Source organism: Pseudophryne corroboree, chromosome 3 (assembly GCF_028390025.1).
Source record: "Pseudophryne corroboree isolate aPseCor3 chromosome 3, aPseCor3.hap2, whole genome shotgun sequence".
Taxonomy (NCBI): Eukaryota; Metazoa; Chordata; class Amphibia; order Anura; family Myobatrachidae; genus Pseudophryne; species Pseudophryne corroboree.
This window is the reverse complement of record NC_086446.1, coordinates 54,472,564-54,616,742: the sequence shown is the minus strand read 5'-3', so window position 1 is coordinate 54,616,742 and position 144,179 is coordinate 54,472,564.

Below are 144,179 nucleotides of genomic sequence, written 5' to 3'. Positions count from 1 at the left end.
TGACACACATACTGTATAATGCATTCCTCCTCACTTATACTTTCCTGTATACTGCCATTAGTGTACCGGGACACACATACTGTACAATGCATTCCTCCTCACTGATACTTTCCTGTATACTGCCATTAGTGTACTGTGACACACATACTGTACACTGCATTCCTCCTCATTGATACTTTCCTGTGTACTGCCATTAATGTACTGTGACACACATACTGTACAATGCATTCCTCCTCACTGATACTTTCCTGTATACTGCCATTAGTGTACTGTGACACACATACTGTACAATGCATTCCTCCTCACTCATACTTTCCTGTATACTGCCATTAGTGTACTGTGACACACATACTGTACAATGCATTCCTCCTCGCTGATACTTTCCTGTATACTGCCATTAGTGTACTGTGACACACATACTGTTCACTGCATTCCTCCTCACTCATACTTTCCTGTATACTGCCATTAGTGTACTGTGACACACATACTGTACAATGCATTCCTCCTCACTGATACTTTCCTGTATACTGCCATTAGTGTACTGTGACACACATACTGTACAATGCATTCCTCCTCACTGATACTTTCCTGTATACTGCCATAAGTGTACTGTGACACACATACTGTACAATGCATTCCTCCTCACTCATACTCTCTATATACTGCCATTAGTGTACTGTGACACACACACTGTACACTGATTTCCTCCTCAGTGATACTTTCCTATATACTTCCATTAGTGTACTGTGACACACATACTGTACAATGCATTCCTCCTCACTGATACTCTCCTATATACTGCCATTAATGTACTGTGACACACATACTGTACAATGCATTCCTCCTCACTCATACTTTCCTGTATACTGCCATAAGTGTACTGTGACACACATACTGTACAATGCATTCCTCCTCGCTGATACTTTCCTGTATACTGCCATTAGTGTACTGTGACACACATACTGTTCACTGCATTCCTCCTCACTCATACTTTCCTGTATACTGCCATTAGTGTACTGTGACACACATACTGTACAATGCATTCCTCCTCACTGATACTTTCCTATATACTGCCATTAGTGTACTGTGACACACATACTGTACACTGCATTCCTCCTCACTCATACTTTCCTGTATACTGCCATTAGTGTACTGTGACACACATACTGTATAATGCATTCCTCCTCACTTATACTTTCCTGTATACTGCCATTAGTGTACCGGGACACACATACTGTACAATGCATTCCTCCTCACTGATACTTTCCTGTATACTGCCATTAGTGTACCGGGACACACATACTGTACAATGCATTCCTCCTCACTGAAACTTTCCTGTATACTGCCATTAGTGTACTGTGACACACATACTGTACACTGCATTCCTCCTCATTGATATTTTCCTGTGTACTGCCATTAATGTACTGTGACACACATACTGTACAATGCATTCCTCCTCACTGATACTTTCCTGTGTACTGCCATTAATGTACTGTGACACACATACTGTACAATGCATTCCTCCTCACTTATACTTTCCTGTATACTGCCATTAGTGTACCGGGACACACATACTGTACAATGCATTCCTCCTCACTGATACTTTCCTGTATACTGCCATAAGTGTCCTGTGACACACATACTGTACAATGCATTCCTCCTCACTGATACTTTCCTGTATACTGCCATAAGTGTACTGTGACACACATACTGTACAATGCATTCCTCCTCACTTATACTCTATATATACTGCCATTAGTGTACTGTGACACACATACTGTACAATGCATTCCTCCTCACTGATACTTTCCTGTATACTGCCATTAGTGTCCTGTGACACACATACTGTACACTGCATTCCTCCTCACTGATACTTTCCTGTATACTGCCATTAGTGTACTGTGACACACATACTGTACAATGCATTCCTCCTCACTCATACTCTCTATATACTGCCATTAGTGTACTGTGACACACACACTGTACACTGCTTTCCTCCTCAGTGATACTTTCCTATATACTTCCATTAGTGTACTGTGACACACACACTGTACAATGCATTCCTCCTCACTGATACTCTCCTATATACTGCCATTAATGTACTGTGACACACATACTGTACAATGCATTCCTCCTCACTCATACTTTCCTGTATACTGCCATAAGTGTACTGTGACACACATACTGTACAATGCATTCCTCCTCGCTGATACTTTCCTGTATACTGCCATTAGTGTACTGTGACACACATACTGTTCACTGCATTCCTCCTCACTCATACTTTCCTGTATACTGCCATTAGTGTACTGTGACACACATACTGTACAATGCATTCCTCCTCACTGATACTTTCCTGTATACTGCCATTAGTGTACCGGGACACACATACTGTACAATGCATTCCTCCTCACTGATACTTTCCTGTATACTGCCATTAGTGTACCGGGACACACATACTGTACAATGCATTCCTCCTCACTGAAACTTTCCTATATACTGCCATTAGTGTACTGTGACACACATACTGTACACTGCATTCCTCCTCACTGATACTTTCCTGTGTACTGCCATTAATGTACTGTGACACACATACTGTACAATGCATTCCTCCTCACTTATACTTTCCTTTATACTGCCATTAGTGTACTGTGACACACATACTGTACACTGCATTCCTCCTCACTGATACTTTCCTGTATATAGCCATTAGTGTACTGTGACACACATACTGAACAATGCATTCCTCCTCACTGATACTTTCCGGTGTACTGCCATTAGTGTACTGTGACACACATACTGTACAATGCATTCCTCCTCACTTATACTTTCCTGTATACTGCCATTAGTGTACCGGGACACACATACTGTACAATGCATTCCTCCTCACTGATACTTTCCTGTGTACTGCCATTAGTGTACTGTGACACACATACTGTACAATGCATTCCTCCTCACTGATACTTTCCTGTATACTGCCATAAGTGTACTGTGACACACATACTGTACAATGCATTCCTCCTCACTGATACTTTCCTGTATACTGCCATAAGTGTACTGTGACACACATACTGTACAATGCATTCCTCCTCACTTATACTCTATATATACTGCCAATAGTGTACTGTGACACACATACTGTACAATGCATTCCTCCTCACTGATACTTTCCTGTATACTGCCATTAGTGTCCTGTGACACACATACTGTACACTGCATTCCTCCTCACTGATACTTTCCTGTATACTGCCATTAGTGTACTGTGACACACATACTGTACAATGCATTCCTCCTCACTCATACTCTCTATATACTGCCATTAGTGTACTGTGACACACATACTGTACACTGCTTTCCTCCTCAGTGATACTTTCCTATATACTTCCATTAGTGTACTGTGACACACATACTGTACAATGCATTCCTCCTCACTGATACTCTCCTATATACTGCCATTAATGTACTGTGACACACATACTGTACAATGCATTCCTCCTCACTCATACTTTCCTGTATACTGCCATAAGTGTACTGTGACACACATACTGTACAATGCATTCCTCCTCGCTGATACTTTCCTGTATACTGCCATTAGTGTACTGTGACACACATACTGTTCACTGCATTCCTCCTCACTCATACTTTCCTGTATACTGCCATTAGTGTACTGTGACACACATACTGTACAATGCATTCCTCCTCACTGATACTTTCCTATATACTGCCATTAGTGTACTGTGACACACATACTGTACACTGCATTCCTCCTCACTCATACTTTCCTGTATACTGCCATTAGTGTACTGTGACACACATACTGTATAATGCATTCCTCCTCACTTATACTTTCCTGTATACTGCCATTAGTGTACCGGGACACACATACTGTACAATGCATTCCTCCTCACTGATACTTTCCTGTATACTGCCATTAGTGTACCGGGACACACATACTGTACAATGCATTCCTCCTCACTGAAACTTTCCTGTATACTGCCATTAGTGTACTGTGACACACATACTGTACACTGCATTCCTCCTCATTGATACTTTCCTGTGTACTGCCATTAATGTACTGTGACACACATACTGTACAATGCATTCCTCCTCACTGATACTTTCTGTGTACTGCCATTAATGTACTGTGACACACATACTGTACAATGCATTCCTCCTCACTTATACTTTCCTGTATACTGCCATTAGTGTACCGGGACACACATACTGTACAATGCATTCCTCCTCACTGATACTTTCCTGTATACTGCCATAAGTGTACTGTGACACACATACTGTACAATGCATTCCTCCTCACTGATACTTTCCTGTATACTGCCATAAGTGTACTGTGACACACATACTGTACAATGCATTCCTCCTCACTTATACTCTATATATACTGCCATTAGTGTACTGTGACACACATACTGTACAATGCATTCCTCCTCACTGATACTTTCCTGTATACTGCCATTAGTGTCCTGTGACACACATACTGTACACTGCATTCCTCCTCACTGATACTTTCCTGTATACTGCCATTAGTGTACTGTGACACACATACTGTACAATGCATTCCTCCTCACTCATACTCTCTGTATACTGCCATTAGTGTACTGTGACACACACACTGTACACAGCTTTCCTCCTCAGTGATACTTTCCTATATACTTCCATTAGTGTACTGTGACACACATACTGTACAATGCATTCCTCCTCACTGATACTCTCCTATATACTGCCATTAATGTACTGTGACACACATACTGTACAATGCATTCCTCCTCACTCATACTTTCCTGTATACTGCCATAAGTGTACTGTGACACACATACTGTACAATGCATTCCTCCTCGCTGATACTTTCCTGTATACTGCCATTAGTGTACTGTGACACACATACTGTACAATGCATTCCTCCTCACTGATACTTTCCTGTATACTGCCATTAGTGTACCGGGACACACATACTGTACAATGCATTCCTCCTCACTGATACTTTCCTGTATACTGCCATTAGTGTACCAGGACACACATACTGTACAATGCATTCCTCCTCACTGAAACTTTCCTGTATACTGCCATTAGTGTACTGTGACACACATACTGTACACTGCATTCCTCCTCACTGATACTTTCCTGTGTACTGCCATTAATGTACTGTGACACACATACTGTACAATGCATTCCTCCTCACTTATACTTTCCTGTATACTGCCATTAGTGTACTGTGAAACACATACTGTACACTGCATTCCTCCTCACTGATACTTTCCTGTGTACTGCCATTAGTGTACTGTGACACACATACTGTACAATGCATTCCTCCTCACTGATACTTTCCTGTGTACTGCCATTAATGTACTGTGACACACATACTGTACAATGCATTCCTCCTCACTTATACTTTCATGTATACTGCCATTAGTGTACCGGGACACACATACTGTACAATGCATTCCTCCTCACTGATACTTTCCTGTATACTGCCATTACTGTACTGTGACACACATACTGTACACTGCATTCCTCCTCACTGATACTTTCCTGTGTACTGCCATTAATGTACTGTGACACACATACTGTACAATGCATTCCTCCTCACTGATACTTTCCTGTGTACTGCCATTAATGTACTGTGACACACATACTGTACAATGCATCCTCCTCACTTATACTTTCCTGTATACTGCCATTAGTGTACCGGGACACACATACTGTACAATGCATTCCTCCTCACTGATACTTTCCTGTATACTGCCATAAGTGTACTGTGACACACATACTGTACAATGCATTCCTCCTCACTGATACTTTCCTGTATACTGCCATAAGTGTACTGTGACACACATACTGTACAATGCATTCCTCCTCACTTATACTCTATATATACTGCCATTAGTGTACTGTGACACACATACTGTACAATGCATTCCTCCTCACTGATACTTTCCTGTATACTGCCATTAGTGTACTGTGACACACATACTGTACAATGCATTCCTCCTCACTCATACTCTCTATATACTGCCATTAGTGTACTGTGACACACACACTGTACACTGCTTTCCTCCTCAGTGATACTTTCCTATATACTTCCATTAGTGTACTGTGACACACATACTGTACAATGCATTCCTCCTCACTGATACTCTCCTATATACTGCCATTAATGTACTGTGACACACATACTGTACAATGCATTCCTCCTCGCTGATACTTTCCTGTATACTGCCATTAGTGTACTGTGACACACATACTGTACAATGCATTCCTCCTCACTGATACTTTCCTATATACTGCCATTAGTGTATTGTGACACACATACTGTACACTGCATTCCTCCTCACTCATACCTTCCTGTATACTGCCATTAGTGTACTGTGACACACATACTGTATAATGCATTCCTCCTCTCTTATACTTTCCTGTATACTGCCATTAGTGTACCGGGACACACATACTGTACAATGCATTCCTCCTCACTGATACTTTCCTGTATACTGCCATTAGTGTACCGGGACACACATACTGTACAATGCATTCCTCCTCACTGAAACTTTCCTGTATACTGCCATTAGTGTACTGTGACACACATACTGTACAATGCATTCCTCCTCACTGATACTTTCCTGTATACTGCCATTAGTGTACCGGGACACACATACTGTACAATGCATTCCTCCTCACTGAAACTTTCCTGTATACTGCCATTAGTGTACCGGGACACACATACTGTACAATGCATTCCTCCTCACTGAAACTTTCCTGTATACTGCCATTAGTGTACTGTGACACACATACTGTACACTGCATTCCTCCTCACTGATACTTTCCTGTGTACTGCCATTAATGTACTGTGACACACATACTGTACAATGCATTCCTCCTCACTTATACTTTCCTTTATACTGCCATTAGTGTACTGTGACACACATACTGTACACTGCATTCCTCCTCACTGATACTTTCCTGTATATAGCCATTAGTGTACTGTGACACACATACTGAACAATGCATTCCTCCTCACTGATACTTTCCGGTGTACTGCCATTAGTGTACTGTGACACACATACTGTACAATGCATTCCTCCTCACTTATACTTTCCTGTATACTGCCATTAGTGTACCGGGACACACATACTGTACAATGCATTCCTCCTCACTGATACTTTCCTGTGTACTGCCATTAGTGTACTGTGACACACATACTGTACAATGCATTCCTCCTCACTGATACTTTCCTGTATACTGCCATTAGTGTACTGTGACACACATACTGTACAATGCATTCCTCCTCACTGATACTTTCCTGTATACTGCCATAAGTGTACTGTGACACACATACTGTACAATGCATTCCTCCTCACTGATACTTTCCTGTATACTGCCATAAGTGTACTGTGACACACATACTGTACAATGCATTCCTCCTCACTGATACTTTCCTGTATACTGCCATAAGTGTACTGTGCCACACATACTGTACAATGCATTCCTCCTCACTTATACTCTATATATACTGCCAATAGTGTACTGTGACACACATACTGTACAATGCATTCCTCCTCACTGATACTTTCCTGTATACTGCCATTAGTGTCCTGTGACACACATACTGTACACTGCATTCCTCCTCACTGATACTTTCCTGTATACTGCCATTAGTGTACTGTGACACACATACTGTACAATGCATTCCTCCTCACTCATACTCTCTATATACTGCCATTAGTGTACTGTGACACACATACTGTACACTGCTTTCCTCCTCAGTGATACTTTCCTATATACTTCCATTAGTGTACTGTGACACACATACTGTACAATGCATTCCTCCTCACTGATACTCTCCTATATACTGCCATTAATGTACTGTGACACACATACTGTACAATGCATTCCTCCTCACTCATACTTTCCTGTATACTGCCATAAGTGTACTGTGACACACATACTGTACAATGCATTCCTCCTCGCTGATACTTTCCTGTATACTGCCATTAGTGTACTGTGACACACATACTGTTCACTGCATTCCTCCTCACTCATACTTTCCTGTATACTGCCATTAGTGTACTGTGACACACATACTGTACAATGCATTCCTCCTCACTGATACTTTCCTATATACTGCCATTAGTGTACTGTGACACACATACTGTACACTGCATTCCTCCTCACTCATACTTTCCTGTATACTGCCATTAGTGTACTGTGACACACATACTGTATAATGCATTCCTCCTCACTTATACTTTCCTGTATACTGCCATTAGTGTACCGGGACACACATACTGTACAATGCATTCCTCCTCACTGATACTTTCCTGTATACTGCCATTAGTGTACCGGGACACACATACTGTACAATGCATTCCTCCTCACTGAAACTTTCCTGTATACTGCCATTAGTGTACTGTGACACACATACTGTACACTGCATTCCTCCTCATTGATACTTTCCTGTGTACTGCCATTAATGTACTGTGACACACATACTGTACAATGCATTCCTCCTCACTGATACTTTCCTGTGTACTGCCATTAATGTACTGTGACACACATACTGTACAATGCATTCCTCCTCACTTATACTTTCCTGTATACTGCCATTAGTGTACCGGGACACACATACTGTACAATGCATTCCTCCTCACTGATACTTTCCTGTATACTGCCATAAGTGTACTGTGACACACATACTGTACAATGCATTCCTCCTCACTGATACTTTCCTGTATACTGCCATAAGTGTACTGTGACACACATACTGTACAATGCATTCCTCCTCACTTATACTCTATATATACTGCCATTAGTGTACTGTGACACACATACTGTACAATGCATTCCTCCTCACTGATACTTTCCTGTATACTGCCATTAGTGTCCTGTGACACACATACTGTACACTGCATTCCTCCTCACTGATACTTTCCTGTATACTGCCATTAGTGTACTGTGACACACATACTGTACAATGCATTCCTCCTCACTCATACTCTCTATATACTGCCATTAGTGTACTGTGACACACACACTGTACACAGCTTTCCTCCTCAGTGATACTTTCCTATATACTTCCATTAGTGTACTGTGACACACATACTGTACAATGCATTCCTCCTCACTGATACTCTCCTATATACTGCCATTAATGTACTGTGACACACATACTGTACAATGCATTCCTCCTCACTCATACTTTCCTGTATACTGCCATAAGTGTACTGTGACACACATACTGTACAATGCATTCCTCCTCGCTGATACTTTCCTGTATACTGCCATTAGTGTACTGTGACACACATACTGTACAATGCATTCCTCCTCACTGATACTTTCCTGTATACTGCCATTAGTTTACCGGGACACACATACTGTACAATGCATTCCTCCTCACTGATACTTTCCTGTATACTGCCATTAGTGTACCAGGACACACATACTGTACAATGCATTCCTCCTCAATGAAACTTTCCTGTATACTGCCATTAGTGTACTGTGACACACATACTGTACACTGCATTCCTCCTCACTGATACTTTCCTGTGTACTGCCATTAATGTACTGTGACACACATACTGTACAATGCATTCCTCCTCACTTATACTTTCCTGTATACTGCCATTAGTGTACTGTGACACACATACTGTACACTGCATTCCTCCTCACTCATACCTTCCTGTATACTGCCATTAGTGTACTGTGACACACATACTGTATAATGCATTCCTCCTCACTTATACTTTCCTGTATACTGCCATTAGTGTACTGTGACACACATACTGTACAATGCATTCCTCCTCACTCATACTCTCTATATACTGCCATTAGTGTACTGTGACACACACACTGTACACTGCTTTCCTCCTCAGTGATACTTTCCTATATACTTCCATTAGTGTACTGTGACACACATACTGTACAATGCATTCCTCCTCACTGATACTCTCCTATATACTGCCATTAATGTACTGTGACACACATACTGTACAATGCATTCCTCCTCGCTGATACTTTCCTGTATACTGCCATTAGTGTACTGTGACACACATACTGTACAATGCATTCCTCCTCACTGATACTTTCCTATATACTGCCATTAGTGTACTGTGACACACATACTGTACACTGCATTCCTCCTCACTCATACCTTCCTGTATACTGCCATTAGTGTACTGTGACACACATACTGTATAATGCATTCCTCCTCACTTATACTTTCCTGTATACTGCCATTAGTGTACCGGGACACACATACTGTACAATGCATTCCTCCTCACTGATACTTTCCTGTATACTGCCATTAGTGTACCGGGACACACATACTGTACAATGCATTCCTCCTCACTGAAACTTTCCTGTATACTGCCATTAGTGTACTGTGACACACATACTGTACAATGCATTCCTCCTCACTGATACTTTCCTGTATACTGCCATTAGTGTACCGGGACACACATACTGTACAATGCATTCCTCCTCACTGATACTTTCCTGTATACTGCCATTAGTGTACCAGGACACACATACTGTACAATGCATTCCTCCTCACTGAAACTTTCCTGTATACTGCCATTAGTGTACTGTGACACACATACTGTACACTGCATTCCTCCTCACTGATACTTTCCTGTGTACTGCCATTAATGTACTGTGACACACATACTGTACAATGCATTCCTCCTCACTTATACTTTCCTGTATACTGCCATTAGTGTACTGTGACACACATACTGTACACTGCATTCCTCCTCACTGATACTTTCCTGTGTACTGCCATTAGTGTACTGTGACACACATACTGTACAATGCATTCCTCCTCACTGATACTTTCCTGTGTACTGCCATTAATGTACTGTGACACACATACTGTACAATGCATTCCTCCTCACTTATACTTTCCTGTATACTGCCATTAGTGTACCGGGACACACATACTGTACAATGCATTCCTCCTCACTGATACTTTCCTGTATACTGCCATTACTGTACTGTGACACACATACTGTACACTGCATTCCTCCTCACTGATACTTTCCTGTGTACTGCCATTAATGTACTGTGACACACATACTGTACAATGCATTCCTCCTCACTGATACTTTCCTGTGTACTGCCATTAATGTACTGTGACACACATACTGTACAATGCATCCTCCTCACTTATACTTTCCTGTATACTGCCATTAGTGTACCGGGACACACATACTGTACAATGCATTCCTCCTCACTGATACTTTCCTGTATACTGCCATAAGTGTACTGTGACACACATACTGTACAATGCATTCCTCCTCACTGATACTTTCCTGTATACTGCCATAAGTGTACTGTGACACACATACTGTACAATGCATTCCTCCTCACTTATACTCTATATATACTGCCATTAGTGTACTGTGACACACATACTGTACAATGCATTCCTCCTCACTGATACTTTCCTGTATACTGCCATTAGTGTACTGTGACACACATACTGTACAATGCATTCCTCCTCACTCATACTCTCTATATACTGCCATTAGTGTACTGTGACACACACACTGTACACTGCTTTCCTCCTCAGTGATACTTTCCTATATACTTCCATTAGTGTACTGTGACACACATACTGTACAATGCATTCCTCCTCACTGATACTCTCCTATATACTGCCATTAATGTACTGTGACACACATACTGTACAATGCATTCCTCCTCGCTGATACTTTCCTGTATACTGCCATTAGTGTACTGTGACACACATACTGTACAATGCATTCCTCCTCACTGATACTTTCCTATATACTGCCATTAGTGTACTGTGACACACATACTGTACACTGCATTCCTCCTCACTCATACCTTCCTGTATACTGCCATTAGTGTACTGTGACACACATACTGTATAATGCATTCCTCCTCACTTATACTTTCCTGTATACTGCCATTAGTGTACCGGGACACACATACTGTACAATGCATTCCTCCTCACTGATACTTTCCTGTATACTGCCATTAGTGTACCGGGACACACATACTGTACAATGCATTCCTCCTCACTGAAACTTTCCTGTATACTGCCATTAGTGTACTGTGACACACATACTGTACAATGCATTCCTCCTCACTGATACTTTCCTGTATACTGCCATTAGTGTACCGGGACACACATACTGTACAATGCATTCCTCCTCACTGAAACTTTCCTGTATACTGCCATTAGTGTACCGGGACACACATACTGTACAATGCATTCCTCCTCACTGAAACTTTCCTGTATACTGCCATTAGTGTACTGTGACACACATACTGTACACTGCATTCCTCCTCACTGATACTTTCCTGTGTACTGCCATTAATGTACTGTGACACACATACTGTACAATGCATTCCTCCTCACTTATACTTTCCTTTATACTGCCATTAGTGTACTGTGACACACATACTGTACACTGCATTCCTCCTCACTGATACTTTCCTGTATATAGCCATTAGTGTACTGTGACACACATACTGAACAATGCATTCCTCCTCACTGATACTTTCCGGTGTACTGCCATTAGTGTACTGTGACACACATACTGTACAATGCATTCCTCCTCACTTATACTTTCCTGTATACTGCCATTAGTGTACCGGGACACACATACTGTACAATGCATTCCTCCTCACTGATACTTTCCTGTGTACTGCCATTAGTGTACTGTGACACACATACTGTACAATGCATTCCTCCTCACTGATACTTTCCTGTATACTGCCATTAGTGTACTGTGACACACATACTGTACAATGCATTCCTCCTCACTGATACTTTCCTGTATACTGCCATAAGTGTACTGTGACACACATACTGTACAGTGCATTCCTCCTCACTGATACTTTCCTGTATACTGCCATAAGTGTACTGTGACACACATACTGTACAATGCATTCCTCCTCACTGATACTTTCCTGTATACTGCCATAAGTGTACTGTGCCACACATACTGTACAATGCATTCCTCCTCACTTATACTCTATATATACTGCCAATAGTGTACTGTGACACACATACTGTACAATGCATTCCTCCTCACTGATACTTTCCTGTATACTGCCATTAGTGTCCTGTGACACACATACTGTACACTGCATTCCTCCTCACTGATACTTTCCTGTATACTGCCATTAGTGTACTGTGACACACATACTGTACAATGCATTCCTCCTCACTCATACTCTCTATATACTGCCATTAGTGTACTGTGACACACATACTGTACACTGCTTTCCTCCTCAGTGATACTTTCCTATATACTTCCATTAGTGTACTGTGACACACATACTGTACAATGCATTCCTCCTCACTGATACTCTCCTATATACTGCCATTAATGTACTGTGACACACATACTGTACAATGCATTCCTCCTCACTCATACTTTCCTGTATACTGCCATAAGTGTACTGTGACACACATACTGTACAATGCATTCCTCCTCGCTGATACTTTCCTGTATACTGCCATTAGTGTACTGTGACACACATACTGTTCACTGCATTCCTCCTCACTCATACTTTCCTGTATACTGCCATTAGTGTACTGTGACACACATACTGTACAATGCATTCCTCCTCACTGATACTTTCCTATATACTGCCATTAGTGTACTGTGACACACATACTGTACACTGCATTCCTCCTCACTCATACTTTCCTGTATACTGCCATTAGTGTACTGTGACACACATACTGTATAATGCATTCCTCCTCACTTATACTTTCCTGTATACTGCCATTAGTGTACCGGGACACACATACTGTACAATGCATTCCTCCTCACTGATACTTTCCTGTATACTGCCATTAGTGTACCGGGACACACATACTGTACAATGCATTCCTCCTCACTGAAACTTTCCTGTATACTGCCATTAGTGTACTGTGACACACATACTGTACACTGCATTCCTCCTCATTGATACTTTCCTGTGTACTGCCATTAATGTACTGTGACACACATACTGTACAATGCATTCCTCCTCACTGATACTTTCCTGTGTACTGCCATTAATGTACTGTGACACACATACTGTACAATGCATTCCTCCTCACTTATACTTTCCTGTATACTGCCATTAGTGTACCGGGACACACATACTGTACAATGCATTCCTCCTCACTGATACTTTCCTGTATACTGCCATAAGTGTACTGTGACACACATACTGTACAATGCATTCCTCCTCACTGATACTTTCCTGTATACTGCCATAAGTGTACTGTGACACACATACTGTACAATGCATTCCTCCTCACTTATACTCTATATATACTGCCATTAGTGTACTGTGACACACATACTGTACAATGCATTCCTCCTCACTGATACTTTCCTGTATACTGCCATTAGTGTCCTGTGACACACATACTGTACACTGCATTCCTCCTCACTGATACTTTCCTGTATACTGCCATTAGTGTACTGTGACACACATACTGTACAATGCATTCCTCCTCACTCATACTCTCTATATACTGCCATTAGTGTACTGTGACACACACACTGTACACAGCTTTCCTCCTCAGTGATACTTTCCTATATACTTCCATTAGTGTACTGTGACACACATACTGTACAATGCATTCCTCCTCACTGATACTCTCCTATATACTGCCATTAATGTACTGTGACACACATACTGTACAATGCATTCCTCCTCACTCATACTTTCCTGTATACTGCCATAAGTGTACTGTGACACACATACTGTACAATGCATTCCTCCTCGCTGATACTTTCCTGTATACTGCCATTAGTGTACTGTGACACACATACTGTACAATGCATTCCTCCTCACTGATACTTTCCTGTATACTGCCATTAGTGTACCGGGACACACATACTGTACAATGCATTCCTCCTCACTGATACTTTCCTGTATACTGCCATTAGTGTACCAGGACACACATACTGTACAATGCATTCCTCCTCAATGAAACTTTCCTGTATACTGCCATTAGTGTACTGTGACACACATACTGTACACTGCATTCCTCCTCACTGATACTTTCCTGTGTACTGCCATTAATGTACTGTGACACACATACTGTACAATGCATTCCTCCTCACTTATACTTTCCTGTATACTGCCATTAGTGTACTGTGACACACATACTGTACACTGCATTCCTCCTCACTGATACTTTCCTGTGTACTGCCATTAGTGTACTGTGACACACATACTGTACAATGCATTCCTCCTCACTGATACTTTCCTGTGTACTGCCATTAATGTACTGTGACACACATACTGTACAATGCATTCCTCCTCACTTATACTTCCCTGTATACTGCCATTAGTGTACCGGGACACACATACTGTACAATGCATTCCTCCTCACTGATACTTTCCTGTATACTGCCATTAGTGTACTGTGACACACATACTGTACAATGCATTCCTCCTCACTGATACTTTCCTGTATACTGCCATTAGTGTACTGTGACACACATACTGTACAATGCATTCCTCCTCACTCATACTCTCTATATACTGCCATTAGTGTACTGTGACACACACACTGTACACTGCTTTCCTCCTCAGTGATACTTTCCTATATACTTCCATTAGTGTACTGTGACACACATACTGTACAATGCATTCCTCCTCACTGATACTCTCCTATATACTGCCATTAATGTACTGTGACACACATACTGTACAATGCATTCCTCCTCGCTGATACTTTCCTGTATACTGCCATTAGTGTACTGTGACACACATACTGTACAATGCATTCCTCCTCACTGATACTTTCCTATATACTGCCATTAGTGTACTGTGACACACATACTGTACACTGCATTCCTCCTCACTCATACCTTCCTGTATACTGCCATTAGTGTACTGTGACACACATACTGTATAATGCATTCCTCCTCACTTATACTTTCCTGTATACTGCCATTAGTGTACCGGGACACACATACTGTACAATGCATTCCTCCTCACTGATACTTTCCTGTATACTGCCATTAGTGTACCGGGACACACATACTGTACAATGCATTCCTCCTCACTGAAACTTTCCTGTATACTGCCATTAGTGTACTGTGACACACATACTGTACAATGCATTCCTCCTCACTGATACTTTCCTGTATACTGCCATTAGTGTACCGGGACACACATACTGTACAATGCATTCCTCCTCACTGATACTTTCCTGTATACTGCCATTAGTGTACCAGGACACACATACTGTACAATGCATTCCTCCTCACTGAAACTTTCCTGTATACTGCCATTAGTGTACTGTGACACACATACTGTACACTGCATTCCTCCTCACTGATACTTTCCTGTGTACTGCCATTAATGTACTGTGACACACATACTGTACAATGCATTCCTCCTCACTTATACTTTCCTGTATACTGCCATTAGTGTACTGTGACACACATACTGTACACTGCATTCCTCCTCACTGATACTTTCCTGTGTACTGCCATTAGTGTACTGTGACACACATACTGTACAATGCATTCCTCCTCACTGATACTTTCCTGTGTACTGCCATTAATGTACTGTGACACACATACTGTACAATGCATTCCTCCTCACTTATACTTTCCTGTATACTGCCATTAGTGTACCGGGACACACATACTGTACAATGCATTCCTCCTCACTGATACTTTCCTGTATACTGCCATTACTGTACTGTGACACACATACTGTACACTGCATTCCTCCTCACTGATACTTTCCTGTGTACTGCCATTAATGTACTGTGACACACATACTGTACAATGCATTCCTCCTCACTGATACTTTCCTGTGTACTGCCATTAATGTACTGTGACACACATACTGTACAATGCATCCTCCTCACTTATACTTTCCTGTATACTGCCATTAGTGTACCGGGACACACATACTGTACAATGCATTCCTCCTCACTGATACTTTCCTGTATACTGCCATAAGTGTACTGTGACACACATACTGTACAATGCATTCCTCCTCACTGATACTTTCCTGTATACTGCCATAAGTGTACTGTGACACACATACTGTACAATGCATTCCTCCTCACTTATACTCTATATATACTGCCATTAGTGTACTGTGACACACATACTGTACAATGCATTCCTCCTCACTGATACTTTCCTGTATACTGCCATTAGTGTACTGTGACACACATACTGTACAATGCATTCCTCCTCACTCATACTCTCTATATACTGCCATTAGTGTACTGTGACACACACACTGTACACTGCTTTCCTCCTCAGTGATACTTTCCTATATACTTCCATTAGTGTACTGTGACACACATACTGTACAATGCATTCCTCCTCACTGATACTCTCCTATATACTGCCATTAATGTACTGTGACACACATACTGTACAATGCATTCCTCCTCGCTGATACTTTCCTGTATACTGCCATTAGTGTACTGTGACACACATACTGTACAATGCATTCCTCCTCACTGATACTTTCCTATATACTGCCATTAGTGTACTGTGACACACATACTGTACACTGCATTCCTCCTCACTCATACCTTCCTGTATACTGCCATTAGTGTACTGTGACACACATACTGTATAATGCATTCCTCCTCACTTATACTTTCCTGTATACTGCCATTAGTGTACCGGGACACACATACTGTACAATGCATTCCTCCTCACTGATACTTTCCTGTATACTGCCATTAGTGTACCGGGACACACATACTGTACAATGCATTCCTCCTCACTGAAACTTTCCTGTATACTGCCATTAGTGTACTGTGACACACATACTGTACACTGCATTCCTCCTCACTGATACTTTCCTGTGTACTGCCATTAATGTACTGTGACACACATACTGTACAATGCATTCCTCCTCACTTATACTTTCCTGTATACTGCCATTAGTGTACTGTGACACACATACTGTACACTGCATTCCTCCTCACTGATATTTTCCTGTATATAGCCATTAGTGTACTGTGACACAAATACTGAACAATGCATTCCTCCTCACTGATACTTTCCTGTGTACTGCCATTAGTGTACTGTGACACACATACTGTACAATGCATTCCTCCTCACAGATACTTTCCTGTGTACTGCCATTAGTGTACTGTGACACACATACTGTACAATGCATTCCTCCTCACTTATACTTTCCTGTATACTGCCATTAGTGTACCGGGACACACATACTGTACAATGCATTCCTCCTCACTGATACTTTCCTGTGTACTGCCATTAGTGTACTGTGACACACATACTGTACAATGCATTCCTCCTCACTGATACTTTCCTGTATACTGCCATTAGTGTACTGTGACACACATACTGTACAATGCATTCCTCCTCACTGATACTTTCCTGTATACTGCCATAAGTGTACTGTGACACACATACTGTACAGTGCATTCCTCCTCACTGATACTTTCCTGTATACTGCCATAAGTGTACTGTGACACACATACTGTACAATGCATTCCTCCTCACTGATACTTTCCTGTATACTGCCATAAGTGTACTGTGCCACACATACTGTACAATGCATTCCTCCTCACTTATACTCTATATATACTGCCAATAGTGTACTGTGACACACATACTGTACAATGCATTCCTCCTCACTGATACTTTCCTGTATACTGCCATTAGTGTCCTGTGACACACATACTGTACACTGCATTCCTCCTCACTGATACTTTCCTGTATACTGCCATTAGTGTACTGTGACACACATACTGTACAATGCATTCCTCCTCACTCATACTCTCTATATACTGCCATTAGTGTACTGTGACACACATACTGTACACTGCTTTCCTCCTCAGTGATACTTTCCTATATACTTCCATTAGTGTACTGTGACACACATACTGTACAATGCATTCCTCCTCACTGATACTCTCCTATATACTGCCATTAATGTACTGTGACACACATACTGTACAATGCATTCCTCCTCACTCATACTTTCCTGTATACTGCCATAAGTGTACTGTGACACACATACTGTACAATGCATTCCTCCTCGCTGATACTTTCCTGTATACTGCCATTAGTGTACTGTGACACACATACTGTTCACTGCATTCCTCCTCACTCATACTTTCCTGTATACTGCCATTAGTGTACTGTGACACACATACTGTACAATGCATTCCTCCTCACTGATACTTTCCTATATACTGCCATTAGTGTACTGTGACACACATACTGTACACTGCATTCCTCCTCACTCATACTTTCCTGTATACTGCCATTAGTGTACTGTGACACACATACTGTATAATGCATTCCTCCTCACTTATACTTTCCTGTATACTGCCATTAGTGTACCGGGACACACATACTGTACAATGCATTCCTCCTCACTGATACTTTCCTGTATACTGCCATTAGTGTACCGGGACACACATACTGTACAATGCATTCCTCCTCACTGAAACTTTCCTGTATACTGCCATTAGTGTACTGTGACACACATACTGTACACTGCATTCCTCCTCATTGATACTTTCCTGTGTACTGCCATTAATGTACTGTGACACACATACTGTACAATGCATTCCTCCTCACTGATACTTTCCTGTGTACTGCCATTAATGTACTGTGACACACATACTGTACAATGCATTCCTCCTCACTTATACTTTCCTGTATACTGCCATTAGTGTACCGGGACACACATACTGTACAATGCATTCCTCCTCACTGATACTTTCCTGTATACTGCCATAAGTGTACTGTGACACACATACTGTACAATGCATTCCTCCTCACTGATACTTTCCTGTATACTGCCATAAGTGTACTGTGACACACATACTGTACAATGCATTCCTCCTCACTTATACTCTATATATACTGCCATTAGTGTACTGTGACACACATACTGTACAATGCATTCCTCCTCACTGATACTTTCCTGTATACTGCCATTAGTGTCCTGTGACACACATACTGTACACTGCATTCCTCCTCACTGATACTTTCCTGTATACTGCCATTAGTGTACTGTGACACACATACTGTACAATGCATTCCTCCTCACTCATACTCTCTATATACTGCCATTAGTGTACTGTGACACACACACTGTACACAGCTTTCCTCCTCAGTGATACTTTCCTATATACTTCCATTAGTGTACTGTGACACACATACTGTACAATGCATTCCTCCTCACTGATACTCTCCTATATACTGCCATTAATGTACTGTGACACACATACTGTACAATGCATTCCTCCTCACTCATACTTTCCTGTATACTGCCATAAGTGTACTGTGACACACATACTGTACAATGCATTCCTCCTCGCTGATACTTTTCTGTATACTGCCATTAGTGTACTGTGACACACATACTGTACAATGCATTCCTCCTCACTGATACTTTCCTGTATACTGCCATTAGTGTACCGGGACACACATACTGTACAATGCATTCCTCCTCACTGATACTTTCCTGTATACTGCCATTAGTGTACCAGGACACACATACTGTACAATGCATTCCTCCTCAATGAAACTTTCCTGTATACTGCCATTAGTGTACTGTGACACACATACTGTACACTGCATTCCTCCTCACTGATACTTTCCTGTGTACTGCCATTAATGTACTGTGACACACATACTGTACAATGCATTCCTCCTCACTTATACTTTCCTGTATACTGCCATTAGTGTACTGTGACACACATACTGTACACTGCATTCCTCCTCACTGATACTTTCCTGTGTACTGCCATTAGTGTACTGTGACACACATACTGTACAATGCATTCCTCCTCACTGATACTTTCCTGTGTACTGCCATTAATGTACTGTGACACACATACTGTACAATGCATTCCTCCTCACTTATACTTCCCTGTATACTGCCATTAGTGTACCGGGACACACATACTGTACAATGCATTCCTCCTCACTGATACTTTCCTGTATACTGCCATTAGTGTACTGTGACACACATACTGTACAATGCATTCCTCCTCACTGATACTTTCCTGTATACTGCCATTAGTGTACTGTGACACACATACTGTACAATGCATTCCTCCTCACTCATACTCTCTATATACTGCCATTAGTGTACTGTGACACACACACTGTACACTGCTTTCCTCCTCAGTGATACTTTCCTATATACTTCCATTAGTGTACTGTGACACACATACTGTACAATGCATTCCTCCTCACTGATACTCTCCTATATACTGCCATTAATGTACTGTGACACACATACTGTACAATGCATTCCTCCTCGCTGATACTTTCCTGTATACTGCCATTAGTGTACTGTGACACACATACTGTACAATGCATTCCTCCTCACTGATACTTTCCTATATACTGCCATTAGTGTACTGTGACACACATACTGTACACTGCATTCCTCCTCACTCATACCTTCCTGTATACTGCCATTAGTGTACTGTGACACACATACTGTATAATGCATTCCTCCTCACTTATACTTTCCTGTATACTGCCATTAGTGTACCGGGACACACATACTGTACAATGCATTCCTCCTCACTGATACTTTCCTGTATACTGCCATTAGTGTACCGGGACACACATACTGTACAATGCATTCCTCCTCACTGAAACTTTCCTGTATACTGCCATTAGTGTACTGTGACACACATACTGTACAATGCATTCCTCCTCACTGATACTTTCCTGTATACTGCCATTAGTGTACCGGGACACACATACTGTACAATGCATTCCTCCTCACTGATACTTTCCTGTATACTGCCATTAGTGTACCAGGACACACATACTGTACAATGCATTCCTCCTCACTGAAACTTTCCTGTATACTGCCATTAGTGTACTGTGACACACATACTGTACACTGCATTCCTCCTCACTGATACTTTCCTGTGTACTGCCATTAATGTACTGTGACACACATACTGTACAATGCATTCCTCCTCACTTATACTTTCCTGTATACTGCCATTAGTGTACTGTGACACACATACTGTACACTGCATTCCTCCTCACTGATACTTTCCTGTGTACTGCCATTAGTGTACTGTGACACACATACTGTACAATGCATTCCTCCTCACTGATACTTTCCTGTGTACTGCCATTAATGTACTGTGACACACATACTGTACAATGCATTCCTCCTCACTTATACTTTCCTGTATACTGCCATTAGTGTACCGGGACACACATACTGTACAATGCATTCCTCCTCACTGATACTTTCCTGTATACTGCCATTACTGTACTGTGACACACATACTGTACACTGCATTCCTCCTCACTGATACTTTCCTGTGTACTGCCATTAATGTACTGTGACACACATACTGTACAATGCATTCCTCCTCACTGATACTTTCCTGTGTACTGCCATTAATGTACTGTGACACACATACTGTACAATGCATCCTCCTCACTTATACTTTCCTGTATACTGCCATTAGTGTACCGGGACACACATACTGTACAATGCATTCCTCCTCACTGATACTTTCCTGTATACTGCCATAAGTGTACTGTGACACACATACTGTACAATGCATTCCTCCTCACTGATACTTTCCTGTATACTGCCATAAGTGTACTGTGACACACATACTGTACAATGCATTCCTCCTCACTTATACTCTATATATACTGCCATTAGTGTACTGTGACACACATACTGTACAATGCATTCCTCCTCACTGATACTTTCCTGTATACTGCCATTAGTGTACTGTGACACACATACTGTACAATGCATTCCTCCTCACTCATACTCTCTATATACTGCCATTAGTGTACTGTGACACACACACTGTACACTGCTTTCCTCCTCAGTGATACTTTCCTATATACTTCCATTAGTGTACTGTGACACACATACTGTACAATGCATTCCTCCTCACTGATACTCTCCTATATACTGCCATTAATGTACTGTGACACACATACTGTACAATGCATTCCTCCTCGCTGATACTTTCCTGTATACTGCCATTAGTGTACTGTGACACACATACTGTACAATGCATTCCTCCTCACTGATACTTTCCTATATACTGCCATTAGTGTACTGTGACACACATACTGTACACTGCATTCCTCCTCACTCATACCTTCCTGTATACTGCCATTAGTGTACTGTGACACACATACTGTATAATGCATTCCTCCTCACTTATACTTTCCTGTATACTGCCATTAGTGTACCGGGACACACATACTGTACAATGCATTCCTCCTCACTGATACTTTCCTGTATACTGCCATTAGTGTACCGGGACACACATACTGTACAATGCATTCCTCCTCACTGAAACTTTCCTGTATACTGCCATTAGTGTACTGTGACACACATACTGTACACTGCATTCCTCCTCACTGATACTTTCCTGTGTACTGCCATTAATGTACTGTGACACACATACTGTACAATGCATTCCTCCTCACTTATACTTTCCTGTATACTGCCATTAGTGTACTGTGACACACATACTGTACACTGCATTCCTCCTCACTGATATTTTCCTGTATATAGCCATTAGTGTACTGTGACACAAATACTGAACAATGCATTCCTCCTCACTGATACTTTCCTGTGTACTGCCATTAGTGTACTGTGACACACATACTGTACAATGCATTCCTCCTCACAGATACTTTCCTGTGTACTGCCATTAGTGTACTGTGACACACATACTGTACAATGCATTCCTCCTCACTTATACTTTCCTGTATACTGCCATTAGTGTACCGGGACACACATACTGTACAATGCATTCCTCCTCACTGATACTTTCCTGTGTACTGCCATTAGTGTACTGTGACACACATACTGTACAATGCATTCCTCCTCACTGATACTTTCCTGTGTACTGCCATTAGTGTACTGTGATACACATACTGTACAATGCATTCCTCCTCACTGATACTTTCCTGTATACTGCCATTAGTGTACTGTGACACACATACTGTACAATGCATTCCTCCTCACTGATACTTTCCTGTATACTGCCATAAGTGTACTGTGACACACATACTGTACAATGCATTCCTCCTCACTTATACTTTCCTGTATACTGCCATTAGTGTACCGGGACACACATACTGTACAATGCATTCCTCCTCACTGATACTTTCCTGTATACTGCCATTAGTGTACTGTGACACACATACTGTACAATGCATTCCTCCTCACTGATACTTTCCTGTATACTGCCATTAGTGTACTGTGACACACATACTGTACAATGCATTCCTCCTCACTCATACTCTCTATATACTGCCATTAGTGTACTGTGACACACACACTGTACACTGCATTCCTCCTCGCTGATACTTTCCTGTATACTGCCATTAGTGTACTGTGACACACATACTGTACAATGCATTCCTCCTCACTGATACTTTCCTATATACTGCCATTAGTGTACTGTGACACACATACTGTACACTGCATTCCTCCTCACTCATACCTTCCTGTATACTGCCATTAGTGTACTGTGACACACATACTGTATAATGCATTCCTCCTCACTTATACTTTCCTGTATACTGCCATTAGTGTACCGGGACACACATACTGTACAATGCATTCCTCCTCACTGATACTTTCCTGTATACTGCCATTAGTGTACTGTGACACACATACTGTACAATGCATTCCTCCTCACTCATACTCTCTATATACTGCCATTAGTGTACTGTGACACACACACTGTACACTGCTTTCCTCCTCAGTGATACTTTCCTATATACTTCCATTAGTGTACTGTGACACACATACTGTACAATGCATTCCTCCTCACTGATACTCTCCTATATACTGCCATTAATGTACTGTGACACACATACTGTACAATGCATTCCTCCTCGCTGATACTTTCCTGTATACTGCCATTAGTGTACTGTGACACACATACTGTACAATGCATTCCTCCTCACTGATACTTTCCTATATACTGCCATTAGTGTACTGTGACACACATACTGTACACTGCATTCCTCCTCACTCATACCTTCCTGTATACTGCCATTAGTGTACTGTGACACACATACTGTATAATGCATTCCTCCTCACTTATACTTTCCTGTATACTGCCATTAGTGTACCGGGACACACATACTGTACAATGCATTCCTCCTCACTGATACTTTCCTGTATACTGCCATTAGTGTACCGGGACACACATACTGTACAATGCATTCCTCCTCACTGAAACTTTCCTGTATACTGCCATTAGTGTACTGTGACACACATACTGTACACTGCATTCCTCCTCACTGATACTTTCCTGTGTACTGCCATTAATGTACTGTGACACACATACTGTACAATGCATTCCTCCTCACTTATACTTTCCTGTATACTGCCATTAGTGTACTGTGACACACATACTGTACACTGCATTCCTCCTCACTGATATTTTCCTGTATATAGCCATTAGTGTACTGTGACACAAATACTGAACAATGCATTCCTCCTCACTGATACTTTCCTGTGTACTGCCATTAGTGTACTGTGACACACATACTGTACAATGCATTCCTCCTCACAGATACTTTCCTGTGTACTGCCATTAGTGTACTGTGACACACATACTGTACAATGCATTCCTCCTCACTTATACTTTCCTGTATACTGCCATTAGTGTAGCGGGACACACATACTGTACAATGCATTCCTCCTCACTGATACTTTCCTGTGTACTGCCATTAGTGTACTGTGACACACATACTGTACAATGCATTCCTCCTCACTGATACTTTCCTGTGTACTGCCATTAGTGTACTGTGATACACATACTGTACAATGCATTCCTCCTCACTGATACTTTCCTGTATACTGCCATTAGTGTACTGTGACACACATACTGTACAATGCATTCCTCCTCACTGATACTTTCCTGTATACTGCCATAAGTGTACTGTGACACACATACTGTACAATGCATTCCTCCTCACTTATACTTTCCTGTATACTGCCATTAGTGTACCGGGACACACATACTGTACAATGCATTCCTCCTCACTGATACTTTCCTGTATACTGCCATTAGTGTACTGTGACACACATACTGTACAATGCATTCCTCCTCACTGATACTTTCCTGTATACTGCCATTAGTGTACTGTGACACACATACTGTACAATGCATTCCTCCTCACTCATACTCTCTATATACTGCCATTAGTGTACTGTGACACACACACTGTACACTGCATTCCTCCTCGCTGATACTTTCCTGTATACTGCCATTAGTGTACTGTGACACACATACTGTACAATGCATTCCTCCTCACTGATACTTTCCTATATACTGCCATTAGTGTACTGTGACACACATACTGTACACTGCATTCCTCCTCACTCATACCTTCCTGTATACTGCCATTAGTGTACTGTGACACACATACTGTATAATGCATTCCTCCTCACTTATACTTTCCTGTATACTGCCATTAGTGTACCGGGACACACATACTGTACAATGCATTCCTCCTCACTGATACTTTCCTGTATACTGCCATTAGTGTACCGGGACACACATACTGTACAATGCATTCCTCCTCACTGAAACTTTCCTGTATACTGCCATTAGTGTACTGTGACACACATACTGTACACTGCATTCCTCCTCACTGATACTTTCCTGTGTACTGCCATTAATATACTGTGACACACATACTGTACAATGCATTCCTCCTCACTTATACTTTCCTGTATACTGCCATTAGTGTACTGTGACACACATACTGTACACTGCATTCCTCCTCACTGATATTTTCCTGTATATAGCCATTAGTGTACTGTGACACAAATACTGAACAATGCATTCCTCCTCACTGATACTTTCCTGTGTACTGCCATTAGTGTACTGTGACACACATACTGTACAATGCATTCCTCCTCACAGATACTTTCCTGTGTACTGCCATTAGTGTACTGTGACACACATACTGTACAATGCATTCCTCCTCACTTATACTTTCCTGTATACTGCCATTAGTGTACCGGGACACACATACTGTACAATGCATTCCTCCTCACTGATACTTTCCTGTGTACTGCCATTAGTGTACTGTGACACACATACTGTACAATGCATTCCTCCTCACTGATACTTTCCTGTGTACTGCCATTAGTGTACTGTGATACACATACTGTACAATGCATTCCTCCTCACTGATACTTTCCTGTATACTGCCATTAGTGTACTGTGACACACATACTGTACAATGCATTCCTCCTCACTGATACTTTCCTGTATACTGCCATAAGTGTACTGTGACACACATACTGTACAATGCATTCCTCCTCACTTATACTTTCCTGTATACTGCCATTAGTGTACCGGGACACACATACTGTACAATGCATTCCTCCTCACTGATACTTTCCTGTATACTGCCATTAGTGTACTGTGACACACATACTGTACAATGCATTCCTCCTCACTGATACTTTCCTGTGTACTGCCATTAGTGTACTGTGATACACATACTGTACAATGCATTCCTCCTCACTGATACTTTCCTGTATACTGCCATTAGTGTACTGTGACACACATACTGTACAATGCATTCCTCCTCACTGATACTTTCCTGTATACTGCCATAAGTGTACTGTGACACACATACTGTACAATGCATTCCTCCTCACTTATACTTTCCAGTATACTGCCATTAGTGTACCGGGACACACATACTGTACAATGCATTCCTCCTCACTGATACTTTCCTGTATACTGCCATTAGTGTACTGTGACACACATACTGTACACTGCATTCCTCCTCACTGATATTTTCCTGTATATAGCCATTAGTGTACTGTGACACAAATACTGAACAATGCATTCCTCCTCACTGATACTTTCCTGTGTACTGCCATTAGTGTACTGTGACACACATACTGTACAATGCATTCCTCCTCACAGATACTTTCCTGTGTACTGCCATTAGTGTACTGTGACACACATACTGTACAATGCATTCCTCCTCACTTATACTTTCCTGTATACTGCCATAAGTGTACTGTGACACACATACTGTACAATGCATTCCTCCTCGCTGATACTTTCCTGTATACTGCCATTAGTGTACTGTGACACACATACTGTTCACTGCATTCCTCCTCACTCATACTTTCCTGTATACTGCCATTAGTGTACTGTGACACACATACTGTACAATGCATTCCTCCTCACTGATACTTTCCTATATTCTGCCATTAGTGTACTGTGACACACATACTGTACACTGCATTCCTCCTCACTCATACTTTCCTGTATACTGCCATTAGTGTACTGTGACACACATACTGTATAATGCATTCCTCCTCACTTATACTTTCCTGTATACTGCCATTAGTGTACCGGGACACACATACTGTACAATGCATTCCTCCTCACTGATACTTTCCTGTATACTGCCATTAGTGTACCGGGACACACATACTGTACAATGCATTCCTCCTCACTGAAACTTTCCTGTATACTGCCATTAGTGTACTGTGACACACATACTGTACAATGCATTCCTCCTCATTGATACTTTCCTGTGTACTGCCATTAATGTACTGTGACACACATACTGTACAATGCATTCCTCCTCACTGATACTTTCCTGTGTACTGCCATTAATGTACTGTGACACACATACTGTACAATGCATTCCTCCTCACTTATACTTTCCTGTATACTGCCATTAGTGTACCGGGACACACATACTGTACAATGCATTCCTCCTCACTGATACTTTCCTGTATACTGCCATAAGTGTACTGTGACACACATACTGTACAATGCATTCCTCCTCACTGATACTTTCCTGTATACTGCCATAAGTGTACTGTGACACACATACTGTACAATGCATTCCTCCTCACTTGTACTCTATATATACTGCCATTAGTGTACTGTGACACACATACTGTACAATGCATTCCTCCTCACTGATACTTTCCTGTATACTGCCATTAGTGTCCTGTGACACACATACTGTACACTGCATTCCTCCTCACTGATACTTTCCTGTATACTGCCATTAGTGTACTGTGACACACATACTGTACAATGCATTCCTCCTCACTCATACTCTCTATATACTGCCATTAGTGTACTGTGACACACACACTGTACACAGCTTTCCTCCTCAGTGATACTTTCCTATATACTTCCATTAGTGTACTGTGACACACATACTGTACAATGCATTCCTCCTCACTGATACTCTCCTATATACTGCCATTAATGTACTGTGACACACATACTGTACAATGCATTCCTCCTCACTCATACTTTCCTGTATACTGCCATAAGTGTACTGTGACACACATACTGTACAATGCATTCCTCCTCGCTGATACTTTCCTGTATACTGCCATTAGTGTACTGTGACACACATACTGTACAATGCATTCCTCCTCACTGATACTTTCCTGTATACTGCCATTAGTGTACCGGGACACACATACTGTACAATGCATTCCTCCTCACTGATACTTTCCTGTATACTGCCATTAGTGTACCGGGACACACATACTGTACAATGCATTCCTCCTCATTGATACTTTCCTGTGTACTGCCATTAATGTACTGTGACACACATACTGTACAATGCATTCCTCCTCACTGATACTTTCCTGTGTACTGCCATTAATGTACTGTGACACACATACTGTACAATGCATTCCTCCTCACTTATACTTTCCTGTATACTGCCATTAGTGTACCGGGACACACATACTGTACAATGCATTCCTCCTCACTGATACTTTCCTGTATACTGCCATAAGTGTACTGTGACACACATACTGTACAATGCATTCCTCCTCACTGATACTTTCCTGTATACTGCCATAAGTGTACTGTGACACACATACTGTACAATGCATTCCTCCTCACTTATACTCTATATATACTGCCATTAGTGTACTGTGACACACATACTGTACAATGCATTCCTCCTCACTGATACTTTCCTGTATACTGCCATTAGTGTCCTGTGACACACATACTGTACACTGCATTCCTCCTCACTGATACTTTCCTGTATACTGCCATTAGTGTACTGTGACACACATACTGTACAATGCATTCCTCCTCACTCATACTCTCTATATACTGCCATTAGTGTACTGTGACACACACACTGTACACAGCTTTCCTCCTCAGTGATACTTTCCTATATACTTCCATTAGTGTACTGTGACACACATACTGTACAATGCATTCCTCCTCACTGATACTCTCCTATATACTGCCATTAATGTACTGTGACACACATACTGTACAATGCATTCCTCCTCACTCATACTTTCCTGTATACTGCCATAAGTGTACTGTGACACACATACTGTACAATGCATTCCTCCTCGCTGATACTTTCCTGTATACTGCCATTAGTGTACTGTGACACACATACTGTACAATGCATTCCTCCTCACTGATACTTTCCTGTATACTGCCATTAGTGTACCGGGACACACATACTGTACAATGCATTCCTCCTCACTGATACTTTCCTGTATACTGCCATTAGTGTACCGGGACACACATACTGTACAATGCATTCCTCCTCACTGAAACTTTCCTGTATACTGCCATTAGTGTACTGTGACACACATACTGTACACTGCATTCCTCCTCACTGATACTTTCCTGTGTACTGCCATTAATGTACTGTGACACACATACTGTACAATGCATTCCTCCTCACTTATACTTTCCTGTATACTGCCATTAGTGTACTGTGACACACATACTGTACACTGCATTCCTCCTCACTGATACTTTCCTGTGTACTGCCATTAGTGTACTGTGACACACATACTGTACAATGCATTCCTCCTCACTGATACTTTCCTGTGTACTGCCATTAATGTACTGTGACACACATACTGTACAATGCATTCCTCCTTACTTATACTTTCCTGTATACTGCCATTAGTGTACCGGGACACACATACTGTACAATGCATTCCTCCTCACTGATACTTTCCTGTATACTGCCATTAGTGTACCGGGACACACATACTGTACACTGCATTCCTCCTCACTGATACTTTCCTGTATACTGCCATAAGTGTACTGTGACACACATACTGTACAATGCATTCCTCCTCACTGATACTTTCCTGTATACTGCCATAAGTGTACTGTGACACACATACTGTACAATGCATTCCTCCTCACTTATACTTTCCTGTATACTGCCATTAGTGTACTGTGACACACATACTGTACACTGCATTCCTCCTCACTGATATTTTCCTGTATATAGCCATTAGTGTACTGTGACACAAATACTGAACAATGCATTCCTCCTCACTGATACTTTCCTGTGTACTGCCATTAGTGTACTGTGACACACATACTGTACAATGCATTCCTCCTCACAGATACTTTCCTGTTTACTGCCATTAGTGTACTGTGACACACATACTGTACAATGCATTCCTCCTCACTTATACTTTCCTGTATACTGCCATTAGTGTACCGGGACACACATACTGTACAATGCATTCCTCCTCACTGATACTTTCCTGTGTACTGCCATTAGTGTACTGTGACACACATACTGTACAATGCATTCCTCCTCACTGATACTTTCCTGTGTACTGCCATTAGTGTACTGTGATACACATACTGTACAATGCATTCCTCCTCACTGATACTTTCCTGTATACTGCCATTAGTGTACTGTGACACACATACTGTACAATGCATTCCTCCTCACTGATACTTTCCTGTATACTGCCATAAGTGTACTGTGACACACATACTGTACAATGCATTCCTCCTCACTGATACTTTCCTGTATACTGCCATAAGTGTACTGTGACACACATACTGTACAATGCATTCCTCCTCACTTATACTCTATATATACTGCCAATAGTGTACTGTGACACACATACTGTACAATGCATTCCTCCTCACTGATACTTTCCTGTATACTGCCATTAGTGTCCTGTGACACACATACTGTACACTGCATTCCTCCTCACTGATACTTTCCTGTATACTGCCATTAGTGTACTGTGACACACATACTGTACAATGCATTCCTCCTCACTCATACTCTCTATATACTGCCATTAGTGTACTGTGACACACACACTGTACACTGATTTCCTCCTCAGTGATACTTTCCTATATACTTCCATTAGTGTACTGTGACACACATACTGTACAATGCATTCCTCCTCACTGATACTCTCCTATATACTGCCATTAATGTACTGTGACACACATACTGTACAATGCATTCCTCCTCACTCATACTTTCCTGTATACTGCCATAAGTGTACTGTGACACACATACTGTACACTGCATTCCTCCTCGCTGATACTTTCCTGTATACTGCCATTAGTGTACTGTGACACACATACTGTTCACTGCATTCCTCCTCACTCATACTTTCCTGTATACTGCCATTAGTGTACTGTGACACACATACTGTACAATGCATTCCTCCTCACTGATACTTTCCTATATACTGCCATTAGTGTACTGTGACACACATACTGTACACTGCATTCCTCCTCACTCATACTTTCCTGTATACTGCCATTAGTGTACTGTGACACACATACTGTATAATGCATTCCTCCTCACTTATACTTTCCTGTATACTGCCATTAGTGTACCGGGACACACATACTGTACAATGCATTCCTCCTCACTGATACTTTCCTGTATACTGCCATTAGTGTACCGGGACACACATACTGTACAATGCATTCCTCCTCACTGAAACTTTCCTGTATACTGCCATTAGTGTACTGTGACACACATACTGTACACTGCATTCCTCCTCATTGATACTTTCCTGTGTACTGCCATTAATGTACTGTGACACACATACTGTACAATGCATTCCTCCTCACTGATACTTTCCTGTGTACTGCCATTAATGTACTGTGACACACATACTGTACAATGCATTCCTCCTCACTTATACTTTCCTGTATACTGCCATTAGTGTACCGGGACACACATACTGTACAATGCATTCCTCCTCACTGATACTTTCCTGTGTACTGCCATTAGTGTACTGTGACACACATACTGTACAATGCATTCCTCCTCACTGATACTTTCCTGTGTACTGCCATTAGTGTACTGTGATACACATACTGTACAATGCATTCCTCCTCACTGATACTTTCCTGTATACTGCCATTAGTGTACTGTGACACACATACTGTACAATGCATTCCTCCTCACTGATACTTTCCTGTATACTGCCATAAGTGTACTGTGACACACATACTGTACAATGCATTCCTCCTCACTCATACTCTCTATATACTGCCATTAGTGTACTGTGACACACACACTGTACACTGATTTCCTCCTCAGTGATACTTTCCTATATACTTCCATTAGTGTACTGTGACACACATACTGTACAATGCATTCCTCCTCACTGATACTCTCCTATATACTGCCATTAATGTACTGTGACACACATACTGTACAATGCATTCCTCCTCACTCATACTTTCCTGTATACTGCCATAAGTGTACTGTGACACACATACTGTACACTGCATTCCTCCTCGCTGATACTTTCCTGTATACTGCCATTAGTGTACTGTGACACACATACTGTTCACTGCATTCCTCCTCACTCATACTTTCCTGTATACTGCCATTAGTGTACTGTGACACACATACTGTACAATGCATTCCTCCTCACTGATACTTTCCTATATACTGCCATTAGTGTACTGTGACACACATACTGTACACTGCATTCCTCCTCACTCATACTTTCCTGTATACTGCCATTAGTGTACTGTGACACACATACTGTATAATGCATTCCTCCTCACTTATACTTTCCTGTATACTGCCATTAGTGTACCGGGACACACATACTGTACAATGCATTCCTCCTCACTGATACTTTCCTGTATACTGCCATTAGTGTACCGGGACACACATACTGTACAATGCATTCCTCCTCACTGAAACTTTCCTGTATACTGCCATTAGTGTACTGTGACACACATACTGTACACTGCATTCCTCCTCATTGATACTTTCCTGTGTACTGCCATTAATGTACTGTGACACACATACTGTACAATGCATTCCTCCTCACTGATACTTTCCTGTGTACTGCCATTAATGTACTGTGACACACATACTGTACAATGCATTCCTCCTCACTTATACTTTCCTGTATACTGCCATTAGTGTACCGGGACACACATACTGTACAATGCATTCCTCCTCACTGATACTTTCCTGTATACTGCCATTAGTGTACTGTGACACACATACTGTACAATGCATTCCTCCTCACTGATACTTTCCTGTGTACTGCCATTAGTGTACTGTGATACACATACTGTACAATGCATTCCTCCTCACTGATACTTTCCTGTATACTGCCATTAGTGTACTGTGACACACATACTGTACAATGCATTCCTCCTCACTGATACTTTCCTGTATACTGCCATAAGTGTACTGTGACACACATACTGTACAATGCATTCCTCCTCACTCATACTCTCTATATACTGCCATTAGTGTACTGTGACACACACACTGTACACTGATTTCCTCCTCAGTGATACTTTCCTATATACTTCCATTAGTGTACTGTGACACACATACTGTACAATGCATTCCTCCTCACTGATACTCTCCTATATACTGCCATTAATGTACTGTGACACACATACTGTACAATGCATTCCTCCTCACTCATACTTTCCTGTATACTGCCATAAGTGTACTGTGACACACATACTGTACAATGCATTCCTCCTCGCTGATACTTTCCTGTATACTGCCATTAGTGTACTGTGACACACATACTGTTCACTGCATTCCTCCTCACTCATACTTTCCTGTATACTGCCATTAGTGTACTGTGACACACATACTGTACAATGCATTCCTCCTCACTGATACTTTCCTATATACTGCCATTAGTGTACTGTGACACACATACTGTACACTGCATTCCTCCTCACTCATACTTTCCTGTATACTGCCATTAGTGTACTGTGACACACATACTGTATAATGCATTCCTCCTCACTTATACTTTCCTGTATACTGCCATTAGTGTACCGGGACACACATACTGTACAATGCATTCCTCCTCACTGATACTTTCCTGTATACTGCCATTAGTGTACCGGGACACACATACTGTACAATGCATTCCTCCTCACTGAAACTTTCCTGTATACTGCCATTAGTGTACTGTGACACACATACTGTACACTGCATTCCTCCTCATTGATACTTTCCTGTGTACTGCCATTAATGTACTGTGACACACATACTGTACAATGCATTCCTCCTCACTGATACTTTCCTGTGTACTGCCATTAATGTACTGTGACACACATACTGTACAATGCATTCCTCCTCACTTATACTTTCCTGTATACTGCCATTAGTGTACCGGGACACACATACTGTACAATGCATTCCTCCTCACTGATACTTTCCTGTATACTGCCATAAGTGTCCTGTGACACACATACTGTACAATGCATTCCTCCTCACTGATACTTTCCTGTATACTGCCATAAGTGTACTGTGACAAACATACTGTACAATGCATTCCTCCTCACTTATACTCTATATATACTGCCATTAGTGTACTGTGACACACATACTGTACAATGCATTCCTCCTCACTGATACTTTCCTGTATACTGCCATTAGTGTCCTGTGACACACATACTGTACACTGCATTCCTCCTCACTGATACTTTCCTGTATACTGCCATTAGTGTACTGTGACACACATACTGTACAATGCATTCCTCCTCACTCATACTCTCTATATACTGCCATTAGTGTACTGTGACACACACACTGTACACTGCTTTCCTCCTCAGTGATACTTTCCTATATACTTCCATTAGTGTACTGTGACACACATACTGTACAATGCATTCCTCCTCACTGATACTCTCCTATATACTGCCATTAATGTACTGTGACACACATACTGTACAATGCATTCCTCCTCACTCATACTTTCCTGTATACTGCCATTAGTGTACTGTGACACACATACTGTACAATGCATTCCTCCTCACTGATACTTTCCTGTGTACTGCCATTAGTGTACTGTGATACACATACTGTACAATGCATTCCTCCTCACTGATACTTTCCTGTATACTGCCATTAGTGTACTGTGACACACATACTGTACAATGCATTCCTCCTCACTGATACTTTCCTGTATACTGCCATAAGTGTACTGTGACACACATACTGTACAATGCATTCCTCCTCACTCATACTCTCTATATACTGCCATTAGTGTACTGTGACACACACACTGTACACTGATTTCCTCCTCAGTGATACTTTCCTATATACTTCCATTAGTGTACTGTGACACACATACTGTACAATGCATTCCTCCTCACTGATACTCTCCTATATACTGCCATTAATGTACTGTGACACACATACTGTACAATGCATTCCTCCTCACTCATACTTTCCTGTATACTGCCATAAGTGTACTGTGACACACATACTGTACAATGCATTCCTCCTCGCTGATACTTTCCTGTATACTGCCATTAGTGTACTGTGACACACATACTGTTCACTGCATTCCTCCTCACTCATACTTTCCTGTATACTGCCATTAGTGTACTGTGACACACATACTGTACAATGCATTCCTCCTCACTGATACTTTCCTATATACTGCCATTAGTGTACTGTGACACACATACTGTACACTGCATTCCTCCTCACTCATACTTTCCTGTATACTGCCATTAGTGTACTGTGACACACATACTGTATAATGCATTCCTCCTCACTTATACTTTCCTGTATACTGCCATTAGTGTACCGGGACACACATACTGTACAATGCATTCCTCCTCACTGATACTTTCCTGTATACTGCCATTAGTGTACCGGGACACACATACTGTACAATGCATTCCTCCTCACTGAAACTTTCCTGTATACTGCCATTAGTGTACTGTGACACACATACTGTACACTGCATTCCTCCTCATTGATACTTTCCTGTGTACTGCCATTAATGTACTGTGACACACATACTGTACAATGCATTCCTCCTCACTGATACTTTCCTGTGTACTGCCATTAATGTACTGTGACACACATACTGTACAATGCATTCCTCCTCACTTATACTTTCCTGTATACTGCCATTAGTGTACCGGGACACACATACTGTACAATGCATTCCTCCTCACTGATACTTTCCTGTATACTGCCATAAGTGTCCTGTGACACACATACTGTACAATGCATTCCTCCTCACTGATACTTTCCTGTATACTGCCATAAGTGTACTGTGACACACATACTGTACAATGCATTCCTCCTCACTTATACTCTATATATACTGCCATTAGTGTACTGTGACACACATACTGTACAATGCATTCCTCCTCACTGATACTTTCCTGTATACTGCCATTAGTGTCCTGTGACACACATACTGTACACTGCATTCCTCCTCACTGATACTTTCCTGTATACTGCCATTAGTGTACTGTGACACACATACTGTACAATGCATTCCTCCTCACTCATACTCTCTATATACTGCCATTAGTGTACTGTGACACACACACTGTACACTGCTTTCCTCCTCAGTGATACTTTCCTATATACTTCCATTAGTGTACTGTGACACACATACTGTACAATGCATTCCTCCTCACTGATACTCTCCTATATACTGCCATTAATGTACTGTGACACACATACTGTACAATGCATTCCTCCTCACTCATACTTTCCTGTATACTGCCATAAGTGTACTGTGACACACATACTGTACAATGCATTCCTCCTCGCTGATACTTTCCTGTATACTGCCATTAGTGTACTGTGACACACATACTGTTCACTGCATTCCTCCTCACTCATACTTTCCTGTATACTGCCATTAGTGTACTGTGACACACAAACTGTACAATGCATTCCTCCTCACTGATACTTTCCTGTATACTGCCATTAGTGTCCTGGGACACACATACTGTACAATGCATTCCTCCTCACTGATACTTTCCTGTATACTGCCATTAGTGTACCGGGACACACATACTGTACAATGCATTCCTCCTCACTGAAACTTTCCTGTATACTGTCATTAGTGTACTGTGACACACATACTGTACACTGCATTCCTCCTCACTGATTCTTTCCTGTGTACTGCCATTAATGTACTGTGACACACATATTGTTATGTACAATGCATTCCTCCTCACTTATACTTTCCTTTATACTGCCATTAGTGTACTGTGACACACATACTGTACACTGCATTCCTCCTCACTGATACTTTCCTGTATATAGCCATTAGTGTACTGTGACACACATACTGAACAATGCATTCCTCCTCACTGATACTTTCCGGTGTACTGCCATTAGTGTACTGTGACACACATACTGTACAATGCATTCCTCCTCACTTATACTTTCCTGTATACTGCCATTAGTGTACCGGGACACACATACTGTACAATGCATTCCTCCTCACTGATACTTTCCTGTGTACTGCCATTAGTGTACTGTGACACACATACTGTACAATGCATTCCTCCTCACTGATACTTTCCTGTGTACTGCCATTAGTGTACTGTGATACACATACTGTACAATGCATTCCTCCTCACTGATACTTTCCTGTATACTGCCATTAGTGTACTGTGACACACATACTGTACAATGCATTCCTCCTCACTGATACTTTCCTGTATACTGCCATAAGTGTACTGTGACACACATACTGTACAATGCATTCCTCCTCACTGATACTTTCCTGTATACTGCCATAAGTGTACTGTGACACACATACTGTACAATGCATTCCTCCTCACTGATACTTTCCTGTATACTGCCATAAGTGTACTGTGACACACATACTGTACAATGCATTCCTCCTCACTTATACCCTATATATACTGCCATTAGTATACTGTGACACACATACTGTACAATGCATTCCTCCTCACTGATACTTTCCTGTATACTGCCATTAGTGTCCTGTGACACACATACTGTACACTGCATTCCTCCTCACTGATACTTTCCTGTATACTGCCATTAGTGTACTGTGACACACATACTGTACAATGCATTCCTCCTCACTCATACTCTCTATATACTTCCATTAGTGTACTGTGACACACACACTGTACACTGCTTTCCTCCTCAGTGATACTTTCCTATATACTTCCATTAGTGTACTGTGACACACATACTGTACAATGCATTCCTCCTCACTGATACTCTCCTATATACTGCCATTCATGTACTGTGACACACATACTGTACAATGCATTCCTCCTCACTCATACTTTCCTGTATACTGCCATAAGTGTACTGTGACACACATACTGTACAATGCATTCCTCCTCGCTGATACTTTCCTGTATACTGCCATTAGTGTACTGTGACACACATACTGTTCACTGCATTCCTCCTCACTCATACTTTCCTGTATACTGCCATTAGTGTACTGTGACACACATACTGTACAATGCATTCCTCCTCACTGATACTTTCCTATATACTGCCATTAGTGTACTGTGACACACATACTGTACACTGCATTCCTCCTCACTCATACTTTCCTGTATACTGCCATTAGTGTACCGGGACACACATACTGTACAATGCATTCCTCCTCACTGATACTTTCCTGTATACTGCCATTAGTGTACCGGGACACACATACTGTACAATGCATTCCTCCTCACTGAAACTTTCCTGTATACTGCCATTAGTGTACTGTGACACACATACTGTACACTGCATTCCTCCTCACTGATACTTTCCTGTGTACTGCCATTAATGTACTGTGACACACATACTGTACAATGCATTCATCCTCACTTATACTTTCCTGTATACTGCCATTAGTGTACTGTGACACACATACTGTACACTGCATTCCTCCTCACTGATACTTTCCTGTGTACTGCCATTAGTGTACTGTGACACACATACTGTACAATGCATTCCTCCTCACTGATACTTTCCTGTGTACTGCCGTTAATGTACTGTGACACACATACTGTACAATGCATTCCTCCTCACTTATACTTTCCTGTATACTGCCATTAGTGTACCGGGACACACATACTGTACAATGCATTCCTCCTCACTGATACTTTCCTGTATACTGCCATTAGTGTACTGTGACACACATACTGTACACTGCATTCCTCCTCACTGATACTTTCCTGTGTACTGCCATTAATGTACTGTGACACACATACTGTACAATGCATTCCTCCTCACTGATACTTTCCTGTGTACTGCCATTAATGTACTGTGACACACATACTGTACATTGCATCCTCCTCACTTATACTTTCCTGTATATAGCCATTAGTGTACTGTGACACACATACTGAACAATGCATTCCTCCTCACTGATACTTTCCTTTGTACTGCCATTAGTGTACTGTGACACACATACTGTACAATGCATTCCTCCTCACTTATACTTTCCTGTATACTGCCATTAGTGTACCGGGACACACATACTGTACAATGCATTCCTCCTCACTGATACTTTCCTGTGTACTGCCATTAGTGTACTGTGCCACACATACTGTACAATGCATTCCTCCTCACTGATACTTTCCTGTGTACTGCCATTAGTGTACTGTGATACACATACTGTACAATGCATTCCTCCTCACTGATACTTTCCTGTGTACTGCCATTAGTGTACTGTGATACACATACTGTACAATGCATTCCTCCTCACTGATACTTTCCTATATACTTCCATTAGTGTACTGTGACACACATACTGTACAATGCATTCCTCCTCACTGATACTCTCCTATATACTGCCATTAATGTACTGTGACACACATACTGTACAATGCATTCCTCCTCACTCATACTTTCCTGTATACTGCCATAAGTGTACTGTGACACACATACTGTACAATGCATTCCTCCTCGCTGATACTTTCCTGTATACTGCCATTAGTGTACTGTGACACACATACTGTTCACTGCATTCCTCCTCACTCATACTTTCCTGTATACTGCCATTAGTGTACTGTGACACACATACTGTACAATGCATTCCTCCTCACTGATACTTTCCTATATACTGCCATTAGTGTACTGTGACACACATACTGTACACTGCATTCCTCCTCACTCATACTTTCCTGTATACTGCCATTAGTGTACTGTGACACACATACTGTATAATGCATTCCTCCTCACTTATACTTTCCTGTATACTGCCATTAGTGTACCGGGACACACATACTGTACAATGCATTCCTCCTCACTGATACTTTCCTGTATACTGCCATTAGTGTACCGGGACACACATACTGTACAATGCATTCCTCCTCACTGAAACTTTCCTGTATACTGCCATTAGTGTACTGTGACACACATACTGTACACTGCATTCCTCCTCATTGATACTTTCCTGTGTACTGCCATTAATGTACTGTGACACACATACTGTACAATGCATTCCTCCTCACTGATACTTTCCTGTGTACTGCCATTAATGTACTGTGACACACATACTGTACAATGCATTCCTCCTCACTTATACTTTCCTGTATACTGCCATTAGTGTACCGGGACACACATACTGTACAATGCATTCCTCCTCACTGATACTTTCCTGTATACTGCCATAAGTGTCCTGTGACACACATACTGTACAATGCATTCCTCCTCACTGATACTTTCCTGTATACTGCCATAAGTGTACTGTGACAAACATACTGTACAATGCATTCCTCCTCACTTATACTCTATATATACTGCCATTAGTGTACTGTGACACACATACTGTACAATGCATTCCTCCTCACTGATACTTTCCTGTATACTGCCATTAGTGTCCTGTGACACACATACTGTACACTGCATTCCTCCTCACTGATACTTTCCTGTATACTGCCATTAGTGTACTGTGACACACATACTGTACAATGCATTCCTCCTCACTCATACTCTCTATATACTGCCATTAGTGTACTGTGACACACACACTGTACACTGCTTTCCTCCTCAGTGATACTTTCCTATATACTTCCATTAGTGTACTGTGACACACATACTGTACAATGCATTCCTCCTCACTGATACTCTCCTATATACTGCCATTAATGTACTGTGACACACATACTGTACAATGCATTCCTCCTCACTCATACTTTCCTGTATACTGCCATTAGTGTACTGTGACACACATACTGTACAATGCATTCCTCCTCACTGATACTTTCCTGTGTACTGCCATTAGTGTACTGTGATACACATACTGTACAATGCATTCCTCCTCACTGATACTTTCCTGTATACTGCCATTAGTGTACTGTGACACACATACTGTACAATGCATTCCTCCTCACTGATACTTTCCTGTATACTGCCATAAGTGTACTGTGACACACATACTGTACAATGCATTCCTCCTCACTCATACTCTCTATATACTGCCATTAGTGTACTGTGACACACACACTGGACACTGATTTCCTCCTCAGTGATACTTTCCTATATACTTCCATTAGTGTACTGTGACACACATACTGTACAATGCATTCCTCCTCACTGATACTCTCCTATATACTGCCATTAATGTACTGTGACACACATACTGTACAATGCATTCCTCCTCACTCATACTTTCCTGTATACTGCCATAAGTGTACTGTGACACACATACTGTACAATGCATTCCTCCTCGCTGATACTTTCCTGTATACTGCCATTAGTGTACTGTGACACACATACTGTTCACTGCATTCCTCCTCACTCATACTTTCCTGTATACTGCCATTAGTGTACTGTGACACACATACTGTACAATGCATTCCTCCTCACTGATACTTTCCTATATACTGCCATTAGTGTACTGTGACACACATACTGTACACTGCATTCCTCCTCACTCATACTTTCCTGTATACTGCCATTAGTGTACTGTGACACACATACTGTATAATGCATTCCTCCTCACTTATACTTTCCTGTATACTGCCATTAGTGTACCGGGACACACATACTGTACAATGCATTCCTCCTCACTGATACTTTCCTGTATACTGCCATTAGTGTACCGGGACACACATACTGTACAATGCATTCCTCCTCACTGAAACTTTCCTGTATACTGCCATTAGTGTACTGTGACACACATACTGTACACTGCATTCCTCCTCATTGATACTTTCCTGTGTACTGCCATTAATGTACTGTGACACACATACTGTACAATGCATTCCTCCTCACTGATACTTTCCTGTGTACTGCCATTAATGTACTGTGACACACATACTGTACAATGCATTCCTCCTCACTTATACTTTCCTGTATACTGCCATTAGTGTACCGGGACACACATACTGTACAATGCATTCCTCCTCACTGATACTTTCCTGTATACTGCCATAAGTGTCCTGTGACACACATACTGTACAATGCATTCCTCCTCACTGATACTTTCCTGTATACTGCCATAAGTGTACTGTGACACACATACTGTACAATGCATTCCTCCTCACTTATACTCTATATATACTGCCATTAGTGTACTGTGACACACATACTGTACAATGCATTCCTCCTCACTGATACTTTCCTGTATACTGCCATTAGTGTCCTGTGACACACATACTGTACACTGCATTCCTCCTCACTGATACTTTCCTGTATACTGCCATTAGTGTACTGTGACACACATACTGTACAATGCATTCCTCCTCACTCATACTCTCTATATACTGCCATTAGTGTACTGTGACACACACACTGTACACTGCTTTCCTCCTCAGTGATACTTTCCTATATACTTCCATTAGTGTACTGTGACACACATACTGTACAATGCATTCCTCCTCACTGATACTCTCCTATATACTGCCATTAATGTACTGTGACACACATACTGTACAATGCATTCCTCCTCACTCATACTTTCCTGTATACTGCCATAAGTGTACTGTGACACACATACTGTACAATGCATTCCTCCTCGCTGATACTTTCCTGTATACTGCCATTAGTGTACTGTGACACACATACTGTTCACTGCATTCCTCCTCACTCATACTTTCCTGTATACTGCCATTAGTGTACTGTGACACACAAACTGTACAATGCATTCCTCCTCACTGATACTTTCCTGTATACTGCCATTAGTGTACCGGGACACACATACTGAACAATGCATTCCTCCTCACTGATACTTTCCGGTGTACTGCCATTAGTGTACTGTGACACACATACTGTACAATGCATTCCTCCTCACTTATACTTTCCTGTATACTGCCATTAGTGTACCGGGACACACATACTGTACACTGCATTCCTCCTCACTGATTCTTTCCTGTGTACTGCCATTAATGTACTGTGACACACATACTGTTATGTACAATGCATTCCTCCTCACTTATACTTTCCTTTATACTGCCATTAGTGTACTGTGACACACATACTGTACACTGCATTCCTCCTCACTGATACTTTCCTGTATATAGCCATTAGTGTACTGTGACACACATACTGAACAATGCATTCCTCCTCACTGATACTTTCCGGTGTACTGCCATTAGTGTACTGTGACACACATACTGTACAATGCATTCCTCCTCACTTATACTTTCCTGTATACTGCCATTAGTGTACCGGGACACACATACTGTACAATGCATTCCTCCTCACTGATACTTTCCTGTATACTGCCATTAGTGTACTGTGACACACATACTGTACAATGCATTCCTCCTCACTGATACTTTCCTGTGTACTGCCATTAGTGTACTGTGATACACATACTGTACAATGCATTCCTCCTCACTGATACTTTCCTGTATACTGCCATTAGTGTACTGTGACACACATACTGTACAATGCATTCCTCCTCACTGATACTTTCCTGTATACTGCCATAAGTGTACTGTGACACACATACTGTACAATGCATTCCTCCTCACTGATACTTTCCTGTATACTGCCATAAGTGTACTGTGACACACATACTGTACAATGCATTCCTCCTCACTGATACTTTCCTGTATACTGCCATAAGTGTACTGTGACACACATACTGTACAATGCATTCCTCCTCACTTATACCCTATATATACTGCCATTAGTATACTGTGACACACATACTGTACAATGCATTCCTCCTCACTGATACTTTCCTGTATACTGCCATTAGTGTCCTGTGACACACATACTGTACACTGCATTCCTCCTCACTGATACTTTCCTGTATACTGCCATTAGTGTACTGTGACACACATACTGTACAATGCATTCCTCCTCACTCATACTCTCTATATACTTCCATTAGTGTACTGTGACACACACACTGTACACTGCTTTCCTCCTCAGTGATACTTTCCTATATACTTCCATTAGTGTACTGTGACACACATACTGTACAATGCATTCCTCCTCACTGATACTCTCCTATATACTGCCATTCATGTACTGTGACACACATACTGTACAATGCATTCCTCCTCACTCATACTTTCCTGTATACTGCCATAAGTGTACTGTGACACACATACTGTACAATGCATTCCTCCTCGCTGATACTTTCCTGTATACTGCCATTAGTGTACTGTGACACACATACTGTTCACTGCATTCCTCCTCACTCATACTTTCCTGTATACTGCCATTAGTGTACTGTGACACACATACTGTACAATGCATTCCTCCTCACTGATACTTTCCTATATACTGCCATTAGTGTACTGTGACACACATACTGTACACTGCATTCCTCCTCACTCATACTTTCCTGTATACTGCCATTAGTGTACCGGGACACACATACTGTACAATGCATTCCTCCTCACTGATACTTTCCTGTATACTGCCATTAGTGTACCGGGACACACATACTGTACAATGCATTCCTCCTCACTGAAACTTTCCTGTATACTGCCATTAGTGTACTGTGACACACATACTGTACACTGCATTCCTCCTCACTGATACTTTCCTGTGTACTGCCATTAATGTACTGTGACACACATACTGTACAATGCATTCATCCTCACTTATACTTTCCTGTATACTGCCATTAGTGTACTGTGACACACATACTGTACACTGCATTCCTCCTCACTGATACTTTCCTGTGTACTGCCATTAGTGTACTGTGACACACATACTGTACAATGCATTCCTCCTCACTGATACTTTCCTGTGTACTGCCGTTAATGTACTGTGACACACATTCTGTACAATGCATTCCTCCTCACTTATACTTTCCTGTATACTGCCATTAGTGTACCGGGACACACATACTGTACAATGCATTCCTCCTCACTGATACTTTCCTGTATACTGCCATTAGTGTACTGTGACACACATACTGTACACTGCATTCCTCCTCACTGATACTTTCCTGTGTACTGCCATTAATGTACTGTGACACACATACTGTACAATGCATTCCTCCTCACTGATACTTTCCTGTGTACTGCCATTAATGTACTGTGACACACATACTGTACATTGCATCCTCCTCACTTATACTTTCCTGTATATAGCCATTAGTGTACTGTGACACACATACTGAACAATGCATTCCTCCTCACTGATACTTTCCTTTGTACTGCCATTAGTGTACTGTGACACACATACTGTACAATGCATTCCTCCTCACTTATACTTTCCTGTATACTGCCATTAGTGTACCGGGACACACATACTGTACAATGCATTCCTCCTCACTGATACTTTCCTGTGTACTGCCATTAGTGTACTGTGCCACACATACTGTACAATGCATTCCTCCTCACTGATACTTTCCTGTGTACTGCCATTAGTGTACTGTGATACACATACTGTACAATGCATTCCTCCTCACTGATACTTTCCTGTATACTGCCATTAGTGTACTGTGACACACATACTATACAATGCATTCCTCCTCACTGATACTTTCCTGTATACTGCCATAAGTGTACTGTGACACACATACTGTACAATGCATTCCTCCTCACTGATACTTTCCTGTATACTGCCATAAGTGTACTGTGACACACATACTGTACAATGCATTCCTTCTCACTGATACTTTCCTGTATACTGCCATAAGTGTACTGTGACACACATACTGTACAATGCATTCCTCCTCACTTATACTCTATATATACTGCCATTAGTATACTGTGACACACATACTGTACAATGCATTCCTCCTCACTGATACTTTCCTGTATACTGCCATTAGTGTCCTGTGACACACATACTGTACACTGCATTCCTCCTCACTGATACTTTCCTGTATACTGCCATTAGTGTACTGTGACACACATACTGTACAATGCATTCCTCCTCACTCATACTCTCTATATACTGCCATTAGTGTACTGTGACACACACACTGTACACTGCTTTCCTCCTCAGTGATACTTTCCTATATACTTCCATTAGTGTACTGTGACACACATACTGTACAATGCATTCCTCCTCACTGATACTCTCCTATATACTGCCATTCATGTACTGTGACACACATACTGTACAATGCATTCCTCCTCACTCATACTTTCCTGTATACTGCCATAAGTGTACTGTGACACACATAGTGTACAATGCATTCCTCCTCACTGAAACTTTCCTGTATACTGCCATTAGTGTACTGTGACACACATACTGTACACTGCATTCCTCCTCACTGATACTTTCCTGTGTACTGCCATTAATGTACTGTGACACACATACTGTACAATGCATTCCTCCTCACTTATACTTTCCTGTATACTGCCATTAGTGTACTGTGACACACATACTGTACACTGCATTCCTCCTCACTGATACTTTCCTGTGTACTGCCATTAGTGTACTGTGACACACATACTGTACAATGCATTCCTCCTCACTGATACTTTCCTGTGTACTGCCGTTAATGTACTGTGACACACATACTGTACAATGCATTCCTCCTCACTTATACTTTCCTGTATACTGCCATTAGTGTACCGGGACACACATACTGTACAATGCATTCCTCCTCACTGATACTTTCCTGTATACTGCCATTAGTGTACTGTGACACACATACTGTACACTGCATTCCTCCTCACTGATACTTTCCTGTGTACTGCCATTAATGTACTGTGACACACATACTGTACAATGCATTCCTCCTCACTGATACTTTCCTGTGTACTGCCATTAATGTACTGTGACACACATACTGTACATTGCATCCTCCTCACTTATACTTTCCTGTATATAGCCATTAGTGTACTGTGACACACATACTGAACAATGCATTCCTCCTCACTGATACTTTCCTGTGTACTGCCATTAGTGTACTGTGACACACATACTGTACAATGCATTCCTCCTCACTTGTACTTTCCTGTATACTGCCATTAGTGTACCGGGACACACATACTGTACAATGCATTCCTCCTCACTGATACTTTCCTGTGTACTGCCATTAGTGTACTGTGCCACACATACTGTACAATGCATTCCTCCTCACTGATACTTTCCTGTGTACTGCCATTAGTGTACTGTGATACACATACTGTACAATGCATTCCTCCTCACTGATACTTTCCTGTATACTGCCATTAGTGTACTGTGACACACATACTGTACAATGCATTCCTCCTCACTGATACTTTCCTGTATACTGCCATAAGTGTACTGTGACACACATACTGTACAATGCATTCCTCCTCACTGATACTTTCCTGTATACTGCCATAAGTGTACTGTGACACACATACTGTACAATGCATTCCTCCTCACTGATACTTTCCTGTATACTGCCATAAGTGTACTGTGACACACATACTGTACAATGCATTCCTCCTCACTTATACTCTATATATACTGCCATTAGTATACTGTGACACACATACTGTACAATGCATTCCTCCTCACTGATACTTTCCTGTATACTGCCATTAGTGTCCTGTGACACACATACTGTACACTGCATTCCTCCTCACTGATACTTTCCTGTATACTGCCATTAGTGTACTGTGACACACATACTGTACAATGCATTCCTCCTCACTCATTCTCTCTATATACTGCCATTAGTGTACTGTGACACACACACTGTACACTGCTTTCCTCCTCAGTGATACTTTCCTATATACTTCCATTAGTGTACTGTGACACACATACTGTACAATGCATTCCTCCTCACTGATACTCTCCTATATACTGCCATTCATGTACTGTGACACACATACTGTACAATGCATTCCTCCTCACTCATACTTTCCTGTATACTGCCATAAGTGTACTGTGACACACATACTTTACAATGCATTCCTCCTCGCTGATACTTTCCTGTATACTGCCATTAGTGTACTGTGACACACATACTGTTCACTGCATTCCTCCTCACTCATACTTTCCTGTATACTGCCATTAGTGTACTGTGACACACATACTGTACAATGCATTCCTCCTCACTGATACTTTCCTATATACTGCCATTAGTGTACTGTGACACACATACTGTACAATGCATTCCTCCTCACTGAAACTTTCCTGTATACTGCCATTAGTGTACTGTGACACACATACTGTACAATGCATTCCTCCTCACTGATACTTTCCTGTGTACTGCCGTTAATGTACTGTGACACACATACTGTACAATGCATTCCTCCTCACTGATACTTTCCTATATACTGCCATTAGTGTACTGTGACACACACACTGTACAATGCATTCCTCCTCACTCATACTTTCCTGTATACTGCCATTAGTGTACTGTGACACACATACTGTATAATGCATTCCTCCTCACTTATACTTTCCTGTATACTGCCATTAGTGTACCGGGACACACATACTGTACAATGCATTCCTCCTCACTGATACTTTCCTGTATACTGCCATTAGTGTACCGGGACACACATACTGTACAATGCATTCCTCCTCACTGAAACTTTCCTGTATACTGCCATTAGTGTACTGTGACACACATACTGTACACTGCATTCCTCCTCACTGATACTTTCCTGTGTACTGCCATTAATGTACTGTGACACACATACTGTACAATGCATTCCTCCTCACTTATACTTTCCTGTATACTGCCATTAGTGTACTGTGACACACATACTGTACACTGCATTCCTCCTCACTGATACTTTCCTGTGTACTGCCATTAGTGTACTGTGACACACATACTGTACAATGCATTCCTCCTCACTGATACTTTCCTGTGTACTGCCGTTAATGTACTGTGACACACATACTGTACAATGCATTCCTCCTCACTTATACTTTCCTGTATACTGCCATTAGTGTACCGGGACACACATACTGTACAATGCATTCCTCCTCACTGATACTTTCCTGTATACTGCCATTAGTGTACTGTGACACACATACTGTACACTGCATTCCTCCTCACTGATACTTCCCTGTGTACTGCCATTAATGTACTGTGACACACATACTGTACAATGCATTCCTCCTCACTGATACTTTCCTGTGTACTGCCATTAATGTACTGTGACACACATACTGTACAATGCATCCTCCTCACTTATACTTTCCTGTATACTGCCATTAGTGTACCGGGACACACATACTGTACAATGCATTCCTCCTCACTGATACTTTCCTGTATACTGCCATAAGTGTACTGTGACACACATACTGTACAATGCATTCCTCCTCACTGATACTTTCCTGTATACTGCCATAAGTGTACTGTGACACACATACTGTACAATGCATTCCTCCTCACTTATACTCTATATATACTGCCATTAGTGTACTGTGACACACATACTGTACAATGCATTCCTCCTCACTGATACTTTCCTGTATACTGCCATTAGTGTCCTGTGACACACATACTGTACACTGCATTCCTCCTCACTGTTACTTTCCTGTATACTGCCATAAGTGTACTGTGACACACATACTGTACAATGCATTCCTCCTCACTCATACTCTCTATATACTGCCATTAGTGTACTGTGACACACACACTGTACACTGCTTTCCTCCTCAGTGATACTTTCCTATATACTTCCATTAGTGTACTGTGACACACATACTGTACAATGCATTCCTCCTCACTGATACTCTCCTATACACTGCCATTAATGTACTGTGACACACATACTGTACAATGCATTCCTCCTCGCTGATACTTTCCTGTATACTGCCATTAGTGTACTGTGACACACATACTGTTCACTGCATTCCTCCTCACTCATACTTTCCTGTATACTGCCATTAGTGTACTGTGACACACATACTGTACAATGCATTCCTCCTCACTGATACTTTCCTATATACTGCCATTAGTGTACTGTGACACACATACTGTACACTGCATTCCTCCTCACTCATACCTTCCTGTATACTGCCATTAGTGTACTGTGACACACATACTGTATAATGCATTCCTCCTCACTTATACTTTCCTGTATACTGCCATTAGTGTACCGGGACACACATACTGTACAATGCATTCCTCCTCACTGATACTTTCCTGTATACTGCCAGTAGTGTACCGGGACACACATACTGTACAATGCATTCCTCCTCACTGAAACGTTCCTGTATACTGCCATTAGTGTACTGTGACACACATACTGTACACTGCATTCCTCCTCACTGATACTTTCCTGTGTACTGCCATTAATGTACTGTGACACACATACTGTACAATGCATTCCTCCTCACTTATACTTTCCTGTATACTGCCATTAGTGTACTGTGACACACATACTGTACACTGCATTCCTCCTCACTGATATTTTCCTGTATATAGCCATTAGTGCATACATGCCGACATTCTGGCTGCTCTCTGCGGGAGAGAGCAGCCAGGTCGGCTCAGCAGGGGCGGCAGGGGAGGACTGTGACGTAGGGAGGAGGAGGGAGGAGGCGGACCGGAGGCGGGACGGAGGCGGAGCAGGGGCGGGACGGGGCGGAGTTACGGCGTGACGTCATTTAAGCCACGCCCTCCGCTATGTAATGCCGCGATCCCCGGCATTACACTGCAGGGGGCGTGGCTATGATGACGCGATTCAGCAAGAATCGCGTCATCAACTGCCCGGACCGCCCACTTTACATACTAAGTGGGCGGACGGGCAGGGGGGACCCCAAATTCCGGGAGACTTGCCTGCTCTTCCGTGGGGCCGGGAGGGTCACCCGATTTTCGGGAGCCTCCCGGCCATTCCGGGAGAGTAGGTAAGTATGCATTAGTGTACTGTGACACACATACTGAACAATGCATTCCTCCTCACTGATACTTTCCTGTGTACTGCCATTAGTGTACTGTGACACACATACTGTACAATGCATTCCTCCTCACAGATACTTTCCTGTGTACTGCCATTAGTGTACTGTGACACACATACTGTACAATGCATTCCTCCTCACTTATACTTTCCTGTGTACTGCCATTAGTGTACTGTGATACACATACTGTACAATGCATTCCTCCTCACTGATACTTTCCTGTATACTGCCATTAGTGTACTGTGACACACATACTGTACAATGCATTCCTCCTCACTGATACTTTCCTGTATACTGCCATAAGTGTACTGTGACACACATACTGTACAATGCATTCCTCCTCACTGATACTTTCCTGTATACTGCCATAAGTGTACTGTGACACACATACTGTACAATGCATTCCGCCTCACTTATACTCTATATATACTGCCAATAGTGTACTGTGACACACATACTGTACAATGCATTCCTCCTCACTGATACTTTCCTGTATACTGCCATTAGTGTCCTGTGACACACATACTGTACACTGCATTCCTCCTCACTGATACTTTCCTGTATACTGCCATTAGTGTACTGTGACACACATACTGTACAATGCATTCCTCCTCACTCATACTCTCTATATACTGCCATTAGTGTACTGTGACACACACACTGTACACTGCTTTCCTCCTCAGTGATACTTTCCTATATACTTCCATTAGTTTACTGTGACACACATACTGTACAATGCATTCCTCCTCACTGATACTCTCCTATATACTGCCATTAATGTACTGTGACACACATACTGTACAATGCATTCCTCCTCACTCATACTTTCCTGTATACTGCCATAAGTGTACTGTGACACACATACTGTACAATGCATTCCTCCTCGCTGATACTTTCCTGTATACTGCCATTAGTGTACTGTGACACACATACTGTTCACTGCATTCCTCCTCACTCATACTTTCCTGTATACTGCCATTAGTGTACTGTGACACACATACTGTACAATGCATTCCTCCTCACTGATACTTTCCTATATACTGCCATTAGTGTACTGTGACACACATACTGTACACTGCATTCCTTCTCACTCATACTTTCCTGTATACTGCCATTAGTGTACTGTGACACACATACTGTATAATGCATTCCTCCTCACTTATACTTTCCTGTATACTGTCATTAGTGTACCGGGACACACATACTGTACAATGCATTCCTCCTCACTGATACTTTCCTGTATACTGCCATTAGTGTACCGGGACACACATACTGTACAATGCATTCCTCCTCACTGAAACTTTCCTGTATACTGCCATTAGTGTACTGTGACACACATACTGTACACTGCATTCCTCCTCATTGATACTTTCCTGTGTACTGCCATTAATGTACTGTGACACACATACTGTACAATGCATTCCTCCTCACTTATACTTTCCTGTATACTGCCATTAGTGTACTGTGACACACATACTGTACACTGCATTCCTCCTCACTGATACTTTCCTGTGTACTGCCATTAGTGTACTGTGACACACATACTGTACAATGCATTCCTCCTCACTCATACTTTCCTGTGTACTGCCATTAATGTACTGTGACACACATACTGTACACTGCATTCCTCCTCACTGATACTTTCCTGTGTACTGCCATTGATGTACTGTGACACACATACTGTACAATGCATTCCTCCTCACTGATACTTTCCTGTATATAGCCATTAGTGTACTGTGACACACATACTGAACAATGCATTCCTCCTCACTGATACTTTCCTGTGTACTGCCATTAGTGTACTGTGACACACATACTGTACAATGCATTCCTCCTCACTTATACTTTCCTGTATACTGCCATTAGTGTACCGGGACACACATACTGTACAATGCATTCCTCCTCACTGATACTTTCCTGTGTACTGCCATTAGTGTACTGTGACACACATACTGTACAATGCATTCCTCCTCACTGATACTTTCCTGTGTACTGCCATTAGTGTACTGTGATACACATACTGTACAATGCATTCCTCCTCACTGATACTTTCCTGTATACTGCCATTAGTGTACTGTGACACACATACTGTACAATGCATTCCTCCTCACTGATACTTTCCTGTATACTGCCATAAGTGTACTGTGACACACATACTGTACAATGCATTCCTCCTCACTGATACTTTCCTGTATACTGCCTTAAGTGTACTGTGACACACATACTGTACAATGCATTCCTCCTCACTTATACTCTATATATACTGCCATTAGTGTACTGTGACACACATACTGTACAATGCATTCCTCCTCACTGATACTTTCCTGTATACTGCCATTAGTGTCCTGTGACACACATACTGTACACTGCATTCCTCCTCACTGATACTTTCCTGTATACTGCCATTAGTGTACTGTGACACACATACTGTACAATGCATTCCTCCTCACTCATACTCTCTATATACTGCCATTAGTGTACTGTGACACAAACACTGTACACTGCTTTCCTCCTCAGTGATACTTTCCTATATACTTCCATTAGTGTACTGTGACACACATACTGTACAATGCATTCCTCCTCACTGATACTCTCCTATATACTGCCATTCATGTACTGTGACACACATACTGTACAATGCATTCCTCCTCACTCATACTTTCCTGTATACTGCCATAAGTGTACTGTGACACACATACTGTACAATGCATTCCTCCTCGCTGATACTTTCCTGTATACTGCCATTAGTGTACTGTGACACACATACTGTTCACTGCATTCCTCCTCACTCATACTTTCCTGTATACTGCCATTAGTGTACTGTGACACACATACTGTACAATGCATTCCTCCTCACTGATACTTTCCTATATACTGCCATTAGTGTACTGTGACACACATACTGTACACTGCATTCCTCCTCACTCATACTTTCCTGTATACTGCCATTAGTGTACTGTGACACACATACTGTATAATGCATTCCTCCTCACTTATACTTTCCTGTATACTGCCATTAGTGTACCGGGACACACATACTGTACAATGCATTCCTCCTCACTGATTCTTTCCTGTATACTGCCATTAGTGTACCGGGACACACATACTGTACAATGCATTCCTCCTCACTGAAACTTTCCTGTATACTGCCATTAGTGTACTGTGACACACATACTGTACACTGCATTCCTCCTCACTGATACTTTCCTGTATACTGCCATTAGTGTACTGTGACACACATACTGTACACTGCATTCCTCCTCACTGATACTTTCCTGTATACTGCCATTAGTGTACTGTGACACACATACTGTACAATGCATTCCTCCTCACTGATACTTTCCTGTATACTGCCATTAGTGTACTGTGACACACATACTGTACAATGCATTCCTCCTCACTGATACTTTCCAGTGTACTGCCATTAATGTACTGTGACACACATACTGTACAATGCATTCCTCCTCACTTATACTTTCCTGTATACTGCCATTAGTGTACTGTGACACACATACTGTACACTGCATTCCTCCTCACTGATACTTTCCTGTGTACTGCCATTAATGTACTGTGACACACATACTGTACAATGCATTCCTCCTCACTTATACTTTCCTGTATACTGCCATTAGTGTACCGGGACACACATACTGTACAATGCATTCCTCCTCACTGATACTTTCCTGTATACTGCCATTACTGTACTGTGACACACATACTGTACACTGCATTCCTCCTCACTGATACTTTCCTGTGTAGTGCCATTAATGTACTGTGACACACATACTGTACAATGCATTCCTCCTCACTGATACTTTCCTGTGTACTGCCATTAATGTACTGTGACACACATACTGTACAATGCATCCTCCTCACTTATACTTTCCTGTATACTGCCATTAGTGTACCGGGACACACATACTGTACAATGCATTCCTCCTCACTGATACTTTCCTGTATACTGCCATAAGTGTACTGTGACACACATACTGTACAATGCATTCCTCCTCACTGATACTTTCCTGTATACTGCCATAAGTGTACTGTGACACACATACTGTACAATGCATTCCTCCTCACTTATACTCTATATATACTGCCATTAGTGTACTGTGACACACATACTGTACAATGCATTCCTCCTCACTGATACTTTCCTGTATACTGCCATTAGTGTCCTGTGACACACATACTGTACACTGCATTCCTCCTCACTGATACTTTCCTGTATACTGCCATTAGTGTACTGTGACACACATACTGTACAATGCATTCCTCCTCACTCATACTCTCTATATACTGCCATTAGTGTACTGTGACACACACACTGTACACTGCTTTCCTCCTCAGTGATACTTTCCTATAAACTTCCATTAGTGTACTGTGACACACATACTGTACAATGCATTCCTCCTCACTGATACTCTCCTATATACTGCCATTAATGTACTGTGACACACATACTGTACAATGCATTCCTCCTCGCTGATACTTTCCTGTATACTGCCATTAGTGTACTGTGACACACATACTGTTCACTGCATTCCTCCTCACTCATACTTTCCTGTATACTGCCATTAGTGTACTGTGACACACATACTGTACAATGCATTCCTCCTCACTGATACTTTCCTATATACTGCCATTAGTGTACTGTGACACACATACTGTACACTGCATTCCTCCTCACTCATACCTTCCTGTATACTGCCATTAGTGTACTGTGACACACATACTGTATAATGCATTCCTCCTCACTTATACTTTCCTGTATACTGCCATTAGTGTACCGGGACACACATACTGTACAATGCATTCCTCCTCACTGATACTTTCCTGTATACTGCCATTAGTGTACCGGGACACACATACTGTACAATGCATTCCTCCTCACTGAAACTTTCCTGTATACTGCCATTAGTGTACTGTGACACACATACTGTACACTGCATTCCTCCTCACTGATACTTTCCTGTGTACTGCCATTAATGTACTGTGACACACATACTGTACAATGCATTCCTCCTCACTTATACTTTCCTGTATACTGCCATTAGTGTACTGTGACACACATACTGTACACTGCATTCCTCCTCACTGATATTTTCCTGTATATAGCCATTAGTGTACTGTGACACACATACTGAACAATGCATTCCTCCTCACTGATATTTTCCTGTGTACTGCCATTAGTGTACTGTGACACACATACTGTACAATGCATTCCTCCTCACAGATACTTTCCTGTGTACTGCCATTAGTGTACTTTGACACACATACTGTACAATGCATTCCTCCTCACTTATACTTTCCTGTATACTGCCATTAGTGTACCGGGACACACATACTGTACAATGCATTCCTCCTCACTGATACTTTCCTGTGTACTGCCATTAGTGTACTGTGACACACATACTGTACAATGCATTCCTCCTCACTGATACTTTCCTGTGTACTGCCATTAGTGTACTGTGATACACATACTGTACAATGCATTCCTCCTCACTGATACTTTCCTGTATACTGCCATTAGTGTACTGTGACACACATACTGTACAATGCATTCCTCCTCACTGATACTTTCCTGTATACTGCCATAAGTGTACTGTGACACACATACTGTACAATGCATTCCTCCTCACTGATACTTTCCTGTATACTGCCATAAGTGTACTGTGACACACATACTGTACAATGCATTCCTCCTCACTTATACTCTATATATACTGCCAATAGTGTACTGTGACACACATACTGTACAAAGCATTCCTCCTCACTGATACTTTCCTGTATACTGCCATTAGTGTCCTGTGACACACATACTGTACACTGCATTCCTCCTCACTGATACTTTCCTGTATACTGCCATTAGTGTACTGTGACACACATACTGTACAATGCATTCCTCCTCACTCATACTCTCTATATACTGCCATTAGTGTACTGTGACACACACACTGTACACTGCTTTCCTCCTCAGTGATACTTTCCTATATACTTCCATTAGTGTACTGTGACACACATACTGTACAATGCATTCCTCCTCACTGATACTCTCCTATATACTGCCATTAATGTACTGTGACACACATACTGTACAATGCATTCCTCCTCACTCATACTTTCCTGTATACTGCCATAAGTGTACTGTGACACACATACTGTACAATGCATTCCTCCTCGCTGATACTTTCCTGTATACTGCCATTAGTGTACTGTGACACACATACTGTTCACTGCATTCCTACCTCACTCATACTTTCCTGTATACTGCCATTAGTGTACTGTGACACACATACTGTACACTGCATTCCTCCTCACTCATACTTTCCTGTATACTGCCATTAGTGTACTGTGACACACATACTGTATAATGCATTCCTCCTCACTTATACTTTCCTGTATACTGCCATTAGTGTACCGGGACACACATACTGTACAATGCATTCCTCCTCACTGATACTTTCCTGTATACTGCCATTAGTGTACCGGGACACACATACTGTACAATGCATTCCTCCTCACTGAAACTTTCCTGTATACTGCCATTAGTGTACTGTGACACACATACTGTACACTGCATTCCTCCTCACTGATACTTTCCTGTGTACTGCCATTAGTGTACTGTGACACACATACTGTACACTGCATTCCTCCTCACTGATACTTTCCTGTGTACTGCCATTAGTGTACTGTGACACACATACTGTACAATGCATTCCTCCTCACTTATACTCTATATATACTGCCATTAGTGTACTGTGACACACATACTGTACAATGCATTCCTCCTCACTGATACTTTCCTGTATACTGCCATTAGTGTCCTGTGACACACATACTGTACACTGCATTCCTCCTCACTGATACTTTCCTGTATACTGCCATTAGTGTACTGTGACACACATACTGTACAATGCATTCCTCCTCACTTATACTTTCCTGTATACTGCCACTAGTGTACTGTGACACACATACTGTACAATGCATTCCTCCTCACTGATACTTTCCTGTATACTGCCATTAGTGTACCGGGACACACATACTGTACAATGCATTCCTCCTCACTGATACTTTCCTATATACTGCCATTAGTGTACTGTGACACACATACTGTACACTGCATTCCTCCTCACTGATACTTTCCTGTATACTGCCATTAGTGTACTGTGATACACATACTGTACAATGCATTCCTCATCACTTATACTCTATATATACTGCCATTAGTGCACTGTGATACACATACTGTACAATGCATTCCTCCTCACTGATACTTTCCTGTATACTGCCATTAGTGTACTGTGACACACATACTGTACAATGCATTCCTCCTCACTGATACTTTCCTGTGTACTGCCATAAGTGTACTGTGACACACATACTGTACAATGCATTCCTCCTCACTTATACTCTCCTATATACTGCCATTAGTGTACCGGGACACACATACTGTACAATGCATTCCTCCTCACTGATACTTTCCTGTATACTGCCATTAGTGTACTGTGACACACATACTGTACAATGCATTCCTCCTCACTGATACTTTCCTGTATACTGCCATTAGTGTACTGTGACACACATACTGTACAATGCATTCCTCCTCACTGATACTGTCCTATATACTGCCATTAGTGTACCGGGACACACATACTGTACAATGCATTCCTCCTCACTGATACTTTCCTGTGTACTGCCATTAGTGTACTATGACACACATACTGTACAATGCATTCCTCCTCACTGATACTTTCCTGTGTACTGCCATTAACGTACTGTGACACACATACTGTACACTGCATTCCTCCTCACTGATACTTTCCTGTATACTGCCATAAGTGTACTGTGACACACATACTGTACAATGCATTCCTCCTCACTGATACTTTCCTGTGTACTGCCATTAATGTACTGTGACACACATACTGTACAATGCATTCCTCCTCACTTATACTTTCCTGTATACTGCCATTAGTGTACTGTGACACACATACTGTACACTGCATTCCTCCTCACTGATACTTTCCTGTATATAGCCATTAGTGTACCGGGACACACATACTGTACAATGCATTCCTCCTCACTGATACTTTCCTGTATACTGCCATAAGTGTACTGTGACACACATACTGTACAATGCATTCCTCCTCACTGATACTTTCCTGTATACTGCCATAAGTGTACTGTGACACACATACTGTACAATGCATTCCTCCTCACTTATACTCTATATATACTGCCATTAATGTACTGTGACACACATAATGTACAATGCATTCCTCCTCACTGATACTTTCCTGTATACTGCCATTAGTGTCCTGTGACACACATACTGTACACTGCATTCCTCCTCACTGATACTTTCCTGTATACTGCCATTAGTGTACTGTGACACACATACTGTACAATGCATTCCTCCTCACTCATACTCTCTATATACTGCCATTAGTGTACTGTGACACACACACTGTACACTGCTTTCCTCCTCAGTGATACTTTCCTATATACTTCCATTAGTGTACTGTGACACACATACTGTACAATGCATTCCTCCTCACTGATACTCTCCTATATACTGCCATTAATGTACTGTGACACACATACTGTACAATGCATTCCTCCTCACTCATACTTTCCTGTATACTGCCATAAGTGTACTGTGACACACATACTGTACAATGCATTCCTCCTCGCTGATACTTTCCTGTATACTGCCATTAGTGTACTGTGACACACATACTGTTCACTGCATTCCTCCTCACTCATACTTTCCTGTATACTGCCATTAGTGTACTGTGACACACATACTGTACAATGCATTCCTCCTCACTGATACTTTCCTATATACTGCCATTAGTGTACTGTGACACACATACTGTACACTGCTTTCCTCCACACTCATACCTTCCTGTATACTGCCATTAGTGTACTGTGACACACATACTGTATAATGCATTCCTCCTCACTTATACTTTCCTGTATACTGCCATTAGTGTACCGGGACACACATACTGTACAATGCATTCCTCCTCACTGATACTTTCCTGTATACTGCCATTAGTGTACCGGGACACACATACTGTACAATGCATTCCTCCTCACTGATACTTTCCTGTATACTGCCATAAGTGTACTGTGACACACATACTGTACAATGCATTCCTCCTCACTTATACTCTATATATACTGCCATTAGTGTACTGTGACACACATACTGTACAATGCATTCCTCCTCACTGATACTTTCCTGTATACTGCCATTAGTGTACTGTGACACACATACTGTACAATGCATTCCTCCTCACTGAAACTTTCCTGTATACTGCCATTAGTGTACTGTGACACACATACTGTACACTGCATTCCTCCTCACTGATACTTTCCTGTGTACTGCCATTAATGTACTGTGACACACATACTGTACAATGCATTCCTCCTCACTTATACTTTCCTGTATACTGCCATTAGTGTACTGTGACACACATACTGTACACTGCATTCCTCCTCACTGATACTTTCCTGTATATAGCCATTAGAGTACTGTGACACACATACTGAACAATGCATTCCTCCTCACTGATACTTTCCTGTGTACTGCCATTAGTGTACTGTGACACACATAATGTACAATGCATTCCTCCTCACAGATACTTTCCTGTGTACTGCCATTAGTGTACTGTGACACACATACTGTACAATGCATTCCTCCTCACTTATACTTTCCTGTATACTGCCATTAGTGTACCGGGACACACATACTGTACAATGCATTCCTCCTCACTGATACTTTCCTGTGTACTGCCATTAGTGTACTGTGACACATACTGTACAATGCATTCCTCCTCACTGATACTTTCCTGTGTACTGCCATTAGTGTACTGTGATACACATACTGTACAATGCATTCCTCCTCACTGATACTTTCCTGTATACTGCCATTAGTGTACTGTGACACACATACTGTACAATGCATTCCTCCTCACTGATACTTTCCTGTATACTGCCATAAGTGTACTGTGACACACATACTGTACAATGCATTCCTCCTCACTGATACTTTCCTGTATACTGCCATAAGTGTACTGTGACACACATACTGTACAATGCATTCCTCCTCACTTATACTCTATATATACTGCCATTAGTGTACTGTGACACACATACTGTACAATGCATTCCTCCTCACTGATACTTTCCTGTATACTGCCATTAGTGTCCTGTGACACACATACTGTACACTGCATTCCTCCTCACTGATACTTTCCTGTATACTGCCATTGGTGTACTGTGACACACACACTGTACACTGCTTTCCTCCTCAGTGATACTTTCCTATATACTTCCATTAGTGTACTGTGACACACATACTGTACAATGCATTCCTCCTCACTGATACTCTCCTATATACTGCCATTAATGTACTGTGACACACATACTGTACAATGCATTCCTCCTCACTCATACTTTCCTGTATACTGCCATAAGTGTACTGTGACACACATACTGTACAATGCATTCCTCCTCGCTGATACTTTCCTGTATACTGCCATTAGTGTACTGTGACACACATACTGTTCACTGCATTCTTCCTCACTCATACTTTCCTGTATACTGCCATTAGTGTACTGTGACACACATACTGTACAATGCATTCCTCCTCACTGATACTTTCCTATATACTGCCATTAGTGTACTGTGACACACATACTGTATAATGCATTCCTCCTCACTTATACTTTCCTGTATACTGCCATTAGTGTACCGGGACACACATACTGTACAATGCATTCCTCCTCACTGATACTTTCCTGTATATTGCCATTAGTGTACCGGGACACACATACTGTACAATGCATTCCTCCTCACTGAAACTTTCCTGTATACTGCCATTAGTGTACTGTGACACACATACTGTACACTGCATTCCTCCTCATTGATACTTTCCTGTGTACTGCCATTAATGTACTGTGACACACATACTGTACAATGCATTCCTCCTCACTTATACTTTCCTGTATACTGCCATTAGTGTACTGTGACACACATACTGTACACTGCATTCCTCCTCACTGATACTTTCCTGTGTACTGCCATTAGTGTACTGTGACACACATACTGTACAATGCATTCCTCCTCACTGATACTTTCCTGTGTACTGCCATTAATGTACTGTGACACACATACTGTACAATGCATTCCTCCTCACTTATACTTTCCTGTATACTGCCATTAGTGTACCGGGACACACATACTGTACAATGCATTCCTCCTCACTGATACTTTCCTGTATACTGCCATTAGTGTACTGTGACACACATACTGTACACTGCATTCCTCCTCACTGATACTTTCCTGTGTACTGCCATTAATGTACTGTGACACACATACTGTACAATGCATTCCTCCTCACTGATACTTTCCTGTGTACTGCCATTAATGTACTGTGACACACATACTGTACAATGCATTCCTCCTCACTTATACTTTCCTGTATACTGCCATTAGTGTACCGGGACACACATACTGTACAATGCATTCCTCCTCACTGATACTTTCCTGTATACTGCCATTAGTGTACTGTGACACACATACTGTACACTGCATTCCTCCTCACTGATACTTTCCTGTGTACTGCCATTAATGTACTGTGACACACATACTGTACACTGCATTCCTCCTCACTGATACTTTCCTGTGTACTGCCATTAATGTACTGTGACACACATACTGTACAATGCATTCCTCCTCACTTATACTTTCCTGTATACTGCCATTAGTGTACTGTGACACACATACTGTACACTGCATTCCTCCTCACTGATACTTTCCTGTATATAGCCATTAGTGTACCGGGACACACATACTGTACAATGCATTCCTCCTCACTGATACTTTCCTGTATACTGCCATAGGTGTACTGTGACACACATACTGTACAATGCATTCCTCCTCACTGATACTTTCCTGTATACTGCCATAAGTGTACTGTGACACACATACTGTGCAATGCATTCCTCCTCACTTATACTCTATATATACTGCCATTAGTGTACTGTGACACACATACTGTACAATGCATTCCTCCTCACTGATACTTTCCTGTATACTGCCATTAGTGTCCTGTGACACACATACTGTACACTGCATTCCTCCTCACTGATACTTTCCTGTATACTGCCATTAGTGTACTGTGACACACATACTGTACAATGCATTCCTCCTCACTCATACTCTCTATATACTGCCATTAGTGTACTGTGACACACACACTGTACACTGCTTTCCTCCTCAGTGATACTTTCCTATATACTTCCATTAGTGTACTGTGACACACATACTGTACAATGCATTCCTCCTCACTGATACTCTCCTATATACTGCCATTAATGTACTGTGACACACATACTGTACAATGCATTCCTCCTCACTCATACTTTCCTGTATACTGCCATAAGTGTACTGTGACACACATACTGTACAATGCATTCCTCCTCGCTGATACTTTCCTGTATACTGCCATTAGTGTACTGTGACACACATACTGTTCACTGCATTCCTCCTCACTCATACTTTCCTGTATACTGCCATTAGTGTACTGTGACACACATACTGTACAATGCATTCCTCCTCACTGATACTTTCCTATATACTGCCATTAGTGTACTGTGACACACATACTGTACACTGCTTTCCTCCTCACTCATACCTTCCTGTATACTGCCATTAGTGTACTGTGACACACATACTGTATAATGCATTCCTCCTCACTTATACTTTCCTGTATACTGCCATTAGTGTACCGGGACACACATACTGTACAATGCATTCCTCCTCACTGATACTTTCCTGTATACTGCCATTAGTGTACCGGGACACACATACTGTACAATGCATTCCTCCTCACTGATACTTTCCTGTATACTGCCATAAGTGTACTGTGACACACATACTGTACAATGCATTCCTCCTCACTTATACTCTATATATACTGCCATTAGTGTACTGTGACACACATACTGTACAATGCATTCCTCCTCACTGATACTTTCCTGTATACTGCCATTAGTGTACTGTGACACACATACTGTACAATGCATTCCTCCTCACTGAAACTTTCCTGTATACTGCCATTAGTGTACTGTGACACACATACTGTACACTGCATTCCTCCTCACTGATACTTTCCTGTGTACTGCCATTAATGTACTGTGACACACATACTGTACAATGCATTCCTCCTTACTTATACTTTCCTGTATACTGCCATTAGTGTACTGTGACACACATACTGTACACTGCATTCCTCCTCACTGATACTTTCCTGTATATAGCCATTAGTGTACTGTGACACACATACTGAACAATGCATTCCTCCTCACTGATACTTTCCTGTGTACTGCCATTAGTGTACTGTGACACACATAATGTACAATGCATTCCTCCTCACAGATACTTTCCTGTGTACTGCCATTAGTGTACTGTGACACACATACTGTACAATGCATTCCTCCTCACTTATACTTTCCTGTATACTGCCATTAGTGTACCGGGACACACATACTGTACAATGCATTCCTCCTCACTGATACTTTCCTGTGTACTGCCATTAGTGTACTGTGACACATACTGTACAATGCATTCCTCCTCACTGATACTTTCCTGTGTACTGCCATTAGTGTACTGTGATACACATACTGTACAATGCATTCCTCCTCACTGATACTTTCCTGTATACTGCCATTAGTGTACTGTGACACACATACTGTACAATGCATTCCTCCTCACTGATACTTTCCTGTATACTGCCATAAGTGTACTGTGACACACATACTGTACAATGCATTCCTCCTCACTGATACTTTCCTGTATACTGCCATAAGTGTACTGTGACACACATACTGTACAATGCATTCCTCCTCACTTATACTCTATATATACTGCCATTAGTGTACTGTGACACACATACTGTACAATGCATTCCTCCTCACTGATACTTTCCTGTATACTGCCATTAGTGTCCTGTGACACACATACTGTACACTGCATTCCTCCTCACTGATACTTTCCTGTATACTGCCATTAGTGTACTGTGACACACACACTGTACACTGCTTTCCTCCTCAGTGATACTTTCCTATATACTTCCATTAGTGTACTGTGACACACATACTGTACAATGCATTCCTCCTCACTGATACTCTCCTATATACTGCCATAAGTGTACTGTGACACACATACTGTACAATGCATTCCTCCTCGCTGATACTTTCCTGTATACTGCCATTAGTGTACTGTGACACACATACTGTTCACTGCATTCCTCCTCACTCATACTTTCCTGTATACTGCCATTAGTGTACTGTGACACACATACTGTACAATGCATTCCTCCTCACTGATACTTTCCTATATACTGCCATTAGTGTACTGTGACACACATACTGTATAATGCATTCCTCCTCACTTATACTTTCCTGTATACTGCCATTAGTGTACCGGGACACACATACTGTACAATGCATTCCTCCTCACTGATACTTTCCTGTATATTGCCATTAGTGTACCGGGACACACATACTGTACAATGCATTCCTCCTCACTGAAACTTTCCTGTATACTGCCATTAGTGTACTGTGACACACATACTGTACACTGCATTCCTCCTCATTGATACTTTCCTGTGTACTGCCATTAATGTACTGTGACACACATACTGTACAATGCATTCCTCCTCACTTATACTTTCCTGTATACTGCCATTAGTGTACTGTGACACACATACTGTACACTGCATTCCTCCTCACTGATACTTTCCTGTGTACTGCCATTAGTGTACTGTGACACACATACTGTACAATGCATTCCTCCTCACTGATACTTTCCTGTGTACTGCCATTAATGTACTGTGACACACATACTGTACAATGCATTCCTCCTCACTTATACTTTCCTGTATACTGCCATTAGTGTACCGGGACACACATACTGTACAATGCATTCCTCCTCACTGATACTTTCCTGTATACTGCCATTAGTGTACTGTGACACACATACTGTACACTGCATTCCTCCTCACTGATACTTTCCTGTGTACTGCCATTAATGTACTGTGACACACATACTGTACAATGCATTCCTCCTCACTGATACTTTCCTGTGTACTGCCATTAATGTACTGTGACACACATACTGTACAATGCATTCCTCCTCACTTATACTTTCCTGTATACTGCCATTAGTGTACCGGGACACACATACTGTACAATGCATTCCTCCTCACTGATACTTTCCTGTATACTGCCATAAGTGTACTGTGACACACATACTGTACAATGCATTCCTCCTCACTGATACTTTCCTGTATACTGCCATAAGTGTACTGTGACACACATACTGTACAATGCATTCCTCCTCACTTATACTCTATATATACTGCCATTAGTGTACTGTGACACACATACTGTACAATGCATTCCTCCTCACTGATACTTTCCTGTATACTGCCATTAGTGTCCTGTGACACACATACTGTACACTGAATTCCTCCTCACTGATACTTTCCTGTATACTGCCATTAGTGTACTGTGACACACATACTGTACAATGCATTCCTCCTCACTCATACTCTCTATATACTGCCATTAGTGTACTGTGACACACACACTGTACACTGCTTTCCTCCTCAGTGATACTTTCCTATATACTTCCATTAGTGTACTGTGACACACATACTGTACAATGCATTCCTCCTCACTGATACTCTCCTATATACTGCCATTAATGTACTGTGACACACATACTGTACAATGCATTCCTCCTCACTCATACTCTCTATATACTGCCATTAGTGTACTGTGACACACACACTGTACACTGCTTTCCTCCTCAGTGATACTTTCCTATATACTTCCATTAGTGTACTGTGACACACATACTGTACAATGCATTCCTCCTCACTCATACTCTCTATATACTGCCATTAGTGTACTGTGACACACACACTGTACACTGCTTTCCTCCTCAGTGATACTTTCCTATATACTTCCATTAGTGTACTGTGACACACATACTGTACAATGCATTCCTCCTCACTGATACTCTCCTATATACTGCCATTAATGTACTGTGACACACATACTGTACAATGCATTCCTCCTCACTCATACTTTCCTGTATACTGCCATAAGTGTACTGTGACACACATACTGTACAATGCATTCCTCCTCGCTGATACTTTCCTGTATACTGCCATTAGTGTACTGTGACACACATACTGTTCACTGCATTCCTCCTCACTCATACTTTCCTGTATACTGCCATTAGTGTACTGTGACACACATACTGTACAATGCATTCCTCCTCACTGATACTTTCCTATATACTGCCATTAGTGTACTGTGACACACATACTGTACACTGCTTTCCTCCTCACTCATACCTTCCTGTATACTGCCATTAGTGTACTGTGACACACATACTGTACAATGCATTCCTCCTCACTGATACTTTCCTATATACTGCCATTAGTGTACTGTGACACACATACTGTACACTGCATTCCTCCTCACTCATACTTTCCTGTATACTGCCATTAGTGTACTGTGACACACATACTGTATAATGCATTCCTCCTCACTTATACTTTCCTGTATACTGCCATTAGTGTACCGGGACACACATACTGTACAATGCATTCCTCCTCACTGATACTTTCCTGTATACTGCCATTAGTGTACCGGGACACACATACTGTACAATGCATTCCTCCTCACTGAAACTTTCCTGTATACTGCCATTAGTGTACTGTGACACACATACTGTACACTGCATTCCTCCTCATTGATACTTTCCTGTGTACTGCCATTAATGTACTGTGACACACATACTGTACAATGCATTCCTCCTCACTTATACTTTCCTGTATACTGCCATTAGTGTACTGTGACACACATACTGTACACTGCATTCCTCCTCACTGATACTTTCCTGTGTACTGCCATTAGTGTACTGTGACACACATACTGTACAATGCATTCCTCCTCACTGATACTCTCCTATATACTGCCATTAATGTACTGTGACACACATACTGTACAATGCATTCCTCCTCACTCATACTCTCTATATACTGCCATTAGTGTACTGTGACACACACACTGTACACTGCTTTCCTCCTCAGTGATACTTTCCTATATACTTCCATTAGTGTACTGTGACACACATACTGTACACTGCATTCCTCCTCACTGATACTTTCCTGTGTACTGCCATTAATGTACTGTGACACACATACTGTACAATGCATTCCTCCTCACTGATACTTTCCTGTGTACTGCCATTAATGTACTGTGACACACATACTGTACAATGCATTCCTCCTCACTTATACTTTCCTGTATACTGCCATTAGTGTACCGGGACACACATACTGTACAATGCATTCCTCCTCACTGATACTTTCCTGTATACTGCCATAAGTGTACTGTGACACACATACTGTACAATGCATTCCTCCTCACTGATACTTTCCTGTATACTGCCATAAGTGTACTGTGACACACATACTGTACAATGCATTCCTCCTCACTTATACTCTATATATACTGCCATTAGTGTACTGTGACACACATACTGTACAATGCATTCCTCCTCACTGATACTTTCCTGTATACTGCCATTAGTGTCCTGTGACACACATACTGTACACTGCATTCCTCCTCACTGATACTTTCCTGTATACTGCCATTAGTGTACTGTGACACACATACTGTACAATGCATTCCTCCTCACTCATACTCTCTATATACTGCCATTAGTGTACTGTGACACACACACTGTACACTGCTTTCCTCCTCAGTGATACTTTCCTATATACTTCCATTAGTGTACTGTGTTACACATACTGTACAATGCTTTCCTCCTCACTGATACTCTCCTATATACTGCCATTAATGTACTGTGACACACATACTGTACAATGCATTCCTCCTCACTCATACTTTCCTGTATACTGCCATAAGTGTACTGTGACACACATACTGTACAATGCATTCCTCCTCGCTGATACTTTCCTGTATACTGCCATTAGTGTACTGTGACACACATACTGTTCACTGCATTCCTCCTCACTCATACTTTCCTGTATACTGCCATTAGTGTACTGTGACACACATACTGTACAATGCATTCCTCCTCACTGATACTTTCCTATATACTGCCATTAGTGTACTGTGACACACATACTGTACACTGCTTTCCTCCTCACTCATACCTTCCTGTATACTGCCATTAGTGTACTGTGACACACATACTGTATAATGCATTCCTCCTCACTTATACTTTCCTGTATACTGCCATTAGTGTACCGGGACACACATACTGTACAATGCATTCCTCCTCACTGATACTTTCCTGTATACTGCCATTAGTGTACCGGGACACACATACTGTACAATGCATTCCTCCTCACTGATACTTTCCTGTATACTGCCATTAGTGTACTGTGACACACATACTGTACACTGCATTCCTCCTCACTGATACTTTCCTGTGTACTGCCATTAATGTACTGTGACACACATACTGTACAATGCATTCCTCCTCACTGATACTTTCCTGTGTACTGCCATTAATGTACTGTGACACACATACTGTACAATGCATTCCTCCTCACTTATACTTTCCTGTATACTGCCATTAGTGTACCGGGACACACATACTGTACAATGCATTCCTCCTCACTGATACTTTCCTGTATACTGCCATAAGTGTACTGTGACACACATACTGTACAATGCATTCCTCCTCACTGATACTTTCCTGTATACTGCCATAAGTGTACTGTGACACACATACTGTACAATGCATTCCTCCTCACTTATACTCTATATATACTGCCATTAGTGTACTGTGACACACATACTGTACAATGCATTCCTCCTCACTGATACTTTCCTGTATACTGCCATTAGTGTACTGTGACACACATACTGTACAATGCATTCCTCCTCACTCATACTCTCTATATACTGCCATTAGTGTACTGTGACACACACACTGTACACTGCTTTCCTCCTCAGTGATACTTTCCTATATACTTCCATTAGTGTACTGTGACACACATACTGTACAATGCATTCCTCCTCACTGATACTCTCCTATATACTGCCATTAATGTACTGTGACACACATACTGTACAATGCATTCCTCCTCACTCATACTCTCTATATACTGCCATTAGTGTACTGTGACACACACACTGTACACTGCTTTCCTCCTCAGTGATACTTTCCTATATACTTCCATTAGTGTACTGTGACACACATACTGTACAATGCATTCCTCCTCACTGATACTCTCCTATATACTGCCATTAATGAACTGTGACACACATACTGTACAATGCATTCCTCCTCACTCATACTTTCCTGTATACTGCCATAAGTGTACTGTGACACACATACTGTACAATGCATTCCTCCTCGCTGATACTTTCCTGTATACTGCCATTAGTGTACTGTGACACACATACTGTTCACTGCATTCCTCCTCACTCATACTTTCCTGTATACTGCCATTAGTGTACTGTGACACACATACTGTACAATGCATTCCTCCTCACTGATACTTTCCTATATACTGCCATTAGTGTACTGTGACACACATACTGTACACTGCTTTCCTCCTCACTCATACCTTCCTGTATACTGCCATTAGTGTACTGTGACACACATACTGTACAATGCATTCCTCCTCACTGATACTTTCCTATATACTGCCATTAGTGTACTGTGACACACATACTGTACACTGCATTCCTCCTCACTCATACTTTCCTGTATACTGCCATTAGTGTACTGTGACACACATACTGTATAATGCATTCCTCCTCACTTATACTTTCCTGTATACTGCCATTAGTGTACCGGGACACACATACTGTACAATGCATTCCTCCTCACTGATACTTTCCTGTATACTGCCATTAGTGTACCGGGACACACATACTGTACAATGCATTCCTCCTCACTGAAACTTTCCTGTATACTGCCATTAGTGTACTGTGACACACATACTGTACACTGCATTCCTCCTCATTGATACTTTCCTGTGTACTGCCATTAATGTACTGTGACACACATACTGTACAATGCATTCCTCCTCACTTATACTTTCCTGTATACTGCCATTAGTGTACTGTGACACACATACTGTACACTGCATTCCTCCTCACTGATACTTTCCTGTGTACTGCCATTAGTGTACTGTGACACACATACTGTACAATGCATTCCTCCTCACTCATACTTTCCTGTGTACTGCCATTAATGTACTGTGACACACATACTGTACAATGCATTCCTCCTCACTGATACTTTCCTGTATACTGCCATTAGTGTACCGGGACACACATACTGTACAATGCATTCCTCCTCACTGATACTTTCCTGTATACTGCCATTAGTGTACTGTGACACACATACTGTACACTGCATTCCTCCTCACTGATACTTTCCTGTGTACTGCCATTAATGTACTGTGACACACATACTGTACAATGCATTCCTCCTCACTGATACTTTCCTGTGTACTGCCATTAATGTACTGTGACACACATACTGTACAATGCATTCCTCCTCACTTATACTTTCCTGTATACTGCCATTAGTGTACCGGGACACACATACTGTACAATGCATTCCTCCTCACTGATACTTTCCTGTATACTGCCATAAGTGTACTGTGACACACATACTGTACAATGCATTCCTCCTCACTGATACTTTCCTGTATACTGCCATAAGTGTACTGTGACACACATACTGTACAATGCATTCCTCCTCACTTATACTCTATATATACTGCCATTAGTGTACTGTGACACACATACTGTACAATGCATTCCTCCTCACTGATACTTTCCTGTATACTGCCATTAGTGTCCTGTGACACACATACTGTACACTGCATTCCTCCTCACTGATACTTTCCTGTATACTGCCATTAGTGTACTGTGACACACATACTGTACAATGCATTCCTCCTCACTCATACTCTCTATATACTGCCATTAGTGTACTGTGACACACACACTGTACACTGCTTTCCTCCTCAGTGATACTTTCCTGTATACTGCCATAAGTGTACTGTGACACACATACTGTACAATGCATTGCTCCTCGCTGATACTTTCCTGTATACTGCCATTAGTGTACTGTGACACACATACTGTTCACTGCATTCCTCCTCACTCATACTTTCCTGTATACTGCCATTAGTGTACTGTGACACACATACTGTACAATGCATTCCTCCTCACTGATACTTTCCTATATACTGCCATTAGTGTACTGTGACACACTTACTGTACACTGCTTTCCTCCTCACTCATACCTTCCTGTATACTGCCATTAGTGTACTGTGACACACATACTGTATAATGCATTCCTCCTCACTTATACTTTCCTGTATACTGCCATTAGTGTACCGGGACACACATACTGTACAATGCATTCCTCCTCACTGATACTTTCCTGTATACTGCCATTAGTGTACCGGGACACACATACTGTACAATGCATTCCTCCTCACTGAAACTTTCCTGATACTGCCATTAGTGTACTGTGACACACATACTGTACACTGCATTCCTCCTCACTGATACTTTCCTGTGTACTGCCATTAATGTACTGTGACACACATACTGTACAATGCATTCCTCCTCACTTATACTTTCCTGTATACTGCCATTAGTGTACTGTAACACACATACTGTACACTGCATTCCTCCTCACTGATACTTTCCTGTGTACTGCCATTAGTGTACTGTGACACACATACTGTACAATGCATTCCTCCTCACTGATACTTTCCTGTGTACTGCCATTAATGTACTGTGACACACATACTGTACAATGCATTCCTCCTCACTTATACTTTCCTGTATACTGCCATTAGTGTACCGGGACACACATACTGTACAATGCATTCCTCCTCACTGATACTTTCCTGTATACTGCCATTAGTGTACTGTGACACACATACTGTACACTGCATTCCTCCTCACTGATACTTTCCTGTGTACTGCCATTAATGTACTGTGACACACATACTGTACAATGCATTCCTCCTCACTTATACTTTCCTGTATACTGCCATTAGTGTACCGGGACACACATACTGTACAATGCATTCCTCCTCACTGATACTTTCCTGTGTACTGCCATTAGTGTACTGTGACACACATACTGTACAATGCATTCCTCCTCACTGATACTTTCCTGTGTACTGCCATTAGTGTACTGTGACACACATACTGTACAATGCATTCCTCCTCACTGATACTTTCCTGTGTACTGCCATTAATGTACTGTGACACACATACTGTACAATGCATTCCTCCTCACTTATACTTTCCTGTATACTGCCATTAGTGTACCGGGACACACATACTGTACAATGCATTCCTCCTCACTGATACTTTCCTGTATACTGCCATTAGTGTACTGTGACACACATACTGTACACTGCATTCCTCCTCAGTGATACTTTCCTGTGTACTGCCATTAATGTACTGTGACACACATACTGTACAATGCATTCCTCCTCACTTATACTTTCCTGTATACTGCCATTAGTGTACCGGGACACACATACTGTACAATGCATTCCTCCTCACTGATACTTTCCTGTGTACTGCCATTAGTGTACTGTGACACACATACTGTACAATGCATTCCTCCTCACTGATACTTTCCTGTGTACTGCCATTAGTGTACTGTGATACACATACTGTACAATGCATTCCTCCTCACTGATACTTTCCTGTATACTGCCATTAGTGTACTGTGACACACATACTGTACAATGCATTCCTCCTCACTGATACTTTCCTGTATACTGCCATAAGTGTACTGTGACACACATACTGTACAATGCATTGCTCCTCACTGATACTTTCCTGTATACTGCCATAAGTGTACTGTGACACACATACTGTACAATGCATTCCTCCTCACTTATACTCTATATATACTGCCATTAGTGTACTGTGACACACATACTGTACAATGCATTCCTCCTCACTGATACTTTCCTGTATACTGCCATTAGTGTCCTGTGACACACATACTGTACACTGCATTCCTCCTCACTGATACTTTCCTGTATACTGCCATTAGTGTACTGTGACACACATACTGTACAATGCATTCCTCCTCACTCATACTCTCTATATACTGCCATTAGTGTACTGTGACACACACACTGTACACTGCTTTCCTCCTCAGTGATACTTTCCTATATACTGCCATTAGTGTACTGTGACACACATACTGTACAATGCATTCCTCCTCACTGATACTCTCCTATATACTGCCATTAATGTACTGTGACACACATACTGTACAATGCATTCCTCCTCACTCATACTTTCCTGTATACTGCCATAAGTGTACTGTGACACACATACTGTACAATGCATTCCTCCTCGCTGATACTTTCCTGTATACTGCCATTAGTGTACTGTGACACACATACTGTACAATGCACTCCTCCTCACTGATACTTTCCTGTATACTGCCATTAGTGTACTGTGACACACATACTGTACAATGCATTCCTCCTCACTGATACTTTCCTGTATACTGCCATTAGTGTACTGTGACACACATACTGTACACTACATTCCTCCTCACTGATACTTTCCTGTGTACTGCCATTAGTGTACTGTGACACACATACTGTACAATGCATTCCTCCTCACTGATACTTTCCTATATACTGCCATTAGTGTACTGTGACACACATACTGTACAATGCATTCCTCCTCACTGATACTTTCCTGTATACTGCCATTAGTGTACGGTGACACACATACTGTACACTGCATTCCTCCTCACTCATACTTTCCTGTATACTGCCATTAGTGTACTGTGACACACATACTGTACAATGCATTCCTCCTCACTGATACTTTCCTATATACTGCCATTAGTGTACTGTGACACACATACTGTACACTGCATTCCTCCTCACTCATACTTTCCTGTATACTGCCATTAGTGTACTGTGACACACATACTGTACAATGCATTCCTCCTCATTGATACTTTCCTATATACTGCCATTAGTGTACTGTGACACACATACTGTACACTGCATTCCTCCTCACTCATACTTTCCTGTATACTGCCATTAGTGTACTGTGACACCCATACTGTATAATGCATTCCTCCTCACTGATACTTTCCTGTATACTGCCATTAGTGTACTGTGACACACATACTGTACAATGCATTCCTCCTCCCTGATACTTTCCTGTGTACTGCCATTAGTGTACTGTGACACACATACTGTACAATGCATTGCTCCTCACCGATATTTTCCTGTATACTGCCATTAGTGTCCTGTGACACACATACTGTACAATGCATTCCTCCTCACTGATACTTTCCTGTGTACTGCCATTAGTGTACTGTGACACACATAGTGTACAATGCATTGCTCCTCACCGATACTTTCCTGTATACTGCCATTAGTGTCCTGTGACACACATACTGTATAATGCATTCCTCCTCACTGATACTTTCCTGTGTACTGCCATTAATGTACTGTGATACACATACTGTACAATACATTCCTCCTCACTGATCCTCTCCTGTATACTACCATTAGTGTACTGTGACACACATACTGTACAATGCATTCCTCCTCACTGATACTTTCCTATATACTGCCATTAGTGTACTGTGACACACATACTGTACACTGCATTCCTCCTCACTCATACTTTCCTGTATACTGCCATTAGTGTACTGTGACACACATACTGTACAATGCATTCCTCCTCACTGATACTTTCCTATATACTGCCATTAGTGTACTGTGACACACATACTGTATAATGCATTCCTCCTCACTGATACTTTCCTGTATACTGCCATTAGTGTACTGTGACACACATACTGTACAATGCATTCCTCCTCACTGATACTTTCCTGCGTACTGACATTAGTGTACTGTGACACACATACTGTACAATGCATTGCTCCTCACCGATACTTTCCTGTATACTGCCATTAGTGTACTGTGACACACATACTGTACACTGCTTTCCTCCTCACTGATACTTTCCTGTGTACTGCCATTAATGTACTGTGACACACATACTGTACAATGCATTCCTCCTCACTTATACTTTCCTGTATACTGCCATTAGTGTACCGGGACACACATACTGTACAATGCATTCCTCCTCACTGATACTTTCCTGTATACTGCCATAAGTTTACTGTGACACACATACTGTACAATGCATTCCTCCTCACTGATACTTTCCTGTATACTGCCATAAGTGTACTGTGACACACATACTGTACAATGCATTCCTCCTCACTTATACTCTATATATACTGCCATTAGTGTACTGTGACACACATACTGTACAATGCATTCCTCCTCACTGATACTTTCCTGTATACTGCCATTATTTTCCTGTGACACACATACTGTACACTGCATTCCTCCTCACTTATACTTTCCTGAATACTGCCATTAGTGTACTGTGACACACATACTGTACAATGCATTCCTCCTTACTCATACTCTCTATATACTGCCATAAGTGTACTGTGACACACACACTGTACACTGCTTTCCTCCTTAGTGATACTTTCCTATATACTTCCATTAGTGTACTGTGACACACATACTGTACAATGCATTCCTCCTCACTGATACTCTCCTATATACTGCCATTAATGTACTGTGACACACATACTGTACAATGCATTCCTCCTCACTCATACTTTCCTGTATACTGCCATAAGTGTACTGTGACACACATACTGTACAATGCATTCCTCCTCACTGATACTTTCCTATATACTGCCATTAGTGTACTGTGACACACATTCTGTACACTGCATTCCTCCTCACTCATACTTTCCTATATACTGCCATTAGTGTACTGTGACACACATACTGTACACTGCATTCCTCCTCACTGATATTTTCCTGTATACTGCCATTAGTGTACTGTGACACACATACTGTATAATGCATTCCTCCTCACTGATACTTTCCTGTATACTGCCATTAGTGTACTGTGACACACATACTGTACAATGCATTCCTCCTCACTGATACTTTCCTGCGTACTGACATTAGTGTACTGTGACACACATACTGTACAATGCATTGCTCCTCACCGATACTTTCCTGTATACTGCCATTAGTGTCCTGTGACACACATACTGTACAATGCATTCCTCCTCACTGATACTTTCCTGTATACTGCCATTAGTGTACTGTGACACACATACTGTACAATGCATTCCTCCTCACTCATACTTTCCTGTATACTGCCATAAGTGTACTGTGACACACATACTGTACAATGCATTCCTCCTCGCTGATACTTTCCTGTATACTGCCATTAGTGTACTGTGACACACATACTGTACAATGCACTCCTCCTCACTGATACTTTCCTGTATACTGCCATTAGTGTACTGTGACACACATACTGTACAATGCATTCCTCCTCACTGATACTTTCCTGTATACTGCCATTAGTGTACTGTGACACACATACTGTACACTACATTCCTCCTCACTGATACTTTCCTGTGTACTGCCATTAGTGTACTGTGACACACATACTGTACAATGCATTCCTCCTCACTGATACTTTCCTATATACTGCCATTAGTGTACTGTGACACACCTTCTGTACACTGCATTCCTCCTCACTCATACTTTCCTGTATACTGCCATTAGTGTACTGTGACACACATACTGTATAATGCATTCCTCCTCACTTATACTTTCCTGTATACTGCCATTAGTGTACCGGGACACACATACTGTACAATGCATTCCTCCTCATTGATACTTTCCTGTATACTGCCATTAGTGTACCGGGACACACATACTGTACAATGCATTCCTCCTCACTGAAACTTTCCTGTATACTGCCATTAGTGTACTGTGACACACATACTGTACACTGCATTCCTCCTCACTGATACTTTCCTGTGTACTGCCATTAATGTACTGTGACACACATACTGTACAATGCATTCCTCCTCACTTATACTTTCCTGTATACTGCCATTAGTGTACTGTAACACACATACTGTACACTGCATTCCTCCTCACTGATACTTTCCTGTGTACTGCCATTAGTGTACTGTGACACACATACTGTACAATGCATTCCTCCTCACTGATACTTTCCTGTGTACTGCCATTAATGTACTGTGACACACATACTGTACAATGCATTCCTCCTCACTTATACTTTCCTGTATACTGCCATTAGTGTACCGGGACACACATACTGTACAATGCATTCCTCCTCACTGATACTTTCCTGTATACTGCCATTAGTGTACTGTGACACACATACTGTACACTGCATTCCTCCTCACTGATACTTTCCTGTGTACTGCCATTAATGTACTGTGACACACATACTGTACAATGCATTCCTCCTCACTTATACTTTCCTGTATACTGCCATTAGTGTACCGGGACACACATACTGTACAATGCATTCCTCCTCACTGATACTTTCCTGTGTACTGCCATTAGTGTACTGTGACACACATACTGTACAATGCATTCCTCCTCACTGATACTTTCCTGTGTACTGCCATTAGTGTACTGTGACACACATACTGTACAATGCATTCCTCCTCACTGATACTTTCCTGTGTACTGCCATTAATGTACTGTGACACACATACTGTACAATGCATTCCTCCTCACTTATACTTTCCTGTATACTGCCATTAGTGTACCGGGACACACATACTGTACAATGCATTCCTCCTCACTGATACTTTCCTGTATACTGCCATTAGTGTACTGTGACACACATACTGTACACTGCATTCCTCCTCAGTGATACTTTCCTGTGTACTGCCATTAATGTACTGTGACACACATACTGTACAATGCATTCCTCCTCACTTATACTTTCCTGTATACTGCCATTAGTGTACCGGGACACACATACTGTACAATGCATTCCTCCTCACTGATACTTTCCTGTGTACTGCCATTAGTGTACTGTGACACACATACTGTACAATGCATTCCTCCTCACTGATACTTTCCTGTGTACTGCCATTAGTGTACTGTGATACACATACTGTACAATGCATTCCTCCTCACTGATACTTTCCTGTATACTGCCATTAGTGTACTGTGACACACATACTGTACAATGCATTCCTCCTCACTGATACTTTCCTGTATACTGCCATAAGTGTACTGTGACACACATACTGTACAATGCATTGCTCCTCACTGATACTTTCCTGTATACTGCCATAAGTGTACTGTGACACACATACTGTACAATGCATTCCTCCTCACTTATACTCTATATATACTGCCATTAGTGTACTGTGACACACATACTGTACAATGCATTCCTCCTCACTGATACTTTCCTGTATACTGCCATTAGTGTCCTGTGACACACATACTGTACACTGCATTCCTCCTCACTGATACTTTCCTGTATACTGCCATTAGTGTACTGTGACACACATACTGTACAATGCATTCCTCCTCACTCATACTCTCTATATACTGCCATTAGTGTACTGTGACACACACACTGTACACTGCTTTCCTCCTCAGTGATACTTTCCTATATACTGCCATTAGTGTACTGTGACACACATACTGTACAATGCATTCCTCCTCACTGATACTCTCCTATATACTGCCATTAATGTACTGTGACACACATACTGTACAATGCATTCCTCCTCACTCATACTTTCCTGTATACTGCCATAAGTGTACTGTGACACACATACTGTACAATGCATTCCTCCTCGCTGATACTTTCCTGTATACTGCCATTAGTGTACTGTGACACACATACTGTACAATGCACTCCTCCTCACTGATACTTTCCTGTATACTGCCATTAGTGTACTGTGACACACATACTGTACAATGCATTCCTCCTCACTGATACTTTCCTGTATACTGCCATTAGTGTACTGTGACACACATACTGTACACTACATTCCTCCTCACTGATACTTTCCTGTGTACTGCCATTAGTGTACTGTGACACACATACTGTACAATGCATTCCTCCTCACTGATACTTTCCTATATACTGCCATTAGTGTACTGTGACACACATACTGTACAATGCATTCCTCCTCACTGATACTTTCCTGTATACTGCCATTAGTGTACGGTGACACACATACTGTACACTGCATTCCTCCTCACTCATACTTTCCTGTATACTGCCATTAGTGTACTGTGACACACATACTGTACAATGCATTCCTCCTCACTGATACTTTCCTATATACTGCCATTAGTGTACTGTGACACACATACTGTACACTGCATTCCTCCTCACTCATACTTTCCTGTATACTGCCATTAGTGTACTGTGACACACATACTGTACAATGCATTCCTCCTCATTGATACTTTCCTATATACTGCCATTAGTGTACTGTGACACACATACTGTACACTGCATTCCTCCTCACTCATACTTTCCTGTATACTGCCATTAGTGTACTGTGACACCCATACTGTATAATGCATTCCTCCTCACTGATACTTTCCTGTATACTGCCATTAGTGTACTGTGACACACATACTGTACAATGCATTCCTCCTCCCTGATACTTTCCTGTGTACTGCCATTAGTGTACTGTGACACACATACTGTACAATGCATTGCTCCTCACCGATATTTTCCTGTATACTGCCATTAGTGTCCTGTGACACACATACTGTACAATGCATTCCTCCTCACTGATACTTTCCTGTGTACTGCCATTAGTGTACTGTGACACACATAGTGTACAATGCATTGCTCCTCACCGATACTTTCCTGTATACTGCCATTAGTGTCCTGTGACACACATACTGTATAATGCATTCCTCCTCACTGATACTTTCCTGTGTACTGCCATTAATGTACTGTGATACACATACTGTACAATACATTCCTCCTCACTGATCCTCTCCTGTATACTACCATTAGTGTACTGTGACACACATACTGTACAATGCATTCCTCCTCACTGATACTTTCCTATATACTGCCATTAGTGTACTGTGACACACATACTGTACACTGCATTCCTCCTCACTCATACTTTCCTGTATACTGCCATTAGTGTACTGTGACACACATACTGTACAATGCATTCCTCCTCACTGATACTTTCCTATATACTGCCATTAGTGTACTGTGACACACATACTGTATAATGCATTCCTCCTCACTGATACTTTCCTGTATACTGCCATTAGTGTACTGTGACACACATACTGTACAATGCATTCCTCCTCACTGATACTTTCCTGCGTACTGACATTAGTGTACTGTGACACACATACTGTACAATGCATTGCTCCTCACCGATACTTTCCTGTATACTGCCATTAGTGTACTGTGACACACATACTGTACACTGCTTTCCTCCTCACTGATACTTTCCTGTGTACTGCCATTAATGTACTGTGACACACATACTGTACAATGCATTCCTCCTCACTTATACTTTCCTGTATACTGCCATTAGTGTACCGGGACACACATACTGTACAATGCATTCCTCCTCACTGATACTTTCCTGTATACTGCCATAAGTTTACTGTGACACACATACTGTACAATGCATTCCTCCTCACTGATACTTTCCTGTATACTGCCATAAGTGTACTGTGACACACATACTGTACAATGCATTCCTCCTCACTTATACTCTATATATACTGCCATTAGTGTACTGTGACACACATACTGTACAATGCATTCCTCCTCACTGATACTTTCCTGTATACTGCCATTATTTTCCTGTGACACACATACTGTACACTGCATTCCTCCTCACTTATACTTTCCTGAATACTGCCATTAGTGTACTGTGACACACATACTGTACAATGCATTCCTCCTTACTCATACTCTCTATATACTGCCATAAGTGTACTGTGACACACACACTGTACACTGCTTTCCTCCTTAGTGATACTTTCCTATATACTTCCATTAGTGTACTGTGACACACATACTGTACAATGCATTCCTCCTCACTGATACTCTCCTATATACTGCCATTAATGTACTGTGACACACATACTGTACAATGCATTCCTCCTCACTCATACTTTCCTGTATACTGCCATAAGTGTACTGTGACACACATACTGTACAATGCATTCCTCCTCACTGATACTTTCCTATATACTGCCATTAGTGTACTGTGACACACATTCTGTACACTGCATTCCTCCTCACTCATACTTTCCTATATACTGCCATTAGTGTACTGTGACACACATACTGTACACTGCATTCCTCCTCACTGATATTTTCCTGTATACTGCCATTAGTGTACTGTGACACACATACTGTATAATGCATTCCTCCTCACTGATACTTTCCTGTATACTGCCATTAGTGTACTGTGACACACATACTGTACAATGCATTCCTCCTCACTGATACTTTCCTGCGTACTGACATTAGTGTACTGTGACACACATACTGTACAATGCATTGCTCCTCACCGATACTTTCCTGTATACTGCCATTAGTGTCCTGTGACACACATACTGTACAATGCATTCCTCCTCACTGATACTTTCCTGTATACTGCCATTAGTGTACTGTGACACACATACTGTACAATGCATTCCTCCTCACTCATACTTTCCTGTATACTGCCATAAGTGTACTGTGACACACATACTGTACAATGCATTCCTCCTCGCTGATACTTTCCTGTATACTGCCATTAGTGTACTGTGACACACATACTGTACAATGCACTCCTCCTCACTGATACTTTCCTGTATACTGCCATTAGTGTACCGGGACACACATACTGTACAATGCATTCCTCCTCACTGATACTTTCCTGTATACTGCCATTAGTGTACTGTGACACACATACTGTACACTACATTCCTCCTCACTGATACTTTCCTGTGTACTGCCATTAGTGTACTGTGACACACATACTGTACAATGCATTCCTCCTCACTGATACTTTCCTATATACTGCCATTAGTGTACTGTGACACACATACTGTACAATGCATTCCTCCTCACTGATACTTTCCTGTATACTGCCATTAGTGTACTGTGACACACATACTGTACACTGCATTCCTCCTCACTCATACTTTCCTGTATACTGCCATTAGTGTACTGTGACACACATACTGTACAATGCATTCCTCCTCACTGATACTTTCCTATATACTGCCATTAGTGTACTGTGACACACATACTGTACACTGCATTCCTCCTCACTCATACTTTCCTGTATACTGCCATTAGTGTACTGTGACACACATACTGTACAATGCATTCCTCCTCATTGATACTTTCCTATATACTGCCATTAGTGTACTGTGACACACATACTGTACACTGCATTCCTCCTTACTCATACTTTCCTGTATACTGCCATTAGTGTACTGTGACACCCATACTGTATAATGCATTCCTCCTCACTGATACTTTCCTGTATACTGCCATTAGTGTACTGTGACACACATACTGTACAATGCATTCCTCCTCCCTGATACTTTCCTGTGTACTGCCATTAGTGTACTGTGACACACATACTGTACAATGCATTGCTCCTCACCGATATTTTCCTGTATACTGCCATTAGTGTCCTGTGACACACATACTGTACAATGCATTCCTCCTCACTGATACTTTCCTGTGTACTGCCATTAGTGTACTGTGACACACATAGTGTACAATGCATTGCTCCTCACCGATACTTTCCTGTATACTGCCATTAGTGTCCTGTGACACACATACTGTATAATGCATTCCTCCTCACTGATACTTTCCTGTGTACTGCCATTAATGTACTGTGATACACATACTGTACAATACATTCCTCCTCACTGATCCTCTCCTGTATACTACCATTAGTGTACTGTGACACACATACTGTACAATGCATTCCTCCTCACTGATACTTTCCTATATACTGCCATTAGTGTACTGTGACACACATACTGTACACTGCATTCCTCCTCACTCATACTTTCCTGTATACTGCCATTAGTGTACTGTGACACACATACTGTACAATGCATTCCTCCTCACTGATACTTTCCTATATACTGCCATTAGTGTACTGTGACACACATACTGTATAATGCATTCCTCCTCACTGATACTTTCCTGTATACTGCCATTAGTGTACTGTGACACACATACTGTACAATGCATTCCTCCTCACTGATACTTTCCTGCGTACTGACATTAGTGTACTGTGACACACATACTGTACAATGCATTGCTCCTCACCGATACTTTCCTGTATACTGCCATTAGTGTACTGTGACACACATACTGTACACTGCTTTCCTCCTCACTGATACTTTCCTGTGTACTGCCATTAATGTACTGTGACACACATACTGTACAATGCATTCCTCCTCACTGATACTTTCCTGTGTACTGCCATTAATGTACTGTGACACACATACTGTACAATGCATTCCTCCTCACTTATACTTTCCTGTATACTGCCATTAGTGTACCGGGACACACATACTGTACAATGCATTCCTCCTCACTGATACTTTCCTGTATACTGCCATTAGTTTACTGTGACACACATACTGTACACTGCATTCCTCCTCACTGATACTTTCCTGTGTACTGCCATTAATGTACTGTGACACACATACTGTACAATGCATTCCTCCTCTCTGATACTTTCCTGTGTACTGCCATTAATGTACTGTGACACACATACTGTACAATGCATTCCTCCTCACTTATACTTTCCTGTATACTGCCATTAGTGTACCGGGACACACATACTGTACAATGCATTCCTCCTCACTGATACTTTCCTGTATACTGCCATAAGTTTACTGTGACACACATACTGTACAATGCATTCCTCCTCACTGATACTTTCCTGTATACTGCCATAAGTGTACTGTGACACACATACTGTACAATGCATTCCTCCTCACTTATACTCTATATATACTGCCATTAGTGTACTGTGACACACATACTGTACAATGCATTCCTCCTCACTGATACTTTCCTGTATACTGCCATTATTTTCCTGTGACACACATACTGTACACTGCATTCCTCCTCACTTATACTTTCCTGAATACTGCCATTAGTGTACTGTGACACACATACTGTACAATGCATTCCTCCTTACTCATACTCTCTATATACTGCCATAAGTGTACTGTGACACACACACTGTACACTGCTTTCCTCCTCAGTGATACTTTCCTATATACTTCCATTAGTGTACTGTGACACACATACTGTACAATGCATTCCTCCTCACTGATACTCTCCTATATACTGCCATTAATGTACTGTGACACACATACTGTACAATGCATTCCTCCTCACTCATACTTTCCTGTATACTGCCATAAGTGTACTGTGACACACATACTGTACAATGCATTCCTCCTCACTGATACTTTCCTATATACTGCCATTAATGTACTGTGACACACATACTGTACACTGCATTCCTCCTCACTGATATTTTCCTGTATACTGCCATTAGTGTACTGTGACACACATACTGTATAATGCATTCCTCCTCACTGATACTTTCCTGTATACTGCCATTAGTGTACTGTGACACACATACTGTACAATGCATTCCTCCTCACTGATACTTTCCTGCGTACTGACATTAGTGTACTGTGACACACATACTGTACAATGCATTGCTCCTCACCGATACTTTCCTGTATACTGCCATTAGTGTCCTGTGACACACATACTGTACAATGCATTCCTCCTCACTGATACTTTCCTGTATACTGCCATTAGTGTACTGTGACACACATACTGTACAATGCATTCCTCCTCACTGATACTTTCCTGTATACTGCCATTAGTGTACTGTGACACACATACTGTACACTGCATTCCTCCTCACTGATACTTTCCTGTGTACTGCCATTAGTGTACTGTGACACACATACTGTACAATGCATTGCTCCTCACCGATACTTTCCTGTATACTGCCATTAGTGTCCTGTGACACACATACTGTACAATGCATTTCTCCTCACTGATACTTTCCTGTGTACTGCCATTAGTGTACTGTGACACACATACTGTACAATGCATTGCTCCTCACCGATACTTTCCTGTATACTGCCATTAGTGTACTGTGACACACATACTGTACAATGCATTCCTCCTCACTGATACTTTCCTGTATACTGCCATTAGTGTACTGTGACACACATACTGTACACTGCATTCCTCCTCACTGATACTTTCCTGTGTACTGCCATTAGTGTACTGTGACACACATACTGTACAATGCATTGCTCCTCACCGATACTTTCCTGTATACTGCCATTAGTGTCCTGTGACACACATACTGTACAATGCATTTCTCCTCACTGATACTTTCCTGTGTACTGCCATTAGTGTACTGTGACACACATACTGTACACTGCATTACTCCTCACTGATACTTTCCTGTTTACTGCCATTAGTGTACTGTGACACACATACTGTACAATGCATTCCTCCTCACTGATACTTTCCTGTGTACTGCCATTAATGTACCGTGATACACATACTGTACAATACATTCCTCCTCACTGATACTCTCCTGTATACTGCCATTAGTGTACTGTGACACACATACTGTACACTGCATTCCTCCTCACTCATACTTTCCTGTATACTGCCATTAGTGTACTGTGACACACATACTGTACACTGCATTCCTCCTCACTTATACTGTCCTATATACTGCCATTAGTGTACTGTGACACACATACTGTACAATGCATTCCTCCTCACTCATACTCTCCTATATACTGCCATTAGTGTACTGTGACACACATACTGTACAATGCATTCCTCCTCACTTATACTTTCCTGTATACTGCCATTAGTGTACTGTGACACACATACTGTACACTGCATTCCTCCTCACTGATACTTTCCTGTGTACTGCCATAAGTGTACTGTGACACACATACTGTACAATGCATTCCTCCTCACTTATACTTTCCTGTATACTGCCATTAGTGTACTGTGACACACATACTGTACACTGCATTCCTCCTCACTGATACTTTCCTGTGTACTGCCATTAGGAGAGAGAATTGACTGCATAGGAAAGGAAAGAGTTAAACATCTTGGGAGGGGTGGACCTAGCTGTTAGGAAAGTACAGCCTTTTAGGGGGAGGGTTTGATATATATAGGGAAGGTGAGGCCATCTTAGTTCTCTTGGTGGATTTGCTTTGGGGTGAGTGCTGCTTTGCAGAATCCCCCCATTTTCTTTTTCGGATTTATACATTTCAGTGTTTTGTCAGCTAGTCATGGGCAAAGTGATTCACTGAACTGAGCTGAGACACATGACTCAGTTCAGTGAAGTGTGTGGAGTCAGTGTCTCGGCACATGAGTCATTACTCATCTGTAGTGGAATGTGTTGCAGAGACTGCACATGAATCAGTGACTAGCCAGTGCTGGAGGATCAGTGCTGGACTCATGGGGGGAAATTTACTAAGATTCGTATTTTCCAGATTCTGGTCCAAGTTCAATCACGAATGACATCGACAGTGTAAATTTGCAACTTTTTTAATTGATTACGACTAATTTACTAAGCTGTCGTATTCGTGTTTTTCTTTTGTTCCGATGTCGATGTCATTCGTGGTTTTCTGCTGTAGAATGCTGCCGCGTTTGTTGTTTCGCGGCCGTGTTTTTGTTTTGTTTTTTACGACTGCGTCACATGTCTGTTACGGCAGTGATTTAGAAATTGCGGCTGCGTTTTTAGTCCTAAGTTTCGTTTTCGTCACGCGTCCGTGATTGGTTGTATTCGTGAAGGAGGAGTGTCTGTGCATATTACTATAAAACCACCCCAAACACACCGCACCTCGTGGGTTTAGCTAGTGGAGAGGAGAGAGGAAGGTGTATTTGGAGTTGGTGAGTTTGGTGGAGTTTTTGGTGGATTTGGAGAGGAGTTTTGTGACTGTTGAGTGCTGCACTGTGTGTGTAAGTAGTCTTGTCATATTTGTAGTATTGTTTTTTCTCAGTTTGTCAACTTTTTTGTCCTTGTTATTTTTTTTTTGTCTTTTGTCATTGTTTGTGAGTGAGTGAGTGAGCGTGTGTGTTGGCTGTGTGGTGTGTAGTAGTAGTAGTAGTAGTGGAGGAGTGTGTTTTGTGTTTTGATTTTTCAGTGTTTTTTGTCGTTTGTCCTAATGTCAGACTCAGAGGTCAGTGTGGTGGCGGAGGTTAGTGAGGTGGAGGCTGTTAGTGAGGTGGAGGCTGTTAGTGAGGTGGAGGCTGTTAGTGAGGTGGAGGCTGTTAGTGAGGTGGAGGCTGTTAGTGAGGTGGAGGCTGTTAGTGAGGTGGAGGCTGTTAGTGAGGTGGAGGGGGGTAGTGAGGTGGAGGGGGGTAGTGAGAGGGAGGAGGTTAGTGAGGAGGAGGAGGAGGGGGTGCCTGTTGCTGCATTCTCCAGTGATAGTGATGGTGTTGTGGCTCCGCAACCACGCACCACTACCAAGACTGGCAGGAATATTAAGTTCAGCTATGCTGAAAATATCGCGTTGGTGCGTGAGCTGATGAAGCACCATCGCCAATTGTTTGGTCAGGATGCTGGCAAGGTGTCCTCCCGCAGGAAGTCTGTCCTGTGGGGGCAAGTAATAGTTGCCGTCAATAGTGAGGGTGTGGTGAGGCGGACTGAGGACACGTGTCGCAAGAGGTTCTATGACATAAAGCGGCGTGTCAAGGCCAAGATGGCCAAAGAGGCAAAATCAGCCCGAAAAACCGGAGGAGGCCCCCCTTTCCGGGCAACCTATCGGGAGTGGGAGGAGCCTGTGCGCGCATTGATTCCTGCAGAAGTGGTGTCTGCTACTCATGTCCGGGATTCGGACCGACCCACGCAGGATGGTGAGTTGGATTTGTCAAATTTATTTTTAAATGTCCTCTAAATGTATTTTTTTATTTTTTATAAGGTTAAAGGCTGCAAAAATTGTTGCTCAGATATTGCAGGCCTATGCACCCTTAAGGTGTGTTTGTGTTTAGAAATAGCATTTTCCATCTTGCCTTGGCTGTATTTTTTGTTTAATTTTGCGCAAAAACAGGTGCAATGCCTGCTGGTATGTGTATTTGCATTAATAATTTTGCGATATTGCTTGGACATCGGTGTTGTATCTAATTTTTTATAAAAATATTTTATTTATTTACTTCCAAAAAAACAATGAAATACACAAAAATTAATAATTCTATTCTGGCGCACCCTTGCAGCTGAAAATATGTTACTCTAGAGGTATCACCAACCTCTGTTGTGAACAGGAAATACAAAAAATGGGCAACATATATATCAAGCGCTGGGAATGAAATTCAAACCTTCCCTTTATGGATGGTTGTGTTGAGAGTATGTTATAATCCCCTCTTCCTCTATTCCACTTCTTATGGGGACCACTTCAATTCTCAATCCACATTCAGAATGATGACATGTAAAAAAACATATAATACAATGGTGTAGTATGTCTTAGCCGGGTCAAACTTCACCCTGGTGATTCTCAGTTCAAGGAGTTAATAGGTGTTAAGCCTCCACCAATTTTTTGGGGGGAACAGAGAACAAAGAGCGTACCCAAACTCACAGTAGAAATGGGTGTGACAATCGTATAAAGGTATCTTTATGTGAAATCACGGAGGATAGTCTAGAGGGCGTACCCCAACTCACAGTGACTGGAGAGAAATGAAACCCATAAAGGTTCTTTAAGTGAAGACCACAGATTACAGCGTACCCCAACTCACGGTAGAAAAGATGTTTGTAATCCTATCACGGTATCTTTCACTCTTCAAATACCAGATGAAAAGTCAGTGCAAAAAGGTTTATTCCATAAAAATTCAGTAAAATATTCACGCAGGAATATACAGTTAACTGATAAAATTCAACTAAAAAGGAGCATGGGTGCACGATCATACCACCCCGATCTGGACACTTGAAGTATATCACCTGAGCATGCAAGTTCCGGAGTTCTTATTGGTGCGTCCAGGGTCCAGAGTCCAGGTGGGAAGAAAGTGCATCCAAATAGAAAGACAAGGCTCCTGTCTGCTGTCAACGCGTTTCAATCTCTACAAGAGATCTTCCTCAGGGTGAAGTTTGACACGGCTAAGACATACTACACCATTGTATTATATGTTTTTTTACATGTCATCATTCTGAATGTGGATTGAGAATTGAAGTGGTCCCCATAAGAAGTGGAATAGAGGAAGAGGGGATTATAACATACTCTCAACACAACCATCCATAAAGGGAAGGTTTGAATTTCATTCCCAGCGCTTGATATATATGTTGCCCATTTTTTGTACTTCCAAAAAAAGGTTAGAAAAATTCAGAATAACATTTTGGTTACATTTGCAAGTAGTCAATCTATGCAATATCTGACGCATAATTCTCAAATGTAACAGATTTTTTTGGTGCAACACCATGTACATTTTGTTATACACCACAAATTAAGGAAGCACGAAGATCTTAAGCAGAAATTAGTTTAATTTAGAATACATAATAGATGGTTACAGTACACTAAGGCTTTGCAGTTAAAATTTGGACACAAAGCATGGTAATAATGTTTGCGCCACTTTTTCAACAGTCCGACAGACCAGCCGGCCAGACAGGCCTCAGACAACTCAGGATGATGCTGGGATTGCAGGTAAGACTTCACTGTAGTCACATATTCTGCAAACACATAGAAGTACAAAATATTAATGTTTATATATTCTCATAGGTTCTTCTTCTGTAAGCCGACCTCCTGTAAGGCGGCCATCACAGGGCTCGGGCCACTTACCCAGGAGGCCAAGTAAGACAGTGCGTCTTGGCACGGAATCTGCGGCTCCAGCTTCCCCACCCAGGCGTCGCATTTCTGCAGTGTCACCCCAGCCACCACTGGCATTATTGGCGAGTCCACAGAGTGAGGAGCCCCGATCACCTCAGTTATCTGGTGAGTCAAAACAGAAACTAAACACATAGCAAATAATCTACACAGTACAGTTACTATGTTGTGAGTTGTAGTTGAGATTACATGTTTGCCATAACAAGCAATGTGATGTTACGTCTTCAATTGGTAAAGGTGCAAATGCTTAATTTTACAATGTCTTAGTGGTTGATATCGCCAACATCATTTTTAAAAACGAACAGACATTTGTAGTAATTTTGGTCACACACGTGCACATTAAAATAAATAAAAAAACAAACAAAAAACAATAAAAATAAACACACTCCACAACATTATAGTGTTCACACATCTCCCCTGTCCGGTATGTAGACTGCTTACTTGCTCCGCTCCTCTGGACTATCCAGGTAAGCAGTCTATATCGTGGACAGGGGAGGTGACATAACACTGTAATGCTGTGGAGGGGAGGTAGTTAGGTGAGGATTACGCAAGTCTGTCTATGTGCACGCCTGTGATGGTATATATGTTTTTGTTGAAAAAACAAATTATAAGTTTGGAAAAACAACTCTAAAAACTAGAAAATTAAAAAATTAAGAATGTAGTAATGTGTAGAACTAGCAAATCTATTTAAAGAAAAATAAACATTGCATGTTGGCCACCCCATACAGAGCCCAGCTTGATGGTCGACGTGGACCAGCAGGGACAAGACCAACAGGCAACTTTCACACTGCAACTAACACCTGTTGACCCGAGCCAGCCAATACAGCTGCAGGATATACCCCAAGCCTCCATGAGTCCACAACTGGCACAAGCTCCACCCCAGCCACAAATCCCAGATGACTTTTGGGCCAGTTGGACAAGCCAACAGGCACAAAGCAATGCCAGCCTGACTGCACATACCCAACACCTTGCCAGTCTGCCCCATCATCTACCGCGCATTAGTCGCAACTCGGGCAGACTGATTGTACAAGTAGGCCGAATCGCAACATCGATGGAGCAAATAAGGGCTGACAACAACCAAATGCTGGCTCATTTAACGCGCATCATTGATGAGCAACAGCGCCATCAGCAGGCACTTGTTCAACTCATTCAGCACAACCAGGTTGTGAATGAGTCGTTATCCCGGATTGTAGCCAGCCACACTGCAACCAACACACAACTGAATGCTAGCATTAATAATTTGAGCAACTACATAACATTGATGGCAGCTCAACAAGTGACCTCCAGCTCTGGGACCACGACCCCTATCCAAACGCCAGTAACCTCCCCTGTTCGGCGTTCCTCCAGAGCACGTGCCAGTGAGCCAGCACAAAGCACAGCACCCAGCACACACAAGCGGAAAAAATAAAACTTTTGACAAATGTGATTTTCACAATAAAATTTGGATTTGACAAACACACAACTTCCTGTGTCCGTCTCAAACATTGTAGAAGCTGCTATGTATGTATGTATGTTTTTCATGGGTAATGACTGAAAATGTATTTATAACATAAACTAAGTACAATGTACACACCACTATAAACAACAAACAGTAAGTAACAAAACACACAATAGAAAGTATTGCAAAGTGTTTAGTCAAGGATAATTACATCCTACAAAAACTTACCAGAAAAATACCGCAGGATCACTTCTTGCCGTACCTGCCTCCCTACATTTGTACTCACACTGTCACCAGATGGTTCTAACTCCTCTGCTTGCTGACTGCTTTCTCCCTCATCATGTGCCAGATGTTGACTTAAACACAGATTATGGAGAAAACAGCAGCAGAACACAATTCTAGTCACCTTTGAGGGACTATACAACAAAAGGCCTGCAGATTTATCCAGACACCGAAACCGTGACTTCAGCACACCAAAACATCTTTCTATCACATTCCGCGTAGCCTTATGTGCATGATTGTAACTGTGTTCAGCAGGAGAATCAGGTTGGGACAATGGAGTAAGGAGCCAAGAGTAGCAGCCGTAACCCCCATCACCTGAAAAACAGATATAGTCAACATTAGTACATGTGTTAGATTATTCTTTCACCTACTCAAAACTAGAGTTTGTGGTTAAAAGACATACACACAAAACATTTTAAACATACCCAACAGCCAGCCATCAGGCATTTGTCCGGCCTCAAATTTATCGAAGAGCGATGACTGACTGAGGATGAAGGAGTCATGGCAGCCACCAGGGTAACCTGCAACAACACTCATAATTTTAAAGTTTGCATCACAGACCACCTGGACATTAGTTGATTGTGCCAGATGTCTATTCGTATATATGTATTGGCGGCCCCTAGGTGATCTCAGCTGAACGTGTGCGCAATCTATGGCCCCCAGCACATTGGGCATGCCAGCAAGCTCATAGAAAGCTACCCTGACAGCACGCCACTCCGACTCCTCGGTAGGGAAGCAGATTGAGGCATTAATGTGTGGATCCAACACATCCAAAACCTGAGTGGACATTAAACAAGCTAAGGTGAGTGTCATGTTAGGTATTCTATACAATACTGTGTTGTTTGTACTTACAGAAGCAACACTTAGACATAACCGCCTATGTATTTTTAGACTCACCTGATTTAAATATCTAGAAAAGGTGGGCTGTGAGATACCAATGACATCGCCTGCCACAGCCTGGAAACTCCCAGTAGCCATAAAGTGTAACACAGCCAGGAGTTTGTGTAGGCCTGAGACAGAGCGAGAGCGTGCTGTCTCAGGGTCTAGGCCCAGTTTGACAAGGTCATACAGGTGGAAAATGTTGGTTCTATTTAGGCGGAACATCTGTATGACCCTATTATCGGACAATGTGTTTAAGTTTAAACGCCCTCTAAAAAAACGAGGCTGGCGCAGCCTCCGCGGCACCTGGACAACCTGTTGACCATGTTCACTTACCTGGGCCTGATTCCTGGAAGCCTCATGGAGCAGTCTAAGGTATCCCACAGCAAACATAAATTCATTGGCACACACCACAGCCGCCATTTCAGAGTGAGAGAAATTCAAAATGTGCCTGGAACACTTTTATAGGGCCAAACATTCAGGTGTGAGTAATGGATAATTGAGTACACATGTAAACACGCTTTTCAAATGCTGGCGCGTTTTTTTTTAGGAAAAATTTACGATTTGTATTTTTTCGCGGCCGCAAATGCATTTTCACGGCAGCAATTACAATTACGAATGGTTAGTAAATGACCGAGATTCATATCTAAACAGGCGTAATTTGACCGATGGTGTATTCATTCGTGATTTTTACTTGAACTTCCAAAATATTACGAATGACCACATCACTGCCGTGATTTGAGTTTAGTAAATTACCGAGATGACACTTTGATGAAAAAACGGCATCTCGGTCAAAATCGGGAGCTTAGTAAATTTACCTCATGGAGTTATTCAGCTGCAGTGATTGTACAGTGTATCTGGGGGAGGCAGCTGCTTATGCCCTGATTGTTAATAATATGTTAACATAGATTTACTGTTATGTTGATATATTATTAATAACCACTTATTGCATACTAGTTATAGAATATGACATTACTTTTGGCTGAGGAGAGAAAGCTTAACAGCCATGAAACACATCATTCATTCTGTAACTAAACCAAATAAAAACGTTTTTTTTGTTTTTTTTTTTTATCTTGCATACTTTGCTAATTGGATGATTTTAGGTGGCCTTGGATTTATTATATTATCCACTATCTAGCCTCCAGGGAGTTTGCCACCCACAATCACACTGAGCAGGATCAGTGAGCACTGAGCCGAGAGCCCTGTACCACAGGGGCTCCACCTCCTGCTGCATGAATCAGATTCATTCACTGAGTCACTGAGTCTACACAGTACTGGCCCTCATTCTGAGTTGATCGCAGCAGCAAGAAAGTTAGCAATTGGGCAAAACCATGAGCACTGCAGGGGAGGCAGATATAACATGTGCAGAGAGAGTTAGATTTGGGTGGGGTGTGTTCAAACTGCAATCTAATTTGCAGTGTAAAAATAAAGCAGCCAGTATTTACCCTGCACAGAAACAAAATAACCCACCCAAATCTAACTCTCTCTGCACATGTTATATCTGCTTCCCCTGCAGTGCTCATGGTTTTGCCCAATTGCTAACTTTCTTGCTGCTGCGATCAACTCAGAATGAGGGCCAGTGTACAACTGTCTCACTCACTGGCGTCTGGCAGACTCAGGATGAATCATGATTCATGACATGGATCAGGCACAGCAGCAGAGCACTCACTGACTGGTGAGTCGTGACTGCTCCCTCCCCCCTCCCACTGGGTGTCACCTGGTATAGCCTCTGGCCAATCACAGCTAAAGACAGCAGAACACACTGACTGAAGGACACAGGACACAGAGTTTCCTCCCTCTGTCTGAGAGAAGCTGCTGCTGCTGCTGTCTCGACTCATGAAACAGTGAGTGACTCGAGTCATTCACACTTCCTGATGATTCCAGTCACTGTGTTGAGACAGAGAGTCAGTAGCCATCTCTATTGTCAGCTCCCTGCATTTAGGTCACACATCAGTGCTCTGGCTGCCACTCGCCCACGACGGTCCGCCGGGACCCCAGCCCGTTACCGCTCATCGGGCGGTGGGTGCTGGTTCCGGGGGCGAGCTGGCTGGCCCTGGGGACGGCGTCCCGTCTCCTAGGGCCTCCTCGAGGGATCTGGCGGAAGCCGGGCCGGCTGTGACTGGCGGGAGCGGCCGACGAGGAGGATCAGAGAGGGAGTCAGGCCGCCCGGAGGTGGGCGGGCAGCAGCCCTTGCCTCCGGGCATGGCCGGGGAAGCCCCAGTGCCGGGTGCCCGCGGGAGCGCGCCGCGCCAGGCGCTCATCCAGGGACCGGAGACTGAGTTCGATGCCCAGCTCTTCCCCCTTGCCGGGGCCGGCTAGTGGTTCCAGGCGGGGAGAGGGCACTGGGCGGGGGACGGTGGCCAGCCGAGCGAGGCCTGTCGCAGGGCCTCGCACGGCGTCATCCCCAACCGCTTCGGCTGAGAGAGCACGGACCGGAAGCGGTGGGACGCGCGCGCGCCCACGCACGGCTCCGGCGGCGCCGCTCGCGCACGTGTGCGCGCAGCGGCGCCGCTTTCCTCCTTGTCTCCTCAGCCCTCTCCCCCGCAGCCGGAACACGGTGTGGAGCGGGGAGGGAGGGGGAGAGGCAGTGATCAACCAGGTTAAGCTAATGGGGCTCTTAATGCAGGAGCCCAGACATGAGGCCTTGTGGTGACAGAGAGCAGTGGGGTGCGCGCCCGAGGTGCGCGCGCGCCCACGCTCGCCTCTGGCGCCGCTAGCCACGCACGTGTGTGCGCAGCAGCGCCGCCGGCCCTGCTGTCTCCCCTGCTATCTCCCAGGCAGCCGGAGGCCGGCGGGAGCCGGGGGGAGAGGGGAGACAGGGCAATTATGATCACTGGCAGGGCAGTGCGATACCAAGGAGAAGGGGTGCGCAAGCCCGTGTCCACTGCAAGCGGAGCAGTGCGTGCGCGCTCTGCTGCGCCGCGGGGTTCCCGGTCTTTTCAGATCACTCCCCCGGGGCCGGAATCTAGCGGCCTGCGGGGGGGAGGGGGGGGGAGGGAATGGGTTAGTGGCCGCGGGGCTGCTGCACGCGCCGCAGGAGCTCGCGGCGGTCCCACCCCTCCCCCTCTGCGGCATCGGATAGTTCCGATACACGGGAAGAGGGGACAAATTCGGAGGCGAGGGCAGTGCGGGCGTCGACAGCGGTGCCTCCGCTTTCCCGCAAGGGCAGCGTGCGTCGGATGCCCGGCACACGCATGTCGGGCGGCGAGTGCGTGGTCGCACGCGGGCCCCGGCGAAGGACCCAGGACCGTGTTTTGGGGCAGTCACGACCCCTCCGGAGCGCTGGCTCTGCCCTGGCCACAGCGGTGAAGGTGTTACGGCCGCTAGCCGTAGCAGCCTCCCCTAGATTGGCTGTTCGTTCCGGCGGGCTGCGGGCTATGGCGGCGCAGCGGGTGGCACGCGCCTGCCGTGAGCTCGGGACGGTCGCCGCAGAATTACAACAGGGTCCAGGGCAGGACGCGGGGGAGCTCACGGCCGCAACGCCCCCAGCACGGAGGCCGCGGCATGTGCCGCGAGTGCTGTAGCGGTCCTCCGCTTCTTCCTCTTTTTCAAGGGAGCTCGGGGATGAGGCGATGGCAGATTTCGAGGAGGAAGGCAACGATTTGGACGCACCGGAAGATTCCATGTCGGGGCAGTCGGCTGCATCAGGTAAGGTGGTGCAGTCGGTATTCGGGTTCCTCCACGAGCTCTAGTTCGCGTAGTTCTTCCCCTTCCTCCTCTTCATCTTCAATGTCGTCACAGGCGTCCGAAGTCAGTAGCACAACTAGGGCAAAGAAGCGGGCAACTAAATTCGCCAAGAGGGCAGCGGAACAGGCGCAAGCGGCTTAGCGAGGAAGCGCGTAGGGCCAAGAAGCTCGCAATTTGCCCGGTGTCGTGCGATTCGTCTATACTGCTGTACTGCGGGGGCTGCAAGATAGCTGCCGCAAGAAGATTTGGAGGGGGGACTTCGTGGACGTGTTCGTATTGACGAAGGTCGCGAAGAAAGAGTATAAGGTGGCGGCGCAAAGAAGGGCATCGGGGCTGAGGCATTCCGTACCTTCGATAATTGCCTGGCCGGGTTCTGGGTCTTCGCGTCATCTTACCAGGAGGACAGGCCGGCAGAGCACACGAATATAATTAGGTACCTGCATCTCGTACATGACATGCAGCGCACGTCTTCGGGATCGGAGTGGCGCAGGTACGATCAGGAATTCAGGGAACAACAGGAAGGTTTGGAGGTCATGGACTTCGGGTTCAAGGACGTTGAGGTTTGGCTCAAGGTCACCCGGGCTTCGCTACAGGCGGAGGAGCCCCGGAAGCCGGGGGCGGACGGGCACCACGCAGGGTCGTACTCCCAGGGGTTCGGCGCGGACGGCGGATTGGCCAAGTCAGGTAGGTCGGCAGTCCGCGCAGGGGGGCGTGCCACCACAAACGGAAAATGTTTCGCGTTTAACAACGCGGCGTGTTCCTTCGGGGGATGACTTGGTCATCTCTCCAGTGGGGGTGGTTCCTAAGAAGGCTCCAGGCGCCTTCCGGCTCATTTGAGTTTGCTTTTAGGTGTGTACTGCCGGAAGCTGTGAAGGGCGACTACGGGGTGTGCCAGAACGCACCATTTCGTGCGTTTGTCCTCAGAGATTAAGAGGGATTTGGCAATATGGGCCTCGTTCCTCGAGGACTTCAACGGGGTGTGTATATGGCAGGCCCCAATGGCGGACAGCGCTAGGTTGCAGCTGTTCACCGACGCAGCGGGCGCCTCTGGATTCGGTTGCCATCTGGAGGGATCTTGGTGCGCGGCCTCGTGGCCGGCAGAATGGCATCGCGGGGGTTTCACGAAGGACCTTTTGCTTCTGGAGTTTTTCCCATTATGGTGGCGTTGGAGGTCTGGGTCGGCTGGCTAATCGCAGCATTTTGTTTAGATGCGATTATCTGGGCGTGGTGCATGCGATTAATAACCAGAGGGCAAAGTCGTTGGTGGTTATGCGGGTGCTAGGGCAATTGCTTTTGACATGCTTGCGTAGGAACCTGTGGTTCCGCGCGCAACATGTGCCTGGTTTGGAGAATGGGATTGTCGACGCTTTGTTGTGAGGACAGTGGGAGAGGTGTTGGTTGTTGGCACCTGAGGCCAACGAGCAAGGTTTTCATTGTCCCGGTTAGGTTTGGCAGGTGATCGGGCCGGACTGGAGGGTATAGCGTTGCGGTCAGTCGCGCCAGCCACGCTCAAGGCTTACGGACATGCTTGGAATGAGTGGGAGGAGTTTGTCCAAGGTCGTCAGCAACAAGGTAAGAGCAGGCATCGGCTGATGCTTTCTTTTATTTGGCAGCTGTATTTTTCGGGTAGGTCCCGAGCGGTGGTATCCCGGTACTTGGCTGGGGTCTGGTTTTCTGCAAGCTGCGGGGCGTCCCCGATGTGACAAAAAGCGATGTTCTGCGGAAGGCAATGAAAGGGTGGACGCGAGTGGCGCCGACGCCACCGGATAGGAGGCGGCCCATCGATGCGGCTTTGTTGCCGGCCGTCATCGCGTCGGCGGGGCGAGTCGCGTCGTCCAGGTTTGAGACACTTTTGTGCAGTTTGGCGTTCTCATTGGCTTACCACGGGGCCTTTAGAGTTTCGGAGTTGGTAGCGCCTTCCAAGAGAGCAGAGTCGCGCATGCTGGTCGGAGACGTAGTAGTGTGTGAGAGGTCCTTGCTGTGCAGATTAAGGCGCTCTAAAACGGACCAAGTGGGGAGAGGTCGCTGGGTCACTATGGTTCCAGCGCAAGAGGAGAGCGTTTGCCCAGGAGGTCTGGCGATGCAATATGTGGCGGTGCGACCCGTTAGGGAGGGGTCATGGCTATTGCATTATGACGGGCTGCCAGTGACGAAATACCAGTTCCGTTGGATGCTGAGTCGTTGTTTAGCGAGCTTGGGCCTCCCACCCGCTGCGTTCGGTACCCATCCTTTCGAATAGGCGCGGCGACGTCGGCTGCTGCGGCGGGTTTCTCCAGATCTGAAATCCAGGCGGTGGGGCGAGGGAAGTCGTCAAGTTACAGACGATATATTTGCCCCGTTGCATGAGAGGTCGGATTGCGCTTAGTGCTTTGTTTTATTTGCAATGTATTATGTTGTTCCAGTTCTGTGAGTTATGGTGTTGTGCGTCTGTTGGTGTTTTCCCCTTTTGTTATCCTACTCAGGGATTAGCTACTCGCCGTTGCTGGCATGAGTCGGCAGCGGGGGTCTGGAGTTATTTTGCGATTTTTTGCCTGACTTGACGGACTGAATTCTAATCTACAATTCGGCTAATCTGGTCTAATCAGAGTCCCTCAGCAGGTCTTTACGCTTTAACCTCCAGCTGAGTTATTACATGTGTTTCCCATTTTTTTACCCCCCCCCCCCCCCTCCCTGTTTTATTTCGTTTGTTTTATTTGATCTTTCCCCTTTGTGTCTTTAATTGCGCTTTAAATTGGCAACGAAGCATGGTGCAGTTCGGCTAGGCCGTGACTGCTGCAATAGCGAGATCTAAAGTTTTTTCTTTTTGGCAGATCCTTCAGTGTAAACAATTAATACGCCTCTTAGTAATCAAGTTTACCCCTCTTTTCCCCTTCAGGATGGTTTGACGACAATTTGGCCATTTGGGTGGTTGGCCACTCTTACATTTACTGGGCGGCCAGGTTTGTGGCCTCGGAGGGGGCTCAGGCATTGCTTGGAGCACAGGGTGTCAGATGGCTTGGCTGGCGAGGAATGATGTGGGGTGAGCTGAGGAGTAGGTTAGTGAGTCAGGCCAGCAAGCATGGAGTCCCTAGGGTCTTGGTTGTCCATCTAGGTGGCAACGACCTGGGGAAGAGGACATCCTTGGATCTGCGGTGGGCCATGATACATGATCTGGCAAGTGTGGCCGCAACATGGACCAATTGTGTGTTGGTTTTTTCAATGATGGTGCCAAGATTGTGTTGGAGGGGTGTGGCGGATGGGCGCCAGATTGACGAGGCCCGGAAAAAGGTGAACGGGGCGGTGGCAAAGTGGGTGCTGTCCCACGGAGGGAGGGTGGTTCGCCACCCGAGGAGTCGGTTCAGAGACAGCCACCTTTTCCGGCATGATGGAGTACATCTATCCAATGAGGGGATGATGTTTTTTCTGGAGGATCTAGGTTTCGCTTTGCAGGAGTTAGGGTAGGTTTATGGTGGCGGTGCGAAAGACCACCCGTCCGGGAAGGCAGCGGCAGGGCACCCAGGAGCGGTGGGTAGTCACTGTGGGGGTTGAGTTGTCACCTATTACCGGTTTATGATAAGTTTTAGTCAATTTATAGGATTAGTTATTTAAGGTTAATTTAGGTTAATTGAGCAGTTCTTTTGGGCCGCCACCATATGCCGGCTGGAGCGGCATATTAAATTAATTTCTTTATTACAGGTTTGCTAATGGATAGGGACAAATAAATAGCTAGCAATTTTCTGCCAAAATTCAAGTCTCCGTGTCGTTATTTCTGGTTCTAGGTTATGAATGCTTTACTTTCAAAGAAAGGGGTCCACCAAATATCACTAGGATGTTTAATGTACTGTGACACACATACTGTACAATGCATTCCTCCTCACTTATACTTTCCTGTATACTGCCATTAGTGTACCGGGACACACATACTGTACAATGCATTCCTCCTCACTGATACTTTCCTGTATAATGCCATTAGTGTACTGTGACACACATACTGTACAATGCATTCCTCCTCACTGATACTTTCCTGTATACTGCCATTAGTGTACTGTGACACACATACTGTACACTGCATTCCTCCTCACTGATACTTTACTGTGTACTGCCATTAATGTACTGTGACACACATACTGTACAATGCATTCCTCCTCACTTATACTTTCCTGTATACTGCCATTAGTGTACCGGGACACACATACTGTACAATGCATTCCTCCTCACTGATACTTTCCTGTATACTGCCATTAGTGTACCGGGACACACATACTGTACAATGCATTCCTCCTCACTGATACTTTCCTGTATACTGCCATTAGTGTACTGTGACACACATACTGTACACTGCATTCCTCCTCACTGATACTTTCCTGTGTACTGCCATTAATGTACTGTGACACACATACTGTACAATGCATTCCTCCTCACTTATACTTTCCTGTATACTGCCATTAGTGTACTGTGACACACATACTGTACACTGCATTCCTCCTCACTGATACTTTCCTGTGTACTGCCATTAATGTACTGTGACACACATACTGTACAAAGCATTCCTCCTCACTGATACTTTCCTGTATACTGCCATTAGTGTACTGTGACACACATACTCTATAATGCATTCCTCCTCGCTGCTACTTTCCTGTATACAGCCATTAGTGTACTGTGACACACATACTGTACAATGCATTCCTCCTCACTGATACTTTCCTGTATACAGCCATTAGTGTACTGTGACACACATACTGTACAATGCATTCCTCCTCACTGATACTTTCCTGTATACTGCCATTAGTGTACTGTGACACACATACTGTACACTGCATTCCTCCTCACTTATACTTTCCTGTATACTGCCATTAGTGTACCGGGACACACATACTGTACAATGCATTCCTCCTCACTGATACTTTCCTGTATACTGCCATTAGTGTACTGTGACACACATACTGTACACTGCATTCCTCCTCACTGATACTTTCCTGTGTACTGCCATTAATGTACTGTGACACACATACTGTACAATGCATTCCTCCTCACTTATACTTTCCTGTATACTGCCATTAGTGTACCGGGACACACATACTGTACAATGCATTCCTCCTCACTGATACTTTCCTGTGTACTGCCATTAGTGTACCGTGACACACATACTGTACAATGCATTCCTCCTCACTGATACTTTCCTGTGTACTGCCATTAGTGTACTGTGATACACATACTGTACAATGCATTCCTCCTCACTTATACTCTATATATACTGCCATTAGTGCACTGTGATACACATACTGTACAATGCATTCCTCCTCACTGATACTTTCCTGTATACTGCCATTAGTGTACTGTGACACACATACTGTACAATGCATTCCTCCTCACTGATACTGTCCTATATACTGCCATTAGTGTACTTTGACACACATACTGTACAATGCATTCCTCCTCACTCATACTTTCCTGTATACTGCCATAAGTGTACTGTGACACACATACTGTACAATGCATTCCTCCTCACTCATACTTTCCTATATACTGCCATTAGTGTACTGTGACACACATACTGTACAATGCATTCCTCCTCACTGATACTTTCCTGTGTACTGCCATTAGTGTACTGTGACACACATACTGTACAATGCATTCCTCCTCACTGATACTTTCCTGTATACTGCCATTAGTGTACTGTGACACACATACTGTACAATGCATTCCTCCTCACTGATACTGTCCTATATACTGCCATTAGTGTACTTTGACACACATACTGTACAATGCATTCCTCCTCACTCATACTTTCCTGTATACTGCCATAAGTGTACTGTGACACACATACTGTACAATGCATTCCTCCTCACTCATACTTTCCTATATATTGCCATTAGTGTACTGTGACACACATACTGTACAATGCATTCCTCCTCACTGATACTTTCCTGTGTACTGCCATTAGTGTACTGTGACACACATACTGTACAATGCATTCCTCCTCACTGATACTTTCCTGTATACTGCCATTAGTGTACTGTGACACACATACTGTACAATGCATTCCTCCTCTGTCGAAGTCAGAAAAATGTCTCCATGCACGATGCCATATTTGCACCACACACTGGTCCGTGCTGCGCATGCGTACGCTCTCCCGTGGAAGCGCATACCCGCAATAGCGTGCACTCGCACGCGCAGTATGCGCATTTACGGTAGAGTTTATGTGATCGTAGCGTGCGACTCATTCGTTACAAAAGTTCACAATTAATGTAGTTTATAGATCATGTTCCCCACAATAGTTTCTGTAAGTTTGGTTTAGATAGAATGTCCCTGAGCGGAGGAATCCCTCTTTGTATTGCACGAAGGGTCTAACAGGAGTCATACAGCAGTGTTTGATACCCATCGGAAGAGTATTTAATTAGCAATATTCCGGTGTTGGTTTGGAGCGTATTAATCGCTCGTGCGAATAGTTATGGACATAAGAAGTTTATGTCCATTTCTATTATTTACCCATACTCAGGTATGCGGCGGGAAACCCAGTTTCCCACCCACCTGAGCTGTTTAAACTCAGCACAGCCCACCTGTATGAATCAACCTATGACCTTTGGTTACAGTACAGGGCCGAATTCCTGTGTCCAATAAACTGTAGGATTGTAGGGACTAGGAGATTGCATTGTGTGTGGGGCATAAATAGGCAGGCCGACCATATCCAACTTCACTTCTCTTCAAACTGTTATCACTGCTGATAACCGGGAGCTGGATATCGAGGCGCATGCGATCGTTACCCTTGTGCGTAAGTTCTCTCCGTAATCATTGTCTTTCTGTGAGCCAATCTCTCTCTCTCTCTCTCTGTGTCTATTTCTCTCTCTCTATTTTCTCTTTTCTCTCATATCTCCCCTAGAGTAAACTGTTATAGTATTGTATTGTATTGTGTTAGACCAGGATAGTATTGTAGTTTATCCCTTAGTTAGGTGTTTGGTTAGGAAGTCTTTGTTATATTGTAGTGTATCATTTGTACTGTGTTACTCTTTTACAAGTATACTAGATATAATACAGATAATAGGCTTTGGAACCCTAAACCAGTATCTGTGTATTTTCTATAGTGTTAAGTGTTCACTTGAGCGTCGGTGACGCTCAATCAGCTTTGTAGTTAGTCAGGTTACACAAGGTTGCACTTACACCCTGTATTCACATTAAGGTATATAGCGCATTACATTGTTAAAAGGTTTAAACATAAAGGTATTGTGCTGTAAGCGTCTGCATCGCTGGTGACCTCCTCGTGGTCTCGAGCGTAAGCTACGCTACAGCGAATCTTTCCCCTAGACATAACCAGTAACGTGTCCTGTGATCACTGGGCCGTGAGCGAACGTGACGCTTGAGCGTCTCGCTTACCGCTGAGCGATCGTTACGCATATAGCGTATCATTACGGTATTTCTTAAGTAAACAGCGTACAGTGTTCTTAGCTTCATAAAGGGTTGATTATACGACAAAGGAATTTAGCATTGTCAATTGGGGACTCGTCCGATCCTTTTCACATCTGCACTAGGTAGATCAGCAGACATTATCCCCCAGCAAAGGGTGGGAGGTTGTCTCACAGTTGCTGACGGGATAAGCGTCTGCTTCGCTTAGGTAAAGAGTGCTGAAGGAATCCGGTAACCGGAAGTAAGAACAAAACGCTTGTGTCTTTTTAAAACTGTTTATTTTTCTTTTGTCTTGCGTACGCACGCATATATATCTGCATTTCTGTTTCATTTTTCGTATATCACTATTCCTGTTTGCCAAATTTTATAGTTGATAGAAAGGGCTAAAAGGAGATTTGCTGTTATTTAATAATAGAGGTGATAATTAAAGTATAGAACAACACACGGCTTGTCCGAGAGACGAGGCAGCCAGTGTGCAGTGTGGATTGCGGTAGATGATCAGGGATCATCTACATTGATAAAATATATATTGTGTTACGGTGGATCCTTTGCATTGCGTACACGTGTCGCTAACAAAGACTAGCGTACGCAATCCGAAAGGCAGACGCACGCAGCGTACATTACGCAACGTAGCGTCTGGTTACGCCCACGTAGCTCAAGTTGTGATAAAGTTGAATTAGCGCAAAAGCGATAAGTAGCGCAAAGGCGATAAGTAACGCACAGCGGTAGATAACGCGACGCGGTAAATAACGCAAATCTATTTTTGGAAAATCTGAAATTTAGTTTAACAGATCCTGCTCCTAATTGGTAACACTCTTGGCCTGAAGACAATTTCTGCGCAGAAATAGACATAGAAACCAAGTGTACATGTGTTGAGTGAGTGTGTTTATACAATTTTAAAGGTGGAACCAAAAGGAAAGCCGAGTACTCGTAAAGGGACATACGTGTAAGTGACATATACGGTGGCTAGGGAGGCATCCCTGGTTAAAATAATAATTTGAGCATTAGAGTATAGCGGACCATAAGGTAACAAGACCAGGAGGTCATAAGGTAACAAGACCAGGAGGTCATAAGGTAAAAAGGTCCGCTATAAAAGTCCAGTGGCACAACGCCTGGGGTGTTGGTGCAGAACCCATATAGGCCATACAAGCTCTGGCTGGAGGAATCACAGCCGGAAACATAGATTCCATTGATCTTTCAGTACATGACAAGTAGTGCTCGTGTACTGAACGATTGGACCGCACGTAATTGTGTGCAGTAGTTAGTAATCTGACCTCATACCATTAGAGTAAAGTGGTCACAAACGCTATTTGTACATTCTGACGTGATTTGTGTAATTTTTTATTTTTTTGGGAAGGGAAGTTCGCTGGTCACTCAGGAACTATCCAACAACCGATACTTGCTGGGGACTGGTAGGTCCAGCACGCCCCAGTAAGTAAAGGTTCACAGGGGCCCTGGGTTGGGTACCACAGCTCTGGTTTACAGTGATTGCGGCATAGGCCAACGTGGGCGAGAAGTAAGTGGGGTACTTGATAAACCACCACCGCCGGCCTGCCCAAGGACATCTTGGTTTGTTTGTAAGGTTTCGCTGAAAGCCTTGATATTCAAGGAGGAATAAGCAACGCCTGCAGATTATGGGGGCCATTTGTTCCGGTAGGGGGCGATCAACCCAGGTTCAGGTTGATTCTGAGAACCGATCCATCGGGTCGGCACGATATGTGATGTGTAAGAAATATGGAAATCACGCTGAAGTTTTATGTGATGAATGGGAGAGCATGACTGTACAAGACAGGGACAAGTTCCCAAGAATAGGTAGCTTCAGTCCAGAGGTGTTACAAAATTTAAGGAGGAGGATAAGTCTCGTTGAACCAACGAAGAGACAAAATAAACATTATGAATATTTACAGTTATGGCAACAGGAAAGTGAATTACAAAGAGAGTCTATTGACTTTTCTGACTCTTATCTTGAGAGGAGAGACATGGCATCAGGAGAGGAGTTGATTGCGGAGAGAAAAGCACAAAAGTGGAACAATAAAAACGCTCTTAGCAACTGTAATATAGATTATAAGAATAAGTGTAATAAATGTAACTATGATTATTGTAATACTGTTGAATGTACAACTATTAACCTGTGCAAGTTGCCCCCCATGTCAAACCTCCCTCAGGAATACAAACAAGACAGTGAGCCCAGAACGATGTCAGCACCTCTTCCAGCAACCATCACAGAAGCCATCCAGGTGGACACGACCAAATTAGTAAAGGCAATAATCGAACCCCCTAACGGAGGGTCAGGTGAGGTCGTGTCCACAGGTACGTACAATGTTTCATATCACGCACAAACAGATGTACCCCAAAATGTAAGACCAACACAAGATGATGTAACTGAGCTCGATCTGGCCAGGGCGATCTCAGTCCCCAATGGGAAGACTGACGACCAGGGAATCATTCCCGTCAAGGACAGTGCAATGCGCTGTCTCTTGTCCCGGACCGAATTGAGATCAATTATGTCTGAATTTCCTGATCCTAGGAAAAATCTAGCCAAATGTCAAAGGTTTATAAAAGAACTAGGAAACGCCACAGAACCCACCAACAAAGAGTGGCGGACAGTGCTGAGGGCATGTTTGCCCTCTAGGGTTGACCCTGAAAAGTTCATTGCTGATTGTAAATTAAACACAGAGGTACCTTGTACGGAGGAACACAATCAGAAATGTATTAAGCAGATTAACCGACAGTTAGGAATATATTTCCCAGCTGCTGTCAAGTGGAATGAAATTTTCTCCATAAGGCAAAACGAAAGGGAAAATGTTTCTAATTATTTCAATCGAGCACTGCAAATAATGGCTGGAAACACTGGGATCACAGACATTAAGACAAATGCACAACATAGAGGAATAGCGGTTAAGGTATTAATGAATGGTTTAAAAGATGAATTAAAAACAAGGGTACAGACCACCAACCCAAACTGGAGAGATATCTCGGTGACTGCACTAAGAGAGGCCGTCATCAATCAGGATCAGAATATCACCAGATACAGAGAGTCACAAAGAGATAAGTTAATGGCAGCAAAAATACAGGCCCAAACCACAAGACCACCCCAACAAAAGCCCCACACCCCTGCGAGAAATCCAGATATGGTAGTCTGTTACCATTGTCATAGAAAGGGACACATTGCAAGAGATTGTAGATCACGAGAAAGACAACACCATAATCATAAAATCCAAGGAACCAGGGAAGTACAGGGGAAACGATTGATGATGATGAGCATCCGAGCGTTTGAGGAGGCATCAAATCAGCCAAGACCCCATTTCACTGACACTTGGAGGGAGCCCAGGATTTGTTACCATTGTAGAAGAGAAGGGCATTATGCCAGTAACTGTAATAACCCACATAAAGTTAGACCCCCTAGACATGAAAATGAGCATGAATATAACACACCAAATTACAAGCAGGGATCATATAGGAAGAATTTTGGGCCACACCCATAACACATAGGCAGGAAAGGTGATTGTTAGGAATGGAGGCAAGCCTGAGGTAACGGTTAATGAAGTGAGAGGTCATTCACTGAAGACACAGGAATGACCAGGTTAAACGTTGTAAATGTATTTGTGAAAAATGTTTTCCTCTTGTCTCACTCTCTATCCCCATCTCTGACGATTATTGGTAAGAATTCAAACATTGCATATTCGCTTGGTCCTTGTAGAAGTCTACCAAACCCCAGCATGACCTAACCACCACAATGTATTCCGGCCAGATACAGACAGTGGAATAATGCAAGTGCTGGTGGGGAGGGACTGCTCAAGGAGACCATTAGACACGTAGATACGACAGCCTGATAGTCTGACAATGTTTTTCTAATGCTAACAATGTTTTCTTACAATGTTTAAAAATGCTTTGTTTCTCTTCTCTTATTGGTGGTTATTGTCGGGTTATGTAAGGTATATATGCACATGAATTGTTCTCTATCTCTTTTGTTTTTTTATTTTCTCTCTCTTCTCACTCATGTTTCCATGGTTTAAAGATGCTATGTCACCCCTCAGTTGGACCAATGGTAATGCCAGATTTTTGCTCCTTACAGAAAGATCGTCGGTTGGGAAGGAATATTGCATCACAAGAATGATCGTTTTGAAGACTGAGAGACAACACCTTTGAGAGGACAGCAGAACAAGAAGAACAACAAGACGAGAGAACTTATTATCGTAACGAGTTCTCTCCCCCTCAAACTGATTTTTCTATACCCCATTTACAAATTTCTTCTTTTCTCCTCCTGTAAGATGGACTTGCCCCAAGAGACTGTGATATGGATTTTTCCCGTTAACCATGATGTTGACCAAAGCAGTCTGTTTCGGTGAGAGTACCAGTGAGGTCGAGAAAGGATCCAGAAAGGTCCTGATGACTGAGACGGAGGTGTAAATTTCCAATAGCAACCCAATCACCAAGCAAAGGCGAGTACCGGGCACGATCTAACAACCATGTTATTTGTAAACAACTGTGAAGGAATGTTAGTTCAAAAAGAAAGTTGTATCTGTAGGCTCTGTAACAAAGAAATGCCAATCTAGGTTTAATATCCATATGGACCGGCATCCATTGAGTGACAATCACTCCTTAGTGGGTAACGTATCAGACCAAACAGATTGTTGGGTATGCTCTCAAGTACCTCAGGGTCACAGCAAATCAGGGCTAGTACCATTTCCTTTAACGGTAGGGGAGGTACTTGAGCTAAGTGGTGGGAGACCGGTGGACCGGAGGTTTAACATCTCCAGCCCTCCTAGTTTGAAGCTCCACCAGTACCATGTGGATAGGTCCCTCTTATGTTTTAACATCTCCAATCCTAGAAAACCGGGAAATTGGGAAGTGTCATGGAGCAACCTTACCATGACCTTTTCACACAGAGCAGATAGAATGCCTACAGATACAGAGCTCGTACGCCACATAGCCAGTAGAGGAAAATCTTTTCGGTATCGATATACCTTAGGAAATAGGATTACTAGAGTTGGAGAGGTATCACCAGGATACTGTGCACATATCGTACAAACTGATACGTGCATTAAGCAGATGGAAGAATTAGGATCAGGAGATTTCACCTGGAAGGTTTGTAACATGGTCATGTCCTTCTCCGTCCCTTATGTTCTCCCCGATGATGCATATATCATATGCGGGAGAAAGGCGTACAAGTGGCTTGCCCCAAACTCTGAAGGATTGTGTTATATTGGAAAAGTATTGCCTGAAGTGATGACTGTAACACATGACAAAATGAAGGACATACACCGTGGTGCCCAAGCTCCTTATACTCACACTCACTACGAACACCGAGTTAAAAGACAACTGTCAGAAAGGTTAGAGCATCCGGCCTCTGATCTTATCCATGAATCCACCGGGATTCAGGTTCTGGTAGCGTTAGATTTCACTCGTACCGCTCGAGGAGTGATGAATTATAAATACATTTCCGCACTCGCCAATTTGTTAGATAATATCACTGAAATGTATGATGACACGTTTAGATACACTGGAAGGGAACTCCAAGCTTATAAAACAGAACTAGTTCAGCATAGGATGGTTCTTAATTACCTTACAGCAGTAACAGGCGGATATTGTGTTACATTGGCAACACAGTACGGCATAAAGTGTTGCACGTACATCACAAATAGTACCGAGGATCCGGTAGAGGTCATAGACCAAAAGATGGATGATATTCTGCAATTAAAGTGGGAATTTCGTCGGAAACACAATCTCACCCTTGCTGCTGTAGGTAATGAGCTGACTGGTTGGGTGTCATGGTTGAACCCGCGAAATTGGTTCTCCGGTTTGGGAGAGTGGGCTCAAGGAGTCATAATGGATGTTGGAAAGTTTCTCCTGTGTATCTTAGGTGTTGTTATATCTATTGGATTGATATTTAGATGCGGGCAGGCTTTGATGAGGTGTAAACAAAGTACGAAAGTGATGAGCTTGAGGAGTGAGGAAACTGTAATTAACCTGGATTTGATTTATGACCCAATGCTAGAAACCATGACGTAATGATGTAATGAGTATACGGTCCGTCTTTCACCCATTTCTATGTTTTCCTCCGAGGTACAAAGACCCACGTAGACGAAGGATTTGATGAGCCAAGGGGCCGACAACGGAAAGATGGAAAGAAGAAGAGCAGACGACCTGATATACAAGATTTTGATGGACAATGCCATGGGTACCCCAGTTTCCCTAGGAACTTTAAAATCACGCTAGCCCAACATTTTTTTGTAAATCCATGGACGTTGTTTGCTTTACTCACGATTTATGAGCAAAAGCACAAAGAAGAAGACTCCAATCAACCGACACCAATCAAGACCTCAATCGACAGATGTACATTTCCCTGACATAGAATATCATTGCATTTTCCATAAGTGTTCTTTATCTTCATCTCTACAAACCTCAGGTAATGACACACATAGTCGATAGGGAATACAGGCACAGATATCAGCAACCACATACCTCCCCCATTCATGTATCATCAACTAAAATGTGCATCCCCATTTTGTTACAACTGAAAGCCGAAATGAGCTCGGTAGAGTTTGACAGCCCATCCACAGACCCTTAGTACGGGATAAGAAGGAATTCAAATGTATACTTCGCAATACCTCGAAGCTTGATTTACCACACGTACGGCACGATGATACATGACCCCCCAAACATGGACTCATACACACATGCTTCTACTTTCTCACTAGGTCATACCCTCTTCACACCTACTCCATTCTTCTTCCTTACCCCACCATGGAAATCAATTAACCCCTGACTTACATTTTTCTCCTTAAATATTTTGTGGCAGTTATTATTGACTGCCAAAGGGTGGACTGTCGAAGTCAGAAAAATGTCTCCATGCACGATGCCATATTTGCACCACACACTGGTCCGTGCTGCGCATGCGTACGCTCTCCCGTGGAAGCGCATACCCGCAATAGCGTGCACTCGCACGCGCAGTATGCGCATTTACGGTAGAGTTTATGTGATCGTAGCGTGCGACTCATTCGTTACAAAAGTTCACAATTAATGTAGTTTATAGATCATGTTCCCCACAATAGTTTCTGTAAGTTTGGTTTAGATAGAATGTCCCTGAGCGGAGGAATCCCTCTTTGTATTGCACGAAGGGTCTAACAGGAGTCATACAGCAGTGTTTGATACCCATCGGAAGAGTATTTAATTAGCAATATTCCGGTGTTGGTTTGGAGCGTATTAATCGCTCGTGCGAATAGTTATGGACATAAGAAGTTTATGTCCATTTCTATTATTTACCCATACTCAGGTATGCGGCGGGAAACCCAGTTTCCCACCCACCTGAGCTGTTTAAACTCAGCACAGCCCACCTGTATGAATCAACCTATGACCTTTGGTTACAGTACAGGGCCGAATTCCTGTGTCCAATAAACTGTAGGATTGTAGGGACTAGGAGATTGCATTGTGTGTGGGGCATAAATAGGCAGGCCGACCATATCCAACTTCACTTCTCTTCAAACTGTTATCACTGCTGATAACCGGGAGCTGGATATCGAGGCGCATGCGATCGTTACCCTTGTGCGTAAGTTCTCTCCGTAATCATTGTCTTTCTGTGAGCCAATCTCTCTCTCTCTCTCTCTGTGTCTATTTCTCTCTCTCTATTTTCTCTTTTCTCTCATATCTCCCCTAGAGTAAACTGTTATAGTATTGTATTGTATTGTGTTAGACCAGGATAGTATTGTAGTTTATCCCTTAGTTAGGTGTTTGGTTAGGAAGTCTTTGTTATATTGTAGTGTATCATTTGTACTGTGTTACTCTTTTACAAGTATACTAGATATAATACAGATAATAGGCTTTGGAACCCTAAACCAGTATCTGTGTATTTTCTATAGTGTTAAGTGTTCACTTGAGCGTCGGTGACGCTCAATCAGCTTTGTAGTTAGTCAGGTTACACAAGGTTGCACTTACACCCTGTATTCACATTAAGGTATATAGCGCATTACATTGTTAAAAGGTTTAAACATAAAGGTATTGTGCTGTAAGCGTCTGCATCGCTGGTGACCTCCTCGTGGTCTCGAGCGTAAGCTACGCTACAGCGAATCTTTCCCCTAGACATAACCAGTAACGTGTCCTGTGATCACTGGGCCGTGAGCGAACGTGACGCTTGAGCGTCTCGCTTACCGCTGAGCGATCGTTACGCATATAGCGTATCATTACGGTATTTCTTAAGTAAACAGCGTACAGTGTTCTTAGCTTCATAAAGGGTTGATTATACGACAAAGGAATTTAGCATTGTCACCTCACTGATACTTTCCTGTATACTGCCATTAGTGTACTGTGACACACATACTGTACAATGCATTCCTCCTCACTCATACTTTCCTGTATACTGCCATAAGTGTACTGTGACACACATACTGTACAATGCATTCCTCCTCACTCATACTTTCCTATATACTGCCATTAGTGTACTGTGACACACATACTGTACAATGCATTCCTCCTCACTGATACTTTCCTGTATACTGCCATTAGTGTACTGTGACACACATACTGTACAATGCATTAATCCTCACTGATACTTTCCTGTATACTGCCATTAGTGTACTGTGACACACATACTGTACAATGCATTCCTCCTCACAGATACTTTCCTGTATACTGCCATTAGTGTACTGTGACACACATACTGTACAATGCATTCCTCCTCACTGATACTTTCCTGTATACTGCCATAAGTGTACTGTGACACACATACTGTACAATGCATTCCTCCTCACTGATACTTTCCTGTGTACTGCCATTAGTGTACTGTGAAACACATACTGTACAATGCATTCCTCCTCACTGATACTTTCCTGTGTACTGCCATTAGTGTACTGTGACACACATACTGTACAATGCATTCCTCCTCACAGATACTTTCCTGTATACTGCCATTAGTGTACTGTGACACACATACTGTGCAATGCATTCCTCCTCACAGATACTTTCCTGTATACTGCCATTAGTGTACTGTGACACACATACTGTACACTGCATTCCTCCTCACTGATACTTTCCTGTATACTGCCATTAGTGTACTGTGACACACATACTGTTCAAAGCATTCCTCCTCACTGATACTTTCCTGTATACTGCCATTAGTGTACTGTGACACACATACTGTATAATGCATTCCTCCTCACTGCTACTTTCCTGTATACAGCCATTAGTGTACTGTGACACACATACTGTACAATGCATTCCTCCTCACTGATACTTTTCTGTATACAGCCATTAGTGTACTGTGACACACATACTGTACAATGCATTCCTCCTCACTGATACTTTCCTGTATACTGCCATTAGTGTACTGTGACACACATACTGTACACTGCATTCCTCCTCACTTATACTTTCCTGTATACTGCCATTAGTGTACCGGGACACACATACTGTACAATGCATTCCTCCTCACTGATACTTTCCTGTATACTGCCATTAGTGTACTGTGACACACATACTGTACAATGCATTCCTCCTCACAGATACTTTCCTGTATACTGCCATTAGTGTACTGTGACACACATACTGAATCCTCTTCAAACTCCTCACCCTTACATACAAGGCCATCTCTATCTCCACTGCTCCCTACATCTCCAACCTCCTTTCCCTTCATACTCCCTCCCGCCCCCTACGGTCGACTAACGACCGTCGCCCTGCCACCGCCCTGGTCACTGCTTCCCATGCACGAGTTCAGGATTTTGCCCGTGCTGCACCCCTTCAGTGGAACGCACTCCCCCGCTCCATTAGACTCTCCCCAACCTTGCAAAGCTTTAAACGGGCACTAAAAACCCACCTATTCATCAAAGCGTACCCTTCCGATGCATAACCCAGAGCTGAAGCCGCGCCTCCACCCCCCCTACCTCAGGCCGTGAACATCTCCGCTTTGCTTGCATACTGCTATCAGGCTACCTTCCACTTGCCTGCACCTCTTGTCATCTGTCTGTTGCCCCTCCCCAATAGATTGTTAGCTCTTCAGAGCAGGGCCCTCTTTCCTCTTGTTATCTAAGCCCTCGTCTCAGCATATTTCACTCACAGCTCTCCCCTACTCAACGACCATCTTTATCCTGCTGGTAAAGGCTCATCTCCATCTATAACCACCAGCCTCTAGTAGTACGATGAGCAGTCCATCAATACTTACATCTTAGCTGTATTATGTCCTGAGAATATGTGGTGCTCTATGTTACCTGTATTTCTGTTATTTATTTACTGTAATGCAATGTTTTGTCCCCTGTACTGTCCTTTGTACGGCGCTGCGAAACACATGTGGCGCCTTATAAATAAAATTTAATAATAATAATAATAATAATACTGTACACTGCATTCCTCCTCACTGATACTTTCCTGTGTACTGCCATTAATGTTCTGTGACACACATACTGTACAATGCATTCCTCCTCACTTATACTTTCCTGTATACTGCCATTAGTGTACCGGGACACACATACTGTACAATGCATTCCTCCTCACTGATACTTTCCTGTGTACTGCCATTAGTGTACTGTGATACACATACTGTACAATGCATTCCTCATCACTTATACTCTATATATACTGCCATTAGTGCACTGTGATACACATACTGTACAATGCATTCCTCCTCACTGATACTTTCCTGTATACTGCCATTAGTGTACTGTGACACACATACTGTACAATGCATTCCTCCTCACTGATACTTTCCTGTATACTGCCATTAGTGTACTGTGACACACATACTGTACAATGCATTCCTCCTCACTCATACTCTCCTGTATACTGCCATTAGTGTACTGTGACACACATACTGTACAATGCATTCCTCCTCACTGATACTTTCCTGTATACTGCCATTAGTGTACTGTGACACACACACTGTACAATGCATTCCTCCTCACTGATACTTTCCTGTGTACTGCCATTAGTGTACTGTGACACACACACTGTACAATGCATTCCTCCTCACTGATACTTTCCTGTGTACTGCCATTAGTGTACTGTGACACACATACTGTACAATGCATTCCTCCTCACTCATACTCTCCTGTATACTGCCATTAGTGTACTGTGACACACATACTGTACAATGCATTCCTCCTCACTGATACTTTCCTGTATACTGCCATAAGTGTACTGTGACACACATACTGTACAATGCATTCCTCCTCACTGATACTTTCCTGTGTACTGCCATTAGTGTACTGTGAAACACATACTGTACAATGCATTCCTCCTCACTGATACTTTCCTGTGTACTGCCATTAGTGTACTGTGACACACATACTGTACAATGCATTCCTCCTCACAGATACTTTCCTGTATACTGCCATTAGTGTACTGTGACACACATACTGTGCAATGCATTCCTCCTCACAGATACTTTCCTGTATACTGCCATTAGTGTACTGTGACACACATACTGTACACTGCATTCCTCCTCACTGATACTTTCCTGTATACTGCCATTAGTGTACTGTGACACACATACTGTTCAAAGCATTCCTCCTCACTGATACTTTCCTGTATACTGCCATTAGTGTACTGTGACACACATACTGTATAATGCATTCCTCCTCACTGCTACTTTCCTGTATACAGCCATTAGTGTACTGTGACACACATACTGTACAATGCATTCCTCCTCACTGATACTTTCCTGTATACTGCCATTAGTGTACTGTGACACACATACTCTATAATGCATTCCTCCTCGCTGCTACTTTCCTGTATACAGCCATTAGTGTACTGTGACACACATACTGTACAATGCATTCCTCCTCACTGATACTTTCCTGTATACAGCCATTAGTGTACTGTGACACACATACTGTACAATGCATTCCTCCTCACTGATACTTTCCTGTATACTGCCATTAGTGTACTGTGACACACATACTGTACACTGCATTCCTCCTCACTTATACTTTCCTGTATACTGCCATTAGTGTACCGGGACACACATACTGTACAATGCATTCCTCCTCACTGATACTTTCCTGTATACTGCCATTAGTGTACTGTGACACACATACTGTACACTGCATTCCTCCTCACTGATACTTTCCTGTGTACTGCCATTAATGTACTGTGACACACATACTGTACAATGCATTCCTCCTCACTTATACTTTCCTGTATACTGCCATTAGTGTACCGGGACACACATACTGTACAATGCATTCCTCCTCACTGATACTTTCCTGTGTACTGCCATTAGTGTACCGTGACACACATACTGTACAATGCATTCCTCCTCACTGATACTTTCCTGTGTACTGCCATTAGTGTACTGTGATACACATACTGTACAATGCATTCCTCCTCACTTATACTCTATATATACTGCCATTAGTGCACTGTGATACACATACTGTACAATGCATTCCTCCTCACTGATACTTTCCTGTATACTGCCATTAGTGTACTGTGACACACATACTGTACAATGCATTCCTCCTCACTGATACTGTCCTATATACTGCCATTAGTGTACTTTGACACACATACTGTACAATGCATTCCTCCTCACTCATACTTTCCTGTATACTGCCATAAGTGTACTGTGACACACATACTGTACAATGCATTCCTCCTCACTCATACTTTCCTATATACTGCCATTAGTGTACTGTGACACACATACTGTACAATGCATTCCTCCTCACTGATACTTTCCTGTGTACTGCCATTAGTGTACTGTGACACACATACTGTACAATGCATTCCTCCTCACTGATACTTTCCTGTATACTGCCATTAGTGTACTGTGACACACATACTGTACAATGCATTCCTCCTCACTGATACTGTCCTATATACTGCCATTAGTGTACTTTGACACACATACTGTACAATGCATTCCTCCTCACTCATACTTTCCTGTATACTGCCATAAGTGTACTGTGACACACATACTGTACAATGCATTCCTCCTCACTCATACTTTCCTATATACTGCCATTAGTGTACTGTGACACACATACTGTACAATGCATTCCTCCTCACTGATACTTTCCTGTGTACTGCCATTAGTGTACTGTGACACACATACTGTACAATGCATTCCTCCTCACTGATACTTTCCTGTATACTGCCATTAGTGTACTGTGACACACATACTGTACAATGCATTCCTCCTCACTGATACTTTCCTGTATACTGCCATTAGTGTACTGTGACACACATACTGTACAATGCATTCCTCCTCACTGATACTTTCCTGTATACTGCCATTAGTGTACTGTGACACACATACTGTACAATGCATTCCTCCTCACTCATACTTTCCTGTATACTGCCATAAGTGTACTGTGACACACATACTGTACAATGCATTCCTCCTCACTCATACTTTCCTATATACTGCCATTAGTGTACTGTGACACACATACTGTACAATGCATTCCTCCTCACTGATACTTTCCTGTATACTGCCATTAGTGTACTGTGACACACATACTGTACAATGCATTAATCCTCACTGATACTTTCCTGTATACTGCCATTAGTGTACTGTGACACACATACTGTACAATGCATTCCTCCTCACAGATACTTTCCTGTATACTGCCATTAGTGTACTGTGACACACATACTGTACAATGCATTCCTCCTCACTGATACTTTCCTGTATACTGCCATAAGTGTACTGTGACACACATACTGTACAATGCATTCCTCCTCACTGATACTTTCCTGTGTACTGCCATTAGTGTACTGTGAAACACATACTGTACAATGCATTCCTCCTCACTGATACTTTCCTGTGTACTGCCATTAGTGTACTGTGACACACATACTGTACAATGCATTCCTCCTCACAGATACTTTCCTGTATACTGCCATTAGTGTACTGTGACACACATACTGTGCAATGCATTCCTCCTCACAGATACTTTCCTGTATACTGCCATTAGTGTACTGTGACACACATACTGTACACTGCATTCCTCCTCACTGATACTTTCCTGTATACTGCCATTAGTGTACTGTGACACACATACTGTTCAAAGCATTCCTCCTCACTGATACTTTCCTGTATACTGCCATTAGTGTACTGTGACACACATACTGTATAATGCATTCCTCCTCACTGCTACTTTCCTGTATACAGCCATTAGTGTACTGTGACACACATACTGTACAATGCATTCCTCCTCACTGATACTTTTCTGTATACAGCCATTAGTGTACTGTGACACACATACTGTACAATGCATTCCTCCTCACTGATACTTTCCTGTATACTGCCATTAGTGTACTGTGACACACATACTGTACACTGCATTCCTCCTCACTTATACTTTCCTGTATACTGCCATTAGTGTACCGGGACACACATACTGTACAATGCATTCCTCCTCACTGATACTTTCCTGTATACTGCCATTAGTGTACTGTGACACACATACTGTACAATGCATTCCTCCTCACAGATACTTTCCTGTATACTGCCATTAGTGTACTGTGACACACATACTGAATCCTCTTCAAACTCCTCACCCTTACATACAAGGCCATCTCTATCTCCACTGCTCCCTACATCTCCAACCTCCTTTCCCTTCATACTCCCTCCCGCCCCCTACGGTCGACTAACGACCGTCGCCTCGCCACCGCCCTGGTCACTGCTTCCCATGCACGAGTTCAGGATTTTGCCCGTGCTGCACCCCTTCAGTGGAACGCACTCCCCCGCTCCATTAGACTCTCCCCAACCTTGCAAAGCTTTAAACGGGCACTAAAAACCCACCTATTCATCAAAGCGTACCCTTCCGATGCATAACCCAGAGCTGAAGCCGCGCCTCCACCCCCCCTACCTCAGGCCGTGAACATCTCCGCTTTGCTTGCATACTGCTATCAGGCTACCTTCCACTTGCCTGCACCTCTTGTCATCTGTCTGTTGCCCCTCCCCAATAGATTGTTAGCTCTTCAGAGCAGGGCCCTCTTTCCTCTTGTTATCTAAGCCCTCGTCTCAGCATATTTCACTCACAGCTCTCCCCTACTCAACGACCATCTTTATCCTGCTGGTAAAGGCTCATCTCCATCTATAACCACCAGCCTCTAGTAGTACGATGAGCACTCCATCAATACTTACATCTTAGCTGTATTATGTCCTGAGAATATGTGGTGCTCTATGTTACCTGTATTTCTGTTATTTATTTACTGTAATGCAATGTTTTGTCCCCTGTACTGTCCTTTGTACGGCGCTGCGAAACACATGTGGCGCCTTATAAATAAAATTTAATAATAATAATAATAATAATACTGTACACTGCATTCCTCCTCACTGATACTTTCCTGTGTACTGCCATTAATGTTCTGTGACACACATACTGTACAATGCATTCCTCCTCACTTATACTTTCCTGTATACTGCCATTAGTGTACCGGGACACACATACTGTACAATGCATTCCTCCTCACTGATACTTTCCTGTGTACTGCCATTAGTGTACTGTGATACACATACTGTACAATGCATTCCTCATCACTTATACTCTATATATACTGCCATTAGTGCACTGTGATACACATACTGTACAATGCATTCCTCCTCACTGATACTTTCCTGTATACTGCCATTAGTGTACTGTGACACACATACTGTACAATGCATTCCTCCTCACTGATACTTTCCTGTATACTGCCATTAGTGTACTGTGACACACATACTGTACAATGCATTCCTCCTCACTCATACTCTCCTGTATACTGCCATTAGTGTACTGTGACACACATACTGTACAATGCATTCCTCCTCACTGATACTTTCCTGTATACTGCCATTAGTGTACTGTGACACACACACTGTACAATGCATTCCTCCTCACTGATACTTTCCTGTGTACTGCCATTAGTGTACTGTGACACACATACTGTACAATGCATTCCTCCTCACTCATACTCTCCTGTATACTGCCATTAGTGTACTGTGACACACATACTGTACAATGCATTCCTCCTCACTGATACTTTCCTGTATACTGCCATAAGTGTACTGTGACACACATACTGTACAATGCATTCCTCCTCACTGATACTTTCCTGTGTACTGCCATTAGTGTACTGTGAAACACATACTGTACAATGCATTCCTCCTCACTGATACTTTCCTGTGTACTGCCATTAGTGTACTGTGACACACATACTGTACAATGCATTCCTCCTCACAGATACTTTCCTGTATACTGCCATTAGTGTACTGTGACACACATACTGTGCAATGCATTCCTCCTCACAGATACTTTCCTGTATACTGCCATTAGTGTACTGTGACACACATACTGTACACTGCATTCCTCCTCACTGATACTTTCCTGTATACTGCCATTAGTGTACTGTGACACACATACTGTTCAAAGCATTCCTCCTCACTGATACTTTCCTGTATACTGCCATTAGTGTACTGTGACACACATACTGTATAATGCATTCCTCCTCACTGCTACTTTCCTGTATACAGCCATTAGTGTACTGTGACACACATACTGTACAATGCATTCCTCCTCACTGATACTTTTCTGTATACAGCCATTAGTGTACTGTGACACACATACTGTACAATGCATTCCTCCTCACTGATACTTTCCTGTATACTGCCATTAGTGTACTGTGACACACATACTGTACACTGCATTCCTCCTCACTTATACTTTCCTGTATACTGCCATTAGTGTACCGGGACACACATACTGTACAATGCATTCCTCCTCACTGATACTTTCCTGTATACTGCCATTAGTGTACTGTGACACACATACTGTACACTGCATTCCTCCTCACTGATACTTTCCTGTGTACTGCCATTAATGTTCTGTGACACACATACTGTACAATGCATTCCTCCTCACTTATACTTTCCTGTATACTGCCATTAGTGTACCGGGACACACATACTGTACAATGCATTCCTCCTCACTGATACTTTCCTGTGTACTGCCATTAGTGTACTGTGATACACATACTGTACAATGCATTCCTCATCACTTATACTCTATATATACTGCCATTAGTGCACTGTGATACACATACTGTACAATGCATTCCTCCTCACTGATACTTTCCTGTATACTGCCATTAGTGTACTGTGACACACATACTGTACAATGCATTCCTCCTCACTGATACTTTCCTGTATACTGCCATTAGTGTACTGTGACACACATACTGTACAATGCATTCCTCCTCACTCATACTCTCCTGTATACTGCCATTAGTGTACTGTGACACACATACTGTACAATGCATTCCTCCTCACTGATACTTTCCTGTATACTGTCATTAGTGTACTGTGACACACACACTGTACAATGCATTCCTCCTCACTGATACTTTCCTGTGTACTGCCATTAGTGTACTGTGACACACACACTGTACAATGCATTCCTCCTCACTGATACTTTCCTGTGTACTGCCATTAGTGTACTGTGACACACATACTGTACAATGCATTCCTCCTCACTCATACTCTCCTGTATACTGCCATTAGTGTACTGTGACACACATACTGTACAATGCATTCCTCCTCACTGATACTTTCCTGTATACTGCCATTAGTGTACTGTGACACACATACTGTACAATGCATTCCTCCTCACTGATACTTTCCTGTATACTGCCATTAGTGTACTGTGACACACATACTGTACAATGCATTCCTCCTCACTCATACTCTCCTGTATACTGCCATTAGTGTACTGTGACACACATACTGTACAATGCATTCCTCCTCACTGATACTTTCCTGTATACTGCCATTAGTGAACTGTGACACACATACTGTACAATGCATTCCTCCTCACTCATACTCTCCTGTATACTGCCATTAGTGTACTGTGACACACATACTGTACAATGCATTCTTCCTCACTGATACTTTCCTGTATACTGCCATTAGTGTACTGTGACACACATACTGTACAATGCATTCCTCCTCGCTGATATTTTCCTGTGTACTGCCATTAGTGTACTGTGACACACACACTGTACAATGCATTCCTCCTCACTGATACTTTCCTGTGTACTGCCATTAGTGTACTGTGACACACATACTGTACAATGCATTCCTCCTCACTGATACTTTCCTGTATACTGCCATTAGTGTACTGTGACACACATACTGTACAATGCATTCCTCCTCACTGATACTTTCCTGTATACTGCCATTAGTGTACTGTGACACACATACTGTACAATGCATTCCTCCTCACTGATACTTTCCTGTATACTGCCATTAGTGTACAGTGACACACATACTGTACAATGCATTCCTCCTCGCTGATACTTTCCTGTGTTATGCCATTAGTGTACTCTGACAAACATACTGTACACTGCATTCCTCCTCACTGATACTTTCCTGTGTACTGCCATTTAGTGTACTGTGACACACATACTGTACAATGCATTCCTCCTCACTCATACTTTCCTGTGTACTGCCATTTAGTGTACTGTGACACACACACTGTACACTGCATTCCTCCTCACTGATACTTTCCTGTATACTGCCATTAGTGTACTGTGACACACATACTGTCCAATGCATTCCTCCTCACTTATACTCTCCTGTATACTGCCATTAATGTACTGTGACACACATACTGTACAATACATTCCTCCTCACTGATACTTTCCTGTATACTGCCATTACTGTACTGTGTCACAAATACTGTACAATGCATTACTCCTCACTGATACTTTCCTGTATACTGCCATTAGTGTACTGTGACACACATACTGTACAATGCATTCCTCCTCACTGATACTCTCCTGTATACTGCCATTAGTGTACTGTGACACACATACTGTACAATGCATTCGTCCTCACTGATACTTTCCTGTATACTGCCATTAGTGTACTGTGACACACATACTGTACAATGCATTCCTCCTCACTGATACTTTCCTGTATACTGCCATTAGTGTACTGTGACACACATACTGTACACTGCATTCCTCCTCACTCATACTTTCCTGTATACTGCCATTAGTGTACTGTGACACACATACTGTACAATGCATTCCTCCTCACTCATACTTTCCTGTATACTGCCATTACTGTACTGTGACACACATACTGTACAATGCATTCCTCCTCACTGATACTTTCCTGTATACAGCCATTAGTGTACTGTGACACACATACTGTACAATGCATTCCTCCTCACTGATACTTTCCTGTATACTGCCATTAGTGTACTGTGACACACATACTGTACACTGCATTCCTCCTCACTTATACTTTCCTGTATACTGCCATTAGTGTACCGGGACACACATACTGTACAATGCATTCCTCCTCACTGATACTCTCCTGTATACTGCCATTACTGTACTGTGACACACATACTGTACAATGCATTCCTCCTCACTGATACTTTCCTGTATACTGCCATTACTGTACTGTGACACACATACTGTACAATGCATTCCTCCTCACTGATACTTTCCTGTATACAGCCATTAGTGTACTGTGACACACATACTGTACAATGCATTCGTCCTCACTGATACTTTCCTGTGTACTGCCATTAGTGTACTGTGACACACATACTGTACAATGCATTCCTCCTCACTGATACTTTCCTGTATACTGCCATTAGTGTACTGTGACACACATACTGTACAATGCATTCCTCCTCACTGATACTTTCCTGTGTACTGCCATTAGTGTACTGTGACACACATACTGTACAATGCATTCCTCCTCACTGATACTTTCCTGTATACTGCCATTAGTGTACTGTGACACACATACTGTACAATGCATTCCTCCTCACTGATACTTTCCTGTATACTGCCATTAGTGTACTGTGACACACATACTGTACAATGCATTAATCCTCACTGATACTTTCCTGTATACTGCCATTAGTGTACTGTGACACACATACTGTACAATGCATTCCTCCTCACAGATACTTTCCTGTATACTGCCATTAGTGTACTGTGACACACATACTGTACAATGCATTCCTCCTCACTGATACTTTCCTGTATACTGCCATTAGTGTACTGTGACACACATACTGTACAATGCATTCCTCCTCACTGATACTTTCCTGTGTACTGCCATTAGTGTACTGTGACACACATACTGTACAATGCATTCCTCCTCACTGATACTTTCCTGTGTACTGCCATTAGTGTACTGTGACACACATACTGTACAATGCATTCCTCCTCACAGATACTTTCCTGTATACTGCCATTAGTGTACTGTGACACACATACTGTGCAATGCATTCCTCCTCACAGATACTTTCCTGTATACTGCCATTAGTGTACTGTGACACACATACTGTACACTGCATTCCTCCTCACTGATACTTTCCTGTATACTGCCATTAGTGTACTGTGACACACATACTGTACAAAGCATTCCTCCTCACTGATACTTTCCTGTATACTGCCATTAGTGTACTGTGACACACATACTGTATAATGCATTCCTCCTCACTGCTACTTTCCTGTATACAGCCATTAGTGTACTGTGACACACATACTGTACAATGCATTCCTCCTCACTGATACTTTTCTGTATACAGCCATTAGTGTACTGTGACACACATACTGTACAATGCATTCCTCCTCACTGATACTTTCCTGTATACTGCCATTAGTGTACTGTGACACACATACTGTACACTGCATTCCTCCTCACTTATACTTTCCTGTATACTGCCATTAGTGTACCGGGACACACATACTGTACAATGCATTCCTCCTCACTGATACTTTCCTGTATACTGCCATTAGTGTACTGTGACACACATACTGTACACTGCATTCCTCCTCACTGATACTTTCCTGTGTACTGCCATTAATGTACTGTGACACACATACTGTACAATGCATTCCTCCTCACTTATACTTTCCTGTATACTGCCATTAGTGTACCGGGACACACATACTGTACAATGCATTCCTCCTCACTGATACTTTCCTGTGTACTGCCATTAGTGTACTGTGATACACATACTGTACAATGCATTCCTCATCACTTATACTCTATATATACTGCCATTAGTGCACTGTGATACACATACTGTACAATGCATTCCTCCTCACTGATACTTTCCTGTATACTGCCATTAGTGTACTGTGACACACATACTGTACAATGCATTCCTCCTCACTGATACTTTCCTGTATACTGCCATTAGTGTACTGTGACACACACACTGTACAATGCATTCCTCCTCACTGATACTTTCCTGTGTACTGCCATTAGTGTACTGTGACACACACACTGTACAATTCATTCCTCCTCACTGATACTTTCCTGTGTACTGCCATTAGTGTACTGTGACACACATACTGTACAATGCATTCCTCCTCACTCATACTCTCCTGTATACAGCCATTAGTGTACTGTGACACACATACTGTACAATGCATTCCTCCTCACTGATACTTTCCTGTATACTGCCATTAGTGTACTGTGACACACATACTGTACAATGCATTCCTCCTCGCTGATACTTTCCTGTATACTGCCATTAGTGTACTGTGACACACATACTGTACAATGCATTCCTCCTCACTCATACTCTCCTGTATACTGCCATTAGTGTACTGTGACACACATACTGTACAATGCATTCCTCCTCACTGATACTTTCCTGTATACTGCCATTAGTGAACTGTGACACACATACTGTACAATGCATTCCTCCTCACTCATACTCTCCTGTATACTGCCATTAGTGTACTGTGACACACATACTGTACAATGCATTCTTCCTCACTGATACTTTCCTGTATACTGCCATTAGTGTACTGTGACACACATACTGTACAATGCATTCCTCCTCGCTGATATTTTCCTGTGTACTGCCATTAGTGTACTGTGACACACACACTGTACAATGCATTCCTCCTCACTGATACTTTCCTGTGTACTGCCATTAGTGTACTGTGACACACATACTGTACAATGCATTCCTCCTCACTGATACTTTCCTGTATACTGCCATTAGTGTACTGTGACACACATACTGTACAATGCATTCCTCCTCACTGATACTTTCCTGTATACTGCCATTAGTGTACTGTGACACACATACTGTACAATGCATTCCTCCTCACTGATACTTTCCTGTATACTGCCATTAGTGTACAGTGACACACATACTGTACAATGCATTCCTCCTCGCTGATACTTTCCTGTGTTATGCCATTAGTGTACTCTGACAAACATACTGTACACTGCATTCCTCCTCACTGATACTTTCCTGTGTACTGCCATTTAGTGTACTGTGACACACATACTGTACAATGCATTCCTCCTCACTCATACTTTCCTGTGTACTGCCATTTAGTGTACTGTGACACACACACTGTACACTGCATTCCTCCTCACTGATACTTTCCTGTATACTGCCATTAGTGTACTGTGACACACATACTGTACAATGCATTCCTCCTCACTTATACTCTCCTGTATACTGCCATTAATGTACTGTGACACACATACTGTACAATACATTCCTCCTCACTGATACTTTCCTGTATACTGCCATTACTGTACTGTGTCACAAATACTGTACAATGCATTACTCCTCACTGATACTTTCCTGTATACTGCCATTAGTGTACTGTGACACACATACTGTACAATGCATTCCTCCTCACTGATACTCTCCTGTATACTGCCATTAGTGTACTGTGACACACATACTGTACAATGCATTCGTCCTCACTGATACTTTCCTGTATACTGCCATTAGTGTACTGTGACACACATACTGTACAATGCATTCCTCCTCACTGATACTTTCCTGTATACTGCCATTAGTGTACTGTGACACACATACTGTACACTGCATTCCTCCTCACTCATACTTTCCTGTATACTGCCATTAGTGTACTGTGACACACATACTGTACAATGCATTCCTCCTCACTCATACTTTCCTGTATACTGCCATTACTGTACTGTGACACACATACTGTACAATGCATTCCTCCTCACTGATACTTTCCTGTATACAGCCATTAGTGTACTGTGACACACATACTGTACAATGCATTCCTCCTCACTGATACTTTCCTGTATACTGCCATTAGTGTACTGTGACACACATACTGTACACTGCATTCCTCCTCACTTATACTTTCTTGTATACTGCCATTAGTGTACCGGGACACACATACTGTACAATGCATTCCTCCTCACTGATACTCTCCTGTATACTGCCATTACTGTACTGTGACACACATACTGTACAATGCATTCCTCCTCACTGATACTTTCCTGTATACTGCCATTACTGTACTGTGACACACATACTGTACAATGCATTCCTCCTCACTGATACTTTCCTGTATACAGCCATTAGTGTACTGTGACACACATACTGTACAATGCATTCGTCCTCACTGATACTTTCCTGTGTACTGCCATTAGTGTACTGTGACACACATACTGTACAATGCATTCCTCCTCACTGATACTTTCCTGTATACTGCCATTAGTGTACTGTGACACACATACTGTACAATGCATTCCTCCTCACTGATACTTTCCTGTGTACTGCCATTAGTGTACTGTGACACACATACTGTACAATGCATTCCTCCTCACTGATACTTTCCTGTATACTGCCATTAGTGTACTGTGACACACATACTGTACAATGCATTCCTCCTCACTGATACTTTCCTGTATACTGCCATTAGTGTACTGTGACACACATACTGTACAATGCATTAATCCTCACTGATACTTTCCTGTATACTGCCATTAGTGTACTGTGACACACATACTGTACAATGCATTCCTCCTCACAGATACTTTCCTGTATACTGCCATTAGTGTACTGTGACACACATACTGTACAATGCATTCCTCCTCACTGATACTTTCCTGTATACTGCCATTAGTGTACTGTGACACACATACTGTACAATGCATTCCTCCTCACTGATACTTTCCTGTGTACTGCCATTAGTGTACTGTGACACACATACTGTACAATGCATTCCTCCTCACTGATACTTTCCTGTGTACTGCCATTAGTGTACTGTGACACACATACTGTACAATGCATTCCTCCTCACAGATACTTTCCTGTATACTGCCATTAGTGTACTGTGACACACATACTGTGCAATGCATTCCTCCTCACAGATACTTTCCTGTATACTGCCATTAGTGTACTGTGACACACATACTGTACACTGCATTCCTCCTCACTGATACTTTCCTGTATACTGCCATTAGTGTACTGTGACACACATACTGTACAAAGCATTCCTCCTCACTGATACTTTCCTGTATACTGCCATTAGTGTACTGTGACACACATACTGTATAATGCATTCCTCCTCACTGCTACTTTCCTGTATACAGCCATTAGTGTACTGTGACACACATACTGTACAATGCATTCCTCCTCACTGATACTTTTCTGTATACAGCCATTAGTGTACTGTGACACACATACTGTACAATGCATTCCTCCTCACTGATACTTTCCTGTATACTGCCATTAGTGTACTGTGACACACATACTGTACACTGCATTCCTCCTCACTTATACTTTCCTGTATACTGCCATTAGTGTACCGGGACACACATACTGTACAATGCATTCCTCCTCACTGATACTTTCCTGTATACTGCCATTAGTGTACTGTGACACACATACTGTACACTGCATTCCTCCTCACTGATACTTTCCTGTGTACTGCCATTAATGTACTGTGACACACATACTGTACAATGCATTCCTCCTCACTTATACTTTCCTGTATACTGCCATTAGTGTACCGGGACACACATACTGTACAATGCATTCCTCCTCACTGATACTTTCCTGTGTACTGCCATTAGTGTACTGTGATACACATACTGTACAATGCATTCCTCATCACTTATACTCTATATATACTGCCATTAGTGCACTGTGATACACATACTGTACAATGCATTCCTCCTCACTGATACTTTCCTGTATACTGCCATTAGTGTACTGTGACACACATACTGTACAATGCATTCCTCCTCACTGATACTTTCCTGTATACTGCCATTAGTGTACTGTGACACACACACTGTACAATGCATTCCTCCTCACTGATACTTTCCTGTGTACTGCCATTAGTGTACTGTGACACACACACTGTACAATTCATTCCTCCTCACTGATACTTTCCTGTGTACTGCCATTAGTGTACTGTGACACACATACTGTACAATGCATTCCTCCTCACTCATACTCTCCTGTATACAGCCATTAGTGTACTGTGACACACATACTGTACAATGCATTCCTCCTCACTGATACTTTCCTGTATACTGCCATTAGTGTACTGTGACACACATACTGTACAATGCATTCCTCCTCGCTGATACTTTCCTGTATACTGCCATTAGTGTACTGTGACACACATACTGTACAATGCATTCCTCCTCACTCATACTCTCCTGTATACTGCCATTAGTGTACTGTGACACACATACTGTACAATGCATTCCTCCTCACTGATACTTTCCTGTATACTGCCATTAGTGAACTGTGACACACATACTGTACAATGCATTCCTCCTCACTCATACTCTCCTGTATACTGCCATTAGTGTACTGTGACACACATACTGTACAATGCATTCCTCCTCACTGATAGTTTCCTGTATACTGCCATTAGTGTACTGTGACACACATACTGTACAATGCATTCCTCCTCGCTGATATTTTCCTGTGTACTGCCATTATTGTACTGTGACACACACACTGTACAATGCATTCCTCCTCACTGATACTTTCCTGTGTACTGCCATTAGTGTACTGTGACACACATACTGTACAATGCATTCCTCCTCACTGATACTTTCCTGTATACTGCCATTAGTGTACTGTGACACACATACTGTACAATGCATTCCTCCTCACTGATACTTTCCTGTATACTGCCATTAGTGTACTGTGACACACATACTGTACAATGCATTCCTCCTCACTGATACTTTCCTGTATACTGCCATTACTGTACTGTGTCACAAATACTGTACAATGCATTACTCCTCACTGATACTTTCCTGTATACTGCCATTAGTGTACTGTGACACACATACTGTACAATGCATTCCTCCTCACTGATACTCTCCTGTATACTGCCATTAGTGTACTGTGACACACATACTGTACAATGCATTCGTCCTCACTGATACTTTCCTGTATACTGCCATTAGTGTACTGTGACACACATACTGTACAATGCATTCCTCCTCACTGATACTTTCCTGTATACTGCCATTAGTGTACTGTGACACACATACTGTACACTGCATTCCTCCTCACTCATACTTTCCTGTATACTGCCATTAGTGTACTGTGACACACATACTGTACAATGCATTCCTCCTCACTCATACTTTCCTGTATACTGCCATTACTGTACTGTGACACACATACTGTACAATGCATTCCTCCTCACTGATACTTTCCTGTATACAGCCATTAGTGTACTGTGACACACATACTGTACAATGCATTCCTCCTCACTGATACTTTCCTGTATACTGCCATTAGTGTACTGTGACACACATACTGTACACTGCATTCCTCCTCACTTATACTTTCCTGTATACTGCCATTAGTGTACCGGGACACACATACTGTACAATGCATTCCTCCTCACTGATACTCTCCTGTATACTGCCATTAGTGTACTGTGACACACATACTGTACAATGCATTCGTCCTCACTGATACTTTCCTGTGTACTGCCATTAGTGTACTGTGACACACATACTGTACAATGCATTCCTCCTCACTGATACTTTCCTGTATACTGCCATTAGTGTACTGTGACACACATACTGTACAATGCATTCCTCCTCACTGATACTTTCCTGTGTACTGCCATTAGTGTACTGTGACACACATACTGTACAATGCATTCCTCCTCACTGATACTTTCCTGTATACTGCCATTAGTGTACTGTGACACACATACTGTACAATGCATTCCTCCTCACTGATACTTTCCTGTATACTGCCATTAGTGTACTGTGACACACATACTGTACAATGCATTAATCCTCACTGATACTTTCCTGTATACTGCCATTAGTGTACTGTGACACACATACTGTACAATGCATTCCTCCTCACAGATACTTTCCTGTATACTGCCATTAGTGTACTGTGACACACATACTGTACAATGCATTCCTCCTCACTGATACTTTCCTGTATACTGCCATAAGTGTACTGTGACACACATACTGTACAATGCATTCCTCCTCACTGATACTTTCCTGTGTACTGCCATTAGTGTACTGTGACACACATACTGTACAATGCATTCTTCCTCACTGATACTTTCCTGTGTACTGCCATTAGTGTACTGTGACACACATACTGTACAATGCATTCCTCCTCACAGATACTTTCCTGTATACTGCCATTAGTGTACTGTGACACACATACTGTGCAATGCATTCCTCCTCACAGATACTTTCCTGTATACTGCCATTAGTGTACTGTGACACACATACTGTACACTGCATTCCTCCTCACTGATACTTTCCTGTATACTGCCATTAGTGTACTGTGACACACATACTGTACAAAGCATTCCTCCTCACTGATACTTTCCTGTATACTGCCATTAGTGTACTGTGACACACATACTGTATAATGCATTCCTCCTCACTGCTACATTCCTGTATACAGCCATTAGTGTACTGTGACACACATACTGTACAATGCATTCCTCCTCACTGATACTTTTCTGTATACAGCCATTAGTGTACTGTGACACACATACTGTACAATGCATTCCTCCTCACTGATACTTTCCTGTATACTGCCATTAGTGTACTGTGACACACATACTGTACACTGCATTCCTCCTCACTTATACTTTCCTGTAAACTGCCATTAGTGTACCGGGACACACATACTGTACAATGCATTCCTCCTCACTGATACTTTCCTGTATACTGCCATTAGTGTACTGTGACACACATACTGTACACTGCATTCCTCCTCACTGATACTTTCCTGTGTACTGCCATTAATGTACTGTGACACACATACTGTACAATGCATTCCTCCTCACTTATACTTTCCTGTATACTGCCATTAGTGTACCGGGACACACATACTGTACAATGCATTCCTCCTCACTGATACTTTCCTGTGTACTGCCATAAGTGTACTGTGATATACATACTGTACAATGCATTCCTCATCACTTATACTCTATATATACTGCCATTAGTGCACTGTGATACACATACTGTACAATGCATTCCTCCTCACTGATACTTTCCTGTATACTGCCATTAGTGTACTGTGACACACATACTGTACAATGCATTCCTCCTCACTGATACTTTCCTGTATACTGCCATTAGTGTACTGTGACACACACACTGTACAATGCATTCCTCCTCACTGATACTTTCCTGTGTACTGCCATTAGTGTACTGTGACACACACACTGTACAATTCATTCCTCCTCACTGATACTTTCCTGTGTACTGCCATTAGTGTACTGTGACACACATACTGTACAATGCATTCCTCCTCACTCATACTCTCCTGTATACAGCCATTAGTGTACTGTGACACACATACTGTACAATGCATTCCTCCTCACTGATACTTTCCTGTATACTGCCATTAGTGTACTGTGACACACATACTGTACAATGCATTCCTCCTCGCTGATACTTTCCTGTATACTGCCATTAGTGTACTGTGACACACATACTGTACAATGCATTCCTCCTCACTCATACTCTCCTGTATACTGCCATTAGTGTACTGTGACACACATACTGTACAATGCATTCCTCCTCACTGATACTTTCCTGTATACTGCCATTAGTGAACTGTGACACACATACTGTACAATGCATTCCTCCTCACTCATACTCTCCTGTATACTGCCATTAGTGTACTGTGACACACATACTGTACAATGCATTCCTCCTCACTGATAGTTTCCTGTATACTGCCATTAGTGTACTGTGACACACATACTGTACAATGCATTCCTCCTCACTGATATTTTCCTGTGTACTGCCATTAGTGTACTGTGACACACACACTGTACAATGCATTCCTCCTCACTGATACTTTCCTGTGTACTGCCATTAGTGTACTGTGACACACATACTGTACAATGCATTCCTCCTCACTGATACTTTCCTGTATACTGCCATTAGTGTACTGTGACACACATACTGTACAATGCATTCCTCCTCACTGATACTTTCCTGTATACTGCCATTAGTGTACTGTGACACACATACTGTACAATGCATTCCTCCTCACTGATACTTTCCTGTATACTGCCATTAGTGTACAGTGACACACATACTGTACAATGCATTCCTCCTCGCTGATACTTTCCTGTGTTCTGCCATTAGTGTACTCTGACAAACATACTGTACACTGCATTCCTCCTCACTGATACTTTCCTGTGTACTGCCATTTAGTGTACTGTGACACACATACTGTACAATGCATTCCTCCTCACTCATACTTTCCTGTGTACTGCCATTTAGTGTACTGTGACACACATACTGTACAATGCATTCCTCCTCACTGATACTTTCCTGTATACTGCCATTAGTGTACAGTGACACACATACTGTACAATGCATTCCTCCTCGCTGATACTTTCCTGTGTTCTGCCATTAGTGTACTCTGACAAACATACTGTACACTGCATTCCTCCTCACTGATACTTTCCTGTATACTGCCATTAGTGTACTGTGACACACATACTGTACAATGCATTCCTCCTCACTTATACTCTCCTGTATACTGCCATTAATGTACTGTGACACACATACTGTACAATACATTCCTCCTCACTGATACTTTCCTGTATACTGCCATTACTGTACTGTGTCACAAATACTGTACAATGCATTACTCCTCACTGATACTTTCCTGTATACTGCCATTAGTGTACTGTGACACACATACTGTACAATGCATTCGTCCTCACTGATACTTTCCTGTATACTGCCATTAGTGTACTGTGACACACATACTGTACAATGCATTCCTCCTCACTGATACTTTCCTGTATACTGCCATTAGTGTACTGTGACACACATACTGTACACTGCATTCCTCCTCACTCATACTTTCCTGTATACTGCCATTAGTGTACTGTGACACACATACTGTACACTGCATTCCTCCTCACTTATACTTTCCTGTATACTGCCATTAGTGTACCGGGACACACATACTGTACAATGCATTCCTCCTCACTGATACTTTCCTGTGTACTGCCATTAGTGTACCGTGACACACATACTGTACAATGCATTCCTCCTCACTGATACTTTCCTGTGTACTGCCATTAGTGTACTGTGATACACATACTGTACAATGCATTCCTCCTCACTTATACTCTATATATACTGCCATTAGTGCACTGTGATACACATACTGAACAATGCATTCCTCCTCACTGATACTTTCCTGTATACTGCCATTAGTGTACTGTGACACACATACTGTACAATGCATTCCTCCTCACTGATACTGTCCTATATACTGCCATTAGTGTACTTTGACACACATACTGTACAATGCATTCCTCCTCACTCATACTTTCCTGTATACTGCCATAAGTGTACTGTGACACACATACTGTACAATGCATTCCTCCTCACTCATACTTTCCTATATACTGCCATTAGTGTACTGTGACACACATACTGTACAATGCATTCCTCCTCACTGATACTTTCCTGTATACTGCCATAAGTGTACTGTGACACACATACTGTACAATGCATTCCTCCTCACTGATACTTTCCTGTGTACTGCCATTAGTGTACTGTGACACACATACTGTACAATGCATTCCTCCTCACTGATACTTTCCTGTATACTGCCATTAGTGTACTGTGACACACATACTGTACAATGCATTCCTCCTCACTGATACTTTCCTGTATACTGCCATTAGTGTACTGTGACACACATACTGTACAATGCATTAATCCTCACTGATACTTTCCTGTATACTGCCATTAGTGTACTGTGACACACATACTGTACAATGCATTCCTCCTCACAGATACTTTCCTGTATACTGCCATTAGTGTACTGTGACACACATACTGTACAATGCATTCCTCCTCACTGATACTTTCCTGTATACTGCCATAAGTGTACTGTGACACACATACTGTACAATGCATTCCTCCTCACTGATACTTTCCTGTGTACTGCCATTAGTGTACTGTGACACACATACTGTACAATGCATTCCTCCTCACTGATACTTTCCTGTGTACTGCCATTAGTGTACTGTGACACACATACTGTACAATGCATTCCTCCTCACAGATACTTTCCTGTATACTGCCATTAGTGTACTGTGACACACATACTGTGCAATGCATTCCTCCTCACAGATACTTTCCTGTATACTGCCATTAGTGTACTGTGACACACATACTGTACACTGCATTCCTCCTCACTGATACTTTCCTGTATACTGCCATTAGTGTACTGTGACACACATACTGTACAAAGCATTCCTCCTCACTGATACTTTCCTGTATACTGCCATTAGTGTACTGTGACACACATACTGTATAATGCATTCCTCCTCACTGCTACTTTCCTGTATACAGCCATTAGTGTACTGTGACACACATACTGTACAATGCATTCCTCCTCACTGATACTTTTCTGTATACAGCCATTAGTCTACTGTGACACACATACTGTACAATGCATTCCTCCTCACTGATACTTTCCTGTATACTGCCATCAGTGTACTGTGACACACATACTGTACACTGCATTCCTCCTCACTTATACTTTCCTGTATACTGCCATTAGTGTACCGGGACACACATACTGTACAATGCATTCCTCCTCACTGATACTTTCCTGTATACTGCCATTAGTGTACTGTGACACACATACTGTACACTGCATTCCTCCTCACTGATACTTTCCTGTGTACTGCCATTAATGTACTGTGACACACATACTGTACAATGCATTCCTCCTCACTTATACTTTCCTGTATACTGCCATTAGTGTACCGGGACACACATACTGTACAATGCATTCCTCCTCACTGATACTTTCCTGTGTACTGCCATTAGTGTACTGTGATACACATACTGTACAATGCATTCCTCATCACTTATACTCTATATATACTGCCATTAGTGCACTGTGATACACATACTGTACAATGCATTCCTCCTCACTGATACTTTCCTGTATACTGCCATTAGTGTACTGTGACACACATACTGTACAATGCATTCCTCCTCACTGATACTTTCCTGTATACTGCCATTAGTGTACTGTGACACACATACTGTACAATGCATTCCTCCTCACTCATACTCTCCTGTATACTGCCATTAGTGTACTGTGACACACATACTGTACAATGCATTCCTCCTCACTGATACTTTCCTGTATACTGCCATTAGTGTACTGTGACACACACACTGTACAATGCATTCCTCCTCACTGATACTTTCCTATGTACTGCCATTAGTGTACTGTGACACACACACTGTACAATGCATTCCTCCTCACTGATACTTTCCTGTGTACTGCCATTAGTGTACTGTGACACACATACTGTACAATGCATTCCTCCTCACTCATACTCTCCTGTATACTGCCATTAGTGTACTGTGACACACATACTGTACAATGCATTCCTCCTCACTGATACTTTCCTGTATACTGCCATTAGTGTACTGTGACACACATACTGTACAATGCATTCCTCCTCACTGATACTTTCCTGTATACTGCCATTAGTGTACTGTGACACACATACTGTACAATGCATTCCTCCTCACTCATACTCTCCTGTATACTGCCATTAGTGTACTGTGACACACATACTGTACAATGCATTCCTCCTCACTGATACTTTCCTGTATACTGCCATTAGTGAACTGTGACACACATACTGTACAATGCATTCCTCCTCACTCATACTCTCCTGTATACTGCCATTAGTGTACTGTGACACACATACTGTACAATGCATTCCTCCTCACTGATACTTTCCTGTATACTGCCATTAGTGTACTGTGACACACATACTGTACAATGCATTCCTCCTCGCTGATATTTTCCTGTGTACTGCCATTAGTGTACTGTGACACACACACTGTACAATGCATTCCTCCTCACTGATACTTTCCTGTGTACTGCCATTAGTGTACTGTGACACACATACTGTACAATGCATTCCTCCTCACTGATACTTTCCTGTATACTGCCATTAGTGTACTGTGACACACATACTGTACAATGCATTCCTCCTCACTGATACTTTCCTGTATACTGCCATTAGTGTACTGTGACACACATACTGTACAATGCATTCCTCCTCACTGATACTTTCCTGTATACTGCCACTAGTGTACAGTGACACACATACTGTACAATGCATTCCTCCTCGCTGATACTTTCCTGTGTTCTGCCATTAGTGTACTCTGACAAACATACTGTACACTGCATTCCTCCTCACTGATACTTTCCTGTGTACTGCCATTTAGTGTACTGTGACACACATACTGTACAATGCATTCCTCCTCACTCATACTTTCCTGTGTACTGCCATTTAGTGTACTGTGACACACACACTGTACACTGCATTCCTCCTCACTGATACTTTCCTGTATACTGCCATTAGTGTACTGTGACACACATACTGTACAATGCATTCCTCCTCACTTATACTCTCCTGTATACTGCCATTAATGTACTGTGACACACATACTGTACAATACATTCCTCCTCACTGATACTTTCCTGTATACTGCCATTACTTTACTGTGTCACAAATACTGTACAATGCATTACTCCTCACTGATACTTTCCTGTATACTGCCATTAGTGTACCGTGACACACATACTGTACAATGCATTCCTCCTCACTGATACTCTCCTGTATACTGCCATTAGTGTACTGTGACACACATACTGTACAATGCATTCGTCCTCACTGATACTTTCCTGTATACTGCCATTAGTGTACTGTGACACACATACTGTACAATGCATTCCTCCTCACTGATACTTTCCTGTATACTGCCATTAGTGTACTGTGACACACATACTGTACACTGCATTCCTCCTCACTCATACTTTCCTGTATACTGCCATTAGTGTACTGTGACACACATACTGTACAATGCATTCCTCCTCACTCATACTTTCCTGTATACTGCCATTACTGTACTGTGACACACATACTGTACAATGCATTCCTCCTCACTGATACTTTCCTGTATACAGCCATTAGTGTACTGTGACACACATACTGTACAATACATTCCTCCTCACTGATACTTTCCTGTATACTGCCATTAGTGTACTGTGACACACATACTGTACACTGCATTCCTCCTCACTTATACTTTCCTGTATACTGCCATTAGTGTACCGGGACACACATACTGTACAATGCATTCCTCCTCACTGATACTTTCCTGTGTACTGCCATTAGTGTACCGTGACACACATACTGTACAATGCATTCCTCCTCACTGATACTTTCCTGTGTACTGCCATTAGTGTACTGTGATACACATACTGTACAATGCATTCCTCCTCACTTATACTCTATATATACTGCCATTAGTGCACTGTGATACACATACTGTACAATGCATTCCTCCTCACTGATACTTTCCTGTATACTGCCATTAGTGTACTGTGACACACATACTGTACAATGCATTCCTCCTCACTGATACTGTCCTATATACTGCCATTAGTGTACTTTGACACACATACTGTACAATGCATTCCTCCTCACTCATACTTTCCTGTATACTGCCATAAGTGTACTGTGACACACATACTGTACAATGCATTCCTCCTCACTCATACTTTCCTATATACTGCCATTAGTGTACTGTGACACACATACTGTACAATGCATTCCTCCTCACTGATACTTTCCTGTATACTGCCATAAGTGTACTGTGACACACATACTGTACAATGCATTCCTCCTCACTGATACTTTCCTGTGTACTGCCATTAGTGTACTGTGACACACATACTGTACAATGCATTCCTCCTCACTGATACTTTCCTGTATACTGCCATTAGTGTACTGTGACACACATACTGTACAATGCATTCCTCCTCACTGATACTTTCCTGTATACTGCCATTAGTGTACTGTGACACACATACTGTACAATGCATTAATCCTCACTGATACTTTCCTGTATACTGCCATTAGTGTACTGTGACACACATACTGTACAATGCATTCCTCCTCACAGATACTTTCCTGTATACTGCCATTAGTGTACTGTGACACACATACTGTACAATGCATTCCTCCTCACTGATACTTTCCTGTATACTGCCATAAGTGTACTGTGACACACATACTGTACAATGCATTCCTCCTCACTGATACTTTCCTGTGTACTGCCATTAGTGTACTGTGACACACATACTGTACAAGGCATTCCTCCTCACTGATACTTTCCTGTGTACTGCCATTAGTGTACTGTGACACACATACTGTACAATGCATTCCTCCTCACAGATACTTTCCTGTATACTGCCATTAGTGTACTGTGACACACATACTGTGCAATGCATTCCTCCTCACAGATACTTTCCTGTATACTGCCATTAGTGTACTGTGACACACATACTGTACACTGCATTCCTCCTCACTGATACTTTCCTGTATACTGCCATTAGTGTACTGTGACACACATACTGTACAATGCATTCCTCCTCACTGATACTTTCCTGTGTACTGCCATTAGTGTACCGTGACACACATACTGTACAATGCATTCCTCCTCACTGATACTTTCCTGTGTACTGCCATTAGTGTACTGTGACACACATACTGTACAATGCATTCCTCCTCACTTATACTCTATATATACTGCCATTAGTGCACTGTGATACACATACTGTACAATGCATTCCTCCTCACTGATACTTTCCTGTATACTGCCATTAGTGTACTGTGACACACATACTGTACAATGCATTCCTCCTCACAGATACTTTCCTGTATACTGCCATTAGTGTACTGTGACACACATACTGTACAATGCATTCCTCCTCACTGATACATTCCTGTATACTGCCATAAGTGTACTGTGACACACATACTGTACAATGCATTCCTCCTCACTGATACTTTCCTGTGTACTGCCATTAGTGTACTGTGACACACATACTGTACAATGCATTCCTCCTCACTGATACTTTCCTGTATACTGCCATTAGTGTACTGTGACACACATACTGTACAATGCATTCCTCCTCACTGATACTGTCCTATATACTGCCATTAGTGTACTTTGACACACATACTGTACAATGCATTCCTCCTCACTCACACTTTCCTGTATACTGCCATAAGTGTACTGTGACACACATACTGTACAATGCATTCCTCCTCACTGATACTTTCCTGTATACTGCCATTAGTGTACTGTGACACACATACTGTACAATGCATTCCTCCTCACTGATACTTTCCTGTATACTGCCATTAGTGTACTGTGACACACATACTGTACAATGCATTCCTCCTCACTGATACTTTCCTGTATACTGCCATAAGTGTACTGTGACACACATACTGTACAATGCATTCCTCCTCACTGATACTTTCCTGTGTACTGCCATTAGTGTACTGTGACACACATACTGTACAATGCATTCCTCCTCACTCATACTTTCCTATATACTGCCATTAGTGTACTGTGACACACATACTGTACAATGCATTCCTCCTCACTGATACTTTCCTGTATACTGCCATAAGTGTACTGTGACACACATACTGTACAATGCATTCCTCCTCACTGATACTTTCCTGTGTACTGCCATTAGTGTACTGTGACACACATACTGTACAATGCATTCCTCCTCACTGATACTTTCCTGTATACTGCCATTAGTGTACTGTGACACACATACTGTACAATGCATTCCTCCTCACTGATACTTTCCTGTATACTGCCATTAGTGTACTGTGACACACATACTGTACAATGCATTAATCCTCACTGATACTTTCCTGTATACTGCCATTAGTGTACTGTGACACACATACTGTACAATGCATTCCTCCTCACAGATACTTTCCTGTATACTGCCATTAGTGTACTGTGACACACATACTGTACAATGCATTCCTCCTCACTGATACTTTCCTGTATACTGCCATAAGTGTACTGTGACACACATACTGTACAATGCATTCCTCCTCACTGATACTTTCCTGTGTACTGCCATTAGTGTACTGTGACACACATACTGTACAAGGCATTCCTCCTCACTGATACTTTCCTGTGTACTGCCATTAGTGTACTGTGACACACATACTGTACAATGCATTCCTCCTCACAGATACTTTCCTGTATACTGCCATTAGTGTACTGTGACACACATACTGTGCAATGCATTCCTCCTCACAGATACTTTCCTGTATACTGCCATTAGTGTACTGTGACACACATACTGTACACTGCATTCCTCCTCACTGATACTTTCCTGTATACTGCCATTAGTGTACTGTGACACACATACTGTACAATGCATTCCTCCTCACTGATACTTTCCTGTGTACTGCCATTAGTGTACCGTGACACACATACTGTACAATGCATTCCTCCTCACTGATACTTTCCTGTGTACTGCCATTAGTGTACTGTGACACACATACTGTACAATGCATTCCTCCTCACTTATACTCTATATATACTGCCATTAGTGCACTGTGATACACATACTGTACAATGCATTCCTCCTCACTGATACTTTCCTGTATACTGCCATTAGTGTACTGTGACACACATACTGTACAATGCATTCCTCCTCACAGATACTTTCCTGTATACTGCCATTAGTGTACTGTGACACACATACTGTACAATGCATTCCTCCTCACTGATACATTCCTGTATACTGCCATAAGTGTACTGTGACACACATACTGTACAATGCATTCCTCCTCACTGATACTTTCCTGTGTACTGCCATTAGTGTACTGTGACACACATACTGTACAATGCATTCCTCCTCACTGATACTTTCCTGTATACTGCCATTAGTGTACTGTGACACACATACTGTACAATGCATTCCTCCTCACTGATACTGTCCTATATACTGCCATTAGTGTACTTTGACACACATACTGTACAATGCATTCCTCCTCACTCACACTTTCCTGTATACTGCCATAAGTGTACTGTGACACACATACTGTACAATGCATTCCTCCTCACTGATACTTTCCTGTATACTGCCATTAGTGTACTGTGACACACATACTGTACAATGCATTCCTCCTC